Genomic DNA, 144,179 nt, shown 5'->3' on the forward strand with positions numbered 1-144,179 from the left:
TCCCCTTCGAAACGAGATCACAAGACCGAGGTAATGGCTGATGTTGGTTGATGATGTCATGAAGGTCACCATATCCGGTCGTAACATGGGCCGTTAATATTATAGCCGTAACCTTTAATCTTTTAATATACAATATCTTGTTCTTTAATAAAAACTTGCAATCCTGATAACTGATGTATGTTCATATCATGTAATATTTGTTTTGTTCATTTACCATCTTTCACCAGAGATTTATATTTAAAGTACTGATATGATGGTATAAACTTTTCTTTTTTTTTTAGATGAAGTTCATTGACCTTAAAACCCTAGAAACTCGAACATAGAGGAAGAAAAGAAAGCTTGCTTGAAACTCCATCAGTGCTAGATATAATACCAGTTTAAGTTTTGTATCCCATGATGCGCATGTCATGATGAAGGAGGTTTTTTGCAGGACATTCCAACCGGCGGAAAGAGCGAGCTTCTATCCTTCACACTTCTTTCTGCGCGGAGAAAATTGCTTTTACTGTGAGTTGGTCCTGTGAGACCAGCCAGCATGCGAAGATCAAAATAAAAAGAAAAGGTCAAACAGATGTGTCAATGCTTAAAGGGACATTAAAGTGAAAAATGGTTTCTTCTGCATCAGTAAATTACCGTTCTACAACACCAAAAACACCACTCTTACAACGGTAAAATGTTTGGTAAGCCAGAAAAAGCGCAAGAACGAAACACGGGTGGCGACGCCTACTTAAGTTCCCGCACCTGGGGGCTGTGACGTCTTGGATTTTGATGGCATCTTCTAGGGCCTACTAATTATATATAGCGGTACAGATTGACTACATTGTGTTCTAAAGGAACCAAATATTAAACATGGCAAGTTTCGGGAACCTTTATTCAGCCAATGCGGCCCAAATGCGAAAACATACTTTGGAATCCCTGGCGTTACACTGACGTACCAGCGTCGTGGTTTTGGCGCGGAATTAAAATACAGATACTTCGACCTTCATTTTATCGTATAATAATCAAACTATTTTTTTTTAAATGACTGCCTGCAGGGTTCTCAAACAATGTTTCATTAGTCTAAACTGATTTATTGTTTTGCTTTAGTGTCCTTTTAAGAAGACAAGGTCGATATATGCAAGGCGGTTCAAATGATTTGACGGTCAAATGTCGATTGTACCTCTCTATTATGTCTCTCTTTCATGTCCACTAATTTCGTATCTTATATGTACATCTTCGATCGTAGTGGTCGCAACATGTACTTTGATATGTACAAAATTATGACCTGGTGACTGGTGTTTTGGATGGATATGTGGAAGTAATAATTGCTCCGACAGTATTTGACAATATTCGAAGAAGCACCTTAAAATACACGAATGAAAATGATAAGAGTAAAAATAAACAATAATCTGAAATACAAAAAAATGTGCACCTGCATGGTTCCTGGTTCCCAACTTTTGTCAGTCAAATCACGCAAAAAATTATAAGGATTTGTTGGCCTCAATACTAGCCGTAGTGATGCCCACATTATACGAGGGAAAGCAGTAGCTTCACAATTGTGAAAACGGGAACCAAAGTTCCTATCGTAATGGGAGCCTTTGTTTTTACTCACTGCAACGCAGGTACCTGGTCTGCTTATTACTGCATTCTTAAGGCTTGCGAAGCAATGGTTGACAGGTCAGGGAGCATGTAGAAGCTTTCTGTTACTTGAATATTGTATTAGGTAAGCTTTCTGTATGAGCATGCAAGGTGGTCTAATGTATGTTCAACTGGCACTGGAGCCTCTACATGCTTTGTTCAGCTCCTGTACAGCACTGTACAGTAATGTGGAGTATTGCACAATATTGTACAGTAATGAAGAGGCACTTTCACAGGCGGTTTTTAAGGTTTAAGAGATAAAACAGCTAGTCAAGCTTTTGTCAAAGGTCAGTCTGAAATCGACTGCGTGCTCTTGTGTGACTGAAAAACCCACAAGGCAGGAAGGATTGCTCGTGATAATTTGCACATGCGCTGTTGAAGTGCCGATGGACAGAAGCAATTCCCACGGTGGCGAAAATAAAGTTGAACTTAATATTTTCAGTTATACTAAAAAAATATGTTGCCGAGTCAACGGAAGCGCACATTTTACGTCTTCTTATAGAAGAAATGCTAGGTGCACTGGAGGTTCATTTCGACAAGACCTCCAGTCGAAGTTTCATTTTTCTGCCAAACCCGACAAATAGCTAAAGTTCAATCGTCATTTAAGTTGGTGCACAATATGTTACTGGTTTAAGAATGTCAACAGAAACACAATGTGCAGAAAAACTGTTGATCGAATTGATCTATATCTATAGGCACGGTAACGAAAGAGTTAGTTTTTCGACCAGGAGGCCATCCCGGAAATAGTGCAGACCATGGTGCAATGTGGCCAATTTTCTTACTATATTGGTGCCAATTGCACCTGTAACATTAATATTAACTAATCTGTGACTAATCATCGCTTCTAGCGGGCCTCGCGGGAGCCCCGCTTAGCCCAAGGTAGCGAACTTGCTCCCTTTCCCAAAAGTGTGCCATGTGGTGGCTTTGCTTCAATATACCTATATCTACAGCGGTGCACCCTTTACAGGGGTACAGTGCAATGTAGTGAACATTTTACTTTATTGGCGCTAATTAAGCCTGTACCATTTTTACCTACTTTGCAGCCGATTCTCGTTTCTTGTCTCGTTAAGACCTACATTTTGATACCTTTTATGACTTGCTACGATGCTCTGGAGGTGTGAAAGTGCAGTTTTTCTTTCTGGAAGTGGTTACAAGATACCTGTATCTCAGTAACGCCAAATCCACGTAAAGCCAGCTAAGACCTTGGCGAACAGAGCGCCTGACGAGAGCACCTACATGATGTCACGCTGATAACGCGCATGCTGTTCATGACCGGAAGTACTGGGCGTGCAGCTCAAAGAAAGGAAACGCACGCTAGATGATTGTACCACAAAACCTCAAAGTACCCAAAGAGTAAATTGTTTTTAGTGATGACATCACGAGACACTTTCACTTCAGGATTATTACAGCAAGTATCTGGTTCAACAGATAAATGCACTTTATTTATGTAGTAACATGCACTTAGACATGCATCTGTAAGAGGCCATTATTGCTGGCCTCTCACGAGACATCTACAATCTCTGTTATACTTATACAGACAGTCTATATCAGTACATTCTATTACCAAAAAGTAAATTCCTTCACAGATTAATGCAAGTCAAGCAACCCATACCACAAAGGCAAAGAAGCCGTACAGAGTGGTTCTCACACCCCAAGTTCTAGCGCTCTGGTTTGGCTCTGCTCGATATTTACCCAAGACGTTAATACTTTTATGTACCCTTCACTAAAATCAGATGCATGCTCCTGTATACTGCGTCACCTCTGCCAACACCAGCGCCTAGCAGCACATTGTGATCCCCCGATAGATGGTTGTGGCACTACTGGCTTTGTTGATAATTCATCACCGAAGCCGGCATGAAGCTGTGCATTTTCAGCAATGCCCTGATCATATTTGGCCGCTCAAGTCTCCCATACAGGCTGTGTCGCTGGCTGTCCTCTGTCTGACATTAGATACTGACCATGCTTCAAGTAGTTCATGTTGCTTAGACAAGTTATGCCAAGGTACAGCTTGACGCAGGTTACTATGGCATGGGCAAGCCCACGTTAGGGAAAGTTTATCTAACAATATTTTTCATTATCTTAGCATATCCTGGTACCTCCATAGAAGGCGACACATTATTTTTCTCAACCTACCAAAGTAATACTATTACAGCAATAGTCATGAAACGGATTTACCTGCTTTTGTTCTGTGATCCCAAAGCCTAATATATTATGGGCAAAATTTATCAATAAGTGGATTTCATGTGTGGTCGCAATCCCTCCTTTGCAACACAAGGCCCTCTGATGTTACATTCAACCAAGCAGTGACAAACAAAAATTATATCTAGCAGCCCATCTATCGCAAGATGGGGGAGAGCTTTGGGGCTTCTGGCTTGGCCCAACATCTTGTCAACAATTTGGCCATTTGCAAAAAAAAAAAGGATATTTGCAAGCCAGGCTGTTTTCCAACTGAAAACTCTTGTCCACATACTGGTAAGACTAAGTTTCCATTCAACAGTCTCACCCTTGCCGTGCCGAACCCCTGCACATACTTTTGCTTGCACGAGTTCAATGGTTGTAAAGGCTATTGAGTGGGAACAGTACTTTTTCTCTAGCTGGGGAGACCACCGAGGACGGAACTACGACCACATACCACATGAAATTTTGGAATAATTCTTGGAAAGCCTTCACACTTGCGTTTCCTACCTGGAAGGACCACCTCGAAGAAGAAATGCAGTCTGTGGATGTGAGTTCTTGGTCAAAGGAAGTCTTAAAGCACAGCTGCCTTAAGAGCCAAAGATCTGTAAGCAGACTTACAGCCTACTTACAAATAAAGGGGAAGGGCCAGGGCAACACCCTCAGGATTGACTAGCGGTGTGTGGTTTGTTAGTTTTGCAGCAGTGAAAGTCATTCATTCAGAGCGCACATGACAAGGAAATCGTACTTTATGAATGATCTTTTCTGTTTAAAACAAAATGTGCTTATACATACAAATGCACCTGCAAGCAACACTTTTGAAAATGAATAAATAACTGAGCACATGAGAGAGACAGAGGTACAGCCAAGGGTAAACTTCTAGTATTGAAAATCTTGCAGAAACTTTTTATATCCTGCAAGATAACCATGCTGAGAAAAAGAAACAGGTTACCAGAAGGTTGGAAACACCCAATAGATTAAAGTTCTAGTTACAGTGCTGCAAGGAGTTTGCTACAGTTATAAGGTGACCTGCATTTTTCGCTTAAAAACCTTTAAAAGGATTTTGAAACTACCCCTGCTTTGTTCTTGCTCAAATTTCACAGCAAGGCTGCATGCTATGGTCCAAATTGTTCATAACAGCATTTGGCACTGTCCTTGCTGGTTGGTCAAAACAGGAAAGGGTGTATTTGCTTTCGCCTCTTGGTGTCCACATTGAACCTTGAAGGCCATGCTTTGCGGCATTGCAGATGCCAGAAGGTGCCAGGTAACATCATAGCCACCACAGACATTGCTCGCTATTGGGGGTGCAGATGAAGGCAATGTCAATTTTTGTTGTTGACAAACCAGGCGAGTACCAGCACCAAGTGTTATATTGAATGATTAGGGCCATAATATGCTATCTTACTGTGAAATTTGAGCAAAAGCAATGCAGTGGTAAGAGCAAAACCTTTTCTTATAAGATTATCGGAAAAATGAAGGTCAGTGTACTGTTCATCCAGACTAATCACAAACACAATAACCAGTAATGCGCTATTGTGCTTATATGTGTTGAGCTGCCATTAGTGGTACCTAGACAATATGTCTACATACAAACAATAAATTTTAAAGAATGCGTGCACCCGGCCACCAGCAAAACATGCTAACTGATACATCCTTCGGGTGCCTAAATGACAAAGAGTGAGAACATTTGTGAGCACTTATCACTTAAACTCACCAAGCTAGCAAAACAAGAGGAACCTGGCGACTTTCACACAGCTTGCATGTTTCCAACCTGGAACAGGGCACAGCTGACTAGCTGCAGTCTATTCTTAGGAAAAATAGCCAAAAAGAAGAAAGGAAAAAAAGAGCCCTTTCTCAGTGGACTTGTAAAAGCCTAGTAGTGAGCTGTCAAGTGAATAATTTCTTTTTCATCACCTGCCCCAAGCATTGAACAAAGTCATAATTGGGCAGCTGAAGGCCGGAAGCTAGCACTGAGACCAGGCACTGATTTCCTTCAACATGACCCTTCAAGTGCTTAGCCTCAGCTGTACTCATCCTAGCAAATTGTATGTACACACATTACCAAACATGAATCTTACTTATTCAGACAGCAGTTCCCTTATTTTTTCCTACCAGAAACCAAGTACACTTGTCAAGCTAGCTTGGGTCACCTTGCCTATCAGAGAGTCAAAAAAATTTACAGCCATATAACAAATAATGAGGCCGACCAGCACTGCTTTGAAATGGCAGTATTTGACTAAATTTCTCTTTTCCTCCCCAAAATGACTTCACCTGCACCTTAAGAGAAATCAATGCAAAAGTGTGCAGCATTCACATTCATGGTCTCATGAAATAACCAGAGAATAAATTGTGCAAGAATACCAGGATATGGTGCAAGGACTGCCAAGTAATTTGAGCAGATACATGCTCCAACATCTACCACATAAAATAGAACCAAGGAATTTCTAGACATTTAAGCATTTTATCACCCACACATGTTACTAATGTATCCTATCAATCAAGCACATTGACAGAAAGCCTGCTTTCTTTCTCCAACAACAATCCTCTTTAAAATTCTCGCGTGAGCATAAGGGACAAACTGTCCATGCAATATATATTAAAGAACTTAGAAGGATGGGGTCAGCCAGGAGCAACGGTAGTAGCGTTTCTTTATCTCAAGTTTCAATGCAAACAAAATTATTTACAAATGTTGTCTTGAAGTGGCACTAACAAAAGAATCAAGCTCCTCGACTTCCCTCATTCTTCTCGCTCCTGCCTACAACAAATGCTTGCTCATGCATTCACTTAATATGTTAAGGAATGTATATAAAAGACTTCAAAAGGATCAACAGCAACAAAAAAGTATATCTGCAAATGAGCATAGTCCGCTATTACACCTGTGCAAGGTCAAAGCTTCATAACTTATTGTGGGAGGATATTAGACTCATTGACAGTAACGAATATTTCTGTAGTTCAACACACGGTTTAGCAACTATAGCCCACTATTTATAATATTTTAAATGTTGGGCTACAGTAAATACATTCCTACACAGTTAAATTCAAATGTTGAACAAGTTCTAGCCAACTGCTAGCTAATGGTAGATTCGACTGGTTCCCACAGTGCTTCGACTTAGTGGCCACACTTCCAAGTTTGAAAGTGACAGGGTCTTTGAGGGCTTGGAATGAACCAGGTGAATGTGTTCTGAGCGCTTGAAAGCAACCAGCCGAATATACCATAAGTTATCACATTGGTGACTTTACTGTAGGTTCACTCATACTTTTTTCTTCAGAGGGCATAAAACATTGCTACACCCACTGTCACAGGTTTCAAACAGATGCATGCTGGGTCATATGCTTGTTGCATTACTTTGGTCACTAACAAAACACACAAAATAAATGCAGTACACAGAGTGTATCATGTCGATCTACAAGTAAGCGTGAGCGACAAAAATAAACAAACAACTAGCCCACTTTCTTGCACTGTTGAGCTTGTTGCAGCCTCCAATAGAGAGAGAAGCAGTACCAAAAAAAAAAAGAAGCACAGGAACCCATAGAAGCAAACAGAACCCTTCAAGATTTGTTAAAAAATTTTTGAGGGCCCGTGAAACCATTGCTAATGACCTAATGTGTCCATCATTCATCTATATGACTTATAAACCAGACAGAGTGATGTGCATTACTAAATAGTCAGATCATGTACACACAATGCCTATTATGGTGTTGCTTAAACACTCAGTGATGACATCAGAAAGCACAAATGAGCTAGTAGATGGATATCAATAAAAATCCGAGGACACCTAAGCACTTCTTACCTTCTTACAAGTTGTGAGTGCAAAAGCATTAATGTCCTACTGAACGCCGCTGAGCAGTTCTTCAAGTTACGAACTCCTCGTGGGCAAACGAGCGCGTTGAGACGCTTGGCAGGTTTTGAGTTTGCCTTATCAAGACGCAGTTAGAATGCAGGCGAGAGCTTCCGAGAGGCTTCCGAGAGGGAGGGCGACGTGGTGTTGGGGTGATGTCCTCCCCCCTCACGCAATACCACGGCAGCAGGTGCTCCCTTTCGCCCGCTCTGCTCCGCCGATGCCCGAGCCAGCAAATCCGAGCCAGCGTCACGAGCACACGAGGCGCACTAGTGACATTGCAGCCATGGTGCAGTGACGTTGTAGCCAATGGAAAATTTTGTTGCTACAGACACCGGCGGCTTTTTCACGCAACTGGCGATTTGACGATTTTGCATCAAAACAAAGTCAAATTCATACTCGGTCAGCTGCAGCATGCATCATATTACAATAACTACAGCAGCCCTTTCCCATAACCTAGATGCTCCATTCCCCCTACTACCTTACTGGTATATGAACACTCCCTGCACCTTTTGGATGAGAACCATTGCTCTAGGCATTGTGAATGCCATATCTACTTATGCCGCAAAGGATGACGTCGAAGGTAACACAGCAGAAGAACCGTGGACTCGGGGTCTCCTAATCTATGAATAAACTATGTATGTTTTCTCTCTCCATGCCCACTCTCAACGGTCCTCACTCCCCACCTCCAACCTACATGCACAAATGCACTGTTTGGCTTTCATTCGTGTGGCTAATTGCTTACCAGAATGGTGTTTTAGCAATGTTAAGCTTGTTAACCTCTTCATTTCTTTAGCAATCTTGCAAAAAATCTTCAAATTGATGCAATCTGAAAGTTCCCTGGCACAAAATCATATACACACACACACCATGCAAGAGAGCCTACCAGTAAAATTCGAGGATGATAATAGGGTGTAATCGGATGACACTGCTTTTCTTTTTAGTTATGGTAGACCTTAGACAATGAAGCTTTTTGCAATGCTGTAAACTGCTTATCATGTTAAAGGTTTAGTTAGACCTAGTACTAACCTCTACTGGGAACAGCTTCAAAGAACAGAGTGCATCTTGATGGCAGTTAATGAAAAAGATTTACACAAAACTTACTCAGTCTAGTTCCACACATGTAACATAGAGGGCCGATACCAACACATAGCAAATAAATTTCATGGCAGCTAAAATACGCCGCACAGACAACCATGACCCAGCAAGTTTGCTTTTAATGGGTAGGAGATTCCTCAGTTCATTCACAGAATAAGTTGTCCTCAAGATGGTAAAAAAGACTAGATTTTTTTTTTGTCAGATTTGCGCACTGCATGACAATGCGCTTGAATACTGCACTACGACTGTATCGCTTGGCCTGCTTAGTTGGAAGCAAAAACAAAATAAGTTGCACCACCTAAGCACATTACAGGTTAAAGAAACATGTATCAGGGTTATGATATGTTATAGCACAGGAATAATATGGTACATTAGGCGTTTGCTAATTCAACTCCGATTAATTCAATTCTTTTGGTGAATTTAATCCCAAATGAATATTGTGGCCAGCACCCATGGGCCAGGACTTGCGCTACTTTGGTCCTAAAATTGACGCTTCCTGGATAATTCAAACTTAAAAGCTTAGCACACATGCACCTGGCCCTCAATCATGTCTCCAATGGCTACAGCATCTGCTCTGGCAGTGCCGGGGGTCAATGGATGGATTGAAGACAGAAGTCAAAAACAATAATTTTTGGCCTGCCCATGGTTGATTTTCAAGCAAAAATGGCAGCGCACAATGAATGATAACAGCATTTACCAGATTCCAACACACACCTTTTTTTTACAAGAAAATGTCTGAAACTTTTCCGCAGGGTACAATCTGATACAAAACCGAAACTGCATTTGCAGCATTGTGGATTGCCATTGTGATTTCAAGGTGGTGAGAGAACAAGTTTTCCTGTAGATTGGCGGTGATGACATGCCACTTTCACATGCTAAGTTGGTGCCATAGGAGTTGCGTTACATACTTTTTGTGTGTCGGAGTCTTGCATCACATGATAAACTGTTAAAGCGGTTAGTACAGATGTGGGCCTCTGTCCCAATTAGTGTTGCTATTTTACCAATTTAGGCACTAAATAGAGAGACTTCTTGGTTTGTTTAAGAAAATATTTTTCTATTTAGCGATCAGCTATTTTTTTAGCGATGTGACAACAAGGCCGCCGACATTTCAGCAACATTTTAACTGCCTGAGAATGATGATAATGCACATTTAAGTAAAAATAAATTTCCATTATGTGAAGATAAATTCAGCATTTTTCTGAATGGCAAAATCAGAGGCATACTACATATTTGTTTTTATAAAATCAGGTGTGTGTTGGACTATACTTAGGGGCATGCTGGTATTGTGTAAATACTGCCACATAAAGCCGCATATGTTCAGGGCTATTTTTTTTTCTCTGTTCTTTCTTTTGATTTGACCCACTGGATAATTTGATAAGTTCTGTATGTCTCACCAAGATCCAATTAATGGAAGTTGACTGTACTATTAACATACGTTTGCGATATTTTTTAAGAAGCAAATTGTAGTAACATCTAAAGTTGCAAGTGGCACACATTGTAAAACTAAGAGCCCTTCACATGTTAGTTTGCACCTTTGAAAAGATACATTCAAACTACTGTAGCTGCAGGAATGAAAGAACTGCACTTGTCCCAAGTTACAACACTAGTGTTTCACACACTCACGGACATCTTGTCAGTGATACCTTGTTCATTGGCATTCTCCTACCTACAATTCATTTTCAAGACTTCCATACCACACACTTTTCACCAAAGATTTGCTACAAGAGTTATCTTTACATTATGACAACAGCCTGTTCTGCAATCACACACATTCAATCTTTTACTGCCTTTGAATTTGTTACACCGTTCATTAAGGAGGCAGCATTCAAACAACTCTGGCTTTAACAAAGCTGCCCAACATTACAGAGACATACATATTAACAGTTGCTCACCCATTTACACACATTCACCACACTTCAACATCAAAAGAAAGCTTTAGCTCGAGAGCTCCCATTTAAACGCATGGGAAAAAAGAAATTGTTTTGCTCTGCAATGACTACACTAAATTTGATGGAGTTTGTTGCATTTAAAAGAAAAAAAAAACCTACCTGCGGTAGGAAGTACATTTGTTATTTAGGCCATCAATTTTCTTTACAAACATTTTTAAAAATTACAAAATTGAAAAACAAAACACACATGACTGAAGTATATATAAAGGTTACAACTCTCTAACCCTGCAATAAACAATGATATTGCAGTTCTGTAAACTGCCCCTGAGACATCTAAAGCATACAAATTTGATGTACTATAAACAGCTCTGAAGTATACCACTAGTCTGCGAGCAGGACTTTTTCAAAACTTCTATAAAGATTGTATCAATTTCACATAAGCTGTAAACTCGTATATAAAATTTGTCTGCTTCAGATGCTCCAACAGATGCAGTTTACAGAAGTGCGATATCTGTTTTTGATGCATAATTACGCATTTGTGAACTCCGGACTTCAATAATTTTGGAACTTGCCGACTTTCAGCAATAGCCAAAAAAAAATTCAGGCCCCAAATAAAATTCTCCTTCGTACAGCCACTAAAATTCAGCTTTCTCCCTTATATGTAATGAATTTCACTCAAATCGGTCCAGCGGTTCTCTGATGAAAGCATTTCTGTGTTTTACATGTATTTGAATATGGAAGTTGGAGTTGGCATAGAGCTAAAGCATCCTCTTAATTACACCCACACGTTAACGTGAAAGAAAAAATGCTAGACCACCAAAAGCTGGTTGGGGTAACACTGTTTAATTATGCTGCTTCTCAGTGTTCAACTCGTACCCTCATGTTGGACAAAGCTTGCTACAGTCGGCATTCCGCAAACCAACATTCTAAAATCTTTAAGACAGGGATGCAAGCATTCTAGTTTGTGTTTGAGTGAAACTCGGCATAATCTGTACCTGGAACTAGCTCTAAGCATGAAATGCTTCTTTATTATATAGTCATCTGCACGCAACCTGTTCCACGCCATCTCTACATACACCACCTTGCCATTTTTCTTTTCACTATCACTAAAATCCAGTCACCGTATCTACTTCACCGTGAACCACCAAATTTAATACCTTCCTTTAGCGTCCCTGTGAACCGGCAGAAGTGCAGTAAACCTCACAATAGTGAACTTGTCGAGATCGACAGAGTCTTCACTATATTGGTACCCAACCACAACATTGCTTAATTCATGCTGTAGAGTTCAGCTGAGGATTGCCAGTTAATGCAATTCTTTAGATTATTAAATGTATCATTTCTTAAAGGAGTACGGACACATATTTTCGAATTTTTAGGAACTACCACAAGGTTATCACATGTAATAGGCAATACAGTAAAACCTCGTTAATATGTAGCTGCTTATTAAGTAATTTCTGTTTAAGTATAGTGGCGATGAATCCCCCGCCCTGTCACCATTGAACCTAATTTATTGGCTGACCGCGTAAGCCACAGTCGCTTAACCCATGCCAAATGGTTAGTGCATAGTATTTACTTCATTTTTCGGCACATACAAGCATGGGATCAGCAAAATATTGTGCGCGCAGACCATAAATAGTGAAATTGCAGTGCACGGACCTTTCCTGGACTGCAGTTTCCACCGACAGTGACATCAAAACATGGTAGCCATGACATGTTTCCTGCTCCCATAGCTCCTAGGACTTCCGTGTTGTCATCATGGATGATAACGAAGATGATGGCCCTTCCATATTCAACGCAGCTAGTGTGTTAAGCGTCATGAGGGTGTACGCGGAGAAGTGGGGCCTGTTGGAGAAACTGGCTTGTGGCCTTGGCGACTTTGAGGATGGCATCGTCGCTGCAAGGCTGCCACGGTGGCAAGTGAATCTAAAGTTTGCTGTCTGCTCGCAAACAAAGCTTGCCTGCATCTGTTTTTAAGTGAGAACTAACACATTTTGTTTTTTGGCTGGTAAGTCTATTGACCCTTTTCGCGGAGCACTTTGTTCCAGAGAAATGAGATGGTGCTTTCGGTGGCGCGCTGCACGTAGCCTCAGTGACAGCACATAAACATTAAACCACTACCGCTTCCACGTTGCTTCTGTGCGACCAGCTGTTGGAAATGCAACTGAGTTTTTGCTAACACACTGTGATCCAATCATCTGGATTGAATCATGCGGATTAAAGACTTGTGGAGTGGTTGGCTACAAAAATATTGACTGGTATACTAAGGAATGGAATGAATCTGTGTGGACAAGTTCGCAGACTGCTGCTGCAACTGTCTGTACTTGTTATTGGCACTTGGAGATGTACAGGTTTCCTCGAGGATACATAAATTTTCTCATCCGCCAGAGCTGTATTGCTCACCTTCACAGTGAGTGCTTCAGCCCAGGAACATCGGCAAGAGTGAGTAGCGCTCGTTAATTAAACAATGACAAAGAGAGTAGTGCTGCTTCCTGTCATAGTAAGTTTCATGCACAGTATCAGCACCCATCCACCCCAACTGGCACAGACACTTACGCCCATTCTATCGCCAATGTGTCTACGAGGGAATGGGCCCACACTTGAATATATGCACACCATATATGCACAATAATTGACGGACAACATCGATAGTGCATGAACGGTCGAAGCTGAATGTTTCGTGACTGTTCACAAGAGTAAGCAAGTTACTAGCGATAACACATCTTTGCTACAAGGTATTAAAAGGTGCAAAACAGCTACATTTCAAGCCTTGCGCGTAGCAAGGACAAATCTACCGGTAGTGAACACACCTGTGAGCGATTAGGCAGAAGATAATCAGTTAGTGACTGCACCGAAGAAGTCAGAAATGTGACAAGCCACCACTTCAAAATATTTGCCAAACAGGGAATGAAGAGCAAAATGCGCTAATCCTGATTCAATTTACGAGTGGAATGTTTGGATAGCTTGGAATACATATTTGGCCCAGCTTTTAGAACAAGCACTATATACACTGCTCGTGCCATTTGGACATAGCTTAAACAGCTCAAAAAGTGCTTTTGCATGTTCTTGAAGTTGTGGCCAAAGCTTTGTTTCGTCTACCCAGTCATCGTCTGCTATACCTCCAGATACAGAGGTTTGCTAAGCCACACCGGCATCATACAAACCCATTGTAAACATGGAAACAATGGAGGCAGTTGAGGCAAGCAATGGATGCGGCACTATGTGATCAAACATGCCAGCACCTGTGGGATTACCATGAAAAGGGTCAATAGCTGCTCATGTGCCACTGTCAGTTAACTAGTACATTTCCTAGTGCATACCTGATCCATGTTCCCCGCCAACTACGTATTAATGAGGTTTTACTGTACTTAGCATGCATAAAGGTTGAGAAGCACTTATAAGATGTTTTAACTTGATCCTAATGATGGTCTCGAAACATCAGACCTGGCATCATCAATATTATCGTGACATCCTGACACAGTGCAATATTTCCTGACGTAGTGTAGCAACAGAACTTGGGATGATAAACTTGCTCATAAAGAAATATACATCAGTGCTTTGCCTGTTTCTTCTGCCTGAGCTTGTCAGTGGAAGTTGCAGCAATCGCGGGAAAGTTATAAGCCAATGTGTCATGATGTCATGACGTATCTACCTGCTAAATGTTGAAGCCAAAGCCAATTCACAAAAACAAGTGCTCTGTATTAATCCCTTCCGTGCCATGGGTGAGCTGAGTTCATTCACATGCTTCTGGTAATAACGACAAAGAACGAGCTCAGCTCACCGATGGTACTTTTAATTTCCAAGCAAGGCCATGAACAAGCTGGTCTCTTCGCAGTGCTTATGGTAGATGGCAGCACACCAACCGTGGGCAGCACAGGTACGAGCAAGTTTATTCTGGCAGAGGAAGTGAAACAAGTTGGCAACTGGGGTTTTCAAAATAATTTGGCCATGTTTGGTTGATGATTCCCAGCACGTTAGACATGAACAAAATGGACATACGGCGCTGGGAAAACAGATTATCAGCACCAACTAGTCCCTACGCCCAGCCACTTTTGTTCAAAATTCGAGATAGTAGCATGGCATGGAAGAGGCTAAAGTTAATTATTTGGGGTTCTCTGATGCTTGCCAGTGCTTTTTCTAGGCTTTAGAGGGCTCGAATCTTCATTTATAGCAAGAAAATTTAAAATTACATGTCGACAAATGTCAAACGTCAGTACTCGTTTAATTGTATATCCATTTTAATATAATTGTCCTCACTAAATTACAAAACAAAAACACATGGTAGCCTATAGCAAGAAAGTTGAAGGGCTGGTCTCTGTTTTAGCTGCATATGCAGGTGCACATCATTAGGTCCTAGTATACAGCTACAGCTGATTTAAAAAAGTTTCTGGAACAAGGAATCCATCAAAGAGCCTGAAATTTAGTGGTCGTCTAATGGTCCTACTAGGAGGTATCCAATGTATGTTTTGATTTGAGAGAGGATGCATTGGCTGCATCAAAACTTCATTCTTGTTTTAGATTCAGTGCTCTGAAAATTGTGGTTTGGGTTACATCCTGTCAACCGCTCTTGCCATTTCTGTGAAGCCATAGGCTTTTTCATTTCATTGTACAAATAGAACTGAGACATTGACATTTAAACATTGTATTACAGCTTATAGACATGGTGAGCCGTGTAAGCTTGAGAATCACTGGAAGAAATTGTACACTAGCAGGGGTGACTTTTGCTAACAGGAAATGCATGCTTGCATTTTAGATTGCACTTTTTCTAAATGAAGACCAAGTTTAGGTACTCCCTTACTTCAAACTGCTGAACATAGGCTGCTTCAGCATTCATAAGGTATCCAGAGCTTGCAGCTCAGAGTTCCTAAAATGAGAGATTCAGCGATCACACTGCATGACAACCGAGTGTTCATCACAACTCCAAGGGCCGTGATGAACACTTGGGGAAGTATTGACACAAGCTGACTGCTAACGCTTTAGTTTGAAGACTTCGTTGCCAAGGCACGTAGCGCAAGGCAAGGGACGAGATGATGACAGATAAACACGAGCACTTCACACTCTACGCTAGGGCAACAAAATGGATTACTAGACAGGCCACTCTGCCACCTTTCATAGACAGCTCCTTCCACTGACAGACAAAAATTTCATCCTTCATGAATTTATCAATGTTCAATCTTAGACTTGGATACCTTGGACTCTATTTTTTTTTCCCCTCACTGACCTTCATAGTGCTTTGCACCGTATAAAGTGTGCCTCATTTGGTCACTCCCGTAACATGCAAAATAAACACCACTATCACTTTATTGCAGCTGGGCAGACCGTGTAATCTGTAGGACAGAACTGGTGGTCTATTAGAGTTACAGCATAGGTGCCAAGAGAAAGGAAGCGTAATCGAAGACGGCAGAGAATTGTGGTGTGATGAAGTGAGAAATCTTGCAGGCATAAGATTTGACTAAATTCTAGGGTTTTACATGCCAAAACCCTGATCTGATAATGAGACACACCGTAGTAGGAGACCTCGGGTTAATTTTAGCCATCTGGGGTTCTTTAACGTGCATCTCTCAATGCGGCCAGTAAACTGTACATGGGTGTTTTCGCATTTCAACCCTATCAAATGGTGGGTGAGGTGGCTGCTGTGGCCAGAATCTGATTCTGCAACCAGTGGCATAGCCAGGGGGGGGCACAACAGGCAGCCGGGCACTTGCCCCCCACCCCCACCCATATTTCTGTGTTAGTATGCGGCTTGCCAAGCATCGTCGCTCACCCCGTCACCCTTTTAAGAGGAGAGTAGGAGCACAGTGAATGAGTGAAAAAAAATGTAGTGATATCACAGTGGTGATATAAACATGAAACTGCCAAAATAGCTTTCGCTTATGGCATGACAGTGGGTTTTTTGTTTGTGCATCTGTTTGCTTCACTGCTCAGTGTCCACCAATAAGCTAGTACGAAACAGTGCTTTAGAAAGAAAGCAGCGATAGGAAAGATGAGTGTCCGATTTGCTAACCTACAATGAAGTTAAGATAAAAATAGTAAGAGGGAGAGAGAATGAGTGACCACTGTGAACACACAAAAAGATGCACAAAAGGTCGCTAAAACATCAGTCAGGCCAGTGTGCTTAAAAAAACTGTGCGAGTGTGTGAACAGCTTTTCCTGCCAGCGATGGATGTGGGTATAGCCACAAGTATTTCAGACTCAAAAAATTGTCTGGTCTCCAGTCGGTTTAAAGTTGTTCATTCAGCCGGTTCACCCAGCCAGTTTAAAGTTCATTCTCATTTTCCTGGTCTCTTCTACCAGCGACATTAATGTGAAGGGTTGCAAAGGCAGCATCACAACTTCGTTTTCAAAGTGATAAATGAAACTGAATTTCTGTGGCACAAATGTTCATAGAAATTTGTAAGGCAATTTAAGAGTCTAGCCACAATTTCTTTTTTTTCTCATGTTTACTTCACTGTAACCTACCAACTTAACTGCACTTACATTCCTGCTTTTGAAGCCGCCATTCACACAATTTGATCAAGAAGCATTTCATGCTTAGAACTAGTATTTTAATATGTTTCAAGTTGCAAGCATGACAGATGAATTGATACCTAGAGGCAAAGTCGATTATTGTTGCACAGCAAACTAGCTTAGTGGTTTAGGAACTGATATTGAGCTTCACACACTCCAAATAAAAGAACATCTCCTCTGCCCAGTCACAAGCTCGTACTCCGGTTTCTTACTACTGTGGCTATGAAAATCCTTTCCTGCAGTCAATTTTGAGCACCACCGAATGGCACTTTCTTTTGGGCAATCTGAGGAGAAAGTTTTATTATAGGCTGCATGTAGGCATTCCATCAAAAGCACTAACTCAACCAAATGTGGGCAGCAATAACTTGTACCAGTCTCTCAATGCGGCCTGAAAAATTGCTCTGGTTCACACTAGCCAAAAGCATACTAAAAGAAAACTCAGCCACCCCCACAAACTTTTCACATGCTAATGCAAGCTCCTTCCCACATGGTGCAAGCAAACACAGTCTTTTCCTTGCAGCCACTTCTGTCACAAGCACTAAGCCGAAGACAGAGTCGGTCCAACAGGCTCATAGCACACTACCGACTGTCGTATAGCTGTAGATGTCGTGTTGTGGGCTTTGCGGAGGTGTCTGGAGGCTGCGCCTGTACTCGCAAAGGCCCGCGGGCAAACAGGGCACGAAAATGGCCGCAGCACGATGTGCGCTCGCTCATGGCCCGCCAGGCCTGCACGGGACTTGAAGCTGGCTCCACACGTCTTGCAAACCTGTGGCGTCGGTGCCGCTGGCTTCTCGGCTCCACCCATGTCGTCAGTGCAACCTGGCGAAAAATAGCTTCGCATCTATCATTTACATTTACTTGACATGAAAAGTGCTATCGCTGCATGACACTGCAAATGCGTACTTTTCATGTCAGCCTAAAGTGAGCACCTGGGTTGAACATCATTCTACTACCACTTCCACTTTTTTTCATCACTGCAACGCTATGTGTTGCTCACTAAGGCCTGCCTGCCAAACTAATATTTGTGCCATTTTCATTTCCACCCAGTGGGTATACTTGATTTTCTCACGTCCTCTCATGTTCGTGTTCCTAGCATGATTCTCACATATCTTGAAGTTCAGGTTTCCCAAATGACATGCGATGGTTAATATCGGTGTTGTAGTTGCAGCTAGTTTCCCCAATGCTAGTGCAACCCAAAGGCATGGAAAACTCAGGTGCAAGAGGAACTCGCTTCCGCTTCTTTGGCTGCAGGATGTAGGTGCTCCAGTTCAGCAGAGTGCAACACCGATATGGACGAACACTGTCACTTGGACACGCTTCTGTTCGCTGAAATGCACCCGCGAATGACAGAAAAAATTATGGTGTTTTACGTGCCAAAACCACTTTTTGATTATGAGGCACGCTGTAGTGGAGGACTCTGAAAATTTCAACCACCTGGGGATTTTTAACGTGCACCTAAATCTAAGTACACGTGTGTTATCGCATTTCGCCTCCATCGAAATGCGGCCGCCATGGCCGGGATTCGATCCCGCGACCTCATGCTCAGCAGCCTAACACCATAGCCACTGAGCAACCACGGCGGGTCGCGAATGACAAAGGCATTGTTGTTGAGAATGGGTGAACATTTGGTCAGAAACAATGCCTGACAAGTCCAATTTTTTCGGTTACTCAGCAATCTATGGCAACAAAATTCCTGGTATTTCAACTAGCTGGCATTGTTGCATAGAAGTAGCAATACAGTCAAACCTGCTTATAACGATACCGGTTTTAACACTATATTGGTTATAGCAATGAGAAGCTGCTGCACTGTCAACTTTTCTATGTTTTCCATGGTGAAATAACCCGCTTACTACAATGTCCTGATGCCACATTATCGGTTATAATGATGAAGTTTGGCTGTTGGGTGTCCGAGCCAAAAGGTGGCGAAATGCGAAATCCTTGAAAAGAAAAAAAGAAAATGAGAAATTTGAGCCATTGAATGATGGGCCACTGCTCCAATAGCCGCCGCGCGCTCATTTTCTAGCCATCTCCATGCGCCTCTCTCCCGTCACCCTTCCACCCCTCTGAACACGAATGGGCTGCGCACACAGCTCGTCTGCACCCACAGCTCTTTGCCACCCCACCTTCTGAAACACGAATGGACCGCGCCAACTGCGCTGCTCGCATGTTGCTCACTGGCTCCTCATTCAGCGCAGTATGGAGCAGTTCCGCAAACAGCTTAATCGCTTGTGTTCGTCTTCGTTGTTCGCATTGAAATCGTTCATGGCCGCACGGTTTTTTACCGCCGAAACAGAAGATGGCTGATTTGTTCGCTGATCATCGGCAATGCACGACGTTGCCGGTGGAAAGAAAGCGCATGGCTGTAGATTTGGAAACTAGGTGCTTCTAACCGATGATGCGACCATAGTGATCATACTTGCATCAGCTAGTGACGGCAGCGATGACGCGGTAGGGCAGGCTGCCTGATGAGGCGATCGTCACGAACATGCTTGCATCAGATAGCGAAGGCAGCGATGATGCGGTAGGGCCGACTGCCTCAACGTTGTCCTCACAGGAGGCCCGACAGATGACTCTGCCCCTACGGGGCTTCGTTTTTGGGAGAAACCTTCCGCTGCACTACATGGAGCACCTGGATGCCTTGGAGAAGGATGTTGGCAAGCTTCGCTTAAAGCATGCAAGGCTGACGGACATAGGGGTTCTCGTGCAAGCCAGTGAGAAGTACGTGGCGAGATGCTTGTGGCGATATCGCCTCAGCGTTTCTTCTGGACATCTCCAGCTGATAGGCCTGTTGCAATTTTTAAAAGGCCCCTTTTGGGGCTACCACAGCGATGCCTCCGTGGTGCTTGCACATAACTTGCCACTCGTGACCCCTCTTTGCAGTTGTTATAGCACTGCCATTCTTTAATGCCGACAGCTGCGGCTTGTTACACACGATCGGAGCGCCCAGGAAGCAGTTAAACGAGTGAACACGATCAGCAGCCGTATGGAGCAATGTGATGGGGAGGGGCACTGGCCTCTCCGCCATTATAGTTTTCTCACAACAGCTATGCCATCCCCCAATTTTTATTTTCTCATGCAGCCCAGTTATAACAATTATCAGCTATAACAATGGAATTTTCGTGGCACCTGAATGTTGTTATAAGTGGGTTCGACTGTAAATGCTCTTTTTTTGTTTGTTTGTTTGCACCAGAATGAGCTGTGTCCTTGGTTGCCAATAGCAGTTCAGTCCCCACAGCTCTTGCTTAACAAACTTTCCGTAATAGCTTGAGTGCAGATGTTTATTCATCTGTACTTTTTCTCCACACATAGGACTAGAGCTGCTGGGCACTTTTTCAAGGCTGACGTGGTTTCCCAAGGCCAAGGATTTTGAACAACTGGTGTCATGACATGAAAAAGGCAAACACTGGCAAGGTAACTAAGGAAACTAGTATTAGAAATCTCTATATTTTGTTTGCACATATTCAACAGAACCTAGTTAGTTCATACATCCTGGGGGGGGGGGGGGCAAAACTAAATTAACAATGATAGAATGTGTGAACGTGAACGAACGAGGACGTAGAAGGAAACAGACACACAGAGGGCGCGCTGCCCTTGTGTGTCTGCTTCTTTCTACGTCTCTGTTCGGTCACGTTTACACATTCTATCATGGATTCAAACCAACTCGCCAACATATTTTAACTAAATTAACAAGCATGGTGTCACGTGTGCACAGGTAAACATGAACACATCTTGCGCAATGAGCACGGAAACTCGCTGTCAAAATTCTGGAGTGAGGAATTGCAGCAGCAGCAAGCGAAATTGACTTTTGTTCATGCATATGAAGCTGCCAGCATTACGCACACTCTGCAAACATCGCAGATTGCTTTGAAGATGAGGCTCATGCGGGGCGCACACTTTGGCCATGTCGCAAATTGTTTTCAAAACACACGAGGACCAGCAATACGTCCCTATGGCATCCGCCAAAGTCATCTGCTACGGTGTCCGCCATTCGTGTGCTTTATGCCGCAGTTGATGCCGTCGTTGTCTACACTCTGTACAGAGCAGCGGGTCAGGAGGACATCGAGGAACTCTAGGAGCCACCAAAGAAGAACACCCCCTCCCTCGCCTGACCTCTGTGCCTCGTGCACAACAGGAGGAGCCACACTTCTGGCCCACGTTCCTCGCTCGCGCATGCGAGATTGAACTGCAATGGTCTGCTCGCCCTTGCACGATTTCACTCGCACACACAGCATACAATGCACGGTGACAGTTTTATCGCTCTTGGACTTTATACAGAACATTATGGCAACAGTGACAGCAGAAATGTGCCTGAAGTGTCCATAAAATTGCTATCACAATAATAAATTTAATAACTGGGAAAACATTCAATCTGCAGTAATTAAAAAAATTGAGGCTCAACTGTAATTAACATTTATGTACAATGTTGACAAACTTTTTCAGCACAAGATGCCAAAGTGCGCCAAGCTGGTGGCCCAAGATGCGCATTGTCGTTTATGCAGCTATAGCAAGCTTGCGTTTCTTTTCCCCGAATTTTGCCTGGGTCAGCAGCTTTTTTGAGCAGGGCATTTTGGTAAGAAGTTTTGACATGCCTACTTGGCGTAAATTGTTGCAGCACAAGATGCCAATGTGCGTTGAGCTGGTGGGGCCAGACTGACCAAAGATGCACATTGCCGTTTTCCTATTGGATAGTGTTTTAAGACGGTGCTGGGAAACCGAAATGAAATCAAGCTGGTAGGCAATGTTGTTATACAATGCTGCCAGAGCGAAACGTGATGCTCACTTCACACCACCTGCAGCAACAAATGGCAGCGTATTTCAGTTATGGCGTGGAGTACCCTTCCAAAGGTAGTATGTCCCATGCCCTGTGAAACAGGTAAGTGAAATTGGTTATCGCTATTGCGTTGGTGGTGAGAGCTCTGAACGTGGCGATATTTGCTTGTACTGGAATGACAAACTGCTTGCGCACTAGTGCTTTTGCATGAGATGGGCGAGTATTGCAGGGAAGCTGCTGCGGCAGGCGGCTACTGCTGTTGATCGCATGCATATCATGCCTTTTCTTGTTTAAATGCGACCTAGCGGCCGAAAAACGCATCAGACGAACACAGTTTGGCGATATACTGAACATTGGTGCCTTAAGATTGTGTTTTCCAGGAACGCATGAACTGATAAGAAATGAGTGTAATTCTGTAGGGTAATTTTTTGTGTTCTCAATCACTAACATTGGCGTCGGGAAATCGTACTTAATGGGATCATATCAGCGAGGTTCTGCTGCAGTTTGTGTGCCCAGGAAGTGAACGACCAGAACAGTTGGACTCGTCACGTGATTCATAGTCTTTTGCACAGTTCATTCTTTCCACAGAGTGCACTTCAGTACTCTTCAAATATGCATTCAAGCTGATGACTAAAGCAAAATATGCATCTTATATCCCATCAGGAAGGCCAGATGGAGTGAGGATGAAGAACGGGAGGAAAAGTAAAACCTGCCATCGATTCTAACTCCTACGTCTTGAAATGCAATTCTTACCCAAGATATAGTCTTCACCATCACCACGTTCAGATGTCTGCTGCCCTGCACCTCCAATGTTCTTTGCTGCTGGGAAAAAGAGGTTGAGAATAAATCATCATTACCATCCCCGTAACTAGCTTTCAAGGCTCACACAGACAGAGCTTTTTACCTGATGGAAATGCATAATGCTAACATTACAAAAAAAAAAATGCTGTTTTGCCTGTAGAGAAAAGCTACAACAGCTAGCACTGTATTAAAAGCAGTAGGGACAGCATCGTGTTTTGCACAGTATTGGTACCACGGAACAATCAAAGTGGTCTGCTGTTAAGATACTTGAGTATCTTGCATTCCCCATTGTTCGTTTTCCCTGCACAGATATAACATTTCCTGATGTTTATAGTTATGCAGCTGCAACGAGTGATGTGAGTGTTCCGATGCAAGCACGACCTGACGGCATGGACGACGTGGGTGCAAGAGGAACTCACTTTTTCTCTGTTCGGCTTTGAGATAGCAGCATGCGTGGACTGACAGCTAGCTTGATGGAATGTTAAACGGGGCTAAAGCCCATGGAAAGCTTCCCATTGAGCTTCGGAAATCGGCACCATCATGCATGAATATGATATATTGGATGGGCCTTCACTTGCGCCACTGCACCTGCAAATCACATAGGCATCGGTGTCTGGCATGGGTAAACATTATTTGCTCAGTATCCTTACATGGTGCATTGGACTTTATCACTTCTTAAGTGCATTCCTCGGCACATTCAATTCTTTGTATGTATTTTGGCTGTCTGGTGTTACTGTATAGAAGGACCAATAAATCCCCTTGTTGTATGTTTGCGCCACAGTGCTGTCATTTTATTTTTTACCAATTGTTCTCGAGACCCTCCAATAGAAACAATTTGCACATTTGCCCTCAGCCTATAAGCATGTGCTTACAGGATTGACTTGACTAGTGGAGAGCTACTATGAGAATGGCCCATGACAACAACATACAGCAATGGAGTGAGTGTAGCTGGAAAGTTCCTATAATGGCTATTGTTGTAAAATGCTTCTATGATCATAGATATTTTTTAACTTCAAGGAATAATAAGTCAGACCTTTACACATAATAAGTCAGACCTTAAAATTGGCCTTTGCCAAAATAATTCGAACTTGACAGGCAAGCTATACCACAATACATTCTTGTTCTGAGGTGAAACACGTGCAATTTATTGCGGTGAAGCATATGAGAATGGAAAAGGGCATAGTAAGCGTTTAAATTATACAGGCACACATGTACCACCTACGGTCACAGTACAAGCACCTAGACCTAATAAGCATACTGGCAGCCATTCAAAGCTGTTTCTGGTGTTGCTGTGGCGATTTGAGCAGCCATTTGGCATGCCATGCATGTCTCATATATGAGACTGTTAACAGGGCCTAGTACACATTCCTTAATTATACACACTATGAACTGAGCTGTGTTAAAAAAAAAAAAATACATTTGTGTTTTGGGAAAGCTAGCAAAAAAGAAGGCGATAAAATGAAAAAAAAAGAAACTCAGAATGTCGAGGGAACTCTGAATGCCTACCACTAAACTTATTAGGCCTCTTGACGGTCGTACTATAACCAGAGATGGCACATATGCCTGGGTAAATGAAGGTATGCTTGCTATGTCCCGTAACAGTGACACCCTTCCCTGCTTAGTATACTTCACCACATGACAGAACTATACTGCTTTGAAGCTAATTTCAAAGCCAATACCAGTAAATTATTTTTCTTTCTCTGCCTTTTGTTTAATTCGACCCACCAGATAATTCGACCAGTTTCGTTGGTCCCTTCAGAATCTAATTAACGGAAGTAACTGTATTAGACTATAATACAAAGCAACGCTCAATTTTCGTGGTGTCTCATGCCTAAAGGAACATGTGAGTTCACTCCATGACTGCGAACACTTGTGGTCGCAACACTGGCATTATAAGGAGTGCTGGCAGCAGGGAGCGAACATGCTTGTACTAAAGCAATTCTTCCATGATGCCACTCCTTTCACCATTTTTGACTGTGATGCATCTCGAAAACTCAGTAGATCACATGACCTCCAAGACTTGATACGCAGGACAGCACACATCAAGCCTTTGGCTTTCTCAGCTTGCCCTCAGATGCTTGCCTTTTGCCCTGGTAGCTGCACCAGATCATGTGATCTCCAGCACATGGTGCGCATGCTGCATATGTACTCAACAGAGCGAGCTGCACAAGTGCCGTCATACTCACGACTGTACAACACCAGCAACGACACCAATGGCGCAATGCGCGTGGAGTGTGCTATTGCAATAAACTATTTTATGATGTGAACCACTGACAAGTGTATTGATCAACTTGAAATTATTTGCAATTTCCAACACTTCTCACTGGTAGTGCATGTCAGTGTTAGTGACATTGCGTGTACCATAAAAACCCATGTATGATACGACGTTTTTTTCCAATTATTAGTGTCCCAAATTTTCGCCTCATACTATAAGCGGATCTGAATGAAAACTTCAGTCAGAAATTTGGGCTAGAAGTTTTGGTTTCGTTATTGCTGCGTGGCTACGGCTTGGCTTCCTTATTGCTGCGTGTCTAAGGCTTGGTTTTGTTATTGCTACGTGACTACAGCATCGTTTCTTTATTGTTGAGTACGCATCTTGGCAGCACACGTGCAAACCATGCTTAGCGAAGTGCATCTTTTTTTATTCCACATTGGAGGACCAAGATGTCCAGACCACAAAAACAGCACTCGGCTGCTTTCAAGAGAAAGCTTATTTTAGCCGCACAGGACATCGGCAACAGTGCGGCTGGGAGGCAGTTTGGCGTCAACGAGGGAAGCATTCACGGATGGCGCCGACAGAAGGAAGCCCTTTTCGTGTGCAGTGGAACATGAAGCAGGTTTCGCGGCCTGAAGACATTACCGCGGCCTGAGGACATTACCAGAAATCGAACTCGCCCCAACGGAGTTTGCACGTCAACAGCGAGCTGCGCATCTAGCTGTGAGCATGGAGCTTATGCAGGCAAAAGCTAAGGAGCTAGCAAGAGAAAAAGGGCTACCAAACTCCACCTTCAAAGCGAGCAAGCACTGAATTTGTCGCTAGATGTGCCGTGCTGGTTTTTTCCTTACGTCGCCGAACTTCAATTTCGCAAAAGCTGCCCGAATCGTTCGAAGAGCTGCTTGTGGCTTTCCAGCGCCACATTATTTCGCTGCGCAAGTCCAAGAACTTCCAGCTAGGGCAAATCGGCAATGCTGACCAAATGCCGGTTTATCTGGACATGCCATCACCCCTCACCGTGCATGAAAAGGGCTGTAAACAAGTTTATGTCCAGTCCACTGCCAACAAGAAAATGCGAGTTACCGTCATGTTGCCGTGCACGGAAGACAAACACAAGCTTCCGTCCTATGTCGTCTTCAAGCACAAGACAGTGCCTAAAGGTGAGGAGCTGCCAAAAAATGTGGTCGTGAGATGCCATGACAAAGGCTGGATGAACGAGAATCTTGCGCTCGACTGGACAAAGTCCATCTGATGTAGGCGGCCCGGTGCACTGTTGTCATTCCCGTCCATCCTCGTGCTGGATGCATTTCGTTGCCATATGGCCGACTCAGTGAAGAGGCTGTTGCATGAATCCGGCACTGAACTTGTTATTCCGGGTGGGATGACGTCTCAGTTGCAGCCTTTAGATGTTTACGTGAACAAGCCATTCAAGGACGCGATCAAGCGGTGTTATGCAGATTGAATGCACTCAGGTGAGCCTGCAGTGATGCCGACCGGGAGGCTGAAGCGGGCTTTGCCAGCCAAGCTATGTAAGTGGATTGTGGACGCATGGGCCAGCATACCAGAGGACCTTGTGTGTTGCACATTCAAGAAGTGTGGCATCTCGAACGCGCTTGATGACACAGAGGATGAGTACCTCTGGGAAGATATGTCCGACAAAGAACTATCCGAAGAGAGCGCAGCTGAGGAAGACAGTGACTGAAGTGCGGAATGCAATTTAAATAAATGTTTTCCTTGAGTTTTTCCTAAGTATTATTATACGTGGATAAAACTTTTTTTTTCGATTTTGTGTCACAAAAAATTTCACCTCGTACTATATGCGGGTTTTTACGGTTGTCTCTCTTTTTGTTATGAACTGCTTGAACAATTGCATTGGAAATGTGGCTGGCCTGCATGTCATATTTCTGGGAAATCTGGTACAGTTTTTATCATTTCCTGCAGAATGAAAAAAATTGAAGTGCACTGCTGCTTTACAGCAATGCGAAACGCTGCACTATAAACTTCGCTATACTTTGACAGAGAAGCCGAGTACAATGTAGAACACAGGGCAGTAAAGTCATACTGTGAAGTGAAATTCGCATGTAATATCCACTCTCTTGAATTACTGGTGTGAGCAATGAGTGCGAAAACATGGTACTATAGGTGTATTATTTCAGTGTGTCTGCTTCCTTGTTCTAAACACTTCTCAGAGTAATGTATGTTTAAATTGGGCTGTAACCTTGTGGTTACAGCTCAAGAACATATCTCACAAGAAATAATGGTTGCCTCGTAGAGAAACACCTTTACCTACCGGTTTTTTGGGCATCCTTGGAGTGGATGTTAAGAAAATGCCTCTTTGCAGCCGATGAAGTGCTGAACGCCTGTGGGCATGTTTCTGAGGGACATGGAAAGGGTCGCTCCCCAGTATGGGTGCGCTTGTGGGCGAGAAGGTGGGCCCTGTATAAGACAGACATATATTTTAAACCTGTCATTTGGATGATTAAGTAAAACTCTTGCTTGGGCTAGTTGGTTCATGCTTGAATGAGTACATTGGATGATTACGTTCTTGTGCTCACAAGGTTGAAAATAGATACACAGCCTTGGTTTCCATGTAATTAACAACATAAATGCAAAAGCACTTTTTTACAGTGCAATAAACTTCACAGGTGTAAACAGATTTGAGGAATTCGTGCATCAAAGGCATATAAACTGTGTAAAAGAGTTCTCAAACACATGGGAACTGGTTGGTCACAGCAGCTGGACTGAAACAATAAAACAAGTTTTCACTCCCATGATTTCTGGCTCCAACAGCCAAATTTTGCGCAAAAAAAAAGATCAAAAGAAAACAAAGAGTGCCCAGTTTGAGGTATTCTATGCATATGTAGCACAAGTGCTTGACTGAAGGAAGTGACAAAGGTTTGACATGTAGCTACATGCACAAATCTGTAAAGAAAACTGCAAAATAGGTGGCCAGGGCAGCTGTGGTGCTATGCTCACAAGCACAAGGCTACACTTTTGACTTACAGCTGCACTGTCTTCATTTCAACAAAGCAGAATGCAGTAGTGCCAGAAGAACAACATTTCAGTACATAGTGAGGAACCCAGTGGGCCAAAGTTCTTCTGCAGCTTCTCGTTACAGTACCCCCTAATACATAAACTAGGGAAAACACGGGGAATGCGGGAGATGGAAATTCAAGACGATGAGCAAAACGAGAACAAGGTGAAAGCAGGAGCGAATGTTTCGACAAGTGGACTTGTCTTTTTCAAGAAGACAAGTCTTATGCCAAAGGAAAAGAGCACTTTCACTCTGTTTCTATTGTCATCCCTTCCTTATTTTTTTTCATGCTGTTCCACAAGTCACAATGAACCAACTAGCCCAACAAGCAACCATTCTGCAATATACTTGTTTTACATAGACCAGTAATTCAACTCAATATCTAATAATGCAATAAGAAAGGCAGATGTGAAGCTACTTTGCTCCACCTTGAACAAGCTTGGTTCATTGTGTCAGCACGTAAATGATGAAAAGGCATCCATTGCTGCCTGTGAAGAGAAGCATGTGAAAAAAGTATGTAGAGTGTACAGGTGAAGTTGGTTATCGCATACCACTAATTTTGCAGTAGATGCCACATCGACCAAACAGGCCAGTGTATGAATGACCGGCTACATGAACACACAAACTAAACTGGATGGTTAGTAGCACTCTGTCCTGTCGCTTTCTTTTGTTCCTTGTGAATTATGAGCAAAATAAGGCTTTTTTTTGGCAAGATAAGGCAAATAAGGCAACCAGCTGATACAGCTGCTTTGTATAAAGGAGCATCTATAAAAGAGGGAGACGTGCTCTCCCTGGTTGCAACTCTGATTGCCACCTGGGGTACATGCCTTAATGCATGCAAGCTCATCACCTGACCACGATCATTTATGGAGCAGACACCCCTCCGCCAAGTGCTTACTTAGCACTTTACCGCTCTTATAAGCAATAGGTATTGTTTGGGTGGATGCCATCGTTTCACCTTAATCACCAGAGATCCATTGTAGTTGCAATTTATTTGCACTACAAACTAAAAGCATTTCAGAGCATACCCAATAAAACTTAGGTAGTTAAAAAAATCACACATTACATATGGTAAACTACATAGTTTAAGAATCTTAAAGAAAATATTTTACCTCTACCACTGCTTTGATTTTGCATAAATTTCACAGCAAGATTGCATTTTACAAGGGTGGGACAGCCCAAAGTCATTTGTGGAGCAATTTTAGGAGCAAGTAAAATAGCTTTTTGGAGTAGACAAAACTGCAGCTTGGAGCAAACTGAATTACATTTTGGAGCAATTTGGAACAGATAAAATTTGATTTCGAAGCAGTTTAGAGCAAGCCAATTTGAATATTGGTGGAATAATGGAATATGGCAGCGCACTTTGAAACCACAATGAAACACAGAATAACCGAACACGATGTGCATAGTAGACGCGCGCTTTGTAGCTAAAGCTATTAGAATATGGAAGAGTGGGTTGAGCGACAGCACGGCACATGCTTTCCTGTAAAGCCGAAAATATTGCTGGCACTACGATTGAACTATGTTCGCATGTTATGCGTTCCAATTGACGCGATAATATAATTTCTATTCACCATATGTCACCACAGACTCAGAGATCCGCGGTCAACCCTAGGTAGGTATTACATAAAAGTATACCAATCTTTTTTTATGGCGATTGCAATTATATGGACACTCCAGGCATGTTTCTGCCACCAGCATCGCCGTGATGTTCCGTATAAAGTCCAGGGGTGATAGCATCATCGCCGTGTGCCGTATGCTGTATGTGCGAGTGAAAGCGTGCGAGGTTGCGCCGCCATCTCGCACATGCAAAGAAGGAAAGTGGGAAAGAAGCGTGCCGTCTTCTGCCGCTAGCAAGGCACCGGGGGGAGGGGCCGTTCTACTCCAGCGGCTGCTGGGTATGGCACGGCCGCGTGGGCCCTATTTTGAAAGCAATCTGTGACAGGGACAGAGCACGAGTGCTGTCAGCTTTGTGTGCGGTGTTTTCACTGCTTAATTCACCTTAAAGTGAGAGGCAGAACAAAGGTCAATTCGCTTGCTGCTGGTGCTGCGCTTCCTCACTCCAGCATTTTGACGGCGAGTTTCCGGGTCATCGAGTGAGATGTGTTCATGTTTGCTTGTGCCCACATGACATCATGCTTGTTAATTTAGTTAGTAAGCGGATGTTTAACAAGTTCATCCAGCCAACAAAGCTATGATCCTTAATTCGTATAGCTGTCTACTAATTTGTAACTGCAATCAACGCTACACCTTTCGGGCGAAACTGCGACTTCTTATTCCAAATCTGTTGTTAGCCCTTTGTGATGGGTCAAAATGGTTCAGGCCTCACCAGTATGGGTGTAAAAACAGATTTCAATAGTTTTATGTTATGCCGGCCCTCGGGACAGAGACGCCCACCCAATGAATGCAAACTTCCCTAATATCTAGTTCACTCGCAGTGAACACTTTAAATACAGTCGCCCTGGCCATTCTGACAGCAGCAACAACAGCTGGGTGTGGCCGTGCATGCCGGCCACTTGTTGGAAGCCCCGAAAAGTCCAGTGTTATAAGTGCGAAAATTCTAAGCGGGAGGCGCCGTCGCACGGTGTGCAGCATGTGAATGGCTGCACTCTTTTACGAGGAACGAATATGTTTGCTGTTCACAGCTGCTGCCGAAGCACACATGATGAAGTTGTTCTAGCGCAGGAATTTGCGTTTGTGTCAAAATGGCACAATTGGCACAGGAGTCCCACCCCTGATTTCATGGTTCAGATTGTTCAATGTACCACTTGGCAATGTTACTTAACTGGTTTGTCAAAAAAACCATGTGCATTTTCTTTTGTCTGTGCCATTTGTGGACTTCACATCAAATCCCCCAGTGAGCAATAAAAATGATCTCAGGTGCCATGCTATGCAGTGTTGCAGACACTGCAAGTGACTAAGTGACCCTTTAATGAACTCCAATAGCTACCCTTTAATGGACATAACTTAAGGTAAAGGCTCAGCATTTATTCAACAATCTGTACCATAAAATGTGATCTTGCTGTGAAATATATGAGACAAGCACAAAACCCTTTTAAAAAGTTTTTTTCAGGACACATGTCACCATACACACACTGTGTAAAAGCATGTGTATACAGTCAAACCACAATGTAACAAACACAGACACAACAAAGCAAATCTAAAGTTCATGAAATATTCTTTGCCTATGTTAGCGCATATGTTTATAATGTATATTAGATATAATTAAAGTATCTTTATGTTGAATATGACTTTATTAAAACAAGGTTTGAGTGTACACAAGCTACCTATGCGTATTGGGAAATCACACAGTGCCACAAGTGGGGCAAGCCTCACCTGATGGCAAAGTTGAGGCCACACGTAAGGCATCGGAATGGGCGCTCGCCAGTATGCACGCGGCCATGGCGTTTCAAGGCCATGGAGGAGAAGAAGCGCTTGCCACACAGTGTGCATGGGAACCGTCGCTCCTCCTCGTGGCTGAAGCGGTGCTCAGCTAGTGTGCTGAGTTGGAGATAGCCTTTGCCGCACACCTCACAAACGTAAGGAGCTATGCGCCCATGGCCCGATTTGTGGGCCTGCATCTCTTTGTAACTGCAATGAGAACGTGGGGACGTTTGTCAGCCAAATCTGCCATCATAAAGTGCTAACCCTGTTCTCACAACCATTTGATGGAGTTGTCGGTTCATTTCATGGCCATGTAGGCCGCATCTCAATAAGGACAGAACGTAAAAACCCTCATTCACTTAGATTTAGGTGCACATTAAAGAACCCCAGGGAGTCAAATTTAATGCGGAGCCTTCCACTACAGTGTTTCTCATAATGTTGCTTTGGGACGTTAAACCATAAGAATGAATAAGTGAATGAATTAAATTTATTTTTCTACGAAGAACATAATCCGAAGAAACTTGTGTGTTAAAATGCAACTGAAACAAAATTTCATTTCGGTTAAATTGGTTATACATAAGTAGTACGTACTAGTGAAGCAATCTTGGCAAAGCTGCAGGGCTGGTAACTGTCTAATTTTCTTATCAGAAGCCTTTAAATAGCACATAATGAAACAACACACGCACTTTGTGGTTAGAAGATATTGCGTAAATCCCGACCCATTGCCTCCTACATTTTTCAGCGCACCATGGGCAGTGGCGAACAGCACCTAATTTCGGAGGCCATGCCAATAAGTCACATGTTCTGCATCATGCGTCACTTCTGGCGAACTGTAATGGCAGTAACGTCTTCTATTCAAAACCCACAACAGCTATCCTTCTAATGCATACCGTCATATTTTGCATGAAAGCTGCTCTATATCTACGCTATTTGAAACTATGCTTTTTAAGCAGTCCAAAATTTTGTTGTAGTTGGCCTTTAATGAATGGGCTCTACAGCGAGAGAAATGTAGTCGAGAGTTGCAGGGTATCGGGTATCACAGTGGGGTGATGAGGTTGGGGAAACTTGCAGCCACAACATACGGTGAGCTTGGCTTAGACAGAACAGCGGCAATGAAAGCTTCTCAAGAGATCAGTTTTGTCACACTTCAAGCCTAATCGGGAAAATGAAAAGAGAGGGTGAGCATAGGTTCACAACTCACGTCATGAATGACTTCTGGCAGATGGAACACTTGAAGGGCTTCTCGGGCTGCGCATGCATCCTCATGTGCTGCTCCAGGGTGTCCCGGCGAGTGAAGTGAGTGCCGCACTCGGGACAGGGAAGCAGCGCCTCCTGGCCACCTTCGTGAGTCCGCAGATGTCGTGCCAAGGATGTCTGGTCAAGGTAGTGTGCGTCGCACAGGTGGCACGACAGTGGGCGGCGTGCGTGAATGCGACGATGCCGCACAAGGCTTGACCGCACGAATGTCTCGAAAGGGCAGTCGGGGCAGGTGTGCTTGGTCCGTGGGCCCTCCTCCGAATCCTCCCCAAACTCTCGAATCTCCTCGTCTCCTTCCACCATCTCCACTGAAGGTAGCGTGAAAGGCACACAGCATTTGTTGGTGGCAGACAATGTGCGAGGCAACAGCAACCTAATTTGAATGTTTCTGCACTGTCTTGGCTAGAGCACCGTTGTCCGGTGTGCTTCACTTAAGTACAAATTCCTTCTATTGGGTATTTCCAGTCGTTCACAAGCAAATTCCTGACCTTTCACTGCATGCGAGCCACAGCAACGTCCCACTACCAGCAAATACCCCACTACCCACAAGTGCAATTTAGCATCTTTTTTTACTGAAACCCAAATTGTTTTCCACATATCAACTATGAAACCATGTAGTCGGTCTGTAGGTGAGCATCTGGCTTCACCAGAAATCATGCACTCCTCGCCATCTGATGGCTGCTGAGTGCAGGGAGGCCATGACAATGAGCGATATAACAACGAGAATCTGGCGTTATAGAGCTTTTTAAGTATCAAGCAATCGTACAATTTACTTGCAACAAGTTCTGCAGGAAAGAATAAGGTCATGTTAATTTCGCCACTGATGTTCTTTCTGAGTAAGTTTGCATATAAGGAAGCTTTTGTTTATATTATTTCTTACAAGAATTTTCTGTTCTTCCAATTCTCATGCGCAGGCATGCAATCAAAGCCAGCCTATATATGCTAATAGAAAGAATGTAACGGAAGAAAACGTGATGAAAAAAAGAAAGTTGACAGTCACTTTAGCATACACTAAAGAGGATGAAGGCGAAAGCCTGCGTGCTCACAAGAAGTTCATTAAATTACTTGACATTTTCATTCTAATGCGTTATTACTACCTATTACTTGTTTTCTCCCACAAAAGGTCGTCGGTTCAAGTGCCTTAATTAACTCTACCGGAATTAACTCTGCGTTAATTAACTTCACCCTAATTAAGGTTACCGGTTTGTCTCCCATCTAAAGCTATGGGTTCAAGTGCCTTAATTCACCATATCTTAATTAACTGCACTTTAATTAACACCAAAGGTAGTGGGTTCGACTTTTGACCTTCCCGATGTCAATTGGAATCCACCTTGAGAGGTGGCCGGCTCGCCCACATCTGCAAGTGGGTTTGACTCCCACCAAAGGTCACAGGTTCTAGTGCCCCGATTAACTATACTTTAATTTGCTTTGCTGCCATTAACACTAAAGGTCGCAGGTGCAACCTCGAATTGTTGTGCCATTGAATTTTGGTGCCATAACACCGGACGGTGAAATTTTTATCTCATGAGCCATCTAAGGCTTTTGCCTTGATAAAAATTATAACATCGGTTGTGCACATCAACGTGAAGGTGGGATGGGACATTGCGATATATAGCCACTCACTGTAGCCCCAAAACTCCATGTCCAACAAACAAAGAAACAACCAGTGCTCGTTGTGTCTACCCTTGTCCTTCCTGCCTTTGCAATGAGTCCTCTATGCATTCCGAGCTGATGCCAAAGTCTGAATAAGGTATGCCACATACAATGGTGAGTGTGGACAGCACCAGCACAACACCTATGCGCCAGAGCAGCCTACCAGTAAAAGTTATTCCCGTAATTACCTTTGCATATGATTCCGTTTTCATCGTCGGAGTCATTGGCGGTGCCATTAGTGTCGAAATCGGAGGTGGCATCTGCAACAGTGTCACTGGTATCCCTGCCATCAGTTTCTGGTACACCTGCAAATCCCAGCATTTCCAATTCCATTGCTTCTTTGAACCAAATTGTGACATGTAATGTTGGAGGCTACTAAACAAGTACAATACTCTAACAACCACAGTTGCCGACACTGAAATACAGAACTCATATTAAATTTCACTACAACTTCCAAGTGCTTGGCTTATTAAAGCCATTCTTTTTCTGTAACTGCAGCACAGTCATTCACATATTTTAAACCAGAGGCTGACAGCTGCAACTACATTGCAACAATTCTTTTTCTTTTCTCCAGTCACAATGAGTGGCAGAATCAGGTGAACATAGCATGCAGCTATGTGTATGAGCTAATGACAAAGAAGAAAACAAATATTGAAAAGAACTGTTGAAAATCCAGCCAAAGGCCATCAATTGCAAATCTCATGAAACTTATTTAGCAAAGGCCCCAAAAAGAAAATGCTGCTGTAATATACCTTTCAGACTGTGAAAATTCCCATTGCAGCAATCGGTAGAAATGTGCTGTTTCAATCTTCCAGCCTCGACAGCACAGCACTAGATCACTGTGGTTTCATACAATGAAGATTTGTGGATCTCCGTGTTTGTCTGACTCAACACAAAAGCTCTCTCAAGCAACACAGTGTTGTTCTTTGTGTTGCTTGATCACCATGCTACCTACAGAAACAACATAAGTGATTTGTAGCATAGTTGTGTAGATGAATGTTTCAAAGTTTTCATAACCCAACCCACTCAATTACTATTACCTTTACCAATACCATAAGTGGCATTAAGTTCATGTTGCTTTTTTATAAAACACTAAGTCAAACATGCACTCCAGAAAGCAACATGCTGTAGTTTTTGTTCACGGAAGCAATAGGTAAAACAACTATGCAAGCCATGACTGATATAAGCAATCATAAAGGGAAGCGAAACTCATCTGCAGTTATGAAAGTACTTTTTTTTAAGTAGTATGCAGTTAGCCTCATGCAATGCGACCAAACTGATAGCTGTGCTTCAGATAATTCAAAGTTTTATTGTCACGTCACTGCCATGGCTTTTTTGGGTCTTTCAGGAAAAAAAAATTATTAAAAAATAAGTGGGGATTTAGCGGTAAATTACGTCGCACTACTTCGAGGTCCCGGATCCATGGTTTAAACTGCATTCACCATATATATATATATAGATAGATTGTGTGTTGGTGTGTGTACACACACACAAGTTCGCAATTTTACACTTTCTAATCTATTACGCGGAATTAAGGTAAGGCAGTGTTCTCAGCCAGCAAGCCATTAGAAAAGCGGCTTAATCTAGAAACTGAGGCTGAACCCAGAAAGTTATGTTGTATTCTCCGGAAGGCAGCCCATCGAATGACCTTTAATGTACTTATTGACTTGTTCCGCCCGTAATACCTGCTACGTGTGATCAAAGTCTATTTCGCCAAATAAAAACAAGCCATCTAGCAGGAAAAAAAAATCCGATTTTGAAGTAAAAGTACGCTCTCTATGATGCACGATATCGCACTTTCGCATTTCATTCGCTTCAACGGCATCATGCCAGTCTGTGAACTAAGGATTTTCTGCGATGCTCGGAAACGCAATGGAAGCGAAACCTACATTTTTCGAATCCGCATGATAGGTTTTGACGAAAACGTTAGAGACCTTGCCGACGGCGCTCTAAACCAGACGGCGAAATAAAGTGTAAACAGAGAGCAACCGGTTCTGCCACATATACAGTTACACATCAGTGGAGAACGACCGAAGGCGCATATATTGGAGCATTCAGAATGTAGATCGGGCTGTACAAAGCACGGCATGCAATTGGTAATAAAAAAATCCCAGCTAGTTAGCGCGAAAGCGAGCCGCCGTCAAATGCTTTCAGTACTGGCTGTTCGGTGAGCGTCGCTTGACGAAAGTTGGCGATCTTCCGGCTCCCGAGGTTGTTGCCACTCTCGCTCGCTCATTTAGTTGCGTTGAACCGAAGGGTGTCCGCAGATGGGAGTATCCGTGCATTCACGTCTGAGGTCTTTCGTGAACCGTGGATTCTTAATTATTTCTATTAGCTGTTAATTCAGCGTCTTAAACGCGCTGATATAAGCCACCCTACATAACCGCAGACGCCATGGAACAGCGGACAGCAGCTGATGCAGCGCCGCTATCGGCGACTGTTCGATAAAGAAACAAATTATAATCGCATCTCTCCTGCATAATAAATATTAATTATAAGTGTATATATAGTAGCACTCCAAAAAATACACAGCTACCATGAAGGACAAAGAAAAGAGAAGCGCCAAAGAAAACCGGAAATGTGAATTCGTGGGTTTCCGTCCTTCGTTCGCTTCCATGTTCGATCTTACTTCGACTAAAGTTCAAATGTGGATTCTCACATACAAACTTGAATGTTTACCGCGGTTTATACGGCTATAGGATTATGGCGGTGAGCGTCTGATTCAACCGATAAACGCGTTGTTTTCGTTCTGTGGTAACGTGCGCATGGGCATGCATCTTGCTAGACGGGCTGAGAGTTCCACGATCGAGTTCTGCCGCTGTTAGGGTCGGTCTTGATTTCAGTGTACGCCCGCGTGATGGATGGTTTTCATCGCGCGCTTCTGTGGAATAGCTTTCAGATCCGAACACAACAGGACCGGCAAAAGACTACAGGGAAAGCTAAGAGATCATATTTCTGTCTTCTTCGGGCGATCAGTTGTTGGCGTCTTGAGGTGCTGCATAGCTTGCCTACCAACAATTTGCCCGCGCTCGGAAGAGAGAATTCATCTTTCGCAGTCACCTCATTGAATATCAACAAGGAGGCGGTCTTTGTATAGCGATGGCTGTGTCATTTGCGTCACTCACATTTCACACCTTTTCTGACCCTCGCTAGGCTGCACAGGTCGCCTGGGGCAGCGACGATGATGAGCTGTGTCCGGCGATGTTCGTCGAGTCCCAACTGGATACGCCGGACGCTGAAATCCTCGACCGGGGAAAGCTGCTCGAGAATCTACTTACAATATCGAACTGTAAGCGCATTCTGTCTTTCGTGTGTGGCCCGAAGATAAGCGACGCGCCGCTAGCACGTTTGGCGCCCCGCAGTAGCGTTCTTTGTAATATTGCATTAAACAAATATTTTTAAAAATGCGCAGGCACAGCGCTTGATGTTTTGATTGTCGTGATTTGAAAATGCGAGCGAATATTCAGCTTCCGAGATTTGTCTGTGACGTATTTTAAGTTTTGCTGTGCGCTGTCATAATGCGCAGTCGTTCACATGCTCAGTATGGTTTACTTTTAAATGGAACGCCCAGTTAGTGTATGACCACCGATTATAGCCGAAATATGCCATGAAGGCGCGCAGACTGTTCTTTAAAGCGAAGCTTTCTTTGCCCACCTCCATGGGGCTTGGCGTGAAAAGGTGCAGCTGCTGTGTTTTGTCAAGTTTATGCAACATGGTGATGAACATGTTTAATGCAAGCCATCGCTGAACTAAAAAAAAAGTAGAAAAAGGAAATCGCATGTCTGATGGTGGAATTTTAACCAGAGTCCCTTAGCACAGCAGCCCAATGCTCTATTGAGAAAGTCGCAGGCACGTGCATGGCATGAGACAATAAAAACCTTACCTCTCCTCGTTACATGGCATATCAACAATCCACTTAGACAAGGTACACACCAGTTTTTTCCATCTTTTCCAAGTTATAGCTAGTGCTTTCGAGACACTATGCGACATTCCGCTGCCTTTGGGCTCAGTCCAGGCAAAGGCAGAAGGGATGCGCCCGCTCTTTCTGTTGTGTAACACTTCTATGCCTGGCAAAAGCGGTGCATGCGATTGCCTGTGCATCTGCATATCACATACATATTGCTGTCACTCCTATGTTGTACCGCGAGGTACAGCCATGTAACAGGGACATGAAATGACAGTGCTTCAACTAGACAAGAAAACATGGACAGGCATATAAGCTTTGCTTACTTTGACAATCATTATTAGTGGTTTCTGAACAATTTTTCTCATTGCCTAGATGTTAGCCTAATGTGTCCTATGAGCAATTTTTCTTCTTCTCTCAAACAGAAGTGTCTGACTTATTTAATAGCAGTTATGCATTTGCTTTAACAGTGAAACATTCTGTACTTGTAACAAGTGGTCTTTACCAATATTTGTGTAGATAAAAGCACTGCCTGAGCTAACATGCCAATAATTTTTCTGTTTCTTTTTTGAAACGCAGCTGTTGGTAAAATATCTGTGCCTGGGTAAAGATGCCACAATTTAAGTTGCACGCTTAGGCTCAGTGTGCCCTGTTTGGCTGAAAGGGAGGATTTGAACATAATAGCAAACGTTTAAAAAGACACATTTTGTGTTTCACATTTTATCGTTGCCAAGCGTAAAGCTCATCTCATTTTCCCTTTATAATTGCTTCTCTAGACCTTGCGGGTTTTCACAGAACTATTACGTCAAAGCTACACATTGTGCTCGTGAGTGGGGGGGGGGGGAGGTAAACGCAGGGACATCATGGTATCAGAGAGTGCCGTAAGCATGAACGTGTGATGTGTTAATGCTTTCACTACATGCGTATGTCAGTGGTGAGAGAGAGTGCCAGTGCCTTTTGGGAACTATTTCAATTATTGATAATTGCACTTTGCAACCTCTGCATATGAGGGTAGCACATTCTTTAATTGCACACTTCAAGGAATTCTTATGATGCGAAGCACTGAGACTATGGCAATGCTTTCTCTTTGTGCATTTTACCAAAAGAACTTCCATTGAGTTTAGTGGATCTGAAGATGATTTTTGCGTGAAGGAGGAATTTAATTCGCCTTCAGACAACCAGCAAATTCTTGGATGAGAGCACTGAAGAAGAAAGCAATGATAAGAACCCTAATGAGAATGGTTCCCGTGATGATCACCAACAATATGACAATAGCTGAGGGAGGAGCTGAGGAGGGACCTGGAGTCTTTATGCTGTACAAGGGCATCAGGATTAAAGAACTAGTTCAGAAATAGATCATTTACTACACGTCTATTCACACGAGTGCTCTCTCTGTGCAGTGTTCAGAACATGCAAAGTGGCTAAATGCCCACGACTGCAAAGGGTTAAAAATATTTTTAAAAAATATGAGAGCCTGTCTCTATGCTTCTCTTGCCTTTCGTCAGTGAGGGTGTTTATTTGTTGCACACAAGTCCTGAGGATATGCAAGGATGTTCTTGTGAATGGCAGCATCTTTATTTTGTAGCAGTGAAGTTGACTCCTTTTGCCTGTGCATTTTTGTGGCAGCGGGGACGCCAGTGATTCAAGAGCGGACCGAGTACCCATGCCCTCTCTGTCGAGGCACCTTCCGTGCCCTCGGTGACCTGGTGATGCACGAGTGCCCCAAGGAGAAGCCACCCCGGTCCCTGCTCACTTGTTGCTTCTGCGGCTTCGCCACTGAGCAGACTACTGTTTTCAGGGCCCACCTAGAGGTAAATATATCTCTGCTCAAAGGCAACACATTCAAACAATACTGATGCAAAATTTTTACCTCATCTTTTTTTTTTCATTCTTTCTTTTTACCCTTTCTGGTCCAAATTTCTTCAGTAAAGTAAAAAATTTGTCATGTGCATCCATCCGTGGTGGTAGTTGAAGGTGGTGGTAATGTGGTAGTCAAATTAGAGGTGGTATTCATGTTGCATTACAAACCACTGATGTGTGGAGTCAGTCATCTGCTGCAGTGGTCATAAGTCACATCGTGACTGCATTGCCAATAGTTGAGCATATTAGAAACTGGATAGGATTGTACGAGGGTGCGAGGTGGATGTTCCTCATTACGATAAAAGTGCAGAGTATGGGAAGAAAGAATGGCCCATCTGGTGCCATGCTAACTTTCAGCAACACAGTCACGATGTGGCTTGCACCCATTGATTTGTGCGGATTGACATGTGCCATCGGTTTGATGCCACGTGACCACGACCTTTGTTTTCTTTGATGTGACGCACAAGCCTTCTCAACGTGCCCTATGCCTGAAGCTACACTTCACTTCGTGGGGGATTTGAACTGGTCATATTAAACAGTGGCAAAATTAGTAATTTGTTATCCATTTGATTAATTGAGGCTCTAGACAGTGATTTTGGATTTGGCAGCTGTCTAATGAAGCAATGAAGGCAAGATGCAAAACTGTTGTTTCAGTATTCCTTTAATTTGTCCAGAAAATTGTATGTTGCAACCATTAATCTGTTATAACAGGGTCCATTCAAAGCTGAATTAGAAGCATTGATAATACAGGCAGACCAAGAAAAGTGATATGAATGGCCTGTCATATCAGAAAGTCCGTGAAAGTCTGATTTAGAAGCATTGATAATATAGGCAGACCAAACTAAGTGAGAAGAATGGCCTGTTATATTGGAAAGTATGTTGTATGCGGATCCGTTGTAATGGCAGCGTAGACTGTATATGTATGTCTAGTCATGGATGGGAATCCTGCGCTAATTGCGTCATTTTGATAATCACATGAATTGCTGTGTCTAGTGCGAAAAACAGGAAAAAATGACCGAAATTTCACCACACTGCGGCATAAGAGCTTTGGCAGCTTTGCCTCTGGCAAGCGTCATTGACAGTTTGCTAACGCAGTGCTGTGCATTGTGTGGTTGGTCTCAGAGGTGGCATAAAAGTAGCTTTGGTGTTCTGACTACCAGTGGGTGCCAACAGCCGCAACCAATTAGGCTCCCTAAATAGAAGTAAAGTAGTCACATTCTGCTATCCTACCGAGTGAGGGCAGGCGAGGAGGCCTGCTGGTGGAGCAAAGTCGCATGGTTGGGCTGGTGCCGTTTCCACAGAAACAAGTGCATGAGTGTCTGCGCTGCCTTGGCCCCTTTTGTTTTCTTAGGTTTTTTACATTTTTTTTGTGTGTTCTTTAAAATTGTGCCAGTTCGTTTAAGTTGTGCCAGCGCCATGGCAGTTGCTGTTAATCGCAGTGATCGCAAATGCTTATATTGAAGCAATCGCAGCGCAATTGCCAAGATTAAAAAGAGCAAGATGAGGGTGCGAGCGGTGAGGGAGGGGCCAGCGGATGAGGAATGCCGCTACTTTTAGTTTATTCAGGGTGCTTACACCCAATCAGAATTTGTCTGCTCCAGAATTAAGTTTTACCTGCTTCAAAAATTATAAAATCACTCTGGGCATTCCCACCCCTGTCCAGTTGAGCATATCAGTTACTTCTTTCCAATGAAAAGGCAAATAAATGTTCCCGTTTTGTACATATTTGCTTTATTACTGGTTAGGTATTCTCTAGCAGTGGGCTGCACAGTACATTGCCATTTGCAAGCTGTACAAAGCCAACACACCTGAAGAGGTATTTTGTAAGAGTCCACCTAGTGGACTGTCCATTTCCGCCACTGCAGACTGGATGCAGCTGTATGAGCGAGGAGGAGATGAGCGGCCCTGGCCAATCAGCAACAGCCGAAATGGACAGCCGACTAGGTGGACAGAATACCCCCCCTGCTCTCCTGTGTCTGTCTGGTGTTTTTGTTCGTCCATTTTAGCAAGCAGTGAGAGGAACAACCTGCACTCTCTTTTCATTATTAGTTGCACATCAAGCCATCATTGCGGTGTGGCCACTGCAACCACACATTCCCGAGTGAGGCTGTCCTACTACAGCACCTGCAGTTGCACGGGTCCAGTTTGCCTCTAGAGCCCCTGGCTGCCATCAACAGTACATCGCCGTACACCGCTTACTTGGCCCCGCAGACAACTCCTATTTTGGCGAACAATAATGGTACCCTTTGTGTAATCAACACGCCAACTTATGTGGTACCAGGTGAGGCTTTGTATTGGCTCTTTTCCTATCACTTCTTAAAGCAGAGCTTTCCTTATCTCCCTCTTCGCAATTTGGCATGTCATTGTTGTCTGTCTCACCATATACTAGAAGTTGTTGCTTCTTTAGCCACCAGTCTTTGTTGGAGACACAATCACTTTGGCGAGGTTTTGTGTGACTTGGCACCAAATACAGTAGAAACTCGTTAGTACGATGCCATTACATACAATTTCCTGGCATTTTGCTTTGCAATCGAGAACACGAAAAAATGACCCATTAGAGTTACGCTTACTTTTTAGCATTTCATATGTTCCTAGAAAACACAGCTATACGTTCTCGGAAAACATAACTTTTCGGCACCAACATTCAGTACATCGCCAATCTGCAGTCGTATGATACGTTTTTCGGCTGCTAGGTCCCATTTAAACAAGAAAAGGAGTGAGGCATGCACGATTGAAAACATTAGCCACCCGCCACTTCAGCTTCCCCGTAATGCTTGCCCACCTGTTTCACGGGAAAACACCAGCGCGTACTCAGTTTCTTATTCTGTTACCAGCAAATCTCCTCCTGGGTCGTCGCACGCCACATTCATAGCTATCGCTGCCATACCTGTTGCGATAAGCATCTTTATCTATCTGTTTTATAGCATGTGGGGCGTAGTGCTATTGGTAGCCTACTGCATGCTATCAGCTGTGATAAACCAAACGCATCACCGTTCCCTGCTGCAGGCGGTGCGATGTGAGCATCACATTTCACTTTGTTGGCATCCGGCGTCGCCAACCAGCTCTATTTCATTTCGGTTTCTTGTCGCAGTCTTGAACACTACACAGTAGGAAAACAACGAAACGTGTCTTGTGCTGTCGAAGCCCCACCAGCTTGACATACGTCACCATCTTGTGCGCAACGATTCGTGCAAAGCTTCACATTATATAGATGTCAACAACAGTTGGGTCTGTCATATATTTTAGTCACTTCAGATCATGTGTTTTTTCGGTAAGTACATTTGTTTCTCACATTTTTTTCCAAAACTTATGACCGAGGTTCTACTGCACATTTGCGTTATAAGCCGTCTGGCTTACAACATTTCTGGCGTTGTGCCAAGTTCGCCCACTGCCAGGAATGCTTGCAGCTGTGTACTTCGACGCATCCGGTGCCGAGTCAGGCGAAATCTTGCAAAGGTGGAAGCATCATCCCTGAATAAAACTTATCTTTGCTTTACAAGGTATGCCAGCATAGCTGATGACCGTTACGGGTGTTGTGGGATCCGCTCGTTGCTGCAATTCGCTGGCTATTTATCATGATGTCTTTGTCTTGCTGGCTCAGCAAAGCTTCACTTATATGGGTAGCGGTTTGGGATAGTCGGAAGCATACTTGAAGAAAACAAGCTTAGACTAAGCGTAGAAATTTTTACCGCGCTGAAGCACAGCGAATTCAACTGCACAATGATCGTCACTGTGCGTGAGCAATATTTCCAGTCCATATTGGCAGCTCATCATATGCAAGCGAATCCTGCTTGCAATATGCAGTGCCTGCTTTTGAGTGCTTCGACTTGTGAGCACATGCGCGAAAACTTGAAAATAGTGAATGTTGAAATAGTGCCACGCATTTATTAGAGCTTCATAGAGGATAAAGTTGGTCGCTAATTCGTGGCACGCCGTCCCATATTAAGTTAGTGTCAACAGTTTCACAAAAGTTGTACTGAAAACTGCTCCGACAGATATGTCAGATTCGAGGTGTGCATTGAATCTGACCTGCTTGACTTGTTTTATTGTGACAGCCCCAACGAGAGTAAAATTGAGGAATTCTAGGATCGACTGCTATATGTAGTCTAATAAAGGGCCCTAATATTTGCTTCTCTACTTTATACTGGTTTGCACCTGCAGACTATACATCGGGTGTGGATTATAGTCTGGAAAATACAATATTCTATTGCTATTGGCGGCGAGGAGTTATAGAGTCGCCACTTATCGGAAGCGCCTCGCTGGCGTAGTATGAGGGATCACGCAGCGCGCTCCTCATAGGTTTCGCTGTCAGCGCTCACTGAAAACACCACATGCGAGCTCTCCCGGACATTTCTGTAAGTACTTTCGAAACGAGAGACGTTTTTTACTGTCTAAATAATAATCTTGGGCAAACTGAAAGCACACAGTCGTTTACAGACGCTATCACTTTACCGAATACGTACAGTGAATGCCACTGTGCGCGGTCGCCGCGATGAAGTCTCCCAAACCGGCTTCTTGCATGAAAGGTAGGTAAACGCTGAGAGCAAACTATGTGAAATATGTTCTTATAGTATTTGTATAACTAAATGAAGCGTAATAGAACGAAGCCTCAATGCAGCGATCGCGCAGATTCGCAGCAACCGACTGCGCGTCTGCATGCTTGTCCGCGCACTGTTTCGCTTTCTCCGCACGCGCGTTTTCGCATCGTGCCATGAGCTTTAAGCCGCAGAATATGAGCATTTTACAGTATACAAGCAACCATTGTTGCGTGAGTGCTATCAGAGCTGTTCAAGAATAATTTCATTGTAGAGACTTCGATGCCTACAGGGACTGTGATGTGCCGTCATGACGATTCAATCTTTTTTTCTTATAAATTCTTTGACCTTTCAATATTATTTCTCGAGTTGCGTCGCACTGTATGTTTATCGGTGTTCTCAGCATGCAATTTCCCGCTGCTCCTTTTTTTGTAATCCAGTGCATTAATTCATAACACAAACATGATCATATGCCATGCTTTTTTTTAAATGTGCTTCTTACCGCTGCCTTTCCACTCCACTGAACTTGCCAGTATCTATTGCATCGACAAGTTAATAGACCAAACCGTCATGACATTTGTCGGGCAGTGGACTCGGGCGAGCGTCTCAGTGCGTGTTTTCAGAACATCGCAGACCGGGCGCCGTAGCAGAAATCTTCCTCGAGTCTGTGCTTGCTACATACCCGAGTTGCAGCCGATGACTGTTTGCCGGTTTTATGTCTCGCGAGCCAAGCTTCATGCAGCTTCTTGTCCTGCGGCTACGTGTGAATAAGGCTGACACCAGCCTCCGTTACGTGCGTCCGGCCCTGCGACACCGAGCAGTAGCCTACCATGTTGCGTGCCTTCAAAGGCAGCCACTACCTACTGTAGTGCTTTCAAGCGTTGTAAAGGAGGCACTCGAAGCGGGAGAATTTCGCCACTAAATGAGGACCGCAGCGTACGAGGGAATTTGAACTCGTTTTCAGCTCGCTTCGGCGCTCCCGAAGCAGCCGACGCAGCCGCTATGTCCACGTGATCCCCCCTAGCACGTCACGCCAACAGTGGCGCCAGTTTTTCCAGTGGTGGAGCTCAAGGCCAATAGCAAAGCTAAAAATGCAAGACTCAAGAGATGATCGGTTACAGAAAAAAGAATGTTTGCTTGGCAGTTCAAAATACGCATTCTTGTAGCAAAAATCTTGCTTAGCACGAGCAATTTAAAACAGCTTTATGGATGCATGTGCATATTTTGGCCAGTGTCCTGGCTTGGCTAGCTCACAGCTGTAAACCTGTGTGAATCTGATGTGATCACATTTGATCAGACAGTTGTATATTAACAATGGTGCAATCCACATTTGTAATTTAGCATTATTCACGTGCCATGTTTAAGTATGGCAAGCTGCCAATGGGCCATAAACGTCAACGACCTTTTTCCTGGCCTATTGTAGGCAACACACTTGCATTTATTTCACGTATACAGGGTATTTCAGCTAATGTTAGCCAAGCTGTTAAAAAAAAAACGGTATAATATACATAATTATGAGGCGTACTGTTTCAGTCATCAGCCCTCTACTGTCTCCACGATAATTAGTGAAACAAATACGATAATTTTATAAATTAAGGGGTGATTTCAAATGGGGAAGCTGTTATTGCATCCTAAAACGTCCCATTAAGTTGTTTTCATCTCGCTATGTCCTGCATAACTGGTGATTTGCGTGAGCGAACGATTCCTTACTTGCCTCAGTGGTTGGTGCTCAAGTGGCCTTTTTGGCTCATTGGTTGCAGTGCTGGAGGATTACCACTCGAGGTACACGTGCACTTTGTGCAACGCCATGTTTCATCGGCTGAGCCTTCTGGCAGCACATGGTCTCAAGCATTCCGAGTTTCCAGATATCCACATCCAGGAGAACCTCCTGTTGCCAGGCAGGGGGTCACAGGAGCCATTTGGAGGTAGGCCACCTCAGCTTGAACAGAACCAGGACTCGCCTCATCAACGGCTCTAGCACAAGCCATCAATGCTACGCCAGAAAGGCAGCTGCCATAAATGTTGGATAAGCCATCATGGCTTTCTATGGTTCATGATCCAAGGCTGCGGATTACATATCTACTGCAACAAAGTGTCAGCAGCAGTTAGAGGCTGCCGCTAGAGAGAAGCTTTGCTGAGCTGCCCACCAACAACTTTGTTGCCCTCAATGACTGATTGGCCTGGTGCAGCAGGCAAATGCACGGGCAAATGTGTGGATGACAGTGTGCCTGGGCGACTCTGCTCTTGCTGCAACTGAAATGCTTTCCACACACTGTTGAGGTGGAGAAATGAGAGCAACTATGAATGCACATCATGTTACCCTTGTGGCGCAATGTCGAGCTGCTCAAATGCTAAGTTTGCTCAAACGAAGCTCACTGTCAGAGCCAAGTGAACTCCTTCAGTCAATTGTGAGGCCAGTTATACTGACAGGACTACAAAGTATACACCTCTCAGTGCCATTGTGCATCAAGTCGCGTCACATGTGGCAAGCATATATACTTCAAAAGCCTTAGGTCAAGTTAGTTGCTACTCAAGCCACCAACATCCAACTAAGCACCTGAAATAGTTGCAGAACAGGCAGCAGTCCCTTACCTCGCTGACTGCGTTGAGCAGCTTTTGAACAGGCAGCACCCGTAACATTGTATGGTGTAGGTGTGCCTGTTATTTAACTGTTATACCAGAGAGCCTGCGATAGCACAATGCTAACTCTAGGAATGAATCTCTACATGTAGGATTCTTTTCTTTCTCTTCCTTTCTTTCTTTTTCCCTGAAATTAGGGATCTGGCAACATTTTAGTGGTATGCATATGCTTTTAGCAATTTAGGACGCTGGGAGCTTCTTCGCATACTTCCCATTGGTGCATTCATACGTCTGTAATCCAGTGGATGCTAAAATTTACTACTGAAGGAAACAAACACAATTGGTTACTCAACTGCATTTTGATTCTGCATCAGGTCAAGCATTGCAGTTCACAGTTGTCTACGTATGCTTATTTTGCTCTGTCAAAGGCGAGAAGCGAAATGTTCGAGTCACTACAGCTCTCCAGACAGAAGCTTGGCAGCTTTGGTCTGATAATATGGCGTGCACTTGGTTCTCTGTGCAGCGCTCATGTGCTCTCAGTGCTGCGTCGTCTTTACCCACCCGGTGGCCCTGGCAGCCCACTCGTGCAACTGCAAGGAAGGCGAGGGCAACGTGACCAGCCCTTCTCTTCTAGTGGCACCGCAGAACGCACCATCTCTGCAGCTGACTGAACCGCAGTCACTGCAGCAGTCGCCCCAGCAGCCGTCCTCAGCAGCAGGCCCGAGCCCCGTGCGGCTCTACTGCTGTCCATACTGTCCCTACACTTCCTACCTGTTGGCCAGTCTCATCAGGCACAAGGAGATACACTTCTCCCACCGATGCAGCGAATGCTCTGTCCGGCTCCCAACACTGCCTGCCCTCATACAGCACAAGCAAAAGGTGCGCCCGTTTTTCTGGCCAGCTGGCCAAAGGTTGTGTAGGTGGTGATTTTACTGGAATGACACAGCCTGTAGTGTAACGTGGTAAATAGTGCAGATGAGGGAACAAGAGAGGTACAAACAGAACAAGAAACATTGCTTATCCCATCATCTGCACTGTTCACCATGTCAAACATACACCATCTAGCCTGGCTTAGAACTCTCAAGTAGTTTTAGCCACTTAGTCTGCCATACTGGGAAAAGATGGCACTCATTAAGGGTTGAGGGAAGAGGACACTATGTGGATGGATGTGTTAATTCCGCAACGGAGGGGAAGCCATCACTACTCAGCATCTCTAGGCAGTCTCTCTCCCAAGTAGTGAACAAGCACCATGCTGCTTAGCTTCAGTGAAAGTTGCTAAAGGTTTCCAGTATGTGGTCATGGAGCGGGCCTTTTTCCTTTTCTTCTTTCGGCAGTACTGGTTTACATCAGACAAATATCTGTGATGGCTGGCTGTTCTTCACATGTACACTGCGCTTGAAAGGATCTAAGCATGAAACAAGCTGTTGCGGCATAGCGTGAGAAGTGCTATACCGGATACAGAGTTCCCCAGGATACCCTGCATGTCGTCATACGCTTCCGCTGCTCGCTGTTACCGATAGCTGTGTGCATCAGAACTTTTTGAGATCTCCGAGCCAGAGCTGTTACTACTGAGCAGCAAAAGCAGTGCCATGCATCACGAGTCATCTATGGCGTCTGCCATATCACGAAAGCCATGACTGCCACGGTGCCACCAGGTGCGGTGAGCAGTAAAAGAACAAAAAGTGAAAAGCCCACACGAATAAAATACGTCATGGAGAGTTCCAGACCACTTTATCGGTTTTCGTAGAGCAGCTTCAACTGCTTCACAGAGTGATCGCAACTCGTAATCTGCTCTTAATCTCTCACTTCAACATTCAACTTGTGGCCTCATTGTGTCATTGGCACGCACTTGCTCCAAGGAAAGCTGAGAAGGTTCTGCTGACTCTTCTATTGGAATTCACCATAAGTTAACCGTTAGGCTCCTTCAGAATGCAGCATAAGTAACCTTTAACAATAAAAAAATGAACTAGGACCAAGCAGATGCCATCAAGGCAAGCTGGTGCTGGAACTTAAAAGTTCTGGCGCCACCTGTATTTTGTTTTTTGCATCCTTTCTGGCCTTTGAAGCCTCCTTTCGTGGTAAGGCTTAACCTCTTGCACAAGATTTTCAAGCAACAAGGTTGCCTGCTGAGGGGGGCAGTCTTCTGCCGTTGCTGGTTTTTGGCCAGTCAGAAAATTTTGCTTCCTGGGGCAGCTTCTTCTGGTTACCATGATTAATAACATGGCTTCACCCATGCTACCCAGGCCGTCCACTTCGACCTTAATTCACTCTTGCTACTTGCACTCCATCGTGACAGCAAAAAAACAAATCATAAAATCAGACTCAGCTTAGTCAAACTCGCTTAGCTAAGGATAAAGAGTTGACAATGCTTTTCCATACACCTTTAGGTCTAAGACGTCACTGAGAGTTTCAAGTATTTATTTCTACTTACCAGATGGTGCCACAGCATGTAGCGCTGTCAATGTGGAACGCTTTTCCACAAGTGACGATGGCAAATTATTGCTATATCTTGTACACTCTGGTTAGAATGTTGGCTTCATGGCAAGTTCGCAATTTTTTTCTTTTTACAGGCATACTATAGTATTTATTCGTACAACAATGGAAATTTGTCGCTACTCTTTCCTGTGTGACGTCCATGCGGTTGTCCCACACCGCGAACGTGACAAGGTCCGCCTGTCATGTCACTTGCATGCGATTGCTTCTTTAGAGTAGCTTTTTTCTTTTCCTATTGTTTTATATAGTACTAAAGTATAACTTATTTACGCAGCACAAGTTATTTTTATTCTTTAGTGTCCCTTCAAACAGGTACTTCTTACACTGCGCTTGTGGCTTATCATTATTGCTGTCATCTTTTCTTTCCTGCATACCATCTTATTTACCCTGCAGAAACTGTTAGATTCGACTAGCCACGTTATGCCAATGTTGCAGACTGCTTTGATTTTATGTAAGCAGAAAGTAGAATTGACAGTGTTAACATACCTTGCCTTGAATGGTTCAGATGCATCCCTGTGCTCCCGCCTCAGTGACGTCAACGCCACCAGCCCCATCAGTGTCCCCAGTGATCAATAACGGCCCGTACAAACGAGGGCGACCAAGGAAGACTCAGGAAGAAAGTAAGTGCAGTCTGATTATGCTATGCACTATACAAGGTGTTTCACTTAACTTGAACCAAACTTTACAAATATGCAAATTTTATGCAGCTGGACAGAACCAAGGTTTACAGTCGCTTGGAGATAGATACTCACATTATTTTTTGCATTCCGCCTAATTAGACAAGTAGTCTTGATAATTAATAAACTTCTCTATTATCACTCCCAATACTACTTTCTGCTGCTTGGTATACGTGCTACACAAGATGTTTTTCCAAGTGGCCAGTTGCGTAGCAATTTTGTGTGTATTCGCGGGCTTCTTTCAAACTCGGAAAAACACATTTATGTAGCAGATATTGAGTAGCAGCAGGCTGTAGCGGGAGTTTTCAGGTTGCTCAACAATTTTCTCATTGACACTTTTCATCTCATTATAACAAATGAGAAGCTGATTAATTATGACTAACTATCTAATTAAGCAGGATGCAAAAATATAATTCGAGGATCTCCAAGCAACGGCAGACATTACCTTGGTTTGGCCCAGCTACGTGGCATTTACAAATTTTTAAAATTTGGCTCAAGTTACGTGAAACACCCTGTATTCCTTTGTCATTATGTCAGTCAAATTAAGCTACAAAGTTGTGCCCAAGTGAGGGGCTTTCAAGGCCAATAAATTAACATGTTGCGGGTCTAGCCGGAGTACAATTTTTTTTTGCCGGAAGTGGGAGTACCAAAACTTGTTGATGTTGGATTTGTCGTCTCTGGTCTTTTGCTGTACCACAATTCCAGCAAAAATGTTCTCAGACATGTATAAAGTCGACTTCATTAATTCGGCTCTGTTTAATTCGATCTTGACTGGTGCACCTGCATTCTATGGCGCAGTTTCGTTACTTAGATCCTAAAATTGGCCTCCGTCAGACAATTCAAACTTGACTAGTCAACACACATGTATCTGGCCCCTATGGTGACCCTAATAGTGGCTCCTTTAGTGGCAGAATTTGTTTCAGCAGAGCTTAAGGACAGCGAATGCCTTAAACACATATCTGCCGTCGAAAACGCTGATTTTCAGCCCCCCCTAGGAAGGTTCTCAAGCAATAACCGTAGCTCACAATAACTGATTATGGTATTTACGTGGTTTTAATGCATAGTTTTTTTTTTTCATTTTATAAAAAAAAATTGGGCTGAAAATTGTCTACGTGGTGCAATGGGATACCAGGTTGTCTACCAAGCTGACATTTCCAAATTCCCTGAGTTTTCCAGGTTTTCCCTCAGCACTTTCGCTAAATTCCCTGAATGAGCCAGAACTTTGTTTTATGTTAAGACAGGCTGGCACCATGTTGCCTGATGCTGTCACTCTCTAGTAAGCATGTTGAAACAAAAAAATGAATGCTTAATCCAGTTTTAATAGTAAGGAGTAATATCTATTTTATTTAAAAAGAAAACAGAAGGAAGATGTTAGTAAAATGCACAGCAAAAAAATGGTAAAACCTATCCCAAATTGAGTCGAACATTTTCAAATACGAATGAAAAGGAGATGCATACGTAAGTAAATATTTTCGAATATGAGCTATTTCTATCAACTGATAGCAAGCTCATCGGTATGAGGCCTGAACTTTGTCACAACTAAGATTCTCTCTCAGCAGCCGGCAAGTCAGCCTCAACTGTCCCGACATATTCTCAGCCCGTACACGACATCTCAGTGCTGGATTTCACTGCTTTAAAGAGTTTATTTTGGTTTGGATGAGGGACAGCTGTATCTCGATGTCAGCCAACACTTTGTTTTTTGAGCTCAAGCTTTTTCAAAAACGCGGCGGCACGCTTCCTTTCCTGTAAATTCCTCAGTGCATCGGTCCTTTCTGTTCTCATCCTCCTTCTGCCACGCTTTCACCAAATGGATCATTTGAAGCATCCTCTTGGTCAGTTGTACAGTCAACGTCCGATTTTTCGGACTCCCTAGGGGCCGCACGAACATCCGAAAAATCGGGCAGTCCGAAAACAATGAATGCATGACTTTAACTGCCCTTAAGGGCTAAAATTGTCACAGGCACGTCCGAAAAAACTTTTAAGGCCTGCCAGTACACTTATTAGGAATATCAGTGCTCGTACTGTGACAGGAGATGGGGGAGCACGCGTGTATAATTAAGGAATACATACTGTGTCCCGTGACAATTGCCCCTTCCCACGCTTGTTAAGCTTCACCGTCTAACACTGCTGTTCTGAGGCGAAGCTAACTTTCAAAGACTGGCATTACGCAATTCGCTAGTGCTCTGCGAGCTTCGAAGCCAATCGCGAGGATTGCAAACGTGGTGTTGGTGCCATCGCTGACAGCGGCGAATTCTTTCAATGAAAAACACGGCACCGCACGGCAAGAAGCTTAACAGCGAACGTAGGAGCAGCTAGGCCTAACGTTACCGTGGTGGTGGCTACGGCTGCCGGCGGATCTGCGTGCGATAGTGCCAGTTCGAGGCGGCGGCGAGATAATCAAAATGGCGGCGGTGGCGGCTTTGATTAATACCATTTCAGACCTGCAGTCAGGGCAGTATACATTGACTATATGGATCGAGTACCTGGTGGTGCTGCAAAGCCGTGCAAGTTGTCGGGCATGTCCGAAAAAGCGTCTGGAAAATCGGTTGTTAACTACTCTGGCAATACATCGTGCCGACGACACAGCGTCAATTCGTTGCGATTCCTCTGTTACTGGAACCAGCATTAACACGACTTTCGTTCCCTTTCAGTAAAGTTACAGCTAATTTTCCCTGATAGAAGCACAAATTCCCTGAGTTTTCCCTGAGTTTTTCCACACTGTTCAAATTCCCTGAGAATTCCCGGTTTTCCCGGTTTTCCCGGTTGGTAGACACCCTGGATACAAAACCAAAACAGTCTTTGCGATGTTTGTATGCTTTACCGCATAACAGAACTGTATTGCGGCGGAGATGAACTTAAAGACCTTGCGGCAGAGCTGACTTTAGAAAACCGGCCATCATTGCACAGCACACACACTTTTTTTTTTTCGATTTATTTAGGCATACATTGCCTGGGATGAAACTACTACTGACAGATTAGCTATGCCTGACTAGGATCCCTCCATCTGCACATTGCTCAGCAGCAGGAAGCAAGCAATGTTTTTCTTTTTTTTTATGTTTAGATCAATAGCAACATCACACAAATCTAACGAAAGAAGTATCAGCAATATTAGACCCTTGCCCATTTTTCTTGCTAAAAACCGAGTGCGTGTGAGATTTTTACTTTGGATACATCGAATGTGGGCACTTGTTTGATTCAAGGGCGTATTAGAATCTTTCAAGTACTGCCAAATGAATCAGCCATGTGTTTTGGCATTATTTCTGCATGTTGTTTAATTCGACTCACTGGGTGATACGATAAATGTCGTCGGGGTCGAAATAACAGAAGTCGACTGTACTGAGTGTCCAAGCTAACAGAGGAAGTTTAAAAATAAATGTGAAGCCTTCTGTTCAGCTGAAACTAGCTGGATGTTGTATCAACCTCCTGAACAAGTCTCCACCAATCTTTTTTTGTTGTTGTTCTTATGGATTTTGGAAACTTCTTAATTATTAGCTTTGTCAATACAAGATTTGTCAAGCACATTTGAATACATCGCTTAAATTGTTTGCAATGCACTACCTCTTAACATGTCTTTATATTTCTGAGGTTTAACTGTTCTGCAGTGATGTATCACTGTCATTTTTCCTTTTTTTTTCCCCTTGTCATCCATAGTATACATGTCAGGCATGTTTCCAATAAAGTTTCATTTGTCAGGCAGCCATCCTTGCAATAGAATACATGCCTGCCAAGAGTGAAGGTCAAGATTGTGGTTAGGTGATGTGGATGACTGAGGATGTGTGCTCTGGCTGCAGCCCAAGCAATAGCATTGTGAGGCAACTTCGAACTTCTGAAATGGCTATGTTGTGTCCAATTCCAAGTTCTTTTAATAATATTTTTTACGAGTCTTGGTGCTAATACTGCAGTGCTGTTATCTCACTTTGCTTTGTCTGTCATGGGCACTAGAAAAAAATTAAAAATGGGGGAGTGGGGGTCCTTGATTTGAGCAGATACTGTAGCCAACTGAGGTACACTCTACTTCTTTCTTTTTCCCAAAGTTGAGATCGACAAAATGGGACGCATATGGCACTGCAAGACCTGCGGAGTCAGTCTGCGGAAAGGTGCGGAGGACGCTGCCACCCACAAATGTGCAATGTTCCGGTGCCCCCACTGTACATTTGAAACTCACAAGCCTAATGGTCTCAACATTCACATCAACTTTGCTCATACTTTCCGGTAAGTACAGCCTCTGCTTGTGAAAGTGATTGGGAGGTGACATCTCTTGCTGCGAACGTCTGAACTACTGTTTGCAGCAAAAATATAGGCAGCTAAAGAATGATATAAAATGACTACATTTCTTCTTATCTGTCACCTTTAGAAGCATGTTGCTTAGCTTTCAAGAATGCAACCTAAACTAGTCTACCAATGCTATATACTCTGTTTCAGACATCAAGTGCAACACTGTGGAAGCTAGAGATACTTTTTGCCACGTCCACGCTTAGAAATAGTTTTCTGTTCTTGATCGTAACTGTGTGAAACTGCTTTTTATATAGGCTCAGTATTAAATGAAAAACGTTTTAATCCTTAGAAACAAACTGTTGTATATGGCTATTTAATGCATTGTTTTAGATCAATTTGTTTTTCATTGCAATTTGTTTTGTTTTTTTTTTTCAGTTTCTTTTTTGTTGGCAGCCCGTCGCGACAGCCTCCCGTGTATGCTTGCGCGAGCATGCACCTTTGGCACGCAGTGCGGCACAGACACAATGCACGGAGTGGTACATTTCCATCACCGAACTTCTTGCGTAGCTTCCACAGCGTTGCACCTGATGTCTGAAACGGAGTATAGGCATTCTCAAGGATGGCATAATCTAAGGATTCCTTTTGCTCAGTTCTATTCCTTCCTTATCAACCATGGTTTACAGCTGCCCGGTCCCAGTGATGATAAGGGCAGCGTGCCACACAGACCACTGTTGAAACACAAAAAGGAATAGCATTGGAATAGGATGGCACAGGTGTTCTCCCTTCGAAGCGCTGACTCAGCGCATTGCTGCTTCACTTGGGTGACCTGACAGGAATAATGAACCGGAGTGTTCATCATGACGTGACCGATGACTGGCGCATACTTGATAGCCCCCCCTTGATGCTGCTAACTACTTAAAACATTACCTGCGCAAGCACCCTAAAAGTCTGAGATTACACCATCACTTGTCTATGCTATATTGCTATAATCAGTGACTAATCAGTGTCAAGTTCATGCCCCCACTCAATCGTAGACTAGCCAGATAGTATTGCTCATTTGCCACTACTATTGAATGTGTGTGTTCCTTCATCACTATGCACCACATTGCCTGGCCACATTTTCACTATGCAGAATGTACTCGTGCATTAGTTTTGTGCTTAGTTAGTACCGAGTGGTTGTGCTGTCCTACCAGAGTGCCTTAGTGGACATTTAATGATCTGGCTGTACTTGTTGCTGCAGTAGTTCTGTATGCTTTCTGCCGCATGCATGTGCATGTGTTTGCGCGTGTGCAGTTTTCTTTTGTCTGTGCTACCTCTTGGAGCTCTTAACTGCATGTCTGATATTGGCAAGCTTGTTAGTTATTGTAAGTGGAAGACAACCCCTTTTCTTTGTGTCTATGAGAGACACAAACTTTTTTTGCATCTGCAGAACAGCAGAGAGCTGATATGGCATGTTTGTGTAGTTGGGGTTTTTCCTGCATTTCTTGACTTGTTACTGGCTTGGTTAATTAATGGTTCTTTAATGAAGAAGCTAAGTTGTATTTGAAAATAAAGAAAAATTCTACCTCACCCTGACAATTTTTGCAGAATTCTGCACGCAAAGCTCTCTATGTACTTCCTTCTCATGCACACTGTGTTGACATAGACAACATCATGCCTACAGGTTTGTGAAATGGTATTGAAATGATCAACTTCAGCCACAACTATATGAGCTTATACTCAAAAAGGATTACTAATCATTAGTAATCCTTTCTATGGTGCAAGTTTAGAGAGAGTTTGATAAAATAATTGGCAACATGTTCAGTAAATTTTATATGTACTGTTGGTTGGCAAAAGTAAGATCCCCATCTCCAAATTTCTCAAACCATGATTAGGCATCACATGACGGAACAGTAACTGTTAATTCTTGTCTTTAAGGCAGTCATATGCCTGAAGAATGTCCAAGTAAAAACAACATTTTTGCTAGCTGATACAAAAGTTGAAGTCAGAACTGAAGGTGGGGTAATGTTGCTTTACACCTGAATGAATGAATTAATTCTGGGGTTTTACGTGCCAAAACCACAATTTGATTATGAGGCACACCATAGTAGGGTGGGGGCTTCTGGATTTATTTTGACCACCAAGGGATCTTTAACATGCCCCAAATGCATGGGACTTGGGCATTTTTGCATTTTGCCCCCATTGAAATGCGGCCACCTTGGCCAAGCTTTGATCCCGCAACTTTGTGCTTAGCAGCTCAACACCATAGCCGCTAAGCCACCCTGGTGGGTTTCATTACACCCGATGGTGCATACATAATTCACTATGATCAGAGGTGATGTTTTGACCATTCTCAGCAGGAAATAAAAAATGTAACTTACAATTTTATTGCGGCACTGCTTTATTCAGTGCGCTGCAGGTACTGTAGCAATGCGTTGCTCATAATCCATGCTGCATTGTACAGGTGCCAGAGGTGCTGGAAAACCTTTGTGACCAAACAAGAGCGGACGTTGCACTGCACCTACTCATGTCCTGAAAGGCCATTCAAGAATGTCACAGAAGATGACATCCCACTGGCGGTGCTCAAGCAGCTCTCTGAGCAAAAGTCCAACATGCAGCGGGACCCTGTTCACCCGTCCAAAAATCCATCTGAGCACCCCTCTGAACATCAGTCTGGAAACACTTCGAAGCACGAACATGAGTGCCAACCCGAAGAGGACCCTGATGTCACAGACGAAGCATATACCAGGAAGAGGGGCCGCCCTCCAAAAAATAGACCTCAGGTATAACCATTTGCAAGCGTTGTAAATTTTTCTGCAGCGCAGTTTCCAACACAAAGGTTCTCAAACTTCAGTGGAATGGGTGATGCCTAAGCAATATCTGTGTAGTCATTTATGTATGTATGTACAGTGGACTTGTTATCCACTTTCAAAAAGACTATCCCATGATGTAGCCTAGGGCGCTATAACGTAAAACTGTTCCAAAGTTTTCTATTCCAATTCTGCTATCAGCCCTCCACGATTGGTCAAAAACTTTTTTCGACCACCCCCACTTCACCTGTCTGTCACGCGACGTCACGAAAACCGCGATACCTCCCCATCTGATATGATGTGTACACAATGATTATGCATGCTTTGACAGAAAAAAGAAAAACAGTTATTTCTGATTCGACGCCTTTTCGCCATTAGCCCCCGGCTATTGGTCAAAAGTTTTCGGGCTGCACCCACTTCACCTGCCTGTCACGCGACGTCACAAAACCGCGAAAACTCACCGCGTCATAGTGACGTGTACGCATTAAAGGTGCATTAATATGCCGAAGAAAACTGAATTTTCTTCTGAATAGCCGCAGGCTGCCCCGTTCCGAAAGAAATAAAAGATGGCTGCCGTCGATCGCTCAGGCGCTGGCTACTCGCACCTGCCGGAGAGCATGGGTGTATTTGCGTATAATAAAACTCCTTGCGTGGTCATGTAACGCTTTCGGGCACTTTCGGCACGTTTACCACTTCATGGTCTGTTTCACTTCAGGGACCATTTTAGTGTCATTCTTAAGCTACCGTTGCATGCCACCGCGATTTTCGACCAGCCACCGCAAGCTAAGTAAGTGAAAGCCGACCAATCGCAGACGCCAGCACCACCCTCTTCATCCGGTTATCGATTTTCAGTGCACTGGCTCTGCCCCATCGAATCCCTCTCCACTTGAGCGTTCTCCTCGCCTCTTGTCAGCCAATTAGATACGAAAAGCCACTCAGTGTAGGCAATGTTATTCGTTTTCCAAGCAAACAAAAGTGACCTCCTATGAACGAGGAGAGCGTTTTATTGGTGTGTTCAGACAACCCTGTGGGTGACCGCCCGGTGCTTGCGTCGGTGGTTACGCAAAATTGACGTCGGGAGATTGGAATAGAAATATATTGGAATAGTTTTACGTTATAGGGCCCCTAAATATGGGATGAAAGCCTGCAGCTCAATCTCTCATTTGAATTTTGTATAGACATCACATCGGCAATTTTTTGTTTCTTTTTTGACAAAGTAGAAAGTATTGTTCAAACTACAATATAAGCAGAATACAGTCAAACCTCATTATGATGAAGTCGCATCGGACACGAAAATAGTACATTTGTTATATCCAATTCTTGTTTAGGCATACATGGAGGTATCGGTGCAAAAAAATATACCTAAGCAATCACATGGTTGCGGCTCCTTAGCAATGAAGAGTGCATGTAATTTATCGCTGTTCGTATGTCTCGTATTAGCATGGCAAGATGCTGACAGGCCATCAAAATCTGCAAAGACACCCTTTGCTAGACCATCAGAGGCATTCTTGCTTGTGTTTCTTTTACATTGGCCGGAGTGCAGTATATATATACACGTATATATTTTTTCTGATATCTGTGTTTGCTTACAACAAATATCAGATTAACAAAGGTATTTTTGTCACCCATGTGACTTCAGTATAACGAGGTTGGACCGTATTTTCATGTCAGATGCTTTGTTGCCTTAATGACGTCCGACTGCAGTATGCTTTGTCAGAGCACTAAGGCAGCAGTGAATGTTCAAATGTTTTTTCCACAACTGTGTATATAGAATCATGAATTCAACTTCAAAAAGAAACTGAGCATGTGTTGGTGGGCTAGTTGGTTAAGCATGATTACAAAAACGGCGCCGAATAAAACACACGCAGAAGGGAAACACGAGACAGCACGTAGGCGCCTACGTGCTGTCTCATGTTTCCCTTCTTCGTGTGTTTTATTCGGCGCCGTTTTTGTAATCATTCAAAAAGAAAATGCTGCAATACATCCTTTTCCTACCCGCCGTAGTGGCTCATTAGCGATGGTGCTGTGCTGCTAAGCCCGAGGTCACAGGATCTAATACCGGTTGCATTGGCCGCATTTCGATGGGGGCAAAATGCAAAAATGTTCTTGTACCATGCATTGGGTGCACGTTAAAGAAACCAAGCTGGTCAAAATTATTTCAAGAGTCCTCCACTACAGTGTGCCTCACAATCATATCGTGGTTTTGGCACTTAAAGCCCTAGAATGTAATTTTTTTTGTGTCCTTTTCCACAGGGGACATTGACAATTCCTCAGCCATCCCATGCAGAACCCAAAGCTGTTACCAGAAAACGTGGAAGACCCAGAGGAAGGCGGAAATAAGAAACTTAGAGGTGAGTGACAGGGCACCTCATTTGGACCCTGCATGTCTGGATTTTCACTGAAAACCCACCATTGTAGATGGTAATCAAGTTAATGAACTATACTAGCAAGCTGCCATTCCATTTAATAGTAACATCCTAATATGCAACCAGCAAGCCTATGGTTATGGACAGTGAGGGGCTATTTACTTCTCTACTGATAGTCATCATCACCCTATTTTTATGTCCACTGTGGGACGAAGGCCTGTCACAGCAATCTCCAATCACCCCTGTCTTGCACTAACTAATCCCAAGTTGTGCTTGCAAATCTAATTTTGTCACCACCTACACCACCTACTAAGCTGCCATTCCCAACAGTACTTTTCTGCCCTAGACATTGCGTGGCCTGCCAAACTCCATTTTTTCCTCTTAATGTTAAGTAGAATATCAGCTACCCCTGTTTGCTCTCTAATCCACACAGCTGTCTTCCCGTCTCTCGAGGTTACACCTAACATTCATCATTATGTAACACAAAAAGGAACAAACGCTGGACATGTGGAACTCGCATGATAAACCGCAAATGCGGCCTTTACAACTTTGAGCTTGGCTTGTCCCGTGGTTTGCGCATGGTTGGCAACTGCTGGATTGACCAAAGTTTGCTAGTTTAGTTTGAGAATGTGCTGGTGACATCAAAACAAAAACATTGTTCTTTCTGTACGACAGCCGAATTATCAGACAATCGTATTACAGTAAAACCTCGTTAAACCGTACCCGCTTAAACAGTAGTTTCGGTTTAAAAGTAGTAAAGTCATATCCCCGACTCAGCGGCCATTGAACATAATGTATTTTGTATCCGCATAAACCGTACCAGCTTATTGCGTACGCATCGGTTAAAACGTAGCGTTTCCACTTTTCGTCACGCAAACGCGGCGGTGCGTCGTCTCCATCGGGCGGGCTGGCAGAACAACAAGCCTCAGAGATCGGTATAACGGCCTCCAAGCGCCCTGTGCGTTTGCTCGTGAAGCCGCATCAACATCATTTCGACGCCGCATGGACGCCGTGCCAGAGAGCGTTGTGGCGTCATGCAAGCGAGGACTCGCGTCATGCCGAAGCTAGGATAAAAAAGCCGCCGGGTGCTCAGCATAGAAGAAAAATTAGACATCGTCCGTGCTACCGAACGTGACATGAAGAAGTCGGCGCTGGCCCGCGACATGGATCTGCTGTTGACTACAGTGTGTGGCATTTGGAATGCGAAGTTGCTTGGCAGCGTTGCTGCGACCGCGAAGAGATGTCGGCTACGAGGTTCAACTTTTCACCATCGTTGCCGCTGTTGTTGCCAAAGTGTCAACTAGCGACAGTGATGAGGACGACACGGAAAGCGACAGCACGGGCTATTCAGGCCCGACAGTGGCAGAAGCTGCGCGTTACGTCAGCCTCACAAATGCGACCATCGCAGGGAGAACAGGGGCGCGATAACGTAACTATTCCAAACGAAAAGTTTTCCGAACTCCGGCACCCGGCAATGCAGCACTACTTATGCAGCACTACTGCGCGCATCCATGGAGAATACGTAACGCCAACGAGGAATCTGCCGTGCGAGTGTTTGCAGAGAGGAGGGGGGCTGGCTGAGAAGCTGGCACGCAGCTTCAGTAAGTTTGAGGTCGCTGTCGTCGTGCTAGGCCGCCGCGACATCAAACGAAAATAACACTTACGTCCCGCGAAGTGAATAAATACTGCATGTTTTTTCCCCTTTCATCACACTCTCTCTGAGTTCCGTTTTCGACAGGTAAGTGGGCGATCTCATGCTATTTCGCCTAAACAGTACTACCGTTTAGTACGTACTTTTTCCGAGCTCCGGCCGACTACGGTTTAACGAGGTTTCACTGTAGTATAAGGGGTCCACAATTTTGGTAATTCTTAAACATTAAGTCTATGGGGCCAATGCCAGTGCCGTCAAGCTTTCTGAATAATCGAGCATGCCTGAGTTATCGGTGCCCGAATGATTCATTGGTGACTGTAACCAAAACTAAACTGCTGGCTCATTTTCTCACTAAAATGTGCTAAGCTCAAAGCCTCAATTCATATTGTTCGAGGTGTGTCACAGCAGGAAACCTTCAGATAAATAAAGATAAGATGAGCACAACTGCCAGGTAGGCCGGTAATCATGTATGGTAGGCTTGCAAATAAAGTTAATTTAAAGACCTTGCAGCAAATGAGGGAACGGAAAATTACTGGCATGACATGAAAAAGACACTAAAGTTGCAAATACTGGTAACTCGTTATATATTCAGCAGCAGCACAAGAATTCAGTTCAAGCTCTACACACAAAACTGTGCAGCACCTCCCTTTTGTACCTCGGCGCTGCAATACATAACTCCCGAGAGATGCTGATATCAAAAGAAGTTTGCCCCCGCGATTGGCTGGCATTATCTATACAAATTCTTTTGAGTTAGAAAGTGGTGTGTTTGTCACCACTATAATTAAGATTAGGGGAAAATGGAGTTGGACGGGTCATGAATGCACTGAACAGACAGCTGGTAGTCGTTTAGAGTAACAGAATGGGTTACCAAAAGAAAATACAGTCGGGAATGGCAGAGTATTAGGTACCGTATGTTTCTATGTGTAACCTGCACTCCCCAATTACATTTAAAAAAAGAAGAAAGAAAGAAAGAAAAAAAAGTCTGCACATATAATCTGTGAAAACTCTACAACCGCGCTCAAATTTTAGCAAGAATGATCTCCATTCGTGACTTGTCTATGCCAGTGGCTCTGTTCTCTACCTCCTTGGCGTCACTGATAATTACCTTCAGTGTCTGCTGCGCTGTAAAAAGTTGCCAGCAAGCGCAGCTCATCGTGAACCAAGTTCTGATTTGCTGGTGTGGCGTGCACTATTTGCCGACTACTAACACCGCCAAACGCAAAATAGTGACCTGTGGAGATAGTTAAAAAGTGGAATTGCCTATGAGATAACTAAACTTTGCATGGCGGAGAACTTAGCCTTAAGGTGTGGATTCATGGCAGTATGTGCGCATGGTCCTGAAGCTACACTTCAAGGCGAAAAACCCACACTGTTAAACCTGAGTTTACTGTTAAATTTCTTAAATTTTGGGGCAGGTTATGCACGCAAAAATATGGTAATATGATGAGATGAAAAAATTTGCAGGCATAAGATGGAGCCAGCTGATACAAGAAGGGGGTTATTGGATATCCTTGGGAGAGGCTTTCATCCCGTAATAGACTTTAAATAGGCTCACGACAGTGAAGTCAAGTGCAGCTGCAGAGTAGGAATCATTGTTTTCAGGTGCTGCTGGGACAGAGCTGCTCCTGACCCGAGGTATCAGCTGCTTCCCTTCAGTCCAAGTCTGCTGCCATCATTTGCAAGAACTCTCAACAGGGTTGGCATCGCCAGTGCTGCTCGAACACTCTCTTGTGATACATTGACACCCGCCTGTTTTCAAGCTTATCGGAATACGTCCATCATGTGCACTCCTTGTCAACGCACTTCGAAAGTGACGGCCGCTAACGGCATGGTTTAACTCTCTACGATCATTGGAAGACACCCGTGAGGTACTCAGCAGTGCAGACTCTAAGCATTCCCTCGCATTGTGGGCAGCTAGCTTAAGGCCATTTTTCTGTGCCTTCTGCTTGTCCTATGGTTTCTGATACAGCCTACTTTAATCTACTGCCCATTGCACCGACTCAACTTCAGAGTTTTGTTTGAAGTTGATTCCTCTGTTCAACTTATGTGGCAAGTGAGGAGGTGGCTGTTGATTTCTCCAGGCCGTGATGGCCATGGATGAGCAGAAGGCATGTGAAAATGGCCCTCATGATGCACTTTACTGTTGTAGGACGCCGTTTCAAAAAGGAAAGTGCTGCTAGTAACAAACTTGTGGTTTAGAACATTTTTCAGTGACGCACATCACTTACTGCTGAACAGTCCAAAATTGTTGCACTTACTGTAAGAATGCTTATTAAAGAATGAACTTTGTTTATCTTGCCTCAAAAAGTGCACAGGCCTACTGCAGCCCTATAGAGCACACATGCACAGCGAAGTATGAGCGTGTTTGTGCTAAAGTACCACTTCCGCACTAGTTTCATTCATTACCAGTAGAGCAGACAGGTCCCATATGGTGGTTGTCACATGTCATGGCTAATTTTGTCCAAGAAGCTTGGCACACTATGAACTTAACATGGGTCTTACTAGTTTGCTGGTAGCATAAAAAAAGTGCAAAATCCGAATTCAAAAACTCGTAAATTTGAAAACCTAATCTACAACAATACTCATTGCCCTTTTAGTGCAGCACAGCCAACCAATTAACCAGCTCAGAGTTCACCATCGGGAGTCACCATGATCAGGCACATTGCCTCTAGTAGAGCAGGGATCATTTAGCGCTGCATTTTTTTTTTTCCCGGCACATCTTTCAATTTTACACTTGACACATGCTGCATTCTTCCAAGAAAAATCAAGGGACAGGGACATGCATGTATCTGCACTGCTGTCTGCTTTAATCTGGGAGTCAAGGCTGTGCATTAAGCGAACATGCCAATTATGAACAGGGGTACAGTTCCTGAGCCAAGCCAGAATAGGCCTAAGCTGGAAACTCCAGATGTGTGGAGTACATTCTGCATGTTGTCCAGCGAGTGCAATCGTCGTCAGGGCATTGACAGGGAGCCAAACCATTGGCCAACAATGTGTACACTGCTGTCCTTGTAATCATCTTGTCTGTGTGAATAATCTGCAGTGTTATATCGTCACCCCTCCTTTTCATGTAACGCTAACCAGCTGATAAAATCAAGCACAAATGTCTGTACATAGCTATTCTTTGTCTTTATGGATAATGTGGTGTTTTTCTGTGTGCCTGTGTGCATGTCCTGTGAGGTGCACGGATGTCAGTGACAGCACAATGCCAAGATTGTGTGACAGTGGCCGCATTATGATTATGCTGTGGCAAAAGCAAGAAACATTATTTTTTTTATAGGCCAAGGATATAGAGGTGTGCAAGTGTCAAATAGTAACGTCTAAATAGGCATGAACAATGATAAATTTACCTGTGGTCAGCCCGTGAAAGGTAAAAGTAGCCTAATGAGAAGGGAACAAGTGCTGCTGTCTGCTTCCATTGATTCAATCTTACTTGGATGTGCATAATTGATTTGGGTCATCTGAAGGTGGAACTACATGGTTCCTCTGAAGTTCTTGTCAAACTGGCATTCTTCTAACATATCTAATTTTGTAAGACCAGACTATCTCCGACTATCGTGCTGAAGATTTTTTTTTTACTTTCACAGACAAGCACTTGCATCGGCGTGTGCTCTAAAACAGGCTAATTTTAGCAATGCAACAACGGGAGTGACGAAACGTCAAATAAAATATTCCTTAGTGAGTTGTTAGTGGCTGCATGTCCTGGGGCCATGTCGTGAGAATGTACTGCAGTAAGTGCAACCATAAACCTAGCTCGTATAGAGCATGTACCCTTCGTAGTTTGGAAAACTCTAGGAACAAGAAGGACAACACAAAGCAAATTGGTAGGGATTCACAACTGAAATCGCAAATCCCTACCAAGTTGCTCAGCTTAAGTTTTTGGGAAAAAACAAGCTCAGGTGTTATGTGAGAAATGCCATTCACTAGAGGTGATATCAGACAGCAGGCTGCACTTATGCTCATTCACAAATGTTGTACTAATAATTTGACAGATGCTGAAAGTGACTGCTTTGGCATTCTAGAAGTCTTCATTACAGATGTATTACGGTGCAATCAGGCAACATTGTTATTTCAACCTAGGAGTATCGAGAAGGGGAAGGGGGGTCAACATGAGCGTGAAAGTGAATGTTGTGGCATAAAGTATAGTGGCATAAGAGGCAAGGGGGAAAACAAGACAGCAGGCTAGAAGATGTTTTAATTCATTGTTAAATTAAAAGCCCATGAAAGAAAAGTTGCAGTGCCAAATGTCCTTTCTCCATCTCCTTTCCTTTCAGCATTTAATTTTGTGATAGTAACGTTGCCTCAATATCTCCACGGGACCTCCAGCAGCAGCTGCATGACGTTCACCATCTTAAAGACCAGCTGCAGTAAAATTTCCACTTTGGCAAAATCATTTATAAATTAGTACTACCGTATTCCTTGGTGTATAAGTCGCAGCTTTTTCTGAATGTCCATGCGACTTGCATAAGTCTTTTTTTCTTTTTCTCGAAAAATACTGCCGTCAAAATCGGATTGGATGCTATGGCCATGTGAAGCGCGCTGGGTTGGCCACCTCTGGCAGTTGCTACGGGGTGCATGCATGCTATGGAGGTGCCGGGTTCTTCTCGTGATCGAGTTGTCGAGCGCCGTGCGAGAAGCACAGAGCAGCAACGCAAGTAGCAGCAGGCTGACCGCGAGTTGACTGACTACGAAGTCGTCGCATCTAGAGATAGCTTTCAAGATGCAGTGCACGCCGCTGTGCAAACTACGCAGTTGCAGCCATGGTACAAGCTCCCCCCTCTCCGTGCTGCCTTCCCACTTTCCTCCCTTGTGCGCGATTTGGCTTACCGTTTCAAGCGCTCACTCGCATATACAGCATACAGCACGTGGGGACGATGTTATCGCCTTTGGACTTTATAAGGAACATTACAGTGACCACAATGGCAGAAATACGCCTGGAATGTCCATATTATTGCTATCGTAATTTTATAGGAATGGCACCGATACGCTTGCACGTGACCCGCATTCACGAAGTGAAACATCACTAACTTCTTTTTACCCCTCCCACTCCCCCCCAAATCGCTTACCGAATGAACAGGTGTTATACACTGGTGTGACCTATTTACATTCACTCCCCTCCCCCCCTTCAAAACTGCCGTTTTGAGGGGGATGCGAATTGTACAAAGGTGCGACTTATAGACTGGAAAATATGGTACTATATAATATTGAAGCATTGTTCACAAAGCTGTAGGACTGGAAATTGTAGAATTCTTTTATTGGTGGCCGAATAGCACCTAAGCCGATGGCACAGGCACCTTCTGGTTCTCCCCAATTTCCTGCAAGTGGTAATGGCAGCGTTGTTGCTCCCTCCACTGCATCCCCCCTCTCATCAGAAATGTTCACCTTTACAAGCTTTTCGTGACACATCCACTCATTTAAATAGTAAAATTTTGCATGGAAGCTGTTTCTGTAAATAGCCTCATTATGCTGTCCAATATTTTGCTGCATTTAGCCTTTAAGGGGCTGCCACACACCTCCAAGAAACACATTTTTCTGTACATTTTCAGTCATAGCAACAGCACGATCTTGGAAATATTAGTGAAACCTCATACAGCAACTCAACCTATTGCACATTCAACAGGTGGCACACATAGCATTACAGAAGGAAAGAAGTGCATGCATCTTCTGACAGCAGTCGTCCCAAGCACACAAGGATGATGAAGCCACATGGCATTGCTTTAACTTTTTTTATTAGAGGCTTTATACATTGTATGCTTTATATGCAGTGGTTGTGGTATCACCAAATGCCTCAGAAAACTGCCTAGTACTCTTATTGTACTTTAGGAAGCTGACTGCCTGTGTTTGGGGCATGACTGATGCACCTGTGCATTATTTGCCATCATTAAACAAAATCATTAAAGATTTCATATTTAAACTTGCGACTTAGCAAGCCGAAGTATGCGAGTGCAACCAATGAGACTCTTGAATGTGGCTGAATTATGCAGAATAGTTCATTAAGCTAACATAAATTTATAGCCATATAGTTTCATGTGAGTACCCCACTTACATGGAGGCATGCTAACAATGACTAAGCTGAATCTCAGTTAAAGGGACACTAAAGACAAATATGAAGTCAGGCTAAAGTGATAGAGTAATGCTTGAGGACGTCTAAGGAATCAGTATTGCCACAAAGAGCTTTAGTAGTTGAGAAATTCAGGTAAATACAGGACAATTTGAGGCTCCCCCAGGACATTCAAGTACTAGCCTAGTGATGCAGACACTGCTCAGTATAATTTTGTTGCTGTTACTCAACCACTCTTAATAAAATATAATTGCATTTCATTACAAGATGGAAGAAAGTGCTACTTGTCCAGCTCTATTTGATATTTATAGAAAAAAAAAAAAAACTCCTTGACATTACCCTCAACGACGACTTGGGCAGACTAAAGGTTTCGCTTTCACTTGACTCTACACTGCTTGCACTTTCGTGTTTCAGTAGTTTAGTTATAGCGTAGTGCTGGCTGGTTTTTCTGCTTGTGAAACTCACACAAACTGAAAGTAGCAGAGAATGTCCATGTGATGTTGCGGGATGCCCGAACGGTCCCCAACACTTCAACAAGAGCAGCTGCAGTGGCGAATCAAACACTTTTTCTGGGCTTGCTTTTTCCATGGCCACGTGTTCGCGTTTTGAGCAAAAAACTGTAGCGTCGTCTGCCGGGTGCCGCTTTACTCAACGTCTGCAGTAAAGGGCAGTGATTGCATATGCAATGTCACCACTCTTTGCTCGCGGATGGGCAGTTGAATTGCACTAAAGATATGCGGACCCTTCAAACGTGATTTTCTCCTAAACTAGGTCTTTTGGCATGAAACAGCTGCTGCAAGGCTTATGGAATGGCATTTTATCAGTCCGCGCTGCTTAATATTTGCTTTTCATCACCATCATCAGCCTGGATGATGATGATATTTGCCTTTAGTGTTCCTTGAAGGCCTGTCGCAGTTTTGCTCAGATAAAAGAAAAACCTAAAAGCATTTGTATGCCCATTTTGCCACAGTTAATGGAATTGCTACGATTGTTTTTCCCGGGACATTGCAACACTGTGGCAGGCAGTAACTAAGGTTGAGCTTACCCATGGTTAGTGTGCTTCTGCACACAACTTGCAAGATTACTAGAAGAAAATGTGGATTTAGTGTTTGTACTGTATATGGTGCCAGTATGATGGTTCAGCAAGCATAGGAATGATTAGAAGTTACCATGTCTAAACTTTGTCCTTGTGGCTCATGGACCAATTTCAGTGGGTTGAAATCTCAAATCTATGGCAGGCAATCAGCACTGTAAGAATGTAAAGCTGCCAATGTTTTTTTCGTCATTTATGTGCTTTGTGTCCCGTGTTGATCGCTTACCATGGATTCTCATTAACCAGAAGCTCATTATTAATTAAAAATGCTTTAAAGCAATGAGTAGTGTTGTTTAGCCTCTAATTTGACAATTTTCATAGTTACTACAAAAAATTTGCGATTAAATTTGCAAGTATAATTACTAATTTTGAGTGTTACTGTTAAAATATTATTGCTGTTAGGGACACACACATGCTAAAAGGCTGTTATCATTCACACAGCAATAATGTGAATTATTGAATTAACTGTGTGCACAAAACATTTAAAGAGGTCATGACACCAAATTTTTTTAGCTTGGATTTATGCATTTCATGTTAAACTTTAGTAGGCATAAGGGCTCCTAAGGCCTCCCGATTGGCGTAAAATGCCAACACGGCAAAATTCAACAGAATGTTGAATTCAACTGTATCCAACATAGCAACCTAGCCAAGTTGAGGTTGTTTGGTCACCAAGCCTTCCCCCCCCCCCCCTTTTTTTTTGAGCAGTGAAAAAAGCTTCCGCACGGTTGACAACAGGGTGTTGTTTATAGTGTTATTCTTAGTCCTTGAAAATTATTTGTCAGGACACATTAAAGGGGCCCTGAACCACTTTTTACCGAAGTGGAGAAAGGCATTTGAAGTGAAAATAGGCTATTTCAGAAAATACATTGCCACAAAAAGTACTTCAATGCGTTCAGCAGAAGCAGAGTTATTGGCAATCAAACACGGCCTCCGCTGTGCTCCCGAAGGTGCAGTGGGGCATGCCCACAACAATCCGCCATCTGAATGTCACCGCGGTGCAAAGTTCATATTTCATTTTGGATGTTAATGTAGATGCCACGACTTCCACCTTTGGTGCCTACGACACACTAAAAATAAGCCAAACGTGGTTGTCCTCAGCGAGCCGCAGTGGGCTTAGCCAGTGGACTAGTGGCGGCACCTCACGGTGGCCGTGGTATCTACGCCATGTAGCCGACTGCAGCTTGGATGTCAGCTATTGGCCAATAGCAGCCATCTAAGGGAACGTCAAAATAGCGCGTCTAGAATAGTGTGGACAGGGCCTTCCTGTGAAAAGAGCGTTTCAGAGCAAGGTAACTTCACAATCCACTTGCAAGCTCCACGCACCGCATACGACAGACAACAAAACTTATCTGAGATGTTCACAGCAGCTTTTGCTGCCTGCTGACTATGTTATTTCACCAAGCCTGAGGGGTGGTTCAGGGCCCCTTTAAGAATTTTTCTACACAAACTGCTGCAAGCTCTACATCATTCTAAAAATGATTTAATGTGTTCTTGACAGATGCAGTTCAAGTCATAGAGAAATCCATGTACTTCCAACGATTCAGATAGTAGTTCGACAATTGTAGCATCAGATGACCCTCTAGTAATAGTATGAAACTTCTTGAATGTATGGAAACCAAGTGTATCATCACAGTGCTATTACAAGTGGGCTGAAAAAAACTTTTTCTGCACATTTGGCTGACTGTAAGAGCATGACACCATATTACCAGCTGTGCCAAATAAAGGAGCAAGAAGACCATGTGGCAGTTGGCAATTTGCTCAACGCTTTTGCTGAAAACCATCGTCAGTCACATTGACTGCACAGACCAGGAGAAACTTGCATGTTCACATTCACAAAACTCCAAATTGTGCTTTCTGGCTCTACATTTTATAGCACTGTTCCTCCCAACACTTGCTGTACTCGCGTTACTTACCTAGTACAGTTGGAATGTGCACAAAGCATTGTCATGCACATGCTTGTGTGTGGCAACAATTTACGTCCGCATCCACAATAAGCTTTGAATATGCTGAATGTTCCGGAATGCCTATTAACCTGGAAATTGAAGTATTCACTGCACTTTAGTAAGGCTCCTAAAATATTTCCAAACAATTTTGTAATTGCCCACTTCCAGTGTTTGAGCAAAGGTACTGACTGAAGTGGAGGTGTGTCTTTCAAGTAACTCAACACAGGAGATTGCAGGGAGCGTTATTGGAATGCACAGACCTCCTCAGTTGAGCGACGGCACTACTCAAGTTGAAGAGACTGGAGTCGAGCTATATTTGTGAATATGAAAGTAAAATGCAGTGAAACTTGACACTGTCTAACTTTTGTATTGGGCCTCGACTTGAAGCTCTTCGACTCCACAAATAGAAGGAAAGTGCAGCCCTTGAAGTGAAGGGGTCACAGCACCTCAGTTGCATTCCTTGCACTATTCCTGCAATAAGCAGTTGAGAAACGCGGCCCTACTCAAGTGCTGAAAGCACCTGGTTAAGGAATTTTTATCTGAGGAATCGCCTAGGAGTGATAGGCAATGGTCACTACAGTTGAGGCTTGCGATAGCTGCCTCTGCCTTCTGAGGTCAAGGTACAATGCCCAAAGGCTTATATTAAGTCCAGTATGTCTGGTATATTGCTGACAATGGCATATGCTGAATGCTGTCATTTGTATTGTCACGAAGGGCGCACCTGATTTGTGTTGATCCATGCAAATATTACACATTGGAGTGTGTACACGCCTTATCTCTTGATAGTGCCAGATGCGCAGCGTCTTTATTTGAGCACACTCTGATCAGTCCCTTTGCAGAAAATGCGGCAGGCTGCTGCTCCTAGCCACAATACCCTTCTTTTTTGCTGATATTTTTGTAACTAAGTTGATATTTTTTGTTTGTACACATGCTCTAGCATCTGTGTGGAACGTTGCTTGGCAGACCATTGTGCTGGCCATCACCTGTATCATGTTACATTCAGCTCAACTCTAAGGAGCCATGAAATTTTAAACCTTATTGAAACAACCTAAGAATCAGAGCAATTATGGAAAAACTTGCCAATTCTCTCTTTTGCTTGAAAGGTTGTGTATCTTTCAGGTCACTGTGACAGCATTACTCACATAGCTCGACGTTGGTAATCTTTTCAGTTGGGCATATTCCAAGAAAACCTGCATGCAATGTTATAAGAACTCATAAAGGAGTGCAGTTTAGTGGGTGTTCAAGTCCACTATCACACAAAAAAAGAAGAAAAAAGCTCGACTCTCAACAATTTGCGCAGAGTGATAAGCAATGGCCCTCGCCAGCCAGATATATTATTCCAATTGATCGCAGTATGTGTAGAAAGTGATTGAATGGAACAGAGCACATTCTCAGGCCTTGTATACATGGAAGAAGGAAACAAATTGTGAGGGAGCATGAAAATGTGAAACAAAATTGAAGGCAGCCCAGCATGTGACCATGTCTCAATAGCTTTGGGTGTCGTTGCAAGAAACAACCAAAGCTGCAGAAGCATACTGGGATAAAATGTGCATAGAGCACCCAATCATGTGCACAATGATTGAAACCTACTAGAAACCAATTCTAAACCAAGTTCATGGAGACCGTATGCCAAGGCAGAGGGGTCACACGAAGGGCCAACCTTTAGAGCCACAGGAGAGGAAAAGAAGGTGCAGTGGGCAACTTCACAGAGAACTGATTTGCAAAAGCTGGCTGCGTGACTTCACGCTCCCTCCTATTTTTGTTCCTCCCTCGGTGCTTGTGTCCAGAGTTCTTGCAGCACTTCAGTGCTTAGCTTAATTCTTCTACACAACTCTTGTCATAGAGGGCTACTCTACTTTTTTTTATGTCTATTGTCATGAATAAACATTTTCACTATTTCTGTGTCCACACTCGCATCGTTTTAAGATCTGTTGAGGCAGTTATTTTTGGTAATAAAGCAATGTGTACTTTTGAAGTAAGTTGTTTTTATTTCGCTGCATTTCGCGGCACAGTAAGACAAGTATGAAGTACTTGACACAGACGGAACATTCCACATGTATAATACTTGTGAAAAGCCACAAGTGCAGCTCTCTGTAAACACAAAAATCGTTACAAGGAAGTAAGCAAGGAAGAACACATTCCTGACTTAGTTATGTACATGCCTATCACAGGCAACATTATCATTCAAGGCAACCACAGCTGGTTTTCACAACTTGATCGAAACACAAACTGAAAGACCATACACGAGGCATTAAATTTCACAAGAGCTATATCACGAAGAAAAAACAGTAATAAGAGATCGTTGAAGCTAACAGTAATTCCTGAGGGAAAGTCTTAAATACAGCAATGAGAGCCTGCGCTCTTAGCTGCCTAGCGCACTCTTAGCTGCCTACTGCTCTCTTGAATGCCTTTGCAATACCTTTGGTGGGTTATTAAAGGGAATGTCTTACATTCAAGATCTTCCATCTGTTTAAGACTTGGTAAAAGCTGAATGTCTATATGGCTTAAACATGTCAAAAGATTCTGACTTTACCCTTACTGAAGCAGTTGATCATAAACGTTCTAGCTAATGGTTCCCAAACAGCTTTAGCAATGTTCGTAGCAGAGAATTCCCAAACATCACTATGAACAGAACATCCATACATAAGTAAGTATATATCTGTACTTATGTGGAGGTGATGCAGTCACACCACTACAAAATAAGTGCAGTCTGGACTGCACACAATTCACGGATGAGCTATGACTAGCTCTTGAGTATGTTGGTTTCAACGCTCAAAGCAACCACAGACTTAAACCATATACCCTTAATGCCCTCTAAGAAATGAGCACATGCTACATAACACTTCATTAAGCTTTACAAACGACCTGAAGCAAGCAGCACATAAATAAACCAGGCAGAAGTTAAGACATGCTTGAATAAGTTTCATGCACTCACAAGTGTGCCTCGGTACTCCTCGAGCATGTTGAACATGTACTTGGAGCACCACATGCTTGGCCCTCATGTGATAGAGTAGATCCTCGGTCTGGTCTGAGCTTGCATAAAGGCAGCATGCAGCCACAAGCTGATAAGAATGAGTAACTACACATTTTGCAAGACGCCATGGACCGTGATGGCAAATAAATATAGTCGTCTGGAAGTGACAGGGGATCACAAGAGAAACGATAACACCAGGACTTGTCACACGGAGCAGCACAGGCTACCTCCAACTGGGACACCAGAAGGAGCGGCAGTTGTTGCAGACACCGTGGCTGTGAATGCCAATCCTGTGCCGACGCATCTCGTAGATTGTTGTGTTGATGGCGACGAGCCAGAGCTGCTGGAGAAGCATAAGTGCCACCGGGATGGCCACCAGCAGTGCGTACACGGCGGACACGAAACACAGTGATATGCTGCAGAAGTAATAGACAGACGATGTGCAAGCATCAGCACAGCAGTCTCTCCAGTGCTCCAGTCAGTGGGGCCACAGAACAAGAATGGATTGGAGGAAGAACTCCAGCATAACTAGATTAATGTCAGCATGCTTCAAGCATTTGTACCCATAGTGATGATGATCGCTAATGGCATTCCCCTTTGAGTTAGGGTGGCAACAAACAGACACCTAGGCCGTGTGTCTAATTTAGCATTCTACCTATCCTTACCTTTTCTTATAATATCACCAACCTCTCTGACAATTCCATCTCCATCTCTCCCCTGCCCCTCTTTTTCTTCTCACCAATGATCCAATCATCCCTTGCTGCTCTTCACTGCTGGCCAGTGAAAACTGCCATCAGCTTTGAATCCTAGCGCTTTTGGAAGGAGGTTGTTCCCTATGGTTCTGCCTGGCTGGAAATTTCACATCCATTATAATGTCCGGAGTCATCTCTGGATATTTTCAGCACCAGATGCAGGTCTAACCTTGCGATGAATATTTGCTCCTGTATGTTCTTATTCTTGGGCGGCCAGCTCAGGTTTCCAAAAGAAAGACACTACCCTTTGTGTTGTAGTACACTTTTTTTTCCCCCAATTTATTGCTTACCATCCTTATAAAGCTCCACAAGATCTTCTTTTGTTCTCATCTTTTTCACCCAATTTACTGTCTCTGTTTCCTTCACTCCATTTTTGATGACCCCAGGTTGTTTACCACCAATTAGCCTGTACTTGGTTGTGACATTAACTTCTCCCCTTCTGTTTGTGCACTGTAGCTATCGATCTTAGCATGGCAGTGCCATTTGGCGAGGACAGTACAAGCACCTGCATACGGGCGAATTGGTGCCACAAATACATGCTCCACCATGTGTGTTGTGAAGATTTGTAAAAAGACTACCAGAGGGAATCTCGTGCTACCATTTGCCTCAGCAATCAATGTATTAGGGGCATGGGCAACAGACTGTAGATCGATTTTTTTGACAATGCCCCTTCAGTTTTAAACTTAATTTCTAGAAGTTCACTCATCATCAAGGATTTAATAATTACACAGCACTGACAAATTTAACAACAGCCCCTGTGTGCTACCACGTAAGTAGTGCTTCAAGAGTTTTGCAAATAAAAAAGCATAATACCAAGAACAGTTTCCCAATGTTACTACGTTACAATGTTACTATGGCAAATGTTACTACGGACATTTAGCAATGCATATACACTTCACGTGTATCACCGTATTTACTAAAACCTAAGCACCCCTTTTTCTTTCGTCCATGAGTTTGGTGCTTTGATTTTCAGCAAAACAATCCAAAGAAACTTTCCTAAGCACTTCTTATGAGTTGTGAATTCAGTTCAGTTTATTACCTTAAAAGTCCCCCGTAAGGGCATTACATAAGGGGTGAGTTTCTATAAAGATAGCGAAAACATTGTGAGAAATAATTTCACAAAATGGTCAGTTACTAGTGAATGCGAAAGTATTAATGTCCAATTGAGCACCGCCAAGTTGTCCAGGGTTATGAAGCACTCATGGGCAAACGAGTGCATTGAGACAGTGCTTTGTGATTTGGCCTTACTGAGGCGCAGTTAGAATGCAGGCGAGAACTTATGCAGACCAGGAATGCGCAATTGACACAGGCTTCCAAGAGTGAGAGTGAAGGTGATGCGGCATTGCTGGGATGCCCTCTCCCGTCACACAATACCACAGCAGCATGTGTTTCCTTTTGCCTACTCTGCTCCGTCAAGGTACGAGCCAGATTCGCTGCTACAGGCACCGCCCAGCTTTTTCACTCAACGGGCCATTTTGACGCTTTGGCATGCATGGTTTTTTCGATTTTTCCATCTAGCGAACACAGGGGTATGCATTACATGCACTTTGCAATTCTCAAGAAGGCTAAATTATTTCAGTTTATGAAGACAATATACAGCGATGCTAAACCCATCTGGAATAAAAAGAAAATATTTTTGTTTCATGGCTCTTTTTGCATTTCTTCAGCAAAAAGACATTGATCAAGCACAGAAAAAGAAGGCCTCGCTACTCCTTAAAATTTGGCATGGATTGCCAACTTTTTCTGTGTGTTTGGGTCATTTGTAGCAACAGTCTTTGGTTGCTCTGAAATGCAAAGCAATTCTTATTAATCGATGGACTATTTAAAGGGCTCAAGAAGCCACTGTCAAAATCCATGACATCACGAGGAGATGGTGTGAGAACTTTGAAGGTGCCATCACCATTTGTCTTTCGTTCATGCCCCTCTTTCTTTTACTTACCAAGTTTCCACTCAGGTTAAGTGAGCTTTTTGGTATTTCGTAAGCTTAATGTACCATTTACCCATCCAGCTGAAATTAATATTCTTCCTTGGTGTTCCATCGAGAGTGGCTAACAGTAGCGTGCACTCTGTAACTGTTTTAAACTTCTCTCCCTCTGTGACATTATCTCGTCTGCATGAGCTATCAATAGGGACATTTAGATTTTGCAGATGCAAACTGGTCTACACAAAGTGCCATGCCCAGCCTGATTTCTTTCGTACACCATTTTGCATTCTTTTGTAAGCTCGGCAGTTTGCATCTCCTAACTTTGCATATGCAAAATCTAAAACTCCCTAATTAGGTGTCTTTACTGCTTATTCTTGCTTTATGGCCTCAATGAAAGAAGTGTTATAGAGCAGTGGTACTACTACCTGATGTGGCCAGACAAAGCTGCAAGAACAAAGAGCAGCTTTGGAGCTCGTTAACTGTCATACACTGTAGACCCATAATGAAACGTGTGTGAACCAGGGGTTCTGCAAGAACAAGTTTCCTGGAAACTCAAACCAAGGACACGAAACTAACTAATGCATTGCAATGTTTGCAATGACCAGACTGTACTCCGATTTTGGGTTCTAGAAAGAAATTTGTTTTCTCCTCACTACCTCTGGCGGCCATACTTTTGACCACCGAATGCACAGCCGACAACAAAAGTTTACGGACCACAGGACCCCATGAAAACATTGAAAATTCCTGAGCAGCCTTTAACAGTAGCCAGTAAAGCTGCCCACACACCATAGTGTTGCTTACATGTACTAGTGGAGGCTGGAAATGCAAATACCAGGCTGCATTGTGAGGCTGTGGAGATATTCAGTTTTTTCTCGGATCTCGTGGTCCGTAGACTTTTCTGATTGACTGTACATGCCACCACAGGGAATTATGTCGCGCAAAGATCTGCCATTTTGAGGTCTGCTTTGCAATCTTGCAGATAAAAGGTGAAGGGTTGAATATTCAGCACTTTACTAATTATTACTATTACAGTGGTTTGACAACACGCATATAACTTTTATTAGTCATCTATACGAGTTCTGCCACCTTGAAAAATGTGCTTGAAGAGCACGAGGCGCATAAAATGAGCGGTGCAGCTGAATTGATTGAAACATGTTTTTACCTCAGCTAATCATGATTTTAGGCAGAAATATGGTCCGATCTGCCGTCTCTATGCATATCGAACATGAAAAAAAGGAAATGAAAACATGGCCATGTGCCATTGCAAACCTGCCAATGAACAGCAATGTTGCTTTTGGAATAACAATTAGTGGTCTCGTGGCCAGAAGTATGGCGAGAGCGTTTGCCACTGGAAGAGTATAAGCATTATGCGAGTATTCGACGAGGTTTAACTTTGAGATTGCTTTGGTAATTTTTTAACATTTTTTTTTTATCGGTTGACAGGCTGATATTGCATTTCTGCAGCTTCAAGGTGTTCTTAATGTTGTCAGGTTTAAAAGCCAGAATTTAAAAAATTCTGTCTTATTACAAACATGGAGGGAGGTTAGTTATACTTTTTTAGATGGGTAAGAAAGTTTTGCATGCAGCCACAAAGAAAGTGCACTCACTGAATGTCCTCATAAACCTCGAAGCAGTTGTCCGGAATGAGAAAAGTGTCCCAAAGCATCTTTGGCCGACAGACAGTAGTCAGGGTAAGGTTTGCGCCGTACACCAGAGACACCAGCAGGCCAACCAGGCCAAGGATGAAAGCTCGGTGGTTTTTTTCACCAATGCACGTGTCCAACCTGGCACCACATGATTCAAAAGCAATGTGCTTAGCACAACACAGAATACACCTGAGAAATGGTCACTGACCACTCCACAAAGTGGCAAGTAATCAATGCATTCTTTGGGCCTCTCACCGTGCACTAAAACATCTGTACATCAATAAGCATATCCCAAGGTAAGCAACATGGTTTTGCAACTTTCCAGTACAATAGCTATGCTATGTGGTCTTCCTCTGAAACACTCATGTAGCAATCATCGATTTTACTTTCAAGGCACTGGAAAATAATGTGTTACAGAACACCAGATATTTGCGGCAAACTATGACCTGAGAACCACAGGAAAACAATAATTTATCCCTTACTTAAAAAAAAGAAGCTGATAAAGGTGTAAACAATTCGAATCAATATGAACTAGTGTTGGTGGCACAGCAGTCATGACCCAATCCATTTCATTCGAGATACTCGTTTCAGCACTTCTCACTCTCTACTACACTCCTTAGCAAATTTCTTCTTACATCTGTGCTACTGAACTTTAGTAAGTTGATTACAACATTCTACAGTAGGCTTAAATTAATTCGATCCTGTCCAAAGGCCCCGTCCAGCACCAAGACCTTCTATGGGCCCTAACTTTTGTTATTTCAATCCTAAAATTGGCCTTTGCTGGATCATTTCAACTTGGCTGGTTACACATTCGCAAACCGACCCCAATGGTGACCGCTGTAGCGACTGCAATAGCAGCAGCACCCACTTTTGTGGCGCTTTGAGTACAGGGAAAGCATTGAACATACGTCATCTCCAATCAAAAACGCCTATTTTTGGCCTGCCCTGGGAAGATTTTCAAGCAGCAACCGTATGTCACAATGTCTGATTACATTATTTACCCGATTATAATGCGCGGCTTTTTTTTTTCTTCATGAAAATGGGGCCTAGGATTGCCTGCACGGTGCAATAGGTCAAGAAATCAAAACTGCCTTTGCAGCGTTTATACGCTTTACCGCTGAACACGGATGTATTGCGGCAAAGCTGACTTTAAAACAGTGTGGCGAACCAAACTTTAGGAAAGCAGGCTGCCATTGTGAAACACAATTTTCTTGCTAAGCAGTCAGGTGCGCACTAAATTTCTACTCAATTTAGGCGTTTAGTGTCACTTCTACATTAGTTTTCTACTTTGAACATAAAGAATGTGGCTATGCAATTGATTCGGGGGCATGTTAGACTCTGGCAAATACTGTCATTAAATCGGTGATATGTTGACATTTTTTACTCATCTTGTTTAATTCGACTCACTAGATAATTGAATTAACTTCGTCGGTCTTGTCAGGGTTGAATTAGTGAAAATCCACCGTATCAGAGTTTTAGAAATTGTGGATGCAAACGGCTTGCATATGCTAAAACGAGCCTTAGCACAATCAAAAAAGCTGCTCTTGGGCACTACACATGCACTGAACCCGACTGCTGTTGCATGCAGGTCAAACAGCATCTGCGAAATTTGGACACACTGTTTCTAAAGCTACCCTACAGACAGCAGATGAAGCAATATCGGCCATGCTGTGCTATACAAAGCATTCTCTGAAGCGACAGGAATGCTGCTACAGGACACAGATAATTTTATGTGGCAGCCTTCACAAGATTTTATTGGTTTAAGATCCTCACTCAGCACTATTTGAGTGCCACGTAAGAGAGCACTTTGCATGCAACAACATATTAAAGCACCCTTTCATGTTTAGTTGCCACATTTTTTGGTCATGTTCCTGTTGCTGTTTTTGTTGCATGCGTAAGCTTTTACATTTTGTGACAAACCTGCTACCAGCAGCAATGTGCACACTTGCATGCATGGTTGGGGTTATCATTGTTAATACAGTTCCACTCAAGCTTAAAGGTGCTTTAACTTTATCGGTTTTAACTTGCAATTTTTAAGGGACAATTAAAGAGCAACAATGTATCGGCTTGTATTCGTATTCTTTCAAAGCCATGTTCATTCATTTAGCTGAAGAAGGCTGTGACAGCATGGAGCATTTATATTTTACGTATTATGACACCTGTCACAGCCATAAGGTTCATAACCTTTTGATATTACAAGGTTAGCCGTCAATACTATAATACTTGTTGGAGAAATATGGGAGAGGCCTTTGCCCTGCAGTGGGCGTAACCAGGCTGATGATGATGATGACTATAAGCCACAGAGATGCTTCACTCTTTCACATCTCCTGATACACGTCTTCGATGCATGAAGCAGTATTCACATTGGGAGAAATCCGCATCCCTGCTGGAAGGAGAGTGCACCACGTGACCATTACGTCACACTTTCAATCAGGCGGCATGGTTCCTTGGACCTCCCCACTCAGTATATACAAATGCTCCACCATCCCCGGGGAGGAAGAAGTGCCCAGCCTTCGTGTGTGCATCTGCTCGGAGGAAGCACGCGACCTTGGTGCTCAGGAGGGAGGAAGGGAAGGCTTGCCAAAAACGGCGTCACGGATGGCACCTGCCATTATTCCTGGAAGAAGTTCTCCACGTGAATGCGTTTGACATACACATGACAGCAGGAGCCAATTTGTCAGATTTAGGCAGCTACAACGGTAAATGTTTTAAGCATTCCACTGCTGGTTCAGGCAGTATAAGAGGAATTTGCTTCCTTACTCTTTCAATGGTTCAGTGAGCTTTACATGACTGCCCCATTCATTTTGAGAGCATGGTACCACCATGGGCAAATGCGATTGTTCGTATATGGCTTATTCCAGTGAGCCAAACCACTCGCGACCTAGGCCTCAGGTTCTGGCATGGGTAAACATTCACTCAGTAAGCTCACGTGACAAGTTGAACATTATTTTTTACTTCTTAGTGTAATCACTTCACGGAGCTATTCCTTGCAATTTGTCTAGCTGGCACAGATGTACACAAAGAGCAACAAATGCCCTTTCTGAGTGTTTCCATTCGTGTTTTCATTTATTTGCTTTCAGGAGCACAAACCATTCTGGTTGGCTCATGCCTTATGTGGGCACACAAATGTGGGATGCCGCTTGTGATGCCAGAGTTTGCTTACCGCACAAGCTTATTAACCCTACAAAGCAAGTAGCAAGTTGCTGAATGGCTTTTGCTGGCAAAAGCGCATAGCTCACCAGACACAGTGGTGATCCCTCTTGAGGAAGCAGCGACCACAGAGGTGGCAATGGCTGCAGCGTGGTGGCTGCACCACTTGGCACACAGAGCACTTGGAATCCTCAGTCTCTGTGTAGGGCACACTGACACTGCATGCTGTCGCTTCAGCCGACTTGCCCACAGGCTCTGCGGTGATACTTGGAGCCAGGACATCAGGCGGGCAGTTGTGTACCCAGTATGCACACAGACAGGTGAAGCCAACTGCCAGCATGAGCACAGTGTTCTCAGAGAAGAGAATCTCCAGGTAAGGTACCACTTCAAGCTGGAATACGCCGAGCAGCACCACTAGGGATGACACAGTCCATGACAGGAAGAACCTGCAACAAGAGATAGACAGGGAGTCATGGAACAAGAGTGCAAGATGTTTTCTCAAAGTAACTTTCATTCAGTGAGAAAACAAGAAGATCATGGGCACTGTGGTGTTCACATGCCAAAGTTAGCACTGTAATTCTACGTGTCTCATTGCAAAGAAACTCAACATTTAACAACATTAGTAGCTCACAAACATACCCAACTTTTTCTAGTATTATATTTTATGGTTTCTCGCAGTGTAAGTCGGCCTAGTGTCTTGTGTGCCTGCACTGGTGACATGTTACTGCTTTCCATGTATGCACCCAGCACCTCTGCTATTCTGATCAGAAATTTAAGGGAATAGGACATCAACTCAATGGGAAAGGGTTGTTTGCACTTGTGGTAGAGCTTACAAACATTTACATCAGTTTTAGCATTTTACGCAACTAAACTTCAGATTTTCAACCACTTGTCCTGAAAATTAGCCTACTTCTGACTTGTTATGCAGGCAGTCTTTGATGCAAGCATGCCCTTTACTGAACGGATCATGAAAGAAAAAAATTTTATAGATTAATTACACATGAATATGTACAGAGAAATGCTTAACAAAGGGAGCAATAGTTTGCATAACTGTGGAGACTTGGAACTGCAACTCTTCCTTTTCATACCTCCAACAGTGTTTAGAATGATAGGCTCGACAAGATTACACTATGCATCATATGATCCTTAAGCATACGGGTTTAAAACCCTGGAGTGACTTGAGGGTTGCGACACAGAAATAATAAAAAAAATGAATTATATTCAGGGGTTTTATGTGCCAAGACCACAGTCTAATTACAGAGCGCACCATAGTGGGGGACTGCGGATTCATTTTGACCACCTGAGGTTTTACTTAATGTGCACCCAATGCATGGTACAAGGGCGTTTTTGCATTTCGCTCCCATCGAAATGCAGCCGTGGCAACCAAGATTTGATCCACACCATGGCGGGTGACCACCGTGATCCAGGTCTAGTACATACGTACCTCAAACTTTTATCAAAGCGTACCAGTTGCTCTACACTTGCATAATAATTATAAAAATCATGTGCCTTGACTAAAGGACAAAACACAGTACTTAACCCTTGGGCAAACATCAAATGATTCTGTAAGTGTTTCTGATGCATAAATAATTATGTGAAGGCACACTGCTCACCAGATGTGATGATTCTCCAGTAGCCACTATGCACTGACGTAAACCACTATCTGCTGAACATGTTATGTTAGATGCCAGCGGCTCCAGACGCATTCAAGCAAGTCAAGAGCCCACAAACACTACTGTTATAATAATAATATTTGGGGTTTTACGTGCCAAAACCACTTTCTGATTATGAGGCACGCCGTAGTGGAGGACTCCGGAAATTTTGACCACCTGGGGTTCTTTAACGTGCACCTAAATATAAGCACACGGGTGTTTTCGCATTTCGCCCCCATCGAAATGCGGCCGCCGTGGCCGGGATTCGATCCCGCGACCTCGTGCTCAGCAGCCCAACACCATAGCCACTGAGCAACCACGGCGGGTAACACTACTGTTATAAGAAGCTGCCACTGTTGCACCTCAGTGAAGCAGGCCTGGTGATGCCTGGTAAGTGAAGCGGCAAATGGTATGAGCACAACTATACTGAATCCATTGCATTGCACCAAGGGCATGCAATAGTGTATACTAACATATGGCAGTCCACATATATGATGAGCATATGACAGCATGTGGCTACCCCCATTGCCTGACAAAGTACAAGCAGCAGGGTAAATTCACTAGTTCAGCATGAGTTAAGAGCCACCAATAACTTGGGTGCTTCATAAATTATTTACGAACATCCATGTTGTCCTCATATTAGGTAAGGAAGCCTGGTTGATAAGGCACTGGAAGTATGACTGCTGTCTGTACACCCACTAGCATGCACACGATTTTGTCAGTAGGCTTCCTTGGCTGCTGATACTCTGCAAGTTGTAAGCCTTTGCAAAACATCAACCCTAGACAAAGCTGGACTTAGACTCACAAAACAGTTTTCTTTGTACAATGACAACATTGCACAGGCCTTGTAGTGAATTATTGCATTGCATCATCAGAACTTAGCACCACTGTGAGGTATTTCATGCAACTGAAAGTTGATTTTATTGCGTATGTTGAATCCACTGGTAAATATAAACAACAATATTATGTGGGGGTCACACGGTGCACGTTTGATTGCAATCGAGCCCAATCTGGATCGAACATATTGGTCATGACTAGCTTTTGCACATGCTGTGGGAGGGGGCCAATCGTGGTCAAGAATTTTGAGCCAGAGAGGGCTTGATCACGACCGAACATGACCGTGTGACACCGATATAACTTTAACCAATTATCTGTACTGATTAGGCTGAATTAATGGAAGATAACCTTACGTACACTCAGTGGCGTAGCAACAGGGGGGGCCGGGGGCCCCGGGTGCACGGGGCCAGCCGTGGGGGGGGGGGGGGGGGGTGTCATATACGTCTGAAGACACCCAAAAATTGTCCATATCCTCGCCTTCCTCGACTACACCTGGGGGGGGGGTGACAGAAGAGCTAAGGGCCCCGGGTGCCAGACGACCTAGCTACGCCACTGCGTACACTTTTGCTCGCTTTGGGCACACACTCTACTGCCATTATGGTCCATAGTTTTTTTGCAATAAACAATATATTGCAGAGGTAAACGTAAAACAACCTAGTATGATAAAACAAAAACAAACATTAATGAGACATATTGCAGGGGTATGTTTGGTTTTCCGTGTGAAATTCAGCCTCTTGCACATACTTAGAGATTCCTTAGGCATATTTTAAAGAACTATGTAGACAGCACATTAACAAAATGTCTGCCATTTTTCACAACTGTCAACCACTATGTTGACACAAGAGATGTGTAAACCATGTTACATCTACGTTACAATTTCTACACTCCAGTACATACAGTCTCGACACTCTTCCTTGATAACTGCGAGAACTACAATAGAAACCAAATTCAACTGCGCACACTTAATCAGCACTCAATTAACATACATTTAAGAGGCAAAATGCTCCCTTATAATGTGCCATTTACAAGCTGCTCGTTGGCACTCTGACACAAGGAGGCATGCAAATGTAATGATCGTAAGGCCGGGCCACAAATTTGTTAGCTAAGGCCCATTTCACGGAACTTAATCTCACGGATTAACCTACCGGTCCAAATACAGTAAAATGTACTATCAGTAGACAATGTTAAAAGGTTGATGGGTGCCCATGCCTCAAGTCACTACGTTCAACGTCGCAAGACAAACGCTACGTACTTCGTTCTCGTTCTGTTCCTGGAACAGCGCCGATGTATGAAGAAGAGAGCAAACGGCAGTGCCGCAAAGGTGATCATGAGCATTGTCCAGCTATGGCAGGCCAGTAAAAGGGCCGATGGTAGGAGGATGATCGGCGAGATGACATCAGTCTCCACCCGCTTCGCACCACCGAGCCAAGGCACCCGAATCCGGTCCATCACCGTGTCTTTGACGAGCGACCAGTGAGGTGCGGGAACCCGACGGCACTTCAGGAGCCTGCGGTAAGCGAGAAGGAACAAATGGTAGGTGAGCCCGCGATCAGCACGCTACGCAGCGTCGAAAACGATTAGGAAATTTTATTGACGCCCACATCACGTTGAGTGCATTCGAATATTTCCGGTTAGCGCCAAGACACCAGCCAGCCGAGAGCTTGAGGAAAGACGGAGCGAGGACCAGCAAAACACCGGCGAACACAGGGACATGTTTCCTCGTCAGAACCAGCCTCACATCGGTTCTCACAAAGAAGCAACTCCGCAGGTGAACGGCTGCAAGCTCCTTCAATGCGATAACGCTACGGACCTCATTGACATCGATAAGCAAGAACAATATTGCATTAAGAGCACTCGCCTGTCAAACGCGGTATCTAAGGCTTCGCAGTCGCATAGACATGCCAAAATGTGAGATCGCTCGCCTACTTCGGAGATGTACTCGCAGCAACAAAGAGGGTCGTCATCATGCATTCCACTGTGACCAGTTTTCATAGCAGCGCTGTCATTACTCGATTTCTATCGCGCTGCGGAATAATACGCCCGACACGGCATTGAGACGCAAAGCGCCCGAGTGCTCCAGTACACTCGGCATTTGCAGACAACGGGAGAGGGCGGTGCGGACAGGGGAGGAGCAAGGGATCTCGTCGTCACGTTGAAAGGAAGGGAGCGCCGCAAGCGCCGTAAACACAGAACAACCTCCTCGCGCAACGGTTGCAGGCCCATGCAGACCTACAAACTGCACTAGAGCAATGGCTAGAGCCCTGATAATGAAGTTTCGTGTTTTGCATAGACAAACGTACCACAAGGTCACCAGAAGCTAAATAATAAAAAGCGCCATCTGGCAATCGGCACACAAACATTAAACGGAATTATTTGCGCGGTTTACCCGAATGGACGCTGTTGTGAACGGCAATTGTGTACGGGTAGAATCTGCACGCGCAGTACAATCAGCGTTGAAATGCAGGCATGTGTTCGGATGGCGTGCCCCCCCAGGCTAATCAGAACCCCTGCTCTGGATCAAGGACGTTTAAAATGTAACATCCTTGCTCAGGATCCACCAGTGCGAGTCGTACGGTACGATGCCATACCCTACACAATAAACTATAATTATTGATGTTTGTGGCCGTTATGACTAAATTTTACACTGTTCAATGCTTCTACCACTATTTGCATGAGGTATGCTCGATTCCTGCGAAGTTTCTTCTCTCTACGCCTTTTCGCCTTCATGTAGCATCGTCTGAAAATCGCACATGAAAGCTTGGGGACAACTGCGATTTTCTTATTCAAATACATGTAAAGCGCAGGAATACTCATGATACAATTGCTGGAACGACTTCAACAAAATCTGCTGCATTTGAGAGTAAAATTTTAAATTCTAGTGACCCTCAGAAGCGAAATTTACATTTATGGCCTGGAAGTGCTTACAGAATTTTCCAAAAATTGGTAAGTTTCAAAAAAATTGAAGCATGAAGTTTACAAACCCGTAACTCTGCACCAAACTGATGTCGTGGTTTTGTAAACTGCATCTGCTAGAGCATATAAAGCGGACAACATTTATCTATGAATTTGCAGCTTAGGTGAAATGGTTAGTGCTTACGACGGATTTGCAAAACTCTTACTCACAATTTAGTGATATATTTCAGAGTGGTGTGCAATACAACAATTTTGACCGCTTTACATGTATTATTTGGTGCAGTTTACAGAGTCGTGATATCGCTTTTTGTTGCTGCGTTAAAGAGTTTTTTAAACCTAATACATGAGCTTTTTCGAAATTCTGCAGTTTTCATCAATTTTTTTAATTGATGGGCTAAACAATCTACTTCCACAGGCACTAGATGCTAACTTTTTCTTTTAAAGGGGACAATCCCTATCAAAATCGATGCAGGGGTTGCCGGAAAAAACGATTTTTGATCCGTTGCCAATTATACAAAGATAGGAGCTCCCGAGCTAAAGAATCGCTGACGCTGGGAAGATATCGACAGAGGAAATACCGAGAAGAGTTAACGCATTGTCCTAGCTGTTCACTCGAACGAGCAAAGATAATGAACGCTTATGTTCGCTATCGTTGGGCCTGCATGCCTAAAAGGGACCATAACGCCATATTTTTTACAGCGCAACTCTTCATCACCACCGTGTTCGTCTTACCTCACATATCCACTTGCACAGCTTACAGCTGCGCGCACCTACTGAACTCCGTCTGGTTGGCTGGAACTATACAATTCTACCACTGTGCACGTGGTTTGGACTATACACTTGCGCCACCAGGTAACAGAGCTGTTCGTACCCTGGCCTCATTCCTACTGCCTGCATGCTCTCATCCCCTTGCGTCGGTACTCCAGCGAAATCGCACCGGTGGACTGCAGCCCATGCCTTCCCTATAGCCCACTGCCATTCGCACTCCTTCAAACACCGTGCAGTGTGTTCGTTACCATGTCGTCGGCTCCGACTGACTCTCTGGACCGCACACTTGCGGCGTCTACATCAACCATTTTCCCTTTGCCTTTTCCGCTTTGAAGGATCCCCTGAGGCATGGCCGTAACGCCTCCCCATATAGGCTGGCCGACTCCTCCTGAGCTAAATAACTACTAATGTTACTACTACTACTACTACTACTACTACTACTACTACTACTACTACTACTACTACTACTACTACTACTACTACTTTACTACTACTTACTACTTTACTACTACTACTACTTTACTACTACTACTACTTTACTACTACTACTACTACTACTACTACTACTACTACTACTACTACTACTACTAACCCGCCGTGGTTGCTCAGTGGCTATGGTGTTGGGCTGCTGAGCACAAGGTCGCGGGATCGAATCCCGGCCACGGCGGCCGCATTTCGATGGGGGCGAAATGCGGCGAAAACACCCGTGTGCTTAGATTTAGGTGCACGTTAAAGAACCCCAGGTGGTCAAAATTTCCGGAGTCCTCCACTACGGCGTGCCTCATAATCAGAAAGTGGTTTTGGCACGTAAAACCCCAAATATTATTATTACTACTACTACTGCCGTCACTGTCGTCACTGTCATTTACCCCCCTCCTGTTTTCTGTTTCTCTTGCCACTCCCTCCTATTTCTTAGCACACATATGGTATAAAGCAAATATGAATAGCTTTACATGCGGCCAAGGTTTCAAACAGGCTGGTCATATAGGGGCAAGGTTTAAGGTGTATTATATCATTACAGGCAAATTAAATTCTTATTGCAACTGCTAAAAAAAAAAACACAGCTTCGCTGGAAATTGGGTTGTGATTCTGCAAGGTCGCCCCCTAGAAAGCTGTTGAATTTCCTTTTGTCCCTCCATAGTTACGTTCAATGCGCACTTGTTTCTGGTCAAAGACTGCCACGTGAAGCCACCCCCCCCCCTCTCCCACCAAAGAAAGAAAAGGACGGCGACCGTTATTTCTTAAAGCAATAATGAAACATTGTTGTTTTCTGCATGACGACTCTGCAAGTGATGGTATGGCGTCTTTCCTTCCGGCACGGAGCCAGGAATTACCACTCTTTTCTCTCAGGAAACGTGCTTTCTCAAATATCTGGCGTATTTCACTTCCTTCGCTGTTCCTTCCTAAAAAAAAAAGCGATTCGTAAAAAATCTCATAGCCGATACATATTGCGCCTTCCAGGCCTTGCCAATAGATACACCTTATCGCCACGACGACTGCCTTTCGACGTGAAGCGAACACATCTCTTATTGTAGCGAGAAGCTACCACCACCGTTCGTTCGCAGGCGGTGCAAACAGCTGCTTACTCACGCCAACGGTGACAGAGATCCGAAATAGCTTGACGTGCCTTAATCTTTGTTTCACCTCACTGGAACTCGCTTATATAAAGAATGTGCTTACGACAGCACCAGGCGCGAAAAGAAAGGCGCGAAAGAAGAGATAAAGGAATCGTATATAGTGTACCGCCAAGGTCACTTCAAGACAACAGAAAGAGTAGCGAAAATTTGATGGAGACTTCACTTCTTTTTGTTATCGTCGTAATCGCCTGAATGTCATGGCGTTCCGGAAAAGTACGCGCGTCGAACACTGACCCGCACGATGATCCAAATTTCCCTCGGTTCGATATAATTTCTACGTTCTGGAAGCCGGCGGCACTGACGTCAAATACCTGCTGGCTTGCGTTTTTTGAAATTCTAATCTCTCGCCTTTCTTTTTTTTTTTGTTTTCCGTCTTGCATTGTATCATGCAGTCACTTTTACCCTGTGTATAGTGAAAGGCCAAAAACAATTTGACATGGCACATTTTGTGCACGTCCTAGAAATTGTGCCGCTATAGACTCTGCAAGCACCCCTTCTCCTCCCCCCCCGACCCCCCCCCCCCAAAAAAAAAGAATTACGGGGTTTTACGTGCCAAAACCACTTTCTGATTATGAGGCACGCCGTAGCAGAGGACTCCGGGAATTTCGACCACCTGGGGTTCTTTAACGCCCACCTATATCTAAGTACACGGGCGTTTGCGCATTCCGCCCCCATCGAAATGCGGCCGCCGTGGCCGGGATTCGATCCCGCGACCTCGTGCTTAGCAGCAAACACCATATCCACTAAAACCACGGCGGGTGCCTTGCATATATTGTAAATACTCTCTCGTATACTTCTACGTACCTGTGATCCCCGTGATGTTTCGGTGGATGTGCGGGCAACGAAGCTCCGCAGCGGTGGTCGCTTCGGTGTTTCCACGATGCCCGCCGAGCCTGCGACCGAATTAGTGACATCAACGACCGTCCTTTTGCATCCATAAGACCCGCGAACGTTCTGTGGTACGGATGATGTCTACGCTGAATATTGATTGGGATGTTATGAACACGTTAGTCAGCACAACGGTTGGGACCTGACACTCATGCTGGCCGGCGACCGTACTGTTTTATCTTAAAGGCATGTCAAAGCTTGGTATATGGTTCGAGAACCACTAGGCGAAGCTTGGAAGTTGGGACACCAGCAAGAAAGAACTGCGCGATTTGTTCGGGAAAGCCTTGTGTCCATATGTAGCAGCAAATAAAGACGTGGCGTCCAGCGCTCAATACTGAGCGCGGGTCCGTGAACGACGTCGTTCACGGACCCGCGTGTACATGTCCTATACATCCAGGACGTGTTCGCGCTCTGTCGGAAAATCGACAGTGACATGGTGGAGTCTGAGAAGGTCGGACACGTGTTCAATGGAATAGCGGACGACGCGTTAAATATCTTTACGTGTCCCGAAATTGCGCGAAAGTCGATAGCATAATACGGGAATGTCGGCTTTTTGAGCAGGCCAAGGGCCGTCGTATGAGGAAGGCCTGCTACGAAACACCGCTGCGGCGTCCCTGTGCGAACACGAATTGGGAAACATAGGGAAGACTCAGCATATACACAAGTCTCACTGGTGGACTATGGAAACTTGCTGCTTGCATCTGCTTCCCCATGCATGGCCGCCGGCTCCGACAAAGCTTGCACGGCTTGTTCGCCCATAAGTCGAAGGGATCATCCGATGGCTCCTGCTGCTCTCAAGGACGACCTCAGGGATTTCTCCGTGCCGTCACTTTCCCTGCATGGTTCGGTCCATCGTGCAGCAGTAACTCTCGAATTCGGGTTTCCCTGTGTGCGGCCGTCTTTAACTCACGGACACCTGACTTTCTCCCATGATCTCCGCGCCAGGACCAACGGTTCCACACCCACCGTCGTAACCCGGCTGTATGGAGAACTGTAGATGATCGGCCGTTAAATGCCACTGTATACCGCTCCAGTCGGCTACTAACGATTTCCGTTGGTCTTCGCCGTTGAGAACCCGGTGTGTCACTTCTAGCCGCGCCGACAGCAGCTACCGCCACTCCCATCCTCCTTTGATCCGTACAACCTCGATGCCGCGATTGCCGCGAAGTCGCCATTCCTGTTCGCCGCCAGCGCGTAGGTCGCCTTCTCCTTCCCTTCAACGACGACGCCCGACCTCGTCTCTCAGCCTTGGACAGGAAAACTAAGGGATGACGCAGCTCTTAGAGGTGATGCTGCATCATCGACTTCCACCTCGAATGCTCTCCCCGTAAATACTGCCTATATACAAGACGACAGTTGATCGACTTTGGCGTTGGCGGTTTAACTGTGTCTGCACTCGTCGATCGCACATCTTCGTGATGAGTGCTCACCTGCATCGCCGCCTAAAGAAATTATACTGACTCCTGCCATGTACGATTTTATTCGTGTCGCTTACGCAAATCCTGCAGTGTTTTGTCTGAACATATGTGAGGCGGCTTCTATTCCGTTCACCAGCGAAAAAAAATATATTAAAGGAATTCGTATATATTTTTTTAGAAGTGGCACATACGCAGTGACCCAATTAAGAGTTCGCCAAAGGGGTTCATTGAAAAGTAGCACTTACACAGTGTCACATTACAGGGCAGGCTGCATGAGCTGTGTGCGCCGTTGACAGTCCTTTAGTGCGGGGTTAAATTGTTCGCCAGTGAACGTGACCGCTATCTGAGCCACGACATGAGAGCACGCCCCGACTACGCGAAGCTGTCTGCGTCCGTTACTATTCTTTTGTTATGTGAGTAACCCATCCAGGCCCCAGTTAACTCTGGTTATTGAACATTTGGTTTCACCACATTTTTTGTATCATAAGAATCACAAGAAAGTGAACAGCTGAATAACCAATTAAGAATTTTCAATTCTTCTGTGAGTGTTGGCAAGCTTACAGAATGTGAACTCCATGCGAACTCTAGACAAGAACGTCAGATTCGACTGGTGCTAAACAAGTGGACTTGGCAGGTGTGAGGCGCTTCTTAAGGATGCTCAACGACGTCGGATGCTTTCTGCTATAGATGCTTTGCCTATCTCAACGATGAAACCCGGCCGGCCGGCCGTCACGTAAGACGAGATCGCCTTCAAGATAGGAGCCCGCAGCAGCGAGCGAATTGACTTTCGTGCTGCCTCTAGCTTCAATGCGAACTAAGCGTCGAGAACACAGCGCACACGAAGCTATCAGCACTCGGTGCACTCTGTCCCCATCGCAGATCGCTTTCAAGACAGGGCCCGCGCGGCCGCGTCATACGTATATACCCGCAGCGGGAATACAGTTCGTCAAGGGTGATAATGGTTCGCATTGAGAGGAGGCAGCATCGTTGACCACGTCTGGGTAGGATGTTTACCAAAAATGACACTGTCCAATTACGTCGCGTACCACAGCACGCATCGGCCAGTGCTCATCTTTCACGAAGCAGCGGCATCACCATCATATAACATCACATAATATGAGTGAACATTGCTTTGCCTCTTCTTCGTCGTCTCATGCTGGTCTCAGTTTACATATCGGTACCGCAAATCTCGCTTCTCCATTTCGCGATTCTTTCGCGGTGCTTCTCACAGCTATACCAAACACAGCAGCATACGAAGACGAAACAGCAGGGGATTCGCGAATGCTGTATACGCGTCATTTAGGTAACTCCCGCAGGAGATTCTGCGCGTAATTGTTTTGCTCTGCCACGGCGGCCTTTTTCAAGTCTGGCACTATTTAAAGTCTAGCGCACTCGGAAACCACCCATTTAGCCACTTCAAAATTATGTCTGATGTAAAACGTTGTGAAAAACAACGAAAGAAGTGAACCCGCTTCATAACGACATACGGACACCGAGAGCAAACGTCCATGCCGTCTATTTTGCAACTCGTTCTGCTGAAACATTACAGACGTTTTATTCAAACTTGCAGCATAGCTCCATTGCGCGAAGTATATTAATATACAGTCAACCGCAAAAGTTTACGGGACGCAGGATCTGCCATGAAGCTGAGTTCTCGCGAAGCATGGTCACACAGCCTCGAATGGAATGTCCCAACACGTAGTAGTCTTCGCCACCTACACAGTGATTCATTAAATACGAAGTGTTATGCTTTAACAGTGCAGGAATTCACATTTGAAGGGGAAACCGTATCCCGCAAACTTTTGCTGTTGACTGTACATGCATGCAACATGTTTTACGTTATGTTCACGGGTGCTTATTGCTTGCACAATCGTGCACACAGAGCCTGAAGGGGTTAATTAAATTGCCTGCCAGTGCAGGTGACCGCCAGTGGAGTCGCGTCGGACCGCGCGTCTGCACATGTCTGCATATAGAGGTGAATGCCGGTGCCTCGAGGGGTTTATAAAAACGGGCCGATCTCATACTTCAGCAGTCTGCTCCCGGGATAGTAAATCAACGCCGAGCAACTCCCGGGTTAATAACCCGCCAACATCACGTCCCGGGAGATCACGTCCCGACACCGAACCCCGCCAGCCGCCGTGAAAGCTGCAGTCTCCGGTAACTCGAGGCGCTGACTTTCGGAGTCCCTCCGCATCGGTGCGGACGGACTCTCGACGCAGCCGGTTTAGCGGTTTAGCGCCGCACCTGGATTATTTTCTTTTCTGATTACTCTTTAGAAATTTAGCTCGTACCGATAATTATATGGTTCACGGTTGATGTTACGAGTGCATATCGCAATTGTTCTGCATTGTTACCCCCCCTTTGAGACTGTCACTTTCATACTTTCTCTCTCTCTCTCTCTTTGTCTAACAGATCAACAGTTGTCACTTAACACCAGTTCGCTTTGTTGCAGTGAGATCACATTAAATTACTGTTCTTTATTTGTTTTGATGAGGCCTCTTGTCTCGTTCACGACCGCCACAAGACGCCACCCCCTTATGTCGCTGTTCAGGAGGAGCTATAACGCTTCGCCTCTGATTCGTGACAACCACATAATGCTGATTCAACCTCTTTGTATTAATGTCCAAACACAATTTCACATAAAAGAAAAATAGAACAAGTCATTCACCATAATATCTGGCCCTGGAAAGTACACTTGTACAAAAAGAAAATGAATCGTTATTGGAGTGAAGAGGTAGCTTTAGCTCGGGAGCTCCTATCTGAACACATGGGAACGGAGAAATCGTCTTCTTTTTCGGCAACCACTGAGTCAATTTTGATTAGGCTTATTGTATGTAAAAGGAAAAGTTAACATCTACTGACCTTATCAAGTAGAACTTTGTTTGTGCCATTTCTTCTACAAAAATTGCAACGTAAACATTGCAAACTTAAAAAGAAAATTCTCATTAAGCTCAGAGGATATAATAATTCTGTGGACTGCACCTGCTAATACACCTTAAGCGGATAAAGTTTATGTATTAAACACCGTTCACAAATGCACCAATAATTTGTGAGTACGACTTTTGCTAAGTCCTCGTAAACATTGTAACAATTTCACGCAAGCTGTAAATTTGTATATCAAATTCGACGACTTTAGATGATCTAACAGGTGCTGTTTACAGAGCTCCCATATCTGTTTTTGATGCAGAGTTGCGAATTTCCAAGCTTCGTGCTTCAGTATTTTTAAAATTACGAATTTTCGCGAATCCTATTTAAAAAAAAAAAAACTCCCAAGCACTAAACCACAATTCTGCTTCCTAGAGTAACCATAGAATTTAACTTTCTCCCTCAAATGCAACCCTATTTCATTCAAATCTGTCCAGCGGTTTTGGCACAAGCACTTCCGCGTTTTGCATGCGGAATTTGCCCCTAGCCAGAGCTTCCCCCTTAAAGTAATTATAATAATAATCATTAGTAAAATTATTTCGTTGAAATACCCACAACTCGAGACTCGCTCCAGCGTTACGAAAAAAATGCTACTATAGGCTTTGCGTGATGTTTCCAGCGCTTAAATTCGCATTTTGAAGTATCGGACTCCGCGTATATATATACCTATACAGCGTATACATGGTACCTTATACACAAAGCGCATTAGTATAGCTTTTCTGGCACGCTGAAGAGCACAAGTTTCATTGTGGACAACTGAGCAACCCAATCACTAGTTAGTTAACTACTATACTTATTAAAATTTAGCTCGATTAACATTTCATGTTTTTAGAGGGGGAGGCAAGAATGCAAAAAACAAAAAAAAGTGATACCCGCTGCGGTTGCTTAGTGGCTGCTGCTATAAGCTCGCTATGTCGCGGGATCAAATCCCGGCCACGGCGGCCGTATATCGATGAAGGCGAAATGCGAAAAAAAGAAAGAGAAAAACAACCCGTGTACTTAGATTTAGGTTCATCTTGAAATACGGCGCAACGGGACCGCACAACAGAAAGGAAGACGAACACAGGCGCAATTCTGTCGTGCAGACCCCTTGCGCTGCACTTCAAGATGGTTCTCGCGTCGAAATACCAACCAGCCCAGCATTCAACTCTTTTAGATTTAGGGGCACGCTAAAGAACCCCAGGTAGTCGAAATTTCCAGTAAACCCCCTACTGCGTGCCTCATAATCAGATCGCGGTTTTGGCACGTAAAACCCCATAATTTAATTTTTAAAAATGGCCAGAAATAAAGGTGTCAAAGTATTGTTCTAATCTTCCTTCATGTGGAACGGTGCTTGGGCGTTGTGGGGTTGGCGACATCGTAACGTTGTTGGCTCTGCAAAATCGACCGGTCACGCCAGTGATACGAAAACTTGCATTCCGACCAGCCTGCTGTGCTCGCCAGTATATATATATATATATATATATATATATATATATATATATATATATATATATATATATATATATATATATATATATATATATATATATATATATATATATATATATATATATATATATATATATATACACACACGCACGTCACGGTTGGTCGACACCTGTCGGCTTTTGGTGTCACACGCTTCGCGCACGTGTGTGGTTGGGTAAAGCCGCGGTTTGTCCTATACGTCACGCAGTAAGAAATCATTTCCCACCGAGATGCAGTCGATGAACGACGGTCAGGGCGTGAGCTTTACTCATCGGTCGTGAGGCAGTCGACGAACTTACCGAGATCGAGCGAACCTTGTTGTCGGGGTTTACTCACTGTCGCCACGTGCTTGCTATACGGCGCTCCCAGCAACGGTGTTTGACGGCGGCGAAAACATTTGCGATCGCTCCAAGATAGCGCCGTTTCCTCAATGCAAAGTGTGCCGCTTGGTGGCCGGCTATTTGCCTCAATCGCGGAGTGCAAGGTTACCAGCGCAAGATAGCCCGTTTCGGCTTTCAGCAATACGCGAGCCTTCCGGTCTGCACGCATCATACGCTGCAGGATGTGTAGCCAGGGGCGATGTGCGCTCGATCGTGTGTGTGTGTCTTATATGATTTATAGCTTCATGCTCCAACAACGGTACCCTTCAGCTCTGAAGTTTTAAAGAAGCACACACGCACACAGTGATTCCTCCAGCTCTCAACTCATTCACAGCAGCAGCATCACTCCTAGAAAAATTTACACCCTTTGGGGCGTATCTTGTCCCACAACAATAATCGTCATCTGTCTTGCCCGCGTTTCCTTTCTTTAACGCTGCGAGCCCGGTACTTCCCAGTCACGAACGGCATGCGCGTTATCAGTGTGACGCAGCATTCTCGACAGGAAAGTAGCCAGAGCCGAGATTTCAAGAAAGGAAACGCCAGCAAGGCAGATGACGATCACTGTTGTGGGACAAATACACACCCCAAAGGGCGCAACCGTTTTAAGAGTGATGTATATAGCGGGCTCTCGCACGTGGAGTAGCGCGAGCCAATGGGGCCTTGAACTAAGGGCCCCACCCTACGAGGAAGTCACCACACCTCATCAGAAATAAATGTCGCCCCCCCCCCTTCTCTCTCTCAGCAGAAGCTGCCATCTTCTCATATATATATATATATATATATATATATATATATATATATATATATATATATATATATATATATACGCGATGTCCTCATCCTACAGGAACATTGTCCTCATCCTACAGGAACATTATTGGCTGTTGTGACCTCCATTTAATACATGCACAGACGCCACCACCCAAGCGACAGTCAGCGCTAAACCCTTTAATAAATTACGAAGCGCCAAAGCTGCACGTTGTATAGTGCATGTGGTTATCAGCACGTGCAGCGCTCAACTGCACATTGCCTCAGTGGCAGTGCTGGGCAAAGTTTTTAATCGGCCTATGGGCGACAGTGCCGCTGAGGAGAAGTCCCGAGGACGACTTGACGGGTCGGCGTACTGCACAGGAAGGGAGGACACAGCAGACCTGCAGTTTCGAACTCTCAACTGCTGCCGCCGTCATAGAATAAAAAAGCTTTTGTCATCCCATCACAGGGACAAGACGAACGAAACGGCGTGCACTTGGTCCTATCACAGCGTTGGGACAAATTTGAGTATATTGTTTTATACTAAATGTTAAGATGAAGCAACAAGGTAGCAGTGCTGCGTATGCCTGCTATGAACTTACCCAGAAGCGATTGACCCTTCTTTTTATATATTTCCTACCTCGGCTTATTTCCCAGTACGTTCCTTGTATTTCCAACTAGCATTCTAGATTTCGACATCAAACCTATTGTTCTTTGGTGCGTGTCAATCGGGTACCAGTGACAGCTAGACGATAGCAGCTCTGTTTAAGCTCATTGAAGTGTCCTATATTCACGCTGCTAGAACACGCATATTCGAATTTAGAATATTCAATCTCAAAAAGAATTTTAGGTTACGTAGTTTTCCTTTGTGATTGTTGGCTTTTTTCATTTGTGCTCGTTGTGCGTTTCCATTCCAGGCCACAATAACTTGCCTATATATATTCACATATATATGGGAAGGAGCCGATAATCAGAGTGGCACTGGCCTCCGCTATGCCAAGCCTGCTGACTTTATCAGCCCCTCTTATCACGTCGTCAAATATTCAGGTGTTTACCGTCCTGAAGCTGGGTTACGAGGCACTCCGTGGTGGAGAGCTCCGGATTATTTTGATCAACTGGGGTTCTTTAACACGGTGCACCCAGGACACGGTACACAAACGTTTTTCCTTTTTTTTTCTTTCTGCGTTCTGCTATCATTGGAATGCGTCCGGGAATCGAACCTTTGACTTCACTCACGCTCACTAGAACCATGGCATAGCCACAGAGGTCTGTGTTACGTCGTTCCAAGCGGACTTTCAACTCTGTGCAGTTACTCCGTGACGAGGGACAGCCGCCCATTTGTGTAAAAGTATTTAGCTACGCTGAGAGAAAATAAAAAGGCTTCGCGGTACAATGTTCGCGGACCAAGGTTCAAGTGGAAGCCAGGGTAAAATGGTAAAATCTTCAACGCGTATACGGTTTGGAGAGAGAGAGCTTTTGACGGGTCTCCCCACCTGACGTAAACTGCTATAGTCGGATACAACTTAAGTCTGCAGCGAAGCTCCGCCTACGCCCTCATAACCGCTAGCCACTGTTCCTCCGCGAAGCTGCAAATAGTTCGTACTTCAAACTTTCCCTGTTACCTAAACCAACGCGGTAACCACAAAAAAAAAAAAATTGGAGGACGCTTAAGCTTCGCCTTCAAGAGTGGAACGCGACAGCGTTCCCGTCCACCCGCCAAGGGGTGTAAGACAGTGGGCTACGGCGCAGCGCCTACGCGCCCCGCATCGGACGCGGTGAGCGTCGAGCAGCGCCGCGTTCGGCGCGGCAACGAAATGTGCGCCTGAGCAAGCGACGCACGCCTGAGCCTTAGAAACAGCTCGTTGCTAAGGCAACACCGCATTCACTAGAGACGCTTTTGTACCGCTTTGAAGCATCCAACTCGTGGCTTGAGCATTACAGAGACAGTAAGCAGTTCTGGGAACAGGAAACACAGACGGCGAAAGAACAAGCGCTGGCATGGCAAGGGCGCAATCTTTCAATGTTCGCGCGCTCCACTGTGTGCAACATTTTTCTGGTTGCAAAAATATGGTACATACTACAAGTGCTATTCATGTCGCGAGTGAATGTACAAAAACTGCATCGAGTGTTTGCTGTGTTCATTTGGAACTCAACCTGGGAACGCTGCAGCCGCTCTAATCTGTTCAGATCAGTTCGCAGCGGTGGTCTTGGACTATCACACCTATTTGTACGCCAGATTGTATCGCGGTTTATGTTCTTGCGGAACCACAGTGATCCATTTTTGCGCACCATGACACAAGTGCGATTAGGTAATCTGTTACCTGACTTCCTTGTTTCGTGTTCGACTGTTCACTCCCCTCCAGTGAAAGGTTTCCTTCAGGAAGTAGTGCTATCTTTCCGTATGCTTAGTGTTCGATTCTCGCTAGAATATTTAAGTTCCGTCAAAAGAAAGAAATTGTACCATGATATGATAGACTCATTAATGCCAGTTCCAATGTATAGGTTAGCATACTATGGAGGTTCAGGCGATGATGTTCTCAAAAGGGTCAAAAGAATGCCTGTGAAACCATCGGTAAAATCATTCTTCTTCAAACTCCACACAAATACCTTGCCTCTAAAGACTTGGCTGGCCGACAAAGGAATATATGTGCCGTGGACCACCGATTGTATAAAGTGTAAAAAACCAGAGACTGTCGATCACGTCTTCATTGATTGTTGGGATCCCTTTTTTCATTGGGACATCTTACAACGAACATTGAAGAAAGCATTACCAATAACCCCACGTGGTATCAGATACTCAGACACAGGCAATAACGATATTCCATATGACCTTATTATGCTGCTGAGCCTCCATAGTATATGGTCCACAAGAATGTCGGTATGTCATGCGGATGTGAATGCCCATTCTGTAGGAGAAAACTTTATTGAAAGTGTGGTCTACATGCGTGAAGTGTACAAAGCCCAGAAAGAACCGCCCGATTGGTTGCCGCTGTTCGATGAGTTGGCGAAATTCAAGCGATATTAATTTCAGAGAGTCAGCATAAGCTAAGCTGATTCTCTTTTAACAATGTATTCGCATGGCATTTCTGTGACGAGGAAATAAAGAAAAAAAGAAACTCGTGGCTGAGTGGTAGAGTCTCCGTCTCACACTCCGGAGACCCTGGTTCGATTCCCACCCAGCCCATGTTGCAAGTTGCTTTTTATTCATGAAGTGCCTGCTGGGATTTATCGCTCACGGCCAACGACGCCGACGACACCGGCTTTTCTGCGACACGAGCTCCTTAACGCTGTCGCGTTAAAATAACATTATAAAGGCATAATTTTATACGTTTTCACTCGTGTATTATAGAGGTACGGTGAAAGCCTAACTCTTTACTGAATTGATAAAGAACTCTTGCTTCGCTGTAACTATTTATTGCTAAGTTTCACTTCAGTTGGCAGTGAAGTTTCATGAATAAAACGGGCTCAGCAGTGAAATGAACTGTGCCGCGCACTTCTGAAGAGCGAAATGCTCAAACTTCACACACTTTGTCTATGTCTGTCGGATACCTCATCGCTTCCGCCGACGAAGAGACAACAGCAGACGCACTTGAGGTATCAAGTACGACGCCATTTTGAAAAGGTCGTATGAAGACCGTATGACGACCTGAAAAGGTCTTATGACGATTTTGTTGGCTTCTGTGATTGGCTGGCGAAGTAAAACAACTCCGCGTGGTCCTTGTGCCTTGTTTGCCAAGTGCTGCTTTTTCAAGTTGTATCCTACTATAGTCGCGGTGAATCTTTTATGCTTCTATTACCGGTGTCACACTTACACTTTTGATCACGATCGGCACCGATCCGGATCGAAATTCTCGACTGCGATCGGCTCTCTCGCGTATTTCGTGCAAAGGAGCCAATCACGACCGAGAAATTCGATCGAGCTCGGGCTCGATCGCGATCAAAAGTGCGCCGTGTGACACCCGCATTAAACATGCGAAGGCAGTGACGCGCCAGCGGGCGTGTTGTGACATATACACACATTCAGGAACTTTTCTTATCTCGAAGCACAAATAGTGACGCGTTACCAGCGAAGACGCTTCGGACAGAGCCGTTTGTAAAATAAAGTTGCTCTCTCTCTCTCAGCACTATATGTTTGCGTCCCACCACTTCCACCAAGTTTTGTGAAAAAGGAATGGTGCCCACCAAAGCAGAAGACAGTATCAAGTTAAATACTCCAACGTTTATTGTGAAATAGAGAGAAAGGAAAGCGCCGGTAAAACTGTTACTCTTTTCACACTCACGTCGTAACAAGTGACAATATAAGGCACACACGGTCACAAAACTTTCTTCCGCTGAAAGTAGCGCGACGTCACGCACAAACACTTCCTACAGCCGCCGGTTGAGGGTGACAAATCCGCGCGGACACTTATAAAATCTACAGGCAGTGCATGCATGCCTCTCCGGTCGACGCTTGAAGCCATCCCGGAGCCGTCTACTGAGAAATTATAACTTATAAATGCTCGTAATATAATAACGTAAAACACGCTTGAACAGCGGCCGTGTATATATATATAAAAAAAGAACATTGGTGACTTCGGAGTTGACACCACATGGCTGGCAGACACGGAATCATTGCATAGACCATTTTACCACAAGATATATGGGGTGTCGTCCTATAGCTGATACGAAAGCCTTTCTGCCCGCGTTGCCCGACACACAGCACGTTACAGACACTTCGCAAACAGCGAAGCAGTCGTACATGTATTTGAATAGGTAGGTGGTGCGAGGAAAATGACTCCTATACGCCAAGGTAACAACGCCCCCACGAACGGAAACTAAAATGGTCTAGGACCGAAGCGTCCGTGCAGCGACCGGAAATGACACCTGGTCGAAAAGAGACAAACAACTCTCCCTAAACTCTGTACATTCAATAACGCAAGCACGCACTATATAACATATAGACTCTCTGCACACTTTCATTTTTTTCTTTTCCACGCGCTCCTGAAATAATAGCGAAGGAACATAGTGTTATAGAAGGCACTTGTCTCGGCTTTCCGACCGCGGTTCGAGGAAAATAAATTTTGAGCTGCGCAGTTCAGCCAGCTGCCGCCAGCGCCGCTCTGGTGAAGGACTAGCGAGACTCGACCAGGTCCTCCCTGTGCATGGCGCCGCTGCCAGGTCCGTTGTCGGGTTTGAGTTCCTTGCGGACCATGTAGCCCCGGAAGGCGGCCTGAATTTTGGTCGCCGCCGCTTCCGTGTCTGATGGCTCGCTACCGTTTGCCGTTGGCGCCGCCGACTGCTCCGTCTCGCTAGCGTTCCCCGTCGTTTGCGAGGTCTCGCCTGCAAAGCAGTTCGGTGTGGAAATGAAAAAAAAAAGAAGAAATCGGCCACCAGAACGCATAGAAGGAAAGCCGGTGGATTAAACCAAACAGCGTCTGGCGAAGACAGTTCAATGAACGATCGCTTGCTAGATAGAAGAAAACAACGAGTCATGAATCCCCCGAACCTATAGCATAGTGGAGTTGTGGTATGCTATGTCTATACGGTCTATAGGCTATACTCCGTCTTCCTAACACCGTACGTGCAGTGTAGCTAAGGTTAGGGCTCATGCTAAAAAAAAAAGGGGGGGGGGGTCTCTAATCCACGCTGTGAAGTTGGTTGGACAGCGAATCTGTAAACGACAACTAGAACGGGTGTCTCTTGCTACGTATAGGTTTAAATTATTTACGTGGCGACATTCACACGTATTTTACCTAATTATTAGCGTAAGGCGCTTCGACGGCTTGCGACATGGCTTGCGCTGCTACTTCGTGCACCTACAAGGAGTGGACCAAGGAGAGAAATTCGCCGCGCCTCGATCGTATATGCAAGCTGCTCTTCAGGAGTCCTCACTATACGTGGTCTTCCCAGAGTACTGTCACAACACAAATCATTCGCTAGGCGGGTTCTTCCTTTACATACGAAAGTGTAGTTACGTCACCCCCTGCTTCGTATGCTACAGTCAAGCTGCCGTCGCCGCGGCACCTTCCGCAACGGTAATCTTTACCGGGAAAATATATGTTGGGAGCGCTGCGCGCTTCGCGTTGCATGTAGGCGCAGCCGCGCCTTAACGTCAATTATGTGGTTCGGATGCTTGTTTCGAGTTTGATCTTTATTTGAAACGTATGCGGTTCTGTACGTTGTACGCGTGATTCCAAAGAATGTATGCACTGTTGGCTCTACTTTTCTGAGAGCTTGTAGCCTCCACCTTACGGGGGCATGAGCCATTGCATTTGGGGGCATGAGCCATAGATGATGACAGCTTTCTGTCGGCGTTACGACACGACGAAAATTCCGGAATGACAGCTTCGCTGTGAAAAAAGTCAGTTTCGCCCTAAGGTCGAAGCATTGATAGCGATATAGCAATGTTTAGCGTTGCGCTTGGATTACTTCGTTTGGGACCTCTGGGAATCAGCCAGAGGGGTGTTTTCTCCGCAGTGATACCATTTTCCGTAGGGTTTAATCGAATGCCCCGTTAAATTTGTGTATACGTTCCTTTTTGTATGTGCGCGCGCTTTTCAATTTATGATTATCGGTTCTCCCTACTATTGCCTTCATTTTAACATGTAATTTAACCTTTAATAAACGTCAATTGGCTCTTATAGCAGCCTGAAATTTTACGTGTGATTTTAACTTGGAGTTGCCCACCAATTTCTTGGCCAATCGCCCATAGTTGGCACGAGGCACGAGTTGGACGGGCAGCAGCAGTAGCAGCAACAACTTCTTGAACGGCGTTCAAGGTATACGCGGGTGCGACATATTGTCGCGACGCCGCACACGAGGCAATGCCTGATTCATAGAAGGAACATCCCTCTGGCAGCTACGAGACGTCTCTGGCAAGCGGGGAGACTCTTACAGATGTTTTGTTCCACCTGCTGAGGCAAGCTTCGGTGTCCTAATGGTTAGAGTATCATTGGGCTCCTGTCACGCAGATCCTTTGTTCGAATCCGGCAGTCGGGCATTTTTAATTATCTCTATCTAAATATGTATGTAAACATGTATATCCAGAACATTCCGGCGACGGCGATACGGACGGCGAAAGGCCGCCTGGAGCGTCCATATAATTGTTTGTAAATGCATAAATATTTTGTTTCTGGAGTTCTTACACGATAAAACCAGAATACTATTATGATGCGCGCCGAATATTGGGAGACTGAGTATTAATTTTGACAGCTGGAGTGCCTTAACGAACATCTATGCATGGCTCATGACATTCAATCAGTAACGATAGTCGGCTGCGTGTTGCAGAGAAGGCAGGAGGACTCGCCCGTTGTGCGCGACAAATCTTCTGTGAAGCTTCGTCAGCGCCGCGTGGTGGGCGATCAGAGGCAGACAATAGAGCTGCATGTCCTTCATCCGATTCTCTCCTCTGGTTGCCTAACGCGGCCCATAGCTTTTTGTCTAACTGCACGGAGTTGGTGAGATGGCTTGCACGTGACGTCACGGACGCCATGGGGGTGAATCCTATGTAAAAGCTGGATTGGGCGAATGCGCATGCAGCCTTTCGCCGTGCTACACCTTGAGCGACTCTAATCCGTTGTTATTGTGCTTCCCTGCACCAATCAATGGTTGTACTCGCCGAAATCTTCATGGCATCTCTCTTTGATCATAGATGGCTACCCGTGAGCTCTTTCTCTGTCCCTTTCTAACTCTCCGCTTATTCTTATCTCTCTCTCTCTCTCTCTCTCTCTCTGCTTTCTCTCTACTTTTTCTACCCACTCTGCGCGTTGTTTATATACGCTTCAGTGATGTTGATACGATGTGCGGTATACTTCGATAATATGTCGATAGTTTAGCAGCAAGACAACAACAAAAGAGTGCTGTACACGGGCCAGACGCCAGAATAAAGAACGGTTTACTGCGTTATGGCCTCAAGAATATATGGAGAAGCGTGGACTTCAAACACGCCGCGCTGTCGTTCCTGAAACGTCAGTCTACTCCTGCTGTTGTTTAACGGCAACTCCACCTCCCGCTCCGAATTTCGCGTCGGCGCCTGTCACGAAGGCCGGCGAGCGTCCTGTACAATGCTAACGCATCAAGATGGTATTTCGTCTTTTACACAACAATACACAGTGTCCAATCCCAGCTGGCTGTCGGCGCGGTATACTCACTTCAATCATTCGTACCACAGAGCGGTATGGATTTAAGATAACTCGAGCGCCTTACCATCTTGTTGCGTTCGGTATTGCAGGTTCTTCCTGGTGAGGTAACCTCGCACGCCAGCCTGAATTTTGACAACTGCAGATTCAATATCTTCCGGTTTAGGGCTCGGACTTAACCTTTCGCCGGGCCTCTCTTGCTGGGGGTCTGCTTGGAGCAGCGGCGCCTGCTCGTGGGGGGCCTCGGAGACGTTGCCGCCAGTGGTCGCCTCGCCGGACGGCCCGTGCGACTTGGAAGTGTGCAAGATCAGCTGCGGCAACTCCGCGGCATGCTCTTGTAGCGCGTGCATTCCGTGCTTCACGGACTCGGCCGTGTCCGAAGCCTTCGCCGTGACTTGTTCCGATAGGTCGTGAGCTTTGTTCTTGGTCGCGTCGTATATCTCCGCCGATTTCGCCGCGACGGAAGTGGCTGCGGTCGAGACGGCGGAAGTGACGTCGCTGAGCAAGTGGTGGGCCTTCTCCTGGCACAACGCGAACTCCTGCTGCGCCTTCTCCTTGAGCTTTTCGAGCCGGTCCTTCTCGGTGTGGGCGGCGTCGTCCGCCGAGTGCTTCAACGACTCCGAGGCTCCGACGACGGACGATATGACCCGCTCGACGAGGAGCTCGGCTTCGGACTTGGCGGAGTCGAGCACCTCCTGAGAGACCGCCTTCGGCGACTCCACGGTCTCCTGCGGCCCGTCCTTGGCGGGTTCGCTGAAGTGCAGTTCGGCCGTGCCGTCTTCGACTTCCGCGCCGCTCTTCATTGTGACCTTTTTGGCGGAGAGTGCGCTTTCGCCAGCGGCCGCCGCGTTGACGTCGACGATGGCGGTGTAGGCCATATGTTTCGTAACTGCGGACTCGAGAGGATTCCCTTCGGAGTGCCTCGGCTCTTCGGGAAGCAGGGGCTTCGTTTGCTGACTTGCAGATTCGGACTGAGTTTTTCCTGAGGCGATCGTTTCGGACGATTTTTGCTCTGCGGCGCTGCTCGAGACAGTGGCCGGTTCCTCCTGCTTGCCCTGCTGCAGAAGCGAATCTATTTTCGCCTTGCCTTTGTCGTGCACTTCCTGAGCGGTATCCTTGAGGAGCTCGGGAACGGCTTTCACGGCGCTGGCAGCGCTCTCCGAGGCGCTCTTGGTAGTTTCACGAACGGCACTGGCCGCCTGTTCAGATTTTTCCTTCATGGACTCGGCGCCGGACTTCAGCGCGGCAGTAGCTTGCTCTGCTCTCTCCTTGGCAGATTCAGACGCTTGCTTAAGAGCAGGTTCGACCTTTTCTGCCTCGGATCTTAGCGTCTGCTTCGCCTTCTCTGTTGCCGATACAACCTTGTCGGTTGCGGAGGCCGCGGCCTCCTGAGAGGCCTTCTTCACGGCCTCTGCGCCTGCAGCGGTCGCAGCTGCGGCATCCTTCCCGGCAGCGGCAGCAGATTCCTTGAGCTGCTCAGCTTTTGACTTCGCCGCGGAGGCAGCCTCTTGAGACTTTTGAGAAATAGCGTCGGCTTCGGCTTTTCCTCGCTGCACGGCTTCCTCTCCTTTCTTTGCCACGGAATCGGTGGCCACGGCGGCCGACTTCTGTGCCTGCTGAGCGAGCGACGCTACTTTCTCCTTTCCCTCGCTCGCCGCCTTCACGGCAGCATCCTTCAGCTCGCCGGCCTTCTGCAGAGCGGCGTCTGCCGCTTGCTTGACTTGTTCGGCCGCTTCGCTAGCCTCTTGAGTCTTTTGCTTCAAGCCCCCAGCGGCTGCCTTCCCGAAGATCAGGAACTCCTGAGGATTTAGTTTTCCTGCATCGAGAGCCCCGGGAGCGTTGTCCTTCTCTGCCTCGGCTTCCGCTGTTCCAGCGCCAGTCACCGAGGGAGGCGTTTGAGCAGTGGCCTCTTTCTCTGCTGCACTCTTGGGCCGCTCGGCCTGTCCCTGCGCAGTCTCCAGTGCAGGCTTGCCAAGCTCCGGAAGGAAGGCGCCGCTTTCTTTCTTTCCTCCATCGGCGGGCTTGGAAGCGGCCTCTTCCTTGGCCTTCTGCTTGGCCTCTTCCGACTTCGTGATCCCGAGCTTCGTGAGGAAGCTTCCCCCCTTGGCTTCTGGCGTCTTGGATTCCGGTGTCTTGGCCTCGGGTGTCTTCGCTCCAGGCGTCTTGGGCGGTTCCGCCTGCTCAGCGGAGCCGCCCGTCGTTTTGGGCGGACTCGATGGCGACTTGCTCTCTTCGGTCTTGGTGGGCTTCTCGAAGAACGCCTCCTTGGCGGCTCCCACGTTCCTCTTCACGGATTCCAGCACACCCAGAACGTCCTCCTTGGCGGTGTCAAGGACTGTCGGTTTCTTTGAGGACTGCTGGTCCGAAGGCTTTGCTGCGTCGCTAGTCGGAGCCGAAGGCTCGGCCTGAGCCTTCGTCGGAGAACCAGGCTGCTGCGCCTTGGCTTCTTCGGCAGTGCCCTTTCCGTGAGCAGCTGCTTCAGGCTTCCCCTGCTGCTTGGCTGCCGAAGCAGCTTCGGTAGCAGCCTGCGAGAATGGAGAAGACTAGTTAGACGACTGGTTATTCCGGGGAAGAATCCGGCATCGGTTATTAGCTAAACAACAATGTTCCGGTAATCATATTAGTTACAGATTTTTACAATATTTTTTGTCGACCTGCGGTATCACTATGCTGTAATCAAAGGTGATACTTTCTAATTCCACGGGGCATGCGAGTGCTCGACATTTTGAATAGGAATCGTACTGCAAGGGCTAAACGACCAGTATAAGTTTCGAGAATTCACTATTAGAAATTGCAGAACATTCGTTTTTGTTCGAACGTAAGGGATAACAACGCTCATCAGAGTCGAATAATTTGACGTCGTTTTCTTTCATTTTTAAAGTGCACCCAATGAACGGTGCACGGCCGTTTTTTGCACTTCGCGCCCATCGAAATGCCGCGCTTCCCACTCTGTGTAATGCTAGGCGCTAACTGTACCGCACGGTCCGTTGTAATTACGCCGACTGGAAAGCATACATGCGTAACCACTGTCATCACCTTCCGCACCTCAGACGCTACGAGCGAGGAATATCCCACATACGAGCACTGCTACCCACCGCGTGTCGTCTCGGAACCTATCGAGCGAACGCATGCACTCCTCACCGCAGGGGCCGCTGCTGCTCGACGGTCAGCCTCCCCAGGAGCTCCGTCGGCGTCGGCGGGGACATTCGGCGAACCTGCGACGGTGGAATAAAAAAAATATACGCGGTGAGGCGAACGAAGAGAAAAAAGTAAATAGATAGCTAAACCACATCATAACAAAACTAGACAAAACGAAACAATGAGCAGAACAGAACAGTATTTCAAAGCTGTCAAAACTGTGGGTAAATTTCGCCTTCCAATGGCGCTTCACCGCAAAACGAAGCGCACTGCCACGAAGCAACGGGTGAGAGCACTGCAGTGAAGGTGCATCTGAAGAAAAAAAAAAAAAATTCGCGCTGTTGTGAAAGACATGCGTCGGGTTTTCCTCTTGAATTTCGCATTGCTAGGGAACCGCATTCAGAGATCGAAAGCAAATCATCGGGCCCAACGTTCCAAAGAGACGCATGAGTCGCTTCGGAACGGGATCACCATGCTGGGCTGCGGGTTTAACGCAAACCACACGTTGGGATACATAGCGGAAGAATGACACAAGGACGAAGCAGGAACACTGGACGAGCGCTCGTCCAGTGTTCCTGCTTCGTCCTTGTGTCATTCTTATGCTATGTATCCCAGTTTGTATGTATCCCACCAACACGCCCAAACTTCTTCCCTGCTAAACCACACGTTGTTGTATCTCGGTGCGTGCGAATTTCTGCTTCCCATACATAGAAAAACGGCACGCACTATGTGCATTCTGGAGTGTTCATAGCACCGCCTTGTCATAATATGCAATCAAGGGTTCGCAACTACATATTATGACGAAACATGAGCACATCTAATGGCCCATGACAGCAAGAATGCAGCACCGGCTCAGAAAGCAGCGCGGAAATGAAATCGCAAGGAAAAAAGCACACGATGACCTGCAGCTACAACAAACAAATAAGCTGCGATCCGGGAGTTTACGAACGAACGAAAGATCACCGGCGCGACGGTGTATGGTGTCTGCAGGGTGATGGCAACACTCCTGACAAAAATAAAAGTGTATATGGCATCCCTTCGTCAAATCGATTACTATCATCTGCCTCTGTCTGAAAGAGAATTCACAAACAAGCTTTTGTAACGATTCTTTACAACTATACGCCTAATGGATAAAAATCGTGAGCCGTCCCACTCTTTGAAGGCGGATGACCAGCGAAGCTGTTTAGCACACGACACGGAGGTGACACAGAATTTTGAATTAAGGTACGGACTCATTTACCGGGATTTTTATACACACTCGCGTGGACGACGGGCCCGCCGCCCCGAGTATAGACACGCGTGACGTTTCGACGGAACCGCCACCATGGGAGAGCGGAAGGAAAGTAGATAGGCGAGCGCTTGGAACGCCGACAAAGAGAAGGCGGTGCAAACGTAGACATGGCCCACGCGGGTGAAAGTGGGGTATATGTTCTTATCAGCTTAATATCTGATAGGAGTTCTATTTGGACCCAAGATATTAAACTTATTTTTGCAAGATGGCGGAGTGCTTGAAGCCTGCTTGACCTCCACCGCGGGTCGGCACTCTTCAGGATCCGCCCACGGTTTTTGCCCTAGCAGGACAGAAATGCACGGAAACCTAGCCATAAACAGATTCGCTGTAATAGATATACGGAGCAAATGTGGGTATGCCGTGTTTCACTTCAGGTTACGGACGCCAGTTGACCTGTTAAGAAGGTTTGCCGCTTGCATGAAGAAACAGATAGGACGCGTTCAAAAGGCTTGCTGTTTGCGATAAGCGCGTCCACGCTCTACAGAAAACATCTTTTTTATACTGCGACGTTATTCGATGTACAGCATTCCCATTTCTCTTTCCAGGACGGATGCTGCAAGGCAGCTTCGTCACCTGGCACGCAAGCTCTCTTTAACAGACTGGAACACCCCAAATATAAGGCGCACCAGATTGCGCGAACTGAACCCTTCGCTTCAACTCCGACCTCCACCCGCGCTTCACCGACGTGAGGCATGGCTTCTCTACCGGCTGTCGTTGGGAGTGGCTCCTCCTGAAGGCGTGCACTACTTGGATTGAAATGACTGGCAGGGCTGCATGCGACGTCGGCGGCGTGGAAGAGAACATCGAGCATTTATTGTGCTATTGTCATCGATTTCAGTCGGAAAGACAAACATTTATTTATTTATTTATTGTTGCTGCAATCCCGGTATCGGGATTATAGCAGGGTGGGAAAAAGAATTAAGCAGTTTCACAATTCACAATTATCGATCGCATTGCGATGACTGGACGATCGGCCGTTGTCTGTGCAGCGGCTACTTGAAGACCGTCCACGTCGCTCGACAGCCCACAAAGCTATGAAGGCACTTTTGTCTTTCTTGAGGGCGACTGGCCTATGTGAACGTCTCTGACTCGCTCAGTCCCTCCGCGTGCGTGCGCGAGCTCACCGCGGCTTTCCGCCTCCTCCCCTCCATCTCTCTATTTGATCTTTCTATTCCCTCTTTCCCATCCTCCAGAGTAGGGTAGCCAACCAAACGCATTTCTGGTTAACATCCCTGCCTTCGCTCTTTATTTCCTCCTCCTCCTCCTCCTCCTATTCGGTGTATTATAAGTGTTTCTGATTTAACGTAGTTCTCGATTCAACGAAATAGCTCTCTCGAGTCCCATCGACTTCGTAGAATCGAAGTTTGTCTCTATTAGATATATCCAAAAAACAAGAAGAGAATAAAGAAAGCCAGAGCTTTTTTGTTTATTTGTCTGTGAGGCTTCTTGCTTACGCGCAACCAAATTACTGAGAGAATAAAATAAAAGTATTACACGTAAATTACGGTATTATTTGGCAATTAATAGCTTGAACGATTTAAGGCCCGGGACAGACAACACACGGCCCGCGGCCAATATAGTTAAACGGGGTTTAATGGCACAAAATCAACTTGGGTTATGCTGCGCCAGGCACAAGGTGTTAAAATAATAAAGATTGAGGCAGTCACAAGCTAACTGATTTACTCTAACGTTTATTCAAAAAAGCCCGTATCGCCTAAAAAGTTCAGAACGTTCATCAGAGGCACAAGCGGATCATCTCCTCAAGTTAACGTGGGGACGGTATTTGAAATTTGCATGATTCGCGAAAGTATTTTTGTCTTTGTGTTGCGATATGAGGACATATAATTAAAATATGCATCACTGTAAACCGTTTGTGGCAATAGTCACGTGTACGATGTTCTTAGTTTGTCAGTAAACAGCGTGTAGGGGTGCACCATTCGAAGTCGACATATATGTATAAATCGTTCTTCGTGACGGAACGTCTTTCATTCGCCAAGCAGAGGTTATAGTCAATTGGAGCTTGTTGCTTGCGGTCGAGTCCCATTCGTGCTGTCATTTCGACACCAGATAATGAAGAATCTCTCTTAGACTGCATTCAGATATCATTTTCGCGACGCTTCAGAGTGCGCCATACATACGCAACCTTTAGCCTTTTCGTTGCGTGATATGCCACCGTGGCTTTGGAGTCTCGCATGAACGGAATGGATGGATCTCACATGGTCATTAAGGAAAGCGCACGGCCGAGCGTATACGCTTGTATATATGCACGGTGGGCTCGTGCAGCACTTAGCTCACAGTTATTTTGGTGAGAAAAAAAAAACGACGATTTTGTCACCAAACATAATGAACGACATAAACCACAAGTGGCGTCAAGTATACATTAAACCAAAGCAACAACATGTGTGGGCGCGTAAGATATCTTCGCGGGGGACATAAGAAAAGCTCACGACCAGCGGGCTCATTTCATCAAGTTACCAAAGCCAAGACCGCATTAATGCATGGCGCGACGACCACACGTGAATCGAACGTGTTCTTTCCCAAGTTGTTTCGATTGAACGACGAGAAACTGCAGTGCCTGCGAAATGCGAAGAGATTCAGACTCTTGTTGAATGCGTGAATTCGCATTACTTCTGAACCTTGACAAACATTTGATCTCATGGCGGCGCATCGGGAGTAAGCGTCAGTCAAGGTCATTTGGACATGGTAGCATTGGCGCCAACGACGTCCGTTCGAGGCTCCCCTATACTGCAGGCCGATACAAATAACACATTTCTATCCCTCGACGGCGCCTTTTAAGGAGCTCGTATAGTGAAGTGACCGAAGCTTGGCGGGCAGGTTTCTTGACATGGCGCTAGCCCGACTAATGTAGGTATACATCAGGATGCAGACGCAAACCCTTATCATTGATTCTAACCGCGAAAGCATCAACGCTTTCTATTCGTATCATGCTTAACAACCGAAATGTGAATGACGTCCTTATCCAGTAATCTTTAACGTCACATACCACTAGCGTTTCACGTCATTCAAAGGTAAGAAACAGAGTGAGCAGCCGATTAGCGAGCCTTTCTTGGCGGCGCCGGATAAGACTGCGACCGTATACAGTGCCGTATACAGTGCTGCAGCCATGTCTACTTGCAACGAACACCGGAGCTAAAAGGCGCGCAGAGGGGGCAACCCCTGAGTCTCTTTTATGATATACCATTGACAAAAAAAAAATTAAGGAAACACATAGCTAAGAACGGCTTGAAATTGGCGTTGCTCTTCCTTAGTACGTATGTCTTTGATGACTTTGAACAAAACTCGTCCTTGGTCTTTGAGTACCGATTCTGCTTGCGAACGATGCAACCCTATATACCCGCTCAAGTGCGGCCCGAGAGAAGTTAATTGTGGCTCTCGCTGGTTTTGAGTTGTGTAGCCGCGATTTAGGCTAGTGCGTCTTCTCTGCCTAAGTTATACGTAGGAAAGTCTCCTACAATATAATTGATGACGAGGATGATGACGATGATGATTCGTGCAGTTTAATGGCACCAAGGCTATTATGGCCATAGAGCTGGAAAATAATGGTGATTGGTCGGTGATGAGAATAAACCGCATCCACGTATCACGGGGGAATAAAAACGTCGATGTATTCTGTCACGTTAAAAAGAAACTAGAGTACTATATATTTTTGTAGAACAGTCGCTGGACACAGAGGAGCCCTCACGGGCCCTTACCATGCTACTGGAGGTAACAAGCTTGCATAATACTGACGGGCTATAATTCTTCGGAGAGCACCGAGAAGGCTTAAAATAAGTTTTTTTTTTCGAGATCACGGTCGAGCCATGCGGGAAGGAAGGTGAGTGGAGTAGCGGTTGCATGCGTGGCATGGGCGGGAAACCTTCGGCGCTGACAGCATGCATTTACAGGAATGCGACGCTAACGCTTCGCATATCCTAGCGCACTATCATAATACCATGCGCCAGGGTTTAAATCTGGCGCATCAAACTTCGCGCGTCCTAAAGGAGCTCGCGCCCGCCTCGGCGAGGCGCGCCTCTGCCTGTGAGTGGAAGACGGCGAACGCACCCTGTCCCCCTCCCTTTGACGCGATGCCGTTTACTGATCATCATCATCTTAAATTCATCATCTTAAAATCGAGGGGCCTAACTTCACAAAACTCTTCGCTCGTATAAGTGCCCTGTGCCTCGTTGGCCGGCCGCCTCAGCTAATTAAACGTCCAGCTTCATAATTGGAATATACGGGCCGAGGACCGCAAAGGCAACGAGGAGGAACAGCTAGCATGGCGCGAGCGGTGAACATGTGTCGTAGCAGCTTCTAATAAGGTATTTGATTGATTGCTTTACAGCGAAAATGCTGCGAATGTCATATATGAGATCATTAAACTTGAACTGCGGGACTAAGCGAGCTCTGCCAGTCATAATTAGGTTTCGTTATTTCAACCGAATCTCACTTTTGAATCCCACCTGTGCTCTCAAGCTAGTAAATAGCGCAAGTATACTTTTTTATTTGAATTCATTTTTTTCTTTTCTCCCAGAAACCTGTGAAAAGGCCAGCTGAAAGCGCGGTGAGCGTCTTAAGACCTTTTAATAATTTGTGTAGCGCAATAATTGTGTGGGAGAATATAATTGATACGTCCCTGGAGATTTCAGCATACACTAACTACGCATCCGGTAGCTAGGCGCCTTGTTGTATCAGGCATGACGTATATGCGCAGGCGATTATGTGGTATACAATGGAGGCACACCGCCAGAGCTGATAGCGGCTTATCAGCTGGTCGGCCGAAATAATGAAACGCGGATAATAATGCAAGCGAGAAACAAATAAGAGGAGTGGCGGGGCGCGACTCGCTATCCGAAAGCACGTTGATCGACGCTTTCCATCTGAGAACGGCTTGTGTGCGGAGCTGAGGCGTGTGTGCAATTAAATAGCATTCGAGAATAATGCATGGACTTCAAGTACGACACATGAACACATGACCTCAAATTTGTTCATTAGGAGGACTATTAAATTGAATTTTCCCGTATAATATTTATTGCTCAGTTGTTTTGAATCACGAGGAGCCATTTGTCGCTCTTACTCAATGCTTCTGCGAGTTAGCCGTACCATCCATAAAAAAGGAAAAGGAAGAGAAGGAAAAAAGTTTTACGGTAAAATTATTTTATTATATATATATATATATATATATATATATATATATATATAGCCGTCTTTCTTTCCTTTCTTCCTCTTCTTTTTTTTTTGCTTGTAAGAGCAGATTATAGCCAATCGTGTTGGACGCATCATTAGCGAAGGCAGCTGGTCAATAGTAGTCAGCACTTATGATAAAAAGCTTTGTGAAATTGACTTTATAGATCAGTGTAAGCATTTTCAATTCTCTTTGGCCTTCGATCTTTGGGATTACGCTTGCATAGCTGCGCAGATCTGTAGGCATATACACGATGCTTCGTTATACAGTCTGGCACTATGAGAATGCAAACCAAGAGGCGGGCTCCGGAAGTAACGGCTGTGTTGGAGAGTGCACACTCAAGACTGGGAAGACAAACATTCGGAAGAGGAGGGACAACGCGCGTTAGCGGTATTGCGCTTTTGATTGGCTGACGCGCCAGCCGTAGATCTCGCTACAGCGCTGTTGTGAACCGGAGTGTAAGGGTTACATCGATAACGGTGCTCCTACAGTTACCACAGCCTAGATACCAGCCAGCGGAAAAAAGCGCCTGTTCACACGTTCAGTTCGGTTGTCCCCAATCGAATATTCGAAGACACCGAGTATGCAATCCTCGAGTACAATGTTCCAGGAAGTTGGTGACACGGAACTCCATAGTGATGTAAAATTTCCGGAAATTTTGAAAGCGTGAGAAAAAGAAAACACGAAAGAAGACAGTTTTGTACCTGGAAATTTTGGAAACACTGGAAGAATATCCTGACCTTCCTTAGCACACCGGAAGTAAAATGAGCAGCATACGCGGGTACATGCAACGGCATGTTTAAAAAATTAAAATTAAATTCTGGGGTTTTACGAGCCAGAACCACGATCTGATTACGAGGCACGCCGTAGTGCGGGACTCCGGTTTAATTTTGACCACCCAGGGTTCCTAAACGCCCACGCAGTGTTTTGCATTTCGCCCCCGTCGAAATACGGCCGCCGCGGCCCGGACTCGAACCCGCGCCCTCCTACATCATTAGCAGCGCAGCGCCACATCCGCTAAGCCACCACGGCGGTAAACTTGTTTCTACAACTAATGGCAAGGTGCGAACATTCTAGAAAACATAACCCACCTCTTTATTTGCTCCGAGATTATCGGTAGCTTTCGGAATTCTCATCTAGCATCCACGAAAGCTGCTCTTTTGCTTTCTTAACAGGAAGGGGAGGCACGGCGTACGCTGTCTTGCGCACCCTCCCCGTATAGGCCAAAGAGCCATCCTGTGCAATAAATTTTTACTCCCTCACTCATTTCCGAAACATTCGCTTTTCGGACTGCGGATGTAGTGCATTTGCTACGTGGCCACTTGCATGTTGTGGGTTCGCCATCGCAAACAACAAGGGCCAAACATGTGGGCACCTTTAGATTTACAGATAGGTGACAAGGAAGCTGCCATATTTGAGTAGATTCTCTAACGCGAGAGAGAGAGAGAGAGAGAATCAACTTTTGTACTGAGCCCTTAGTGACGGTTGGTGCGCGCTGGCACCAGATGACCCGCATGAACCAGTTTGCAGCGGTAAATTATTATTTTTTCACCGTTCTTATTCATTCTGCGATAATTTTTCTAAATAATCGAATAAATAAAGACTGAACTTTCTCGCCTACATTCCTCGTCTAAAGCTCAATGCCTGGACGTGTGACCTCACGAATAAAAAAAAATAAAAGAAATAAAAACACTTTATTCTCGCATTTTGGCCATTTTGGCTTCAGACGAGTACTCAAAACTTGCTATTAGATTGAGTCTTCGGTTCCTTCAGTACGCAATGTGTTCATTCGTTAATGAAAAACAGTTCGCATAGATCTATGGAAACGCTATCGAAATCAATGACGTATATGATGAGACACAGTGGGGAACATAGGAGCAGCGCCAACACCCAGTTTTCGTATTTGCATCTCATCTCCATTACTATTTAAGTCTATCCCCTCACGGGTAAAATAACAATTTTCATCATTCATGGACATAATTAATTTGCTAATTATCTGCTAGATATAAAATCTAGTTAATAAAATTATGTGTGACAATCAGCATTTATTTTTTTATTTAGACGCGGAAAACATTTCCAAAATCTCACTCTACAGAAGTACGTCAATTCCAGTAGTGCAACCAGACAGCGCGCTTTGAAGAATGACCGCTCAAAGCCTCGCATCGAAATTGAAACCAGAGGCCCGCAAGGTCCGTTTGTAGATGCTTTCCGTGTTGGAAAACGAATAAGATGAGGCCAGCCAGTTTTTTTTTCAGAGAACAGCTATATTGGCACAGTATTTCTAAATATACAGGGAGGTGGGTGGGTGGGGGGGGGGGGTCACTTTTTGTGCCAGCATGAATAAAACTAAGATGTAACTACTACACGGTGGTGCACTTGCCTTAATGAAAAGAAACACAAACGATGAGTAACTGCGAAAAAAATCCTGCACAGAATTGCTAATTTTTCGGCGCAGGTGCGCTTTAGCACTAAGATGACACAACAGCAAATTCTGTTCCCCATATGGGCAAAGATGTCCATGGGCAGACTATGCAAGACATCCGACATAGTTTCACAGAGGTGCCCCAGTGAACGTTCGTCGAATGCTGGTAGGAGGAGGGAGTGTTGTCTGTATGTGTCTACCTATAGTGGACATGTCCATTTCGTCTGCTGATCAAGTGCTGATTGGCTAGGGATGCCTGTCTCCTTCCCACGCGAACCCTGTCCCAGCCAATCATAACTTCAGCAGCAGACAAAATGGACTTGTTCACTAGGTCGGCAATTACAGAATACCCCCTCTGTCCAGAGGACATCCTGATAATGTGTTCGGGCTGTACAAGGAAACTTGATTAGTATGTTTGGGGCTCATGCAAGGATGTTCTGAGGACCTCATAACTAGGACTCCGTGTTTTCGGTGTTTATTTCACTTGAAATTCGGAGGGTGTTTTTCGGAGTTAATTTTTTTTTGCGGTAATTCGGCGTTTATATCGGAGTTTAGTTCTCGTAAATCGCCAATTCTACGAAATTCGGAGTTTAATTTTGCATTATTCTCAACACTCCGAAATATCAGATGAAATGATATCTGAACACGAAAGCATCAGAACGCACGAAACGTATTTTAGTTGTCTGGAAGGTCTGAACGCACAAACACATCTACACACAAGCACAAATACTTGAATACAGAACACCTATGTTTGGGCGTATTACAACCTTAAAGCTTGCTGCAATAGACGCAAGCATACTTCACGAGGTTGCTATCACTGATGGAAGACGGGGCTTCTTCAGCTGGACGTGGCGTTGTGATTCTACATGCTTCGCAATTCTCAAGGCGCCCTTGACGTTGGCAATGCTAGCTGTCACACGAAAAAACTTGCAAACAATGACTCCTTCAGGTGACGCTGACTCTTGAAAATCCCTAAACTCCTTTACGTAGTCGCTGGAAAGCTTTCGTTTCCTTCCCATTTTGCTTGCCCAAAATTTTCTGTTCACCCGCTACAGAAATGCGTCACGCGAGCATGCCACGCTTTCCACCTGCAGGCTTTCCGCGTTCGATTCGGTCCCCTGGCAATCGAGACTCGCCAGGGGACCGTATATCAAGATGTCGTCTCACGCTCCCGGGTGCGACAAGCCCTTCGTTAAATGTTCGATGGGTGCGGCCTACGAGATACTGCTGACGTGAGGCGAAGATTATATCGGCCAAACCGACCGATGTATCAGTGACCGCTTAGAACGAACGCTTTCGATAAAGAGCGGAACAGGGTCATATTGGCCGTTAAAATCGGAGTTTATCGGATAAATCCGAATTGTCAAAAATTTTACCGGCGAGTGTTTATCGGATTCTTTCGGATTTATCCGAAAACACGGATCCCTATAGTCATAACGTGCGCATGTTTACGTCTTTAGGATGTCCTCAAGATTTCATGGTGATGTTTGAGGTGGATCATTCTGAATGGGAGAGTTACTGGGGCTGTCCTCTGTCATTTTTTCAACCGTAGAAGGTGAGATTCTGTGTCCCACGGTAAATTACGGATGTAGCAACAAAAGATGGAGATGCAGCACACCACCACGATCAAATAATTTACACCAACTGGATGAAATAATGCCGCCTGAATCTTTCGCACGATTTACAACAATGAACTCCATTTTATTACGTACATTCTAGACCCCTTGTTTTTTTCCTGCTTTTTATGCTTAGGAAAAATTGAAAACGAGAAAAACTTTTTCCCCAAAATCCATTTTCTTTTTCGAGTCGTCATATCTCTACATAGAAATGATCACTTCACGTAGTGTATCGTGTATTATAAGTTTCAAATATTCGCATAAAATTGAATTCGCTAGCTTTCCTGAACGAACCGTGAGGACGTGGAGATATGTCATTGACAAGTGCGTGGTGCACACCTACCTAACGCGAGCTATGACAGACAAACAAAGCGAATTTACGTCAATGACTAGTAATTCCTGTTCCCCTAAGTGGTGCATGATTTCGGTGCATGATAAACTCGGTACCTTCTATAAAGCAGCACATCTATAAACAGCGCATCTATAATGGACCAGCTAGCCCAGCTATCGACACTGTTAACACTTTCAGGTTATTTATTTTTTATAAATGTAGTAAAATGGGCTCCTACATCGAGAAGAACTGCAAGAGCTGCGCTGGTATGTATGGTTGGTTATCTTCTTTTTTACGTCAGTTTTTCTGTTACGTCGACGTTATTAAAATTTTCAGGTTCAATGTGCATGCACATGACTTCAGCACAGGGTGTCATTTCATGCATGCTGCAGACTGACATCTACCGCCACACTTACATATACCGGCTATTTTCTTTTTTTTTTAAGCTGTACCAAATTTTTAAAAGTGGAGCAATGTAAATCACGATAATGTTAGTGTCACCATGCAAGCGTGGGGATTAGCAGCCTTTAAATAAGGAGGAACTTGCGTACTTATCTCCGTAATTAACCAGGTTGCGTTAATTATATTCATTTATTATTGATCTTACGTGGCAAAAAAAAAATATGAGCAGTTTTGAGCCCATTCACGGCATTATCTAGCTGAGCGAAGGGATTTTCCTTAAATAAACGCATGTAAGAGGCACGCGAACAAATATTTCACATTATAAGGCTCTCTAAAAGCGAAACTGAAAAGAAAGGGTCCATGACGTCGACCATGACGTCACGTGATCAAGCCCGAGCTAAGGCTTGGGGAAAAGGGGGGGGGGGAGGTGAGCGCGCGGTAATATGATCAAGCGTGCGTTAGGGAGGATGGGAGAAGAGGGCAGGTGAACCAACGCCTGTACAACTGTAAAACGAGCCCAATTTCGGAAACGTTAGAGAAATTCCGGAGAGGTTGCAGGTAAGTTAATGCAGCATATCTCCCACGTGCTCATTAGTTTCACATGTCCAGCCTTTTTTTTTTTTTTTTGCATACAACCAGAGATTGGGATGAACTGCTTGCGTATCGCCTTGATCACTGGTATCCGTGCCTCGAGACTACCATCGATAAAAACCATCTATCAACCCATGCCATTTACCTCGTATGTCGTTGGTTGGCTCTCGTGTGGGCTGTGGAGTGTTGGCTAGTAGCGCGGGCGCTTCTTTGTCAACTTGTAGCTTAACCTGTCTTTCATTGTTTTTCAAATACTATTAAGCTCTACATCATTCCACCCTGTCATATAACACCAGTTGGACATAGTGCCTTGCTATTTTTCTTTTTCAATTGGATTTTTATACCAAGTTGGCGTCTGAGTTTTTAACCTCTCCTTTTCAAGTTTTGATTGCTTTTAGTCTGACATAGCTCTAATTGTGTGGATTCCTCGCTTCTATTTAGGTTAGTTTCATTGTGAAAGGTTTAAAAACTCGTTGTTCCCATATAACCACCCCTCATGTAGATGTCCTTACTACGGGACCCTTCAGGTGCAATAAATATATTATTGATTAATGCAGCCGTGTCCGCATTACGGCCAGGGAACGTATCCACCCTTGAGGGTTACATGTCGAAACTAGTAAAGTCGGCAGCCGGGTGCACTCCCCAGGCAATACACCCCAAACACTACCCGGAAGCCGGGTTCGGGAGCGCCTGTACCCATCTTTTTATCGGTGGGTGCCGGCGGCGGGTTTCGAACTGTCCACCTACCGCAGCCGGGCCGGACGCCCTGTACACTAGGCCACGACTGCGGTTTAATAATATTAATAATAATATTAATATATTATATTATATATATAATATTAATAATATTAATATATTAATAAGCAAGTAACACTATACCTCGTGCTCACACTGCACCAGGCCGGCTATATATATATATATATATATATATATATATATATATATATATATATATATATATATATATATATATATATATATATATATATCCTATAGCCCTATACACATTGCAGAAGTGACAACTGGGCTAGCTGGTAATGATTCATTGTGAGCACGGTAGCGCAAGATAAGACGAGGTCAAGGAAGAAAGTGCCCGTCCTGTTTCCTTTCTTGTCCATCGTCTGATCTTGCACAGCCGGATAGTCATAATGAATAGCCCTATACAGTCCACTAAAAACGGCCTCACTACGACGTAACAGCCGTTCCGGGGATAAAACAAGCTGAACCACATCTCCATATACAACGTGTCCATTTATTATTTGTCCTCTTAATTGAAAAGAATTCAAAACGAGGGAATAAAATACGAGACTAGAGGATTATATAATTAGATTGTCTAAAGAGAGATAATACAACAAGAAATGGCACAAGTTCAGAAAATCAAGCACGAAGGCCGCTGTGAAAAGTACAGATATATAAAATATAGGTTGTCGCCATATTTTCGGGAACCTTTAACAGGAGGACAGGAAGGATGACGAAACTACCGTCACGCGTTAGTTATATGCTGTGACGTGAATGTCCTTATAGTGGCACAAGCATCATCGACGTACGAACTTCGCCACGTGGATGTCACGTCTTGCGGGTGCAACCACTGCGGCTAATTGTAGCGCCTTATAGTGCTTACAACTATAGTCGGATACAACTTTAGAAAAAAGGGGGCGTTTACACCTCCGAGGCGGGTGCACACGAGCATCCACCAATGGACGCGCACTCTGGACCGACGTCATGCGCCGGACAGCCGGTGACTTCGCCGCTTCGGTCATCTGGGCGGGGCCTCCCCTTTTTTCTAAAGTTGTATCCGACTATAGGAGTGTGCGAATATTCGAAATTTTCTCATAACGAATGTAAAAGTGTGCTATTCGATTCGGTCTTTCAATCGAATAGTCACTATTCATAAATGCAACTACTTTTCGAATACGTTTCGAATACATTTCTAATATTTCAGAATGTCAACTGCGCCCAATTAAACTGGAGCAAAAATATACGGTAAATTTTCACCCCTGCGAGCGTAGCATCGACATAAAACATGAAAACTTGCGTAGCGGAGCAGGCATAATCGCGCTCTCTGAAGAGTCCTGAGCATGCGAAAGACTACTTGTTTGCTCATAATGCTCCGTTTGCGCTTTTAATAGACAACGCTTCATAACGTACAGTGTAATGCACACAAACTTGCTAACTTTAAGAATACTGGAATGGGAGCATCGTTTTATATTATTTGTGATAACGGCTGTTCGTTATTCTAAAACTATTCCAAAACTATTTGATATTCGATTCGACTCTCTTCGGGCACTACTCGATTCGCATTCGATTCGGTCTCAAAAATCCTTATTCTCACACTCCTACCAAGTCTGCGGTTAAGATCGGACATCTTCTTAGAATTGCGTAACGACAGTATATGATTGCGCTTATTAAACTCTTCGGGGTAGGGTACTGTAAAAGCAGGGACGCCATGCTGTCATATTCGAACCCTTTCAGCCCCTCTTCCAAGATTCAGTACTGCACGTCTTCGTTTACCCGATGTAGCGCAACTCGGCCAACCGGTCTACTGAGAGCCAGCAGGTATTTGACGTGCATTACATTAATTCGTAATTAAACGCGAAGCAACAAGGAAACAAAACAGTAATCTACGATTTAAGAAAAGAAATAGGCCCCGCCGATAGTATATGCGACAAACAAATTTTGAGGACGTCGCACAAACATTCAAACTTGTGTACCACGCGATGCTGAAAGAAAGAAAGAAAGAAAGAAAGAAAGAAAGAAAGAAAGAAACCCTGGCACACATTCAAGAAAGAGCAAAAATAAAACGTGAAACAGCACAACACGCACAACAAAAAGACAATTAAGTGACGATGAAAACATCGAAACGAAAGAGAAGAAAAGAAAAAAAGCAAAAACAAAGAAAAAGCACTGCTTCGCTCGCTCAAGTAAGTAAATTTGGAAGGCATATCAGACAGCAGCAAAACTATCAGCCGGTGGGATCGCAACCGGTCTCAACCAACTCACCGCCGCCCTCCCGGGTCAGATAGGAGCCCGTGTGGAAAGCCGAGGCGCAGCATCCCATGACAAAGGTCCCCCCGCGGCAATCAGGGAAGATGATGCCGCCGGCGCCGCGCGCGCGGGTATATCAACGCGCGCAGAAAGCCCAGATGGGCCGTGAAGTCCTCGCACTTGAGAACAGGCGCCCACCCGGGCAAAGAAGCACGAAAACAAGCTCTAACACACGCACGAACACACACACACACACGAAGACGACCCACTACGACGTGGAAACTGGCAAGACAGACAAGCAGGCAGCAAACAAGAGACGCGGCCGGCAGTGGGCTCCACCGCCAAGATGTCAGGGGCACCACGTCCGAGGGAGTCGCGCAAAACACGGTCACCGACAAGAGAGAGACGTAAAACGAAAACAAAAGAAGCAGAACGGTTGTAACGCGCGCGAACCGCGGTCGGCGGGCGCTGGGTTTCGGGCCCTCCTTCGAGCAACGGAACTGGAAGGGCGCAGAACGCTACTTAGGAGACGAGAGTCGCAGCAGCTATCAGCTCCTAGAGGGGTTTGCGGGGTGGAACGATAGAGGGAGAGGGGGTTCGAAGGGGAGAGTCGAGCGCGAGAAAGGAGGCGAAGAAGAAACGATGCGAGCTCGAGGGAAGAGCGAATAATAACAATAAAAAAAAAGATAGAAAGCTTAAACGTACACACGCACAACGGGGTCGTCGCCGGGAGATTCAATGTCAAAAGGCACTCGGAGACGTCGAGAGGCGGCAGACGGCATTAATAAAGCCGGTGGCTTCAATTTCGCCCGGCGGCCGCACGTGCCACGTTCGAGCGGGCGCGCGGCCCTGAAAAGACGGTTTTCGGGACCCGCGCTCCACGCCCCCCGGGCGCCATGTTGGCCGCCGACGTGAGCGCGCGGCGCCCGAAGCGAACTCGCAGAAGCCCAAGTCAGCAAAGCCGCGGCTTAGGCCGCAGTTCAAGCGCACGAAACTTCGTGAGAGAGAAAGATAGAGAAAGGAAAGGCTGCGCGGAATAAACACACGAGGCATAGACGAAGAAGCAATTAAAACAAAAGAAGAGAGTCGAGATGAGAAGAAGCTGGGAGGCTAAAAATAGGGCCGCCTAGCTTGCGGAACCCGCCGGGCCGGCTTCTTCTGTCGGCGTATGGTTCCCGAACGCAGCAGCCGCACCGGCAGCTTGTGTGCCGCTCGCCGTCCCTGGACAAGCTCAAGGCGGACCGAACAGTCGGGGAGGGCGGTAGAACGGCCCAGCCGACGACGTCGTTTGGAGAGGAACAAACTGCGCGCGGATGGTGCGGGGGGATAGAGGCCTCCCAATGTGTACACAAGTTCCGGCCCACGGTTTTGCGGCGCACCATTTCACCGTCGCACACCATACAGCGAAACCATCGAGCGCCACACAAGCCCTGAGCGCACTCGTCATTCTCTGGTTCCCTCGGAACCTGCCTCCTCCCCAGGCGGCGTCCCATTTCTACCCGACGGCAACGGTCGTCCTGAGAGGCGCTTGATCTGCCGACTGGCGATGGGCTGCTAAGCACGAGGTCGCGGGGTCAAATCCCGGCCACGGCGGTCGCATTTCGATGGGGGCTAAATGCGAAAGTACCCGTGTAGTTAGATTTAGGTGCACGTTAGAGAAACCCAGGTGGTCCAAATTTCCGGAGCCCCCCACCATGGCGTGCCTTATAGTCAGATCGTGGTTCTGGCACGTAAAACCCATAACTTTTAAAATATTTTTTTCAATGATGTCGCGATTGTCATCCGCTGGAGAACTATCAAAGCGCAGCGAAAAGCTATTCATAGGCGGCATTTTGAAGTGTCATTCACAAGATTCCATACCGTTTCTGTTGACAAGAACCGGTTGCTGTGAATGGCACATGGAACTCTGTGGTGACGTCATGTGCAAACTATTCGTGTATAGGAATGTGAGCACGCCTTCTACCCTCCCACCAACGACTCCGCACGTTAAGGATGCTCACAGGTAAACAACACAGACGGCGATAACATTGGTTTACACGTTTTGGTAAGGGCAACATGCACTGAGGCTTCGCGTGCTAACCGCAGCGCCGTCTAGCGAGCGGAGAGAGCTGTTTTCAGTAGCACCCGCTGTACCTTGCGTCGGCAAATTTTGCGCTCGCCTTGAGGTGCTGGGATCCAGCTTCTGGCTTCGCGCTAGAACCTGGAAGCGCACGCTTCCCAATCCACGCGCGTAGCCATAGACCGACCCTGTCTGGACTTGGTCGGGCCAAAGCAAGCGCTTATACACAAGCGCCACGTCGGTGCGAAATATAACAGCGGTAGCGTCTCTAATCCCACCGCTGGTTCTGCTGGCTCCGCATGGGTCCTACAGCCTTCCTTGCCATATCTTGTTTCCGGAAAAGACCTCCGTCCAACAAGAACCTGTTACGCAAACGACACGTGACGTCTCACCTCCGCCTCGTCGCTGCTGCACGCAATTACGGGCTCGAGGCGGCGTATGCATGGCCTAATGATCGCGTGACGCCACGCTAGCCGTCGGCAACAAACAAATCCCGTGCGCGCGCACATCTGTGCGGAAGAGGAACCCTGCGTAGATAACGCGCCGGCGACTCCCGTCACGTTCATGCGTCACCGCCACGGCTCGGGCCAATTAGAAGCGGCACGCGGTCGTGAAATGCACCGCGGTGAGAGAGATCTCTCGACACGCGCCATGGACTGGGTGAAAAGTGTATATACCGAGCCGAGTAAATGCGTTGGCCACCCGTTGGCCACGCGCTCTGAAACGGGTGGCCTGCGTGCTTTGCGACCAATGTGTCGCTGCTGTAAACAGAAATTAGCTATCGATATGCAGCCCTTCGCGGCAGCCCTCTGGGTATGCGGACAGGACGTATTCATCGTCTAGTGGTCAGCATTGTGTAGCGGCCGGACAGCCTAGCGATTACCCATATCATTTTGTAATCAGTTGATCAATGTGCCGCGGGACAGTTCAGGTGTCCACCGCACTTCTTTTTTTGAACACTGAAATAAATCAACCAGAGATAGCGCTCCTCGAATTACTGCTAAGGGGAATGTCGCCGACTATTCATCGAGAAGCATCGCCACACTTAGAGGTGCAATCAGTCGCGCACAAGTCTCAAGGCCGAGACGGGAACTTAACGTTCCAGGTGAGTCATATATATATTATGAGAACTCCGGCATCGGAGCCAGCAGTCGAGGAAGTGGAGGAAAAAGTGACTCAGGAGTGCGAGCGGGGGTTCGAGGGTCGGCTGGGATCTCTTGGTGCTGGGCACCAAGAGATCCCAGGTCAAACTCTCGTGGTATATATATATATATATATATATATATATATATATATATATATATATATATATATATATATATATATATATATATATATATATATATATATAAGGGAAGGGAAAGGCATTGAGCAGAGTCAATTCTTCGGGATAACGCCTCGGACTACTGGTGTAGCAGCGCGCGGACGCGTATCCATGCGACTATTTTCATATTACGCGCGTTTTCCTTATAACGCGGAAAATTATTTTCGCGAGACATAGAACACTGAAAACAACTGCATCGGGTGTTTTGAAACACAATTATTACTCGTACATCAACATTCGCGCCCGAACTTCAGTAATTAAATAGTGCGTTAATTATTCTAATATAATTATCTATAGTTCAATTATGAAATAAAATTTCCCGATGCACTATACGTCACTGCTGACATAATATAATTTGTTGCGTCCTCGTTTAAGACCTTGGCTAAGGTTAGCTGGGACGCCCTGTGTATAGCGATTACCGTTTGTGAAAACACAAGAAAGATAAAAAAGCAGGCTTTTCCTTACAAAGATCCTTAGTGCAACAAAGCCAGCTTTAAAGGCGTCTGCTACATGTGTGCAGACATCGTAGTAGTAGTGAGACTACGTACGTCATCTGAAAATAAATATTACGATGTATGGAAGTGATGATCACCCGCGACAATGGGGGAGTCGCTACGGCGCTGCTGAACACGAGGTCGCTGGCTCAATACCCAGCAAAGGCGACCGCATGGCAATGGGCATATAAAAAAAAAAAAAAAGTTCGTGTACTTTGATTCTGGCCCGCGTGATAGAATCCCAGGTAATGGAAATGACACCGCGGGCCGCTCCACAACTACGTTCCTCATAAGCCAAGTGTTGCTACCGGGCGTTATGAACGATTAATTAATTAATTGATTAATTAATTGTTCACCAACTGCACGCGAACGCAAATTCAGCACGAACGGCACCACTTACACAGCTTAGCCGCTGCTTTGCGTTTGCAAACAAAGGAAGGCACAAGCAGAACAAAGTACAAACAAAGAATACAAACAAAACAGACGAAGGTTTCGAATAGGAAGACTACCCGCCGTGGTTGCTCAGTGGCTATGGTGTTGGGCAGCTGATCACGAGGTAGCGGGATCGAATCCCGGCCACGGCGGCCGCATTTCGATGGGGGCGAAATGCGAAAACACCCGTGTGCTTAGATTTAGGCGCACGTTAAAGAACCCCAGGTGGTCGAAACTTCCGGAGTCCTCCACTACGGCGTGCCTCATAATCAGAAAGTGGTTTTGGCACGTAAAACACCATAATTTATTTTATTTTAATCGGAAGACTGTGTGTCGTAATTGACATTTCACTTCGCCGGTATTCCCACCGCAACACACGAGACCGCCGCTAGGATTCTGCTCTGAGACGACCCGAACTATGCCCTGCCAGAATAAGTGAGCCAAGTTACTCAAGAAGCATCTGAAAGGACAATGTATATGCTCTCGTTCTTGTGTTCATTCTGAACTCCATTTCCGCCAGAAGAATAGCGAGAGTTTTATTTTCTTCGGTATACAGTGAACTATAAGTACCAGGAAAATTATAGCGCCGTCGTTTGACTCGAACTCGCAGTTCGAGACGCGGAGCGAGTGTATGTATATACCGTGTTTGCGCACGGACTTAAAAGTGTTTCAAAACACATAAACACGAAAAAAAAATTGTTAGCCCATTTGCACCGCTTTGTATACGTAGTCAGAAAGGTTGCACTTTCTCCTTCGCATTACGCAGGCTTTCACAGCGAATTGTGAGCGTGCTTTTGCACCGATCATTAAACGGTCAAACGCGTTCATTAACATATAGTTATTCTGAGTGCTCTGCGTGAACGGTTTCTAATTTTCACAAAGGAGAGAGTACTTTCATTTTTTTTTTCTCTCACAACTCACAAATTTCTTTTATTGGATATCTTCTTCAAAATTAACTGCCACGGATCTTTCTTATTTTTTTTTGGGGGGGGGGGGGATGTCATTTTTTTTTCAATTCCGAGGATTCTAACTTCCACGGAGCTTCCTTTATTTTATGTCAATTTTTTTTTCAATTCCGAGGTTTCACGTATCAAAACCGTAACCTGAATACGAGGCACACCGTAGTGAGGGGGACTCCGGGTTAATTTTGACCACGTGGGTTTCCTTAACGTACACCCAAAGCACGGCGGGCGAGCGCTTTTGCATTCCGCCCCCATCGGAATACGGCACCGCCGAGGTCGGAATCGAACCTGCGACCTCTATAGCTCAGCAGCGCGACGCCATATAGCCACTTGGGCTACCACAGAGTGTGGTTCTGTCATGCTTGCTGGTGAACCTCTGGTTCACTAATTTTGTTGTCGCTGAAACGCTCTTGAACGCTGCAGTCGAATCCAGTACACAGAAAAATTGTGAGGAGCAGTCTACAGGAAGGGCGTAACGCCACACAGCGATATGACTATGCAGGAATTAAGAGAGGGCACCTTGATATTTTTAGCACAAATGAAATAACATTGTGCGATTGCAGAGTGTAAGAGTATAATACATAAACAAAGACAATGTATATATACGCGTATATACAACACCGCGTTGGCATCGATGAACTCGCCCAGTTAATCAACCGCAATGGCCGCAGCGCGAAGTCTGCAGGGAGACTAAACTGCAGGATTTGCCTAAACTTCGTCCTCCTGACTTTGAATGGCTTTGTAAGGTGATATTTTTAAAGAAAGTACTGCGTTATAAATAAACGGATAAAAATTATTCAAAATGTCCGACAGAAGGATTCGAACACAGGGCCGCTAGCCCAGAAGCCCGATATTGAAGCCGTTACACCAGGGACGCATGGACAAGAGTAACCACTGCCCCTCTGTAATGCATCCGGCTCTTGAGGGTACTAATAAATAAAATAAAATAAAAATAAATAAAATAAATAAATAAATAAATAATCAGAGACTTTGGCTGCTTGCAAAGTCTCGTCACCTTCTGCATTAAAAAAAAACATAAGTTGCTTTGTCATTTAGTTAGATTTCGCCAAAGATAACGCTGAAAGCCACAAGAACGTCTGAAGCCCCAAGCATGAAGATAAGACAAATCCATGCGCCACCCATCCTTCCCCTGCAGTGGCTGAACTATCAAAGCGCCAGGGTTCCCTCTAGTAATTAACTGTAGGAAACTCTATGGCTGTGGCGTCGCGCTGCTGAGCACGAGGTCGCGGGCTCAATTCCCAGCAGAGGGGGCGACATTCCGATGAAGGGGCGGATTACAAAAAAAAAAAAAAACGCCTGGCCTGTATGCTTCGATTTAGGTGCGCGTTAACGAGCTGACGAGTGGTCAAAGTCAATCCGCAGTCCTCCATTACGGCGCCTTTCACAGCTTGAGCATTGCCCTTGAAACCGAATCAATCAATCAATCAATCAATCAATCAATCAATCAATCAATCAATCAATCAATCAATCAATCAATCAATCAATCAAAATACGAAGCGCACGCAAATGTGGGGCAAGTATGAAGCATGCAGCTCGGGAAGCGGGGGAAGACAAGTCAATCGGATGGAACAGGCGCCATGCATACAGCAGGTCTCAGTTGTGACCGCCAGAATTGTGTAGCTTTTGCACGTTTATCCGTTTACGTAAGGCGACGACAATGGGCGGTGCTGCTATTCGTGCACGTATGCAGGTTCTGTGGGGACCCGCGGCACACCGCGGCCTTGGGAACAACTCGTGCCAATGCTTTGCGGATACAGAAAGCCTCACGACGTGCAGAGAGCGCTGAGCTGTTACGACGTACACTGACCGGCAGCTGATTGCGTCGAAGCGCTACGCTCAGTTAAACTGCTGCAGCTAGCCACACACACAGCCTGCTTTATTTATTTATTTATTTATTTATTTATTTATTTATTTATTTATTTATTTAGTTATTTATTTATTGCCGGAAAGCCGACCTAACCAAACTTTTCTCTACAAAGTTCGTCGCTAGGACTTCCTCTAGGACGGAACGCATCAGTAGGTTTAACGCGAGCACTAAATTATTATGTAATAAACGCAGCCTCGTCCTTGTGCGCGACATTCCGTTCCTTCCCCCAATTTTTTTTTCTTTAGTTCATTCCCCGCATAAACGGCTTATGGAGTGGCGATCGCCCATTGTGTAGTTCTGGTTTCGCCCGCTCTTTTTTTTTTTGTTGTTTTTGTTTTCTGCGCCGTCCCCCTTTACGCCCAAAAGGGGCTCGCCCAAGTTTCCATTCTGGTGCCATGCAAACTCCCTCCGTGTATTTACAAGCGATCGCTTTGTTCGCGCGAAACGCTTGCGCGGTCGTTGCGTACTTCTGTAAGCCCGGCGAAGGGCACGCATGCGTGTGAACGCCTACGCCGCAGACACGGCAGACGTAAAAGTGACACAGCCCTGGACGTGCTTCCTTTCTTTCTGGGAAAGGTCGTCGAACTACGCCTTGCTTTCCTTCTCTTCTGCTATCCATCTCCTTCTTTTCTGTCTCTCCTTTCTTTAGGCTTATCGCTTACTATATCACGGTGGGAAACTCGAAACCTCCCTCACAGGAATCGTAAAAAAAAAAAGTCCGAATATGTTTCATCCCGCAAGTTTTGATGCACCAGACGGCGCGTTTTATGGAGCGGCTGCAGGGAGCTGCGAGAATACGGGTGTACGACCGTTAACTACTCTCTCTCTCTCTCTCTCTCTCTTAGACCGTGTCTCTGAGGGAGCACGCATTACGATGACCCCGACCACTCGCCGGCGGGGGCGAACTCGCATCGCCACCAATAAAAACAAATAATAATAATAAACAATATAAGCAGAAAAGAGTCCTCGTCACGAACGAGGTCGTGGGTGCAGAGTGACGCAATGCATCGACCCTTCTCGAAAGTCTTGAGTCAGCCGTCTGGAATCCCAGCGCCGATGCCATGGTCTGCTGACTACTGGCGCGGCGCCCAGCGGGCTGCGCCCGACAATGGGCTCGAGCGACGGTTTTTCCGTCGGCTAAAGAAAAAGGAGTTTGCGGACAGCCGTACGGAATCGCTGGAGCTATACGTCATAGAAAGTACGAAGGTGAAGAATAGCGGAGTGCCGAACGCGACCCTTTCTCTTTGCAGTTCGCGAATCGCCAGGCAACAAAGGTACAGTGCTGTTGGCCCCACATTTTTTTTTTTTCCAGGGAGAAAGGTTTGCCCCACATTTCAGGCATGTTTCCGAGAATTCGCGCTGAAAGAGAGTAAAGTTCGCTATGAGTGGACGCATGCGGAGTATAGATGTACTGCATCAGGGAATACGAAAACTCTACACGAGAACACCTCGTTCGATTTCGGAAGACCGTTAATTTGCTCGGGGCGTGTGGATTTGAACATGACATACGGTAAGCTATCAAGCAGTTCTTTTCCCGCTGGGCATTCAAGCCTCTTGTAACAGCTTTATGTTCGGCGCAGATGGCCGTTTGAATGCAGATGCGGGTGCCTTCTTCTTATTTTGCGCATTGTTTACATTGTCATGTCTTTATGTGACGAGGAGATCGGGCGTTGAACCGGCGAGGTCGCTTCCGGCGGCGCAACAATGCTCTACGACAGAACGAAGACAAACATTTGCGAATGAAATGAACAACACTTGCGCGACATCTGCCGCTATATACCTTGTGCAGGCAAAGAGCTGGACACGTGACAACGTGTCTTGGATCTGAATGTGTAGAAGCGCTTTGTGTGCTGATGTGATGAATCAGCCGATACATACTTGAAGAAAACTTGTTGATATTTGTATTGCTCACTCGGCCTGCAGCGCGCGCACGCACACGCACACACGCACACACACACACACACACGCACACACACGCACACACACACACACACACACACACACACACACACACACACACACACACACACACACACACACACAGGCAAATTATGCCGAGCATTTTGTTAAGCGGAGTTTCTGACTAATATATAGCGAGTACGATGAACGCCTTCCAACGCATCATCATGGTTTCAAAGGCAGCAGGCGCATACGTACGTAACGCAATTGGGATCCATTCTATCCGCAAGAAGCGTTTACTTCCTCATTGCCGTGCAGAAAAACAGAATCGTCACTCCTGCCGAGACGCGTGGATCGGTCAATGTTTTCTTTGCTACAATTCTGACAGGCTGACGCCCTTGACAGCTCTCGAGGCTTCACGCGAATGTGTGTCGTCAAAACGCTGTCTTCACGGACGATTTTCTTTGGAGCGAAGCCCAAGGAACTTCGTGGATAACTTCCACTATATGGTGCAGTGAGCCGCAGCAAACTGTAAAGTATATAGACGAGGCTAAACTAATACTGCAACCGCGTCACGTTATGTTTTCGCACGAAAGGAAGCTGGAAGGAAAAACACCGCATGCATGACCAGCCAAGAACCATTAGGTGAAGAGTCTGAAAAATTGGTCAGCGCGCACTCAGTGACATATACAGTATAGGTTTACTCCAAAATGAAACGCCTAATCAGCGTCCCTGTGCCGATTACAGCTCAGTTTTGATAAGAAGGTCTTCAGCATCATCTTTTACAACTAGTGATGTTAACCTAACCTGTCTTAGCAAGGAGTTTATTTGTATTGCATTGAAGAAATGTTCAAGTTGCGTTGCCTTGAATATCAGTCACGTGCTCCTTTTAAGAGTCGACTGCACTATATATATGAAACTGGCAAATGCGGCAGACAGCTACAGGGGACCCACTGCTGTGAATCCCTACCTTTCTTTTGCAAACATTTATTCAATCGCGTTTGCGTAACGGGACTGTAAAGGCTGTACGGAACGCAAAAGACAAGACTTAATCATGTAATCCAGTGAAGCTGGAGTGACATATGCGTAATAATTATTAACGCGGGCTGCCTTTTTACATCCGCCGAGGCTTCGCGACTACTCTGTGCGCTAGATCATCGTAAATCATCTACATTGATTAAAGGACGCACGAACAGTCCTGTTTGGAGGTGACCGGAGCATCAGGAAAACGTTCTGTGCCGATATATGCGACCTGACACCAAACATGTTATCAGGGGATAAGCTGTGTTGTTTCTATATATTCTGACAGCCTGTTCCGAATTACTTTTGCGAAGAGTATACCCATACAGGAAGTCAGGGAGATGGGCCGCATATTTTTATGTGTTTCTGGTATTACCTGGCTTAGGGAATAAGGATTATCTTAGCCTCTTTCCACTCCTCCGAGAGCTCTCCGTCTTCCACCCAGGCTGTTTCCCTGAAGAAGTCTGGTTGCGTCTCATTGTTCAGGTATCGAATCATTGCGTTTGTGATCTGATCTACTCCCGGTGCCGTATTGGTGTTTTGGTCCGTTATATCCGCTTGTTTTCTCGGTATTTCTGCATGTGCCTACGTAAATCATTTTTAGCTCTTCGATCAGTTCGTCGTTATTGCCTTCGTATTCGTTTTCAACTAGTTTTAGTGCGTTTATTTTTTGGTGGCCGTATTGGTATCTGCGGGGTCCGTCATACATCTAAGGATGGCCCACGTTTTCTTGGTAGTGTACCTTTTGAGGGAGTCGCAAAAAATGACGCCGATCGCTTTCGTTTAGCTCTTGTGCGTAGGTGTCCGCTCCTTGCGCTGACTGAGCTTTTCTGATCCTAAGTATTTAGGGAATCTTTATTTAAGCCAAGCTTTCTTTATCAAGGTTGGCAGGTTTGTAGGTGCCACTGTGACACAAGAGGTACACATTTCTTAAATGTATGTAAATATGTGTCGCGCTCCCCTGTGCATACACACCTCTATCCGCCACTTCCTTCGACATAGCATCCAACTTTACCTTCGTTCATAACTTTCAGCGTAGCTTGCCAAGAGGTGTAGTGCGTAAACATAAACGTTGTATACATTAAAGTTGTGACACTTGCGGTGCATAGACGTGAGGTTACCCACTTTCTAGGATGAAAACAAAGACGACTGTACGCATTGCATTCAGCTGAGTACATAGCGTTTAATTAACCGCTTACCGAATTCTTCACTTACCAAGTTTCCAACAGAGGTGTGCGCGTGTGTATGTGCGTGTGCGTGCGTGCGTGAGATGGCGGCGGCGTCGCGTCTTCGAGACGTCACGCTCCGCAGCCCTGTCCCACAACACGGCGGTGCTAAATCTCGAAGCCGCGGCGGCGGCCGCAGAGCGCCAGACGGACCGGACGGGTCTGGCTGCAAGCGCTTCGGTTACTGGGGCGACCCAATCATTCGTCAAGGGTGGTGGGTGCGCGCCGGGCTCTTAAAACCGAAGGTTCGCCTCGCGGGGCGGGTTCGCGACATTTATTCCAGACGGTCGCCGAGCGACGCGCGCGCGTGCCAAGCAGGCGGCGACGATTTCTCTTCCTGCGCCCGGCTTTCTTCGGGGGCTTCGGCGGCTAAGTTTAGAATGAGCTCGCCGCGGGAGAGTTCGCCGCCGCCGCCGCGTGCATGCAACAGGAACGCGTCGCAACGCGTCGCGGGAAGCACGTCCGATCGGAAGTGCCGCGGTGCGAGGCCGGAGGAGCGAGGCGCGTTCCTTCCTACGCCGGTTGCGCAGGACGATCGTCAATTTGTCGGCCACGTGACACCCGCGCCCTCGGTCCTGAAGAGCGTGCAGGAGACGTCTTCGCGCTCCGCCGAGATAGGCGTCTTCGCGATGGCAAACTACGGTGTAGCCCCCGAGGACCAATTTCACTGCACATTTCTGCAGTGCAAGTCGATCGTCGTTGTCAAACTATATGAAATGTACGACGAAGGCCCGGCTCCCCCAGCGATACGAACTGACTTGTCCGGTAGCAGTCAACTTCATTCTTTACCTCCACGATTTCCCCTCCATTTCCGACACATCGGGATAAATGTTCGTCGTCATTAACACAGAGGAGATGTTACTGGAGCAAACTGCTGTCACGCGGGAATTCGTAGGAGGTGGAGACATTTCAATTTTCCGAAGCTTAGGTTAGGTCTGGCTTTAGTGGCTGGACTGCTTAGAATCACATCTGCGTAGTAATATGAATTATGTTTGGTATTCCTATTTTCAACAGATACACAATCCAGTTACCCATTCGTTATTGCGGCGGGAGACACCAAGATGACGTGAATCCACGTACGTAACAACACGTAGCCTTGTGAAAATTTATGGCAGTATAAAAGCTGTACTAATTTTGTATTAGTAGTTCAATAAACGATCAGCGTTTGTCCTCCTAAGAGCTTCGTCACCGCCGAGTGCAGAATCTGAAAGACAGCGGCGCAGCTATTTTCGAGTCTGTCAACGTTGTGCTCGCCTTCTTTCTATCCAGTATGCTAACATGCGATGAGCCTTTCTTCTGTGCCTCCTCCTCCTCCTCCTCCTCCTCCTCCTCCTCCTCCTCTTTTTACGACCCCGTCTGTAGTTTCTTTGTCTTGGCGTACCAAACCTCCCCTCACCAACGGCTGGCCTATTTGCAGTTCGTGTAGCGTGATTTAGTAATCGAACTCAACTTTTGAATAGATACTCTAAAAAGAAAAATTAACTTAATAAAGGGACACTAAGGAGAAAAACAGAATCAGTTAAGACTGATAACATATTCTTTGAAAAATAAGCCTATAACTTTGGTTAAGCTCGCGGTAACAGCTTGATCGCTAGAAGAGGTAGCTAAGGCCGATCATTCATTTCTTGAATTTTGCGCCGCCAGAATCCTGCAGCGTGAGCAAGTCCATGTGACGTCATAGGTTTCGAAATATTTTCTCGCATTACGGGTCGTTGTGGCGCAGTGAACGTCCTCGCAACTAAGTTCAGTCCTTGGCTGCGACGTAGTCAATCTTTGCCACTAAATAAATAAATAAATAAATAAATAAATAAATAAATAAATAAAGAGGGCCGAGAAGAGAGTGCCGAATTTCAATATGTCACGCCATCACCGTCTTTATTTCGTTATTGCGTCTTTTCTAGGTGACCAAGCCTCCTCTAGCCATAAAACTGGCTTTTTTTCTTTTCTTTCCTTTTTAATAATGTATAAGCGTAACTTACTAATACAGACCAACTTATTATTTTAGTGTCCTTTAAGACGTTGTTTCAAGTTACGCTTCTGCAAGACGAACACGACCACAGTGTATATTATCGTGTATAAGGGGATACTTTTCAAACCTGAAAAGATGCAAAAATGAAAAACGGCAGTGAGAACGCCCTGAAATTACCGCACAACTTCGCCACGGATTTTTACTTGTGTGTGTACTGGTGTCTTTTTCATTGCTGAACTGCAAAGGAGAACAACACTGCATCGCAGAAGAGGCAGACACTGAACCTAGGCAGTTCTCAGAACCTTTATACTGCCATCTAAATAGCACAGATACGAGAAAACACTCAAATGCGTGACGTATCACACGGATGCGTCGGCGCGCAGTTCTGGCACGAAATAAAGAAGTAGTTTTGCTTTAATTCATTTCCTCCAAGAATAATCAACAACTTCCTGCCAAATAAACGAAAATACGGTATCGAAAGAAAACTTTTCCGATTTACTTTGTATTTACTAACTGTTACTACTTTATACATGTAATTGCGTAATGGACCAACTAGCGCACACCAACATTTTGGCATTCCTGTAAGAACCGCAAGCAATCCCGGCATTTGCGTGTCACGCGATCGCACCGATCCACGTTGTTGGAGCGCTGCCTGCACACATCAACGCTGAAGTCCTTAATCAATGACGTCACGTGGCTGCCACGTGGCTGCCACGTGGCTTGCGGAGTGCTATATATCCGCGCGAGCCTTCACCTTTTTTTCCAAGTGGCGTCTTTAGGGCGACTTTAATAAAGCGATATGACAGCGGACTTAGCAGGGGTGTGTGCGAGGGGTGTCAGGCATCCTTGCAGGCCGCGTCTCCCAGTTAGTAACCCGAACAGGCGTTCCGTTTTTTTTTTTTTTCTTTTCTTTTGTCGCGCATTTATCGGATCTATAAATTGTGCAGCGGGTTAGCGCAAGCCGTCGTTGGCAAAGGTGCGTGCGCGCGCTCCGGGCCTCGTGCGCTGCCAGGCGCTTGACGTCAGGGCCTGCGCGAATGCGCCCGTGTCGACACTTCCGAGAGAGAGCGCGGTTTCGGGAACAGCAGGGCGCAGTGCGCGTGTGGCCTCATCGCGGAGTGTACCGCATTCACCCGAGTTTTAGCCACCTCGTGGCTCTTCGAAGGGGCGAGAGAGAGAGAGAGAGAGGAGTATACCACATTCACCCGAGTTTTAGCCACCTCGTGGCTCTTCGAAGGGGCGAGAGAGAGAGAGAGAGAGGAGTATACCGCATTCACCCGAGTTTTAGCCACCTCGTGGCTCTTCGAAGGGACGAGAGAGAGACAGAGAGAGGGAAAGCTGGGCTGTATTAATAAATCACCTTTCTAGAGTACCGAAAAGCTCGAAAGACGGGAGGCAAGGCCGCCTTTGAAGTTCCCGCACCAGCCAGCCAGCCAGCCAGTCGGACGTGACGTCATGGATTTTAAAGGCGCCTGCTCAAGCCTAGGGCCCCATTCTATAGGAGCCAATTAAAACGCAACAGGTCTCGAAAGCTATCATCGTGCCAGAACGGTCTATATACGAGAAAAGTCACTCGAAATCAGTGGTGTCACACTTGGAATACCGGCTCTGTGATTCCTATGTGCGATACTTTTAAAGAACATATGCATGACCTTCTTCTCATATTCTGGTGAACAACGTCATAACGCGAAATTAACAAAAATAAGGTTTCGAAATTTCTTATCAGTTTAAACTGGCGTATTGTTTCTCTTTAGTGGTCCGATGGTCTTTACAGTCGTGTTTCGCTGCGAGGGCAAACTCTTGTTTTTGAGCCCATTACGGTCAGTTTCCACAATCCTTCAACATCCTATATAGGGGAGGGAGATTAGAAGCGAATCGTGATTATTTGTACCTTAGAATTACCTGCGGCAGATGGACCGATGTAGTGCAATCTGCCACGAGAAATCGCAATGATCACTTAGCGAGTTAACAATTAAGGATTCACAAATTACTTTAAGTTACTTAGTCACATTAGGGCGCGTTTGCAATTGCGAACACCCGCCGTGGTTGCTCAGTGGCTATGGTGTCGGGCTGCTGAGCACGAGGTCGCGGGATCGAATGCCGGCCCCGGCGGCCGCATTTCGATGGGGGCGAAATGCAAAAACACCCGTGTACTTAGATTTAGGTGCACGTTAAAGAGCCCTGGGTGGTCGAAATTTCCGGAGTCCCCCACTGAGGAGTGCCTCATAATCAGAAAGTGGTTTTGGCACATAAAACCCCATAATTTTTTTTTGTTTTTGCAATTGCGATATTAAAGACGCGGGCAGTAATGATCTGTCCATTTCGAGCAAATCGTTCCTCGACAACACTCCGTGTTTTCCGTGGCGAGCATTTCAATACAATACTTCGCTCCCCGAAGCCAGAACGTACATACAACAACACTCGGTAGCCAGAGCTATACCTGGAGTGCAATATCAAAAGGTGCCACATGGAGCAAAAATCACTCGTTATAATACAAGCGCCCAAGCTTACAGACAAACCTTGCAATTTGCTGGAACCCCGTTTGCCTGCCTCTCCTCTCTTCGGGCCGCTATAAAGGTTTCAGCTTCGAAGTCAACCTCATCAGCCGTTTACATGGATGCGACGGTGACGCATCGCACCCATGCAAACCACGGCTTCCGGGATGGGACGGCGCACGGTGATAGGCCGTGGTGTAAACGGCGGCAATGCGCACGTTAGGAGGGCGAATCGCATTAATGCGCCAAGATAGAGTACACCGAGAGGGGTAGATCGTTTCGCATGCGAACACTGGCGTATCACATCGAGGGAAAGAGGAAAGGTGAGACGGCTGCCTGCAACGTGTGCTCTCCTCCACTCAAGATCGGAACGCATTCGCTGGAAATGGGTTCCGGCTTGTTTCGGACGAAAGGGGGCGCGCGACACGTAAACGTTGTCGCACAGTATTACCGATGAAAAGTACTGAAGGACCCTGGTATTACTGCGACACGACAAGATACGCGATACGCTGCTATAGAGAGAGGATTAGACTGTGGGACGCAAGCAGCCTTGCACACACAAGAACCCAAAGTCTGGTTAAGTTTTGCTGGGATTTAAGCCGGCTTTCTTATGCAAGCACGGTACACGCGCTTTTGCATTTCATAATCTAAAGCTCTCTGCTGTCGGATTTACTTAAATGCGGATAAGTTAAGACGCGGTCAGTCGCCATTTGCTCCTTCCTCCTCCGTTCTCTCCTTTTTGTTTTTCGAAAGTAACAAGCCTATACGTGTATCCCTGCATTCCTACTACAGCGCCCACCCTGCTGCGAGTATTGGTGATGGAACGAGAAAAGAGATTCATGGAAGTAAAAACTACCGTCCTCTCAAGTGTAGCACGCGAACCAAGACGGAACAAGAAAAGGTTCTTCTTAAGATCGCGTTCATACGGTAATTGGCGGCCTTACATCATTACGTAGACTGGGAGGCTGTGGGCAGACGCGCGCTCTTCACGCAGGAACCGTCACGTCAGGCGCTCGGGAGCTAGAGACGAGATATTGTAGTTTGCTGGCTGAGCACGGAGCGTGCATGCGGGCCCAGGCTCGGGGCTCCGTCTTCTCGCGTCAGCCGAGGGCCGAGCTCGCCGGCGAGTCTCTTATAATTGGAAGCTGAAGCGACCCCGGGTGCAGAGCGTGCAGCAGGTATATGCACGATTCGTTGCGCCGCAGCGCGCATGCAGGCAGCCTCCATGGCAACGATCCTCGGGAAGGAGGCATTATTAAGCACTTGTCTGGTCACGTGAGGACGGTAACTGAGCACGTGGTTGCTTCTACACCGGTGTTTCGAACGCGGCGATGGAAAAGGCAAAACCGGATAATCGCAAGCCCGTAGGGCGACTATGACAAGTTATACATATGCGAGAGCGTATCTGCACCCGTTCAGATGCATGCCCACACAAACACGCACACACTGTTTAGAGGAACCTCGAGCATTTCGCGATATATTCAAGTACACGCAAAACGCAGCAATGCTTTTACGAGACAACCGCTTGACCGATTTGAATGAAATTTGCTGCATTTCATAGTAAAAGTTAAGTTCTAGTGACTCTATCAAGCAAAATCCTGATTTGGGGAGAGAGACTGTTCCCCGCCCCCCTCCAAGATTTCCGAAAACTGGTGTTCCAAAAAAACGTAGAAGTACGAATCTTACATATCTGCAGCTCTCCACCCAAAGCGGATATCACAGTTCTGTAAACTACATCTGTTAGAGCATCTCAAGCGGAAAAGAAATTTGATATGAAATTTTCAACTTACGTGAAATTTTTACAATGTTTACAAGGGTTCTGCAAAATTTCTATTCACAAATTAGAGCTATATTGCAGAGCGGGTAAAAAAAGTGACAATTTTCAGAAAATTTTATGAAAGGATTGTCGGCCTATAGAAGTCTGCTTTCCGCACTCACTAGATTTTCAGGTTTTCTTTAGTGGAATAAATCCCGTCAAAATCGATGTAATGATTGTCGAGAAAACCGATTTCCTCGTTTCCATTTATTTAGATAGGAGATTGCGAACTAGACCTTTCTCTAATTGATTATGGCCACCTTGCACGAGGGGGAGTGAGGGAGGTGTAGGAGATCTGATGCATATAAGGGTTGCTCGTGTGTGTGTGTGTGTGTGTGTGTGTGTGTGTGTGTGTGTGTGTGTGTGTGTGTGTGTGTGTGTGTGTGTGTGTGTGTGTGTGTGTGTGTGTGTGTGTGTGTGTGTGTGTGTGTGTGTGTGTGTGTGTGTGTGTGTGTGCGCGCGTGCGCGTGCGCGTGCGTGCGTGTGCGTGCGTGCGTATGTGCGCAAACGGAATAACTAATAAGCTAATGTGAATATACATAAATTAACTAGTGGTTAGGCATACAGGCAATCGTTACATAATCCATCATACTTTGCATTGTCTCTTTTCACTCGCTAGAAACGGCTAATCTTTGCAGGTGAGAGGGCCGCTCCCACCCCCGTAAATTTTCACGAGGAAGGGGAAGGAAGGAGGAGAGCAGGAAAGATCTCCCGCTGACTTCAAGACGCGTGCACACACGTACGCAAACACGCATACATGCACGTTTAACAACGTGCACTGAGGAAGGTCTCGCGACAAACAGATGCGTCTCACAGGATGCATATCCGATAGAGATCAAAGAAATAACGTTCGCGTGTAACGGTCACTCAACTCAAAAGATGTCGAGAGCAGTGGAGCACACCAGTCGCTCATAGCTCACGCGCACAGGTGCGAGCACGCCGCTGATGGGGCCTCAGCTCGAGTCGCAATATTTATGCCCAGAGTTCCTGTCTGCGCCAACAGCACCAACAGCCGGCTTCGTTCATCTCCCTCTCTCCTTTATAACATATATCTTTCAGTGCACTCGTAACTAACCTTCCAGCGGCATAAATGCCGACATTCTCCTCGATCTATATTTTTCGAAAGCATACACAACGACGTGTGAAATAGATGGTCAGCGGAAGCCTGTCTGGCTGGAATGCGAGTTAATGTTGAAGGACGAATGCAGTGTCTGTTAAGAGTTCCTCTAAGGACATTCCCCCAATATTTATGGAACAGTTTCGGCTAACCAGGAATCTCATACAATTTAAGGATCAACAGATTCCTATACCTTCGGCGCACCGTTCAGGCGGTGAAATGTCAGGGCGAAATTTGCAGGCACGCGTGTGTGATCAAGGCTTGTGCTATAGGCTTTTAGTTGGAACTTGTTAATTGCGCCTATGTCAACGCAACATAGCATCCACGGGAGAGAAATGGAAGCAATACAAGCAGTAAGTTTAGCGCTTTCAACAACTTGCGCACGTGCTTCTACTGCCTCCGGCTCTTTCGCACTGCTTAACAGCCACGCCTGCGTGAGTAGTACGATTTCTTGGCCGTGCGAAAAGTAAACGGCAGACTTCTCGCCGGCGTCCATACAAGCGCGAACGCACACTGTGCTGCAGATAAGGCAAGGGAAAGAGGGATCGTAGAGGGCACGGCCGCATGGTCGGGTTATGTTGATACAGAGCGCGCGTCCTCGTACTCCGTGATTGTATAGCCTACCCGGGCAAGGACACACTGCCGTGATTACGAGCGACTGCCGTGCAGCGCGACATGCGCGCTTGATCTCGCCGTTGTACCGTGCAGTGTCGCTGAAGCTGTCAACATCAGTCAGCTGTCTAGCTGGGAACAACACCCTATAGCTCTATCAACTCTACTCTCAAGAGCTTCGTGCACAGCAATGCACTCAACACTGTATGCTCATCCGGCCCTGTATCTCACATCTAAGGTTGAGCGACTCACTCTTCAAAACCAGATGCACATTTCCCTTCAGTCTTTCTTCCACTTTTCGCTCAAGAGAAGGCTATTTCAAGTGAACCATAGATACAAGGGTTTGCACAGGCAAACTCCTAATTATTTTTGTCTTCGGTGAAGCGGTATCAAGCATTGTACCTTGCTCCAGTCTAGGCGTGGCCGATTATACTAAGGATGTATATGTGCCGTGTGTCGCTATATGTTCACTGATGATGCCCGAAAGCGAATAGAACTGGAACAGAACGGTAACATTATTCTGGCCCATGAAAATAATTCGCGTGTTCAGCAGGTAACGATGATTTACGGTAAGCCAACTGCACCTTATGCTATCGCGTTTTCGGCTATTGTGATTGCCCAGCACACGGACAAATCCCGAATCAATTTGTAAAGATGACGGTACCATGTTCTCGTGAACTTCCGTCGTGCCGCTGCGAACGAAAAACTTCGCGAATTGGGCCCCTGATATCGATCGCAAATATCTCCAGTCACACGCAGAGCATGAACACTTGCTTTCACATTTCCACTTCTAGGACACTCTTGCCTAATTGATAAGCTATTGGAGGCGTCGCGGCGAATGTATATCGCGTCCCTCCCATTTCGCTTCCACCACTCGCCAGGCCGCGCGCGTGTTGGCGTTGCAGCGAACTCTGGGAAGCTTCGGCGCAGTCTGCCCGTAACAAACAAGCGGTCCTAACCACCGCGTGTCGCGATCCCGGCTCTGTAGCTTCTGCAACACTGTACACATTTAGTGAGACAGTGCATGCGTATGCACGCGTCTCGCTCGGCGTCCCACTGGGGAATGAGACGGGCCCACGCGAGCCGCCAATGACGCCCGTTGGTTCCACGTGGGCGCATACGCGGAGCAAGCGTGCCGGAGCGAGGCATGTACGGTGCTTTACACGGCTCGGTGCATGCAATGCAAGCGCGAGCGCAGCGTTTGCCTATAAGCCCGATCGTCATAACACTTTTGCACGGAATCCGTTTCCTGGTAGACATTTTGTCACTGTTGCACCGGTAACGCTGCTAGCGGAGAGAGAGAGAGAGAGAGAGAGAGAGATTCTTGTAAATATTAAAAGCGCAGTAACTGTCTAAACGAGATTACGAAACTCGTATACGAGAAGAAATGGCTCGATCAAAAGGTATAACCTGCTCGGTTATAGAAGTGACGCCAGTCGATGAAGCACCAGCTCTCACTAACGAAAAAAATCTTGAATATAGCACCGAATTCGCAACGACGTAGCTTTCTGCAGATGCATAGAAACTGTTCGTCATTTCCTGGTCCCTTTTGCTAATGATAAATTTACCGCCACTATTCACTGGTGCTTGTTCTTACGAACTATGCACTGGCTTAAGAAACATGCCCTGGGGGAAGAATTGGCAGAGTTGTTCGTACAAAAGGGAGCTTCGTAAGAACAGGAGCTCTTCGCAATTATTGATATCGGGCATAATATTATCCAAGGCGGCTGGTCAACGAGAAGTTGTTTTACGAAAGAAAAGCTTCACGAATTCCATTGCTCGCCAGTGGTGTTATAGAAAGTGCGTGGTGACAGAAGAACAGTGGGGACAACAGAACTGCATTTAACATGGTTAAGTTCTTTACGGTAGATTAAAGGCAGCGTGGTAAAGAAGGTAACCAGCTGACTAAGGGAAGGACGGAATACAGTGAATGCTGTTTCAGGAGGTTTTACGCATGTGACAAGAAAACGGCTGAGTTGAACGGAAATAGCAAGTGCTAGCCACGAACAAGAGCAGTGATGTACAGGGACTGAAGCGATTCCAGAGAAGTGGATTCGAACATTCAGCTGATGAAATTGGCTGATGTGATGATGCTGAGATAGATCGATCTCTGGAGCGATAAGGAAGGGTGGAACGATTACATCCCAAGAACAGCCACAACGTCGCTGGTGCATCACAGCAAAATTTCAAGGACGGAAGACTGAGAAGGCCAAGATACGCAACTGGAAAGACACTGTATCGGGAAAGAAGCAATCATGATCGACTCTGGTGACCAGATGGAACGAGGTTAGTCTATAAAGATGTGT

At 45.3% G+C, this 144,179-nt stretch overlaps 4 protein-coding genes and 1 pseudogene across 12 annotated transcripts in view; 2 read left to right on the forward strand and 3 right to left on the reverse strand.

Moving 5' to 3' along the window:
* Nucleotides 1–4,520: 4,520 nt before the first annotated feature.
* On the reverse strand, nt 4,521–37,486 carry LOC135919995 (zinc finger protein 771-like). 3 transcript variants are annotated; one of them, XM_065454044.2, is made up of 7 exons: nt 37,360–37,486; nt 34,423–34,539; nt 32,526–32,889; nt 31,277–31,531; nt 27,197–27,342; nt 22,644–22,712; nt 4,521–17,938 (listed from the first exon to the last, which is right to left on the reverse strand). In XM_065454044.2, exons 3-7 carry the CDS (start codon nt 32,882–32,884, stop codon nt 17,658–17,660), a joined length of 1,110 nt encoding a protein of 369 aa, XP_065310116.1. In that variant the 5' UTR covers nt 32,885–32,889; nt 34,423–34,539; nt 37,360–37,486; the 3' UTR covers nt 4,521–17,657. The 3 variants fall into 3 exon arrangements, with proteins under 3 accessions (XP_065310116.1, XP_065310115.1, XP_065310114.1); XM_065454043.1 differs by lacking the exon at nt 37,360–37,486 and adding an exon at nt 36,392–36,652 and having other exon boundaries at nt 22,644–22,709; XM_065454042.1 differs by lacking the exon at nt 37,360–37,486 and adding an exon at nt 36,392–36,652.
* On the forward strand, nt 36,800–64,416 carry LOC135919994 (zinc finger protein 425-like). Its single transcript, XM_065454041.1, has 11 exons — nt 36,800–36,943; nt 37,388–37,523; nt 39,765–39,949; nt 42,048–42,279; nt 46,294–46,458; nt 47,637–47,992; nt 50,112–50,226; nt 54,318–54,495; nt 56,942–57,260; nt 59,541–59,638; nt 62,907–64,416. Exons 1-10 carry the CDS (start codon nt 36,938–36,940, stop codon nt 59,625–59,627), a joined length of 1,779 nt encoding a protein of 592 aa, XP_065310113.1. The 5' UTR covers nt 36,800–36,937; the 3' UTR covers nt 59,628–59,638; nt 62,907–64,416.
* Nucleotides 64,417–64,554: 138 nt separating this feature from the next.
* On the reverse strand, nt 64,555–85,578 carry GABPI (zinc finger DHHC-type palmitoyltransferase GABPI). 5 transcript variants are annotated; one of them, XM_065454048.1, is made up of 5 exons: nt 85,195–85,578; nt 84,589–84,843; nt 80,937–81,293; nt 77,659–77,835; nt 64,555–71,591 (listed from the first exon to the last, which is right to left on the reverse strand). In XM_065454048.1, exons 1-5 carry the CDS (start codon nt 85,326–85,328, stop codon nt 71,567–71,569), a joined length of 948 nt encoding a protein of 315 aa, XP_065310120.1. In that variant the 5' UTR covers nt 85,329–85,578; the 3' UTR covers nt 64,555–71,566. The 5 variants fall into 5 exon arrangements, with proteins under 5 accessions (XP_065310120.1, XP_065310118.1, XP_065310121.1 ...); XM_065454046.1 differs by lacking the exon at nt 64,555–71,591 and adding an exon at nt 72,367–73,791 and having other exon boundaries at nt 85,263–85,576; XM_065454049.1 differs by lacking the exon at nt 64,555–71,591 and adding an exon at nt 72,367–73,791 and having other exon boundaries at nt 85,259–85,575.
* Nucleotides 85,579–100,684: 15,106 nt separating this feature from the next.
* LOC135919998 (uncharacterized) overlaps nt 100,685–144,179 on the reverse strand; it is a 47,417-nt gene continuing 3,922 nt past the window's right edge. Inside the window, exons 1-4 of one of the 3 annotated variants that reach the window (XM_065454051.1) lie at nt 122,576–122,755; nt 107,744–107,817; nt 104,670–107,127; nt 100,685–101,804 (exon numbers count right to left, since the gene is read on the reverse strand). In XM_065454051.1, the coding sequence (XP_065310123.1) occupies nt 101,596–101,804; nt 104,670–107,127; nt 107,744–107,817; nt 122,576–122,633 (2,799 nt within the window). In that variant the 5' untranslated portion in view covers nt 122,634–122,755 and the 3' untranslated portion in view covers nt 100,685–101,595. Of the gene's footprint in view, nt 101,805–104,669; nt 107,128–107,743; nt 107,818–122,575; nt 122,762–144,179 lie in introns of those variants that run through there. The other 2 variants (XM_065454053.1, XM_065454052.1) reach the window with 2 other exon arrangements.
* On the forward strand, nt 109,139–109,306 carry LOC135920008 (U2 spliceosomal RNA; annotated as a pseudogene).

The sequence above is a fragment of the Dermacentor albipictus genome, chromosome 4 (assembly GCF_038994185.2).
Source record: "Dermacentor albipictus isolate Rhodes 1998 colony chromosome 4, USDA_Dalb.pri_finalv2, whole genome shotgun sequence".
Classification (NCBI taxonomy): Eukaryota; Metazoa; Arthropoda; class Arachnida; order Ixodida; family Ixodidae; genus Dermacentor; species Dermacentor albipictus.

Excerpts from the sequence above, each read along its gene's own strand:
- LOC135919995 (XM_065454042.1), bottom strand. The coding sequence starts at position 36,470 with ATGAGCGAGCGAGAGTGGCAACAACCTCGGGAGCCGGAAGATCGCCAA. Across the intron at positions 22,713-27,196 it reads CAAGGATGCCCAAAAAACCG|CAGCAAAGAACATTGGAGGT; the intron begins GTAGGTAAAGGT and ends TCTTTTTCCCAG. Across the intron at positions 17,939-22,643 it reads TGGTGAAGACTATATCTTGG|GTTGCACTGACGACATGGGT; the intron begins GTAAGAATTGCA and ends ATTTTTCGCCAG.
- LOC135919994 (XM_065454041.1), top strand. Across the intron at positions 37,524-39,764 it reads TCTACTTACAATATCGAACT|CGGGGACGCCAGTGATTCAA; the intron begins GTAAGCGCATTC and ends TTTTTGTGGCAG. Across the intron at positions 39,950-42,047 it reads TTTTCAGGGCCCACCTAGAG|TTGCACATCAAGCCATCATT; the intron begins GTAAATATATCT and ends TTTCATTATTAG.
- GABPI (XM_065454045.1), bottom strand. The coding sequence starts at position 85,328 with ATGAAAACTGGTCACAGTGGAATGCATGATGACGACCCTCTTTGTTGC. Across the intron at positions 84,844-85,194 it reads TTAGATACCGCGTTTGACAG|GCTCCTGAAGTGCCGTCGGG; the intron begins GCGAGTGCTCTT and ends CGCTTACCGCAG. Across the intron at positions 73,792-77,658 it reads GAGGTTTATGAGGACATTCA|CATATCACTGTGTTTCGTGT; the intron begins GTGAGTGCACTT and ends TTACTTCTGCAG.